The following is a 128,868-nucleotide window of genomic DNA, read 5'->3' on the forward strand; positions in this document are numbered from 1 at the left end:
AAAAATAAAAAAGAATTTCCCTTGCCCCTCAACCCCCCCCCCCCAAAAAAAAAAATCATCATTCGTATAATATATCTCACATCTTTTGAAGCTCATCCACAGTCTCAGCGAAGATGACCATATCATCGGCATACATTAATACAATCAAATTACATGTAAGTTCACCGAAATATACAGGAACAATATCATTTTTTCAAAAATTCTACTTCGAAAATCATTTACATATAATGAAAAAAAGTATGGGGGGATAACACTTCTAAAACTTCTGCGTTGCTTCAAAAAATTTCTGACAACCTACTTCGGAATGTAACCCTATATTTTCTTTCATACATAGCACGAGTAAATCTCAATAATTTACTTCTTATACAATATAAAAATGTACGTGCTGAGTTTATTCAACAATTTTATTCGATCTACATCGTCAAAAGCTTTCTCAAATTTATAAAACATCAAAATAATGTCCTTTTCTTAAATAGGGTCAAATTAATAAATGACGACAAGCAAAAAAAAAAAAAAAAAGCCTCCGATGTACATGTACCCTTTCGAGGCTGAAATCCAAATTGTGCATCTGTAATTATGTTATCTTTGTAAGACCATAATAAAAGTCAAGTCTTTGGTTTAAAATACATGTAGATGTACAGGGTGTTTCATAATATATGTTACATTTTGAATCTTCAATTTGACAAATACAAGAAAAGGATACAAACAAGTGTTTTTATCAATTTGATGCATTTATCCATAAGATTTTTATGTGCAATTACCAATTACATGTAAAATATGAGACGAAATCTCAAACATTAATGAAAATTAGCGAAATTTCTAAATTACCTCATTTTTGTTATGTTGAATTTCACAACGTCAAAAGCCCACAATACATATTCTAAATGATCTCCAATATTTCAACTACAAATGAAAGTTGCTTTTTGAAATTTGTATAACCTTGTCACACATTTTTGCTTAGACATTCCTCATTTGAAGGTTTATGTTCTTTTTGAGTTCATTCAGTATCTGTGGTCTAGGATTGTAGTCCCCTAAAGAAACCCCTACAGAAAAAGGCCCCAAGATTGAGACTGGCGAATGCAGAGGTCAAACTCTTTACATGGGGTATTGCATTATTAAAAAAAATTGTACGCTGATAACTTCATATTATACAGGTGTATTTCAAAGTTCAATATACACTGGAAATGCTGATATTGCCAGCATCAATTTCTGAAAACATCAATCTGACACTTTTCTCAGAAATTTGCTAAACTATCTTAAGAGTCTCAAGTTCGCCAATTAAAACTTCGGTTCTTGAAGTCTTTAGGCTTTTTGAAGTACCGTGTCATTTATTGCATATTGCCCGTCCCTGTCCTTTAATCTTGTTACTAGCCTTCTGATAAGCATCCTAGAAAGCTTCGATCCATTCTTTTGGAATATTTCCTTCATCAATTCTGAATGGATATTGGTAATATGTATTGAAAAAAAAACAGCTTTATAATTCAGCAGTATGATTATGTTATCCATTTCGAAAAATATTCAAATTATGACATCGGCGCTTGTGTCACAATTAATTGTAATACCATGATCTCCTTGACTTTTTCACATGGAACAAAAATGCAGGATTTGATGTTTAAAATGATATATAGTTTGTAATAGAAATATGATATGTAAGAAAAATAATTAGATTTAAAAATGCAACGTATATTATGAAACACCCTGTATAGATAACTTACAAAAGCAAACCTCTATAGTTATTGGGATTTGACACATCATCTTTGTTATGCACTGGAACAATGATCGACTCCGACCAAGTGTTAGGAAAGATGCCAGTTCTAGATATTTTACTGTACAGATTGGGTATGATCTAGGCAAAATGTAATTTGGAAACTCAATAAAAATTCATTTAACAATAAATCTGGACCATGTGACTTTTCACATTTTAGTTACTTTTTTAATCGCATCAAGTATTTCTTTTTCAGTGATGTTACAATCACGCTCACCAAAAGCAGTTTGATTAATAAATTATCTAACACCAGAGGATTTCGGGGCTTCATTTTAATTTCTAGCCAAGGCACAGGAGGAGATAAGAATATGATAGTTTGTACCAATTTAAATATAATATATGTACATGTACATACAAGACACTTGCATGCTCGGAAAATGTTTGTTTCCTTATTGTCATAATTACCAACATAAGAAAGATTAAATTATGAAAGACTTAGTATTTTTTTTTTTATTTTTATGAAATTCCAACAAGAAAATAAGGTAATTAATTGAACAATCTTATCGTTACGGTTTATAATATAAATTTGATCATTACAGGCTTATAGGAATCAATTTCGGTTGATTTACTCTCTCGGGGGGGGGGGGGGGTTGAAGAAAGGAAAGGGTCATCAGACATTATGTAATACTGAGGGGAGAATACCTATAATTTTAAATGTCATGGCCGTAGGAACCGGGGGGGGGGGGGGCACGTGGGCCACACCCCCCCCCCCATAATGTTGTCGATATATAGGATACTATAGAAAAAATAGGTACTATTTGCTTGTGCCCCCTCAATAATACCCTAACAAAAAAGTACTATTAATAGTTAACTATAGTATCAAAGTTTTTTCACTATAGTAAATCAAAGTATTTTTACTATGGATTTCAGATCGTTAGATTTTTTTTGTTCTTCAATTCATACATGCACATTCTTTATATCAAATTGGAATATTATTTGTATATTCACACATTATTTCCAAATTTTACATTACTGTTATCGATTTTAAGAGATTTTAAGCTTTGAAATCTCAAAAAAAAGTTCTAGAGTAAAGTTTCATAGTAAATCAAAGTATCAAAGTTTTCACTATAGTTAACTATAGTAAACTATAGTAAACTATAGTAAACTATAGCAAATTTTTGTTAGGGTAACGTCTGATAACCTTTTTTTATTTATTTTTTTGCTTGTCAAGGAATTTTTGGTAGTTGATAGTGCCCCTGTAACGACGAAAAGTGACCCCATAGAATATTGACCTGGGGGTCAAATTTCTACGTGGAAAAGTGACCCCCGTCAATATTCTACTGCAAGTGGGTCATTTTTCGACCGTAGAAAACTCCACACACGTTGAATAATGACCCGCATAGAAATCTGACCCCCTACTTTTTAACTTTATTAAATAATACAAGTAAAACTTGTCTAATCCGGATGTAGAATCCGAAATCTTGCTTAAGGTCAAGATCTAGTAAATGAAAGGTGCCTACAGATTTCTCAAATTTGTGAAATAAATTCCTTTAATGATGTTTTGTAATTTTAGCTTGGTCAAAGAATTTGTTTCGGGGCATAATTTATGGGTAAATACGATGAAAAAATCATATTTTAAACTCTTATTTTCAATGAAAAATTAAGAAAAACTGTCATGAATACGGGAGTTTTTTCCAAATCAGACAAATGAAATGTATCCAGATTGCCTACAGTCTCTCAGAAAACTGTAATTTGTATGTTCTTGGGCTCTTCTTTAAAAAAATATTAAATTGGATATAGGTATCGGGATTACTTTTCACATAATTTCAAATTGAATTCCATGAAAATACTTTATTTTCTACATAATTTTATTAGAGCCGTAAAGTACGGGAAAAAGAAAGTTGAAAATGATTATGACGTCATAATGGATCTAGTCTAAAATCATTTACTAGATCTTGACCTTAATACGATGTTACCTTTAAGTCCATTTCAGTAAATTCATTTGTTTTTAAATGTTGTCTAATCCAGAATGTTGTGAGGGCTTGATCCGAGACACAGTTAGATTATTCTAACTAGTGCTGCATAGTACAGGTAAATACAGATGTTGTTATCTCAAACTCTACGGAACCCAAATTTCAATGTTCGAGATACCAAATTTTAACTGTACTACTACTTATAAGATCCCTATACAAGGGTGTGTGTATGAGTGCACAATGTCTTGCATTAATATAAGTATGATTATCAACATACACAGTAAACAAACCTGCAAATCTGTTCATAAAGTACACATCTATTTGTTGAACACAGATACAAGGCAGATCTCAATGTTATGACTAAAGTTGTTGACACATCTTTGAGGGCCATATACATTCCACTTTTAGCCAATTTAGGTTCAGACAGCAGAGGCTGGACGCCTTCACATTCTACAAGTTTTATATTGAAGTTAAGTGTCAATCTGACAATGAAGAGTATGTTAGACATAACAATGACTGTGATGTGAGAGACAAACGTACATGCAGTACGTCCTCTAACGTTAACAAGTGCACACTTTTGTCTGCACAACATCATTACTACGAATGGTAGTAATTCCCATGTTTTGCTGAATTATTAACTTTAAGTACCTTTCTATCAAATCTGCCTTTCTGCCACGTGTTTCCATTCCTCCTTTTCTCATATCCTCTCTTAAATCGCTTCATAAAATGTAAATAAAGCGATGTCTTGCGAAACAGTACTGTCACAGTTTTGACGTTTTCAACTTTGTTTACAAGCGTCTTGGTGAAATCAAGCGTTCTCCGTATACCCCATCTATACTTATAAATTAATAAATTTTGCAAATAAACTCCGAAACGGATGCACCAGAGTTTTTACTTACTCCTCTAAGAATACACTAGATACAAGATGATGTCCGTAAACTATATTTAGATTTCATTCGCATTGTAAGTATCGTACATTAAATTAAAAGTCTATTTTTATTTGTTATAAACAGCCATTAAATAGCAAAAGCGTGAGTACGGTGGCGTTTCCGGTTAGCGGATCTTAGCTTCTGGCAATTTTCAATGAAACTGGCAACAATCAATCGTTTATTCATTTCATAAAACGTCATCACTGAATTATTCAAGCAAAACTTGATTTAAATGACATAAAAGAAATAAGTTGTGATAACCGATTAAAAAGGGAAATGTGCAAATTATTTTTCTCATTCACCGATCTTAACATGACGGAAGCTTCTAGAACATCATATAGCATCGATCGAGCCCGATGTTAAAAATCGTAAGAAAAGCTTATGTGTGAATGGCCATTGAAATAATGGTAAATCGTTGATAACACTATAAGTTGTGAATATATTTATATATCGAAAGATTATAACATATATATGTAGTAGGTTTTCCTAATAAATTATTCCTCACTGCTTACATGAAAAGAGAAAATTAATGAATAAGATATTGTTCAAATACAATTAAAGCTGTAAAATTTTGTGCTTTAATCAATGCACTTCATTTTTTTTTTTTTTTTTTTTTTTTTTTTTTGAAATACATTCCTTTGTATCAAATACTCGGCCTATTCATAGGGCGTTAAACAATTAAAACTGAGCTAATTTTCACACAGATACTTAATGGTTTATATATATGTATGAACCTTATTGATATGTATAAAAGGTAAAATATATTTTTTACATATCAATAAGGTACATACATATTTATAAACCAAGACACAAGTACCTGTGAATTTTACACCCCCCCCCCCCCAAAATGTGCATATTCGCTGCTTTTAATTTATCCTTGACGAAAATGAAATAAGAGCATACAATATATCCATAACATAGTATAACAGGTTTTACAATAATCATCAATTAATGAAATTGTGATTTTTTTCAAGTTTTTACAAAAGAGGGGGGGTGGGGGTGGAGACGCACATGCGGGATTTTGAACGAAGTATTTCTTCCTTTTATAACCCTGTAGATTGTCAGTAGAAACTACAATATATTTTCTGTCGGTAGTGGTATAAATTCAATTCCCCGCGCTTGCGCGGGATTTCATCTAGTAGCAAAGTAAATTTAGAACAAAAAACGGTGCTCGGCCATTTTCTATGGAACCAGTGGTGTCAGGATTAGATAAGTTTTACTGTACAACCTTTAGAAATAAAATACGCGTTCATCCCAGGGTTGGGGGGAAAGGTCGGCGAAGGCCTGGAGATAACTGCGTCTCCTGATTTTTTTTATACTCTTAAATGTATATTGGGGAGCAAAGTACATTCTCCCTCTTTAACGTCACTTCCTAATACTATCATCATATACACTGTATGTGATATGTTTTTTTTTTTTTTTTTGCTTCCTTCCCATGAGTATATACATGTATGTATATTAGTGGAGAAGTATATATATTTTTTTTTATCTGGTTTAGTCTGTTGTCGTCCAACGTCTTTCGTGTGACGTGCATCGATCGTAAACTTTCAAACTTTTTCAGCTTCTTCCCTTGAACCGCTGAATGAGTTTTAACAAATTTTAGCCTGTACCATCAATGAGTGAAAGGATATACAAAATTGTTAATTTCATGGTCCCTGGTCCCCTGGAACATAATTATAAGGGGAGGGTCTAAAACTATCAAAATTAGTGCAATTTCAAAAAAAAATCCTCTTTACCTCTGGACATCAAGCATTAAGCATTGAGTCCTCTACCAAAATTGTAAAACTCATGGTATCAGGGTCAGGGGTTCTAAAGTAAGAGCCGGTCTCTTATGATCATATAGTGAAAATGTCCTCACTCCCCTATAAATATAGCAAATAAACTAGGTACGTGGTAATGTTGAGAAAAAGTGCCTTTTCCTAAATTATGATATTTCTGGTCCCAGATCAGGGGTTCTGATGTACATGTACGAGCGTGACTCTAATGATCACATATGTCCTCTCTTCCCTTTAGATAAACTAGGTGAGTGGTAATGAGGAGTAAGGACGCCTCTTCCAAAACTCGAATAGAGACGTCACTATACATCGGTGAAGAGCTTCAAGTTAAAACCTAAACGCGGCACCGAGGGTCATTTAGCAGTAACGTTTCTTTATCGTACCAACGCCTACCGTGACACGGACCTCGGTTTATAAGGTTTCATCGAAAGAACTCCGATTTCTAGTGCAGGACACTTGGTGAAGGAACAGTTAGAATACTATGTAAACGTTTTACGTTTGACGCGGCATAGCGAACGAGAATCGAACCCGCCCCCACCCTCCTATCACGAAGCGAATGTCAACGCTTTTCTTTTCTTATTCTATAAGAGGTTACCGTCACGGTACATGTACATGTAGGTCAGTCGGTAGAGCGCTCGCTCTGTGGTTGAAAGGTTGCGTGTTCGAATCACGGCCGCGACTGACCTAAGTCGATAAAAAATAGGTAGCAACTGTTCCTTTGCCAAGCGCTCGGCACTTTGAAGTGAAAATTGCGGGTCATTTGTATGAGACCTTAAAAACCGAGGCCCTGTGTCACGGTATGCGTATAAAATGGTTTACAAAAAGAGGACGAAACAAAACACAACCACAACACACAAAAACAAAACAACAAAAAGAAACAAAAACATAAAGGGTATTAAGGGGGTAGGGGGTAATGAAACTTCTGAAGGACTAACCGATTACCTCCATATGCATAAACTTAAAATCTAACAAGGGATCCGTGTTACCTTGGAGGGTACTATTTCATTTACTACCTATATATAAGGAGATATACCTCCCACGCTCGATCCTCTTCTGAACAGAAGAAGTAAAAAGGCAGCTGTCACGAGAATAGGGTACTAAAGTATGGAGGGTAATCGTGTTCAAATATCCAGTCTTGTAAGTTTGTAAATCCGAACTTGCAATCGTAGAAGCTTCTTAGTCTACACATGTAAGTAGGTAATTCCGATAAATTTTAGCATGTAGTTGCGAACATACAACTTCAAAATTCACTGTAATTTTGGCCCGCTTGATATCATACTTGTGCACTTCGTCTACTTGTAGTAAAAAAAGACATTAAACTTGCATGTGTTGTAAGTTATCCTTTCATCCCTCTACGTGTTTTCTGCTATCTATATTGCCGAGCTCTTTAAACAAAAACAAACTTAAGACAATTCACAAGTCTACAAATGTAAAGTCTACACGTTTGTCAAATTTTGATAAGAAAGTATGGAGGAGTATCAGTACCACATTTTTAATGTTTTATTTTCTAGCTGTATTCCAACTTCTTGTTTTTCAAAATATCAATAACCCAACCCAATCCAACCCCCCCCCCCTTTCTAAAAACGTTGTCTAAAACGCACATTTATTGCGAGGCTATTTTTAAAAAAATGACATCATTGCAATTAAATTAGTCCTTAATAACTGCGGCACTGATCACAGTAGCCTGGTGTTTATGGGAGAGAGCTTCGTACATTGTACGCCATGGGAGCTCAACGTTCATTGTCCAATCTCTCTGGTGCCGTGCCAAACTAAGATATTTTTACATACATGTAGATAGTGACTATTCCTTTGCCATTTAAAGACAATGGTCTTTCGGCTTGGACCTTAAAAACCGAGGCCTTTCTAGATCCCCGCATGCCATGCATTAGCGGGAGATGATTCATATCATGAAATAGTGATGAAGAACAACATTCAAGCTAAAAGGTCCGTTCAAACAATAAAAATCAGGAGCAGAGCAGGCAAGGAACTCTTAAATATCAGAGGTGGAATCAGGTGGCATGAAGAAGTGATCATCCCTGCCGACCGGTCACACACAATCGACAATTCAGTGTGTAAATAATGGTCTAACAATTTGTATGAAAAATGTCAGTCGGCATTTGGCTTAATGATAGATTTTTTTGCTGACAAGGTCATTGTATCGACCGTAGAACTTACAAAATGGTGACTTTAAACGAGACTGTTGATACTCTTGTTTCATCAAATTGTTTGTAAATAACTTACCTCGATTTAGAAATTGTTCACACGTAGAGCATGCTCTTGCGTAACGAATCAACTGAGAGATATAAACCCTGTATGCAGCTGATAAGGGTATATTGCTGCATAAGTAAGGGAAGTTGACGATTGAAAAGTTAAAGTCATCATGTTTATCATAAAATTTTGTTTTTAGGTTACCATTAACGTCTTTTTCTAGTAAAATATCCAGGTATGAAACAGATGTGTCAGACTTTGTGGTATCTTTAATTTCAAGCTCATTGGGATATATCGTGTCGACACATGAATGGAAATAACTATTGTTAATTGATAATATGTCATCGATACATCTAAATGTTGAATTGAAGGTTACAGCAAGTGTTTTCTTCTCAAGTATAAGATTTTAGATAAATTCTGCTTCATATGAATACAAAAATAAGTCTGCTAATAAAGGGGCGCAATTGGTACCCATGGGATTTCCGAAAGATTGTTGGAAGACCTGGTCTCCAAAAACCAAACAGAAATAGTCAATCAGAAATTCAAGTATCTTTTTAAGATCAACTTCAGAGTACTTGTGATTACAATCAGAATATTTTTAGCAAAATTATTTCGTAAATGACCAATGACAAGGAAAATAAATTCCATTTTTATTAAGAAAGTAGCTGTCAATAATGTCAAAAATCATGGACTTTAATTTAGCGTTGGGAATGGTTGTGTATAGAGTTGAAAAGTCGTACTTTTTAATATTATTTTGGTAGAATTTTGTGATTTTAAATTTTTCCAAAAGTTCCTTGGAATTTTAAGTATCCACATTTGATTTACACAACTTCTCAAATATATTGTTGCACGGTACTCCTGATGTTTTTCTCTCACTGCTGTTAATATTTTAGTGAGAAGTAAAGACAGAGGAACTTTTACAGGAACCCGCTAATCGTAAAATATCTTTAAAGAAAATGACATTAAGAAAAAGATAAAAAACTGGAAATTTTTAATCTAAATGTTAGAATTAAAATAAGAAATAAAAATAACATTATTGAAACAAATTTGGGGGAAAAAAAAGAAATTAGAAAAAATTAAAAATTGTAATGGTTATCTCTCCATAATTTCTTATTAGCAGAAATCGACAAATTTGTAAACTTGTGAATTGCGCGGCTTTATATATAGATACTGGAAAACATGTAGAGAACTGATCGGTAAGTTGCTACACAATGAACACATTCAAGTTAACTTGCATCACATTCAAGTCAAATATCTTGTTTATACAATAGAAGAAATATACAAGTATGATATCAAGCGGGTCAAAATAAGAGCAAATTTTGAAGTACATGTAACCATACCAGAGAAGCATATTTTACAACATAAAAAATACAAAAAAGTCAGCTCAGTTGTATTTGCAAAACCACTAACATAACTTTGACATGAAACACTGCTCTTTCTATCCCCATCCACTCATTCTCTATCACTCCAATCACTCATACTCTATCCACTTAACTCACCAACTCTCTTCCCCTCACTCTTTCTTTCTTCCCACTCACTCTCTCCATTACCTCTGGCTCTCTTCCCACACTCGCTCTCTCTCCCCACTCCCTCCCCATTCACTCTCTCTCCTCACTCTCGCTCTACTCCCTCTCTCTCCCCACTCACTCCCTCCCCACTCTCTCTCTCCCTACGCACTCCCCCTCTCTCCCCTCGCACTCCCCCTCTCTCTCCCCACTCACTCCCTCTCCCTCAACCCACACATTCTCTCCCTCTCCCCACTCACTCCCTCCCCACTCTCTCTCTCCCTACGCACTCCCCCTCTCTCCCCTCGCACTCCCCCTCTCTCTCCCCACTCACTCCCTCTCCCTCAACCCACACATTCTCTCCCTCAACCCACACATTCCCTCCCTCTCTCCCCACTTACACTCTCTCTCTCCACACTCTCTCCCCATTCACTCTCTCTCTCCCCCCTCTCTCTCCCCTCGCACTGCCTCTCTCTCCAGTCCCTCCCCCCTCTCTCACTCCCTCCCTCTCTCTCCACTCACTCCCTTTCTCTCTCTCCCCACTCACACGCTCTCCCCACTCACTCCCTCTCTCTCCCTGCCTCACTCCCTACTCTCTCCCTCTCTCTTTATTTATTTCTTGTCCGTCTGACTCAGTTACACTTTCGCCTTGTAAAATAAATTATATATATGCTTAATACATAGATGTTTCATAGTTTTTTACAATAAAAATAATGAGAACAATACTTATTCTGCAACAAAGAGAAAATTTTCATCGTTATTTTAAAATAAATTATAAAATGTTTATTCTTGATCTTTTTATCCTAAAATGGATTTAGCAGAAATGTTAATTTATGCAAAAAATGAATGCAATTTAAAATTTTACGGGCGATAACTTCACACAACAGAAAATTCTGCTTCCCAGTTCAAAATTAGATCATTGCGTTGTTTGTTTGCGTATTTAATGATGAAGAATTTTATATGCTTAAAGAACAATACTTATATGTTTACTAACATGCAAGGAAGATTATATGTCAGCTTGAAATCCCAGTTGCATATCATTTGTTGTACCGTTATGAAAAGTATCTAAATTATCCACATGCTGATAGGAGGTCTATGAAATATTCTTTATTTGACCAAGTATGTAATAAGGGTTTAAGATTCACTTTCCCTTTCCCCTGAATGCATTCATTTTTTTTAAATTTTATATATCTATAGTTTTTGTCCTGTTCAGATATCGTGTCGTTGTGTTGAATGTTAGCCAAAATGCATTTGCATCATGACTCCCTCGTTGTTCCACGCATTACGCGGTATGTCATATTTTCTCATTGCATATGAATGTTCGTTTGATGCTTTATTCAAATGTGCACTGTTAATAAAACCTACATGTAACCTTTATTTGTTACATGGTTCTACTCTACTAACCATAGCTGTTGAATGGATAGTGCTAAATGATTTACCGTTGGGCCATAAGTGTAATTTGAGTAAATGTTCACCTTATAACAGGCCTTAGCCATGCTTGTGGGCAAATTACAATCATTCCATTAAGCAGTAGAGCCATTCAATAAAAAAAGAGAGCCATGCAAAATGTGTGCTTAAAAATTGTTACAAGGTTGCCGCTGTCTCGCATACCGCCCTCCTCACGCCATGTAACATCATAGAGATAAAATATATAAATCGTAATGAATTTAAAACAACCTGCATTACAATGCACATACGCATTATGTAAATAAAATCCTTATAAGAGGATTTAAAGAAGATTTCTTTTCACTTTTATCCTAAAAACCCTTTTATATTTTTAAACCTCGTTTCAGACAGCAAGAATGCTTAATATGTGACGTACATGGCCAGAATGGATTTTTTTCTATAGGCTACCGGTAAATTTAAAGATTGGATTACAGCCCCGAGACCCCTTCAAAACTAGCCACTATAGATAGGCTTAAACGAATCTAGCATGGTACTTGATTCTAACACAATGTGTTACAATACTTTTTCGTACAGTTCTATATTATTTCTATATTTTTTGCATACGCATCTTCAAATGTTCTAATATTGCCAATCATACTCAGGAAAAATTATGTAATTTAGACTAAAAAGCTTTTTTTTCTCATAATGCAACATTCTGTTTTTTCTATAGGTAATTTTTTTTACATGTAACTAGAAAGTGGAAAGACGATACTACCGTGTATAAACTTTTGTCAATTTTTGGTATACCAAACACCTCTTTTTTTAAGCAATCAATTTATTTTAATGTACAAAAGCCTCATTTTAATTGTTAAAGATTTTGTTGACACTAACAAAAGACATTGACAAGCCCCCCCCCCCCCCAACTGAAAATGTATGGATGTGCCCCCTCAAAGTGAAATTGCTTGCTACGGGCGTGATTGTCTCATAATTTTTGTTTCCATGACGCCTCCCCACCTCATCCCACTTCCCATGGTCCTTTGGCTCTGCATTCCTCAGATTTGTTAAACTTGTTAAAGGATAGATGATAAGAAATGAATTACCATACTGCTCAGGAGCGCTAACTCTAAAACTTTACTATCAGTACAGTTAACATTAACTGCAGTTTTCCCCCTTAAAGCGATAGTACGGCTGAAAAACGTGTGCTTTTTCATTCATATTTACCCAATATATCATTAAGAAATAAGATCATTAAGATATAAAGTTGATGTAAGCAGTTTGAGAAACATAAAAATTTTCTCCCCTCATACAAAATTAACGTAATTGGAATCTGTCGGAAAATCAAGGGTCGTACGAACTGGAGCATATTTGTAACACGTGAATTCTAAAATGGCACGTGTCTACACTGTAGAGTTTACAATTACATGTACATGTATAATGAATATGAGGTAAAAGCAATTCTCAAAAGCAAATTATCATTACTTTCTGATTAAATAACACAGGTACAAAATAATAATCGTAGAGATTTTTGTCTGCTTTCAGACGAATTTAACAGAATTAAATGTACAAATGTTGACGTTTTGTGTATTGGGGTCCAAGAAAGGAAAAACCAGCAAATCATGATACGTTATCGCGGCAAAATGTCAAGCAAATTATTTTTCTGCACAGTTAAAAAAAATTAGCACTTCAAATGGAAACAATGTGTATAAGTCAAAGGTGTATTTTTATGTTGAGTTTACACTGATTTTTTTTTTCTTTGAAAGCGATGGAAAAACAAGTATCAACAAACCAGTCGAGTACGTAGAACCTTCGTGAGCCTGCATGAGGGTCGCCGAGTTCCCGTTTCTTCCTCATCCAACGCTTTTTCAAGCTCTATTTTCAGTTTTTTTTTCTTTTTCGTCGATTTTGTCAATGTAGCAGGCTCTACCAGGCTTCTCTCTCTTACCATGCTGTTTTGTTTATGAAAACTAGGCATGCGTGCATAGCATGGAATGTGGAACCCCGAACACGTTGCGATGTATATATTTATGTCCCATAAATAACTATTAATTTTAATGAAATAATCAAAATTATTTAATTGTGAAAGTTGTAATTTTCTGAAAGTTTATACTTTTATGAGTTGTAAAAAAAATTCCAAATCTTGTCGGAAAATTTTATCAAGTCAGTTTTTTGATGAGATGCGCCGTACTGTCACTTTAGTCATATATTCTCATAGATACGATATCAAACTTAAATGTATAATAATATAGTTTTCTGTTTTTGATTTTTCAATTTTGCTTTGCCAAACAAGGTAAAAGACCATGAAACAAAATCTGAATGCATACATTTGTACATTTATTTTCTCATACACAAAATGACAAATGAATCTCGTAACAAATCTCGGAGACATTTGCTAATAAAAGGACATGGTACCAATTTCATTTTCTTGACTAGCAATTGATTACGTAATGTTTGTCCCCCTGTCCCCCTCCCATATATATATATATATATATATATATATATATATATATATATATATATATATATATATATATATATATATATATATATATATATATATATATATATATAGTGTTATTTATATTTTCCAAAGATGAATCCTCATCCTTTTATCGCTGTGAATCAAATGATTAGAGAAGTAAAATTAATGGCAGACATATGTTTATGGTTTTCTCGTTCATTTTGAGGTTGACTAACAACGAAAAAGTATCGGTTTTATACTGATTGAACATCAGTCAATAGATCAACATGCAATATATGTATTGATACAATTATCGCTACATCGATTACACGTTTCTTTCTGCAAGAGCCTAATTGGAAAGGTGATGCATGCATGTACATGCAACAGAAAGAATAAAAATGATAGCCTATTAATACAACAAAATATTATTATGGACGAAAAAAAATCCAAAAAACGGCGTCATTGCTTTCAAGAAAAATTATACGATGAGAAATGAAGGACCGTATCGTTTATTACAAGAATTTTAATTCGTAATTTGTAAGATGAAGAATGATATGATCCCCTCTATATAAATGAGGTGGCCTTCAGCTTTTTCTTGGATCCGCCTACAAATAATGAATCCTCACAGTTGATTTGCATCTTAGCTTTCCTTTGACGTATGTTCAGAATTCTTCTTCTTATTTTTTTTTTTACTTATAGCTTACTATGTATGGTGTAATTTTGAAAAGTTTATATACATAACAACACATTACAACGTGTTCATCGATGTGTCTGATTTTTTTTCCTTTGTCATCCAGGGCGTTGCTTTCTAATTTTAGTTCTAATGTTTAAGAGTGTGACAGTATAATTGATCAATTGTCAATTATTTTCCTCATTTTAAATTTGCACTTTAAGTTTCCTGGTTTATGTTCATTAAGACTAGACACATGCAATAAGGATTCGTGATATCATGTTTTTAAGTGGAAAGGGAACAAAACACCTGTCTTTTTGAAAACGACTTCAATTGTTTTATAAAGCAAATTTTTGAAATTGTTTTTTAACACATTTTTACTTAAATCTTTGTTTTATATAGTCTTTAATACAGATTTTTTGTTTTATTTTTCATAAATCTAAATATAACACGTTTGGCTGACTCACCAAGTAATCGCAAAAAGTCAAAAGAAATGGGGGGGGGGGGGTATTTTTTATTTGATTTCGAGTGTTTTCCCTTTCTTAATATCCAAACTTATTTCATTGATCGTACACGTAGCGGAATCCTTTGTTTGTTTTTGTTTGAAGTTTTAATTAAAGTTAAAAATCTTGTAATGTCAAATAAAAGGAGGGTGAAAGCATTATTTATTATAGATGATTTTTCATTTCTTTATTATTTCAAGAAAAAAAACCCCAGTTAATAAATCCAGGAGAATGGTCAACCTATGATATCCATACTACAATTCAACGTTCTTTATCAGCTTTCTCAGTGGAATTGATCTCTATCTATAAGTAGAGCTCATTCTTTCTCATTGAATAAATTAAGGAAGAAAAATAAAGCTCCGTTTTGATACGTCTGACTCTCTCCGTTACTATAATAGGCAGTCGGCCTTTACATGTGGCTAAAAGAAAATTACCGCCACTTGAAATGGAAACCGCAAAATCCGCCTCTTGAAATGTTCCAGTCATCAATATTAGCACTATGCAGCACAGCGTTGGCGGTTTGTAATCACTACAAGTTTTGATAGACCGTTATTCATACGCCCCAATTTACAGAAACGTTTCATGTGTATGTTGTTTTCACTAGCATGTCGCGCCCAAACTTCCTCATTTCATATCATAACAGGGCTTCATGATTTAGGATTAAATGAGCTAATGATGTTCTATATTATGGAGTGATTATTTCAGATTTCATTATCAAAAATGGGTTATTGGTTCAATTTAAGACTCGATTCATTGTTTCTGACGAGTTCTGGCAGTGTAGGAAATGTGATCTGGATGTTGATTGCTGTTTTTACTAAATCCTGTTGGAGTTTTAACATTGATGTTACACGACCTCTTGTCTATAAGGGCAATAATGGAACTAATTTCGGAGCTGCCGTGGATTTATTAAATAATACTGATGGAAAATGGTGGGTATTTAATTAATGTGCATAAAAAAGCTTTATTTATGATTAAATTCTGATAAGAAGCTGGTGATCACATCTCTCTCTCTCTCGTTCTGTCTCTCATTTTCTCCCATTTCAGTGATTCATTATTGGTCATATCATGCTGACGAAATCTCTCTCTCTCGTCTTTGAATCGCTATTGCTCATACAAAACTGATGAACTCTTTCTCTCTCTCGTCTTTGAATCGCTATTGCTCAAACAAAACTAATCTCTCTCTCTCTCATGAGTATAATTGGTCAAGTCTCCCTCTCTTTCTCTCTCTTTCAGTGAGTCAGCTATTGCTCATATCAAACGCTTTTTATGACCTGATCAGCGTGCTAAGATCAATATAAACCCAGACACAGCTAGCGTTCTGTAAATATCTGAATATGCCCTGAAACGTTTATCCTTTTGAATGCCGTAGTAATGTTATACAGATTACAATTATTATGAAGCTGTTCTGCATTAACAGTCTTCCTTCTACTGGCTTTATTTTAACTGGTTATTTTTAATGACTTTTAATGAGGGCAAGGATCGTCAATACACGATATTTAGAAGTGTCTATACTTCATGGGCCACTATTTAATAATTAATTCACGCGCTTCCCTCCACGAATCGGGTTCATTCTGTTCGAAGAGCAGTCCATTTTGATCGTAAAATCCTCCTTGCTCTATTAAGTGCCTCCTTCGAAACTGTTGCGCTATTACGTGACGCATTAGAGGGTTTGTGATATTATACACATGAACTCAGCATATACGTAATTTGTGTGTACTTGACTCTTGACGAGTTAAAATATTCACAATCAAAAAATAGCCTTTACTGCATGTGCATTTTGACTCCCATTTTTGCGCTTTCTGTGTTTTAAAAGGTCAATAGGACAACCTCTATTTATTAACGCAGTTACCTCTAAAACATACATGATAATTTTCTGCAGTTAACTGTACATGTATGTCCAGTAATCTTTAATAATAGAATGCTATGACAATTTTGTGCGCATTCCAGTTCACGGAATACTTGCACAATACACATGACCTTGCACTGTTTACTGAAATAGAATGTTACTATATGTACATGTATGTATAATACTTTGTTACTGAAGTATATAAAAATATCAAGTCGTGCTTGATAGGATATTGATCTAGTAGGAAAATTCAAAACTAAATCTGTTTATTCAATCTTATCCGGTGGCTTCGATGTTTATTTAATAGATGAAAATATAGTACTTTACTGGGCAAACATGTCAAATGGAGTTTATCTTAAATATCATTTTCCGTTTGACGCATCCGGCCGATCTTCTGTGCATGAGTTATAAATGAGCTTGTTATTCGCCATCCTTTGTTACAAGGCAAAATTGATCGCGACTTGATTCACCCCTGAATCTGAATTTATCGGTTAGTACATCTATATGCACTGGATATAACTGAGTCAAGCAAAGTGAATAAAAGGAGAAAGGAGGGGGGGTAATTAAATGAAGAGTAAGACGTCCCAAACTCTTGCAATTTTTCGCTAATTCAGTTTTTAAGAATAATAGAATTACTGTTGAAGATGCTTTGAGAAAAGAAAATAAGGGGGGATGGGAATAAAAAAATGAATAAAACAAAATAACCAGTGCAAGGATATGCACGTCTAAATTTTTTTTCACTGCGGCATTTCGTAAATTTCCGCAACAGTTAATTAGATTTCATAAAAAGTTTTATTTGTCTTTAATGCACTTGCATGAAGCCTTTTAAATGCTATAATCAGATATTGTGAATTCACTTCTTGGCTTAGTGTAAATATCTTTCAGCTTTATTAGTTTTTTTTCCTCGTTCAATGAGATATTCGAGTCTCTATATTCAACGTTGTCCTTAATATTTCTTCTTAAAAGCTATTAATTGCATACGAAAGCCCATTGAGCTCATTTTAGTAGGTAAAAAAAAAATATTTTTCGCGTTATAACGCGAAACTTTCGCGTTATAACGCGTAACTTTCTCGTTATAACACGTAACTTTCGCGAATAAGCGCGAAACTTTCGCATTATAACGCGAAATTATACATATATAGTCAAGTTACTCAGGAACCTGTGATCTTGACTGACTGATAAAAAACATGAACGCAGAGGGGGACTTCTATGAATTTATAAATGACATTTCTTCAGAAGATGTAAAAGAGAATTGATGCGAGAAATGGATAGATTAGTGTTGATTTTGCATTTAATCTCAAAACCCTACTAATTAATTAAATGAATATTCCTTTAAAGATTTCCTTGTTTTTCACTTGTTTAATCAAAGAAATTCTGTAGACTATTTTTTATTTCTCAGGAAGATCTCCACTCGTTGCTTTCTTTGAATAAATTGTCAATGTGTTCGTAAGTAATGGTATGACCAAGTGGTGCAACCTTAAAATACAATGTTGTATTTCTACAGTGAGTCTATCGGAGATGAAATATTTGATACGAATATTTGTCATCCAATTTTCACATTAGGTTACTCATGTGATGTGACACAATTCTTCCGTGAAATACAAATTTACCTCATTGTTGTCAATTTTCTGAGATCTTTTATTTCAAATTCTATACAGAGTGTTCAATCTAATTAAAATTAGACTTGTATTTTCGCTCCTCTACCATAAGCTTCAACACTTGTATTGAACAGCATTGAGACGGACAAAATGTGACGGCAAAAAAGATTTAGAAAGAGGAAAGACACATTCAATGGCGAGAAAACATAAAATTTCAGCTCGTGATAATCCAAGTTCAAAATAGTCTTTCGTTTTTCACTGAAATGAATAAACTAGATCATTAAAAAGTAAAACAAACTGTAGAGTTATGCAAATGTCTCTGTTTTACAGGGAAAGTTTCGCGTTATAACGCGAATGTTTCGCGTTTATTCGCGAAAGTTACGCGTTTATTCGCGAAAGTTTCGCGTTTATTCGCGAAAGTTTCGCGTTATAACGCGAAAAATAAATTTTTTTTATCTACGAAAATGAGCTCAATGGGCTTTCGTAATTGCATATATATATATTAAGAAATTGTTCTATTTGGGAATTCCCCGGTTGTTATTTTTTTGTAATTTTTTTTTTTTTTTTTTTTTTTTTTGTTTTGAAAATCGAAACTATATGTACATGTGTACGTACTTTTTAAAGACACAAATAACGAAACATTTTTTGACGGGTCCCCAGTATTTTATTATATAAATATATACAATGGGATTGGATACATGTTCTAAAATAACTCATCGCACCCTCTCCCTACATGTAATTTCACAAAAATTGAAATAATGTGGACAACAGTTTCTGCAGAATAAAATATCAACATAGTAATATATACTGCTAAATTATGTCGATACACAATTTCTTATATAAGAATAATCAATTGAGTCTACCAGAATGTTAAAAACATGAATGTACAACCGAAGAAAAGATTTTCATTTTCAGCAATACTAAGTGACGTATCCCCCAGAGTATAGTACACGTATGTGTGTCAACAATATGAACTATTAAATCTAAAAAAAAAACCCAAAAAACTCAGGCCTCAGTTCTACAAAAAGTTTTCTTTCTCTTCCAAAGGGATACCCCCTCTATTTTTTTAAAACTAAGACAAATTTTTTAAGGTGCTTTACATCAAGGTCATATTAGAATATTATGCACTACATCATAAAAACTAGAATTACGTTTATGTATTTGAAGTACTTCCTTTTTTAAACCAAGAAGTATAAAGCGTCTTTGTAACAAATCATGAAAAAGAAATAAACAAGGCTAACTTATATATCTGATTTAAAGTCTTCTTCTTGACAAATGAAAATGAAATACCGTAATAGTTACACAATAAAATTTCCTTGAGAGAGAAGATTGAAATACATGTACATGCACGTTGTGTCTGCATGCTGCCCAATTCTATTCAATTCTGTGAATAAAATATTGTTTCAATTAATTTTCATCATATATGCAATTAACAAAGTATCTTTCATCAAAACTTTCCTAATTTTTCCGTTTTTAAATGTGCATCACTCTAGCCTATACATGATGTTGCATGGCCTCGGGAACAAGGGAGGGACAGGGCGTTTCCCTCTCCCAATAATTTTGCCGATATATATAGTATACAATAGAAAATGATAATCTAGTTACTTTATGCTAGTGTCCCAAGTTTTGCTTGGTAGTGCCCCCTCCCTCAACTGAAATGCCCCCCCCCCCCATGAATTGCTTTCTACAAGCCTGGATTGTAAGTTGAGCAAGCTCAAACCCGCACTACAGTTAAACTTAAAGTGAAACATTTTGGCCGCCTCAGTCTGAATTGAAGAGTCTTATAAATAAACCTGATTTGAGTAGATTTGACCCTGAACTGTTTCGACCCTATCATAGCTCGGAAGAACTGTTCATTTACTTTTTGTATATCAATAAGAAATCTGCACTATGACCAAGAAGCTATACGTCAAAAAGACAAAACTATGTTAATCTGATCTTTAAATGTACTGAATACACAAAAGTGTTTATATTAAGTTCTTTTATAAGCAATGATTCTTCGATTCAGGAAATGATTCTAACTTATTGAAATGAATCAAAGAGTCGCTAAATTTAAAAGTTGTTGGACTGTATACAGAATATTTTGATATCCTCAGTTGTAACAAAGCCCAATATAACGAGGAATGCTGCATTGTACCCATTTTTCTTAGGCTAGGGTGAATTCAATTTGACGATTCTTTCATTAAATTCAAAGGATGACTGCACTTAAGGACATGCGAAAATTGCGACAAAATAAACTTTCAAAACAAGCATTTTTCTTTTAATTGCACGAATGGTCAACATCTAATCTACAACTTTATGTAATTACATTAAATAAAAGTACGTATTTACGAAGTACGAAGCTGTTTTCTAAGGCGGGGGTCATCACAATTCCTTGAATCTCCGTACGATAGTGAAGACGCCCACTTTTCCACTGACTTTATACATAGTCAGCGCATGTTTGTCTATTGTTCTCGTTTAACAGTAGTTGTATATTTGCATTAACATTGTGTCAAAAGGAGATTAATAGACAAACATGCGCTCATGGTTTAAACGAGAAAAAACTGCTTCTTCTTACATTTGCTCTCACTATTGTAACCAAGAGCTGTGACATGTTGAATATTATAATTCACCACGTGATTTCTTACCTCAGGTAACTCTGTGAATACTAAATTCCGTCACGTGACTTGTAGAGTAGCATGTTTTGTGCTAACTAGGACAATGTACTCGAAAACGTTAAATTGTTAGGCATTGGTTTAAAAGATTCTTAACTTACATGGACGTCGCTCATATTGTTAATTTCGTTTTTGAAACCTCTGAAAATACTGTACTTGTGCCATACAGAATAAAGAGGGAATGGGAAAGAGTGATCTCGTATTTTTTTAATACATGTCATTGTTATTTATCTAGTCTAATTTTAGACCCATTCTTACAATATTAGCTCCACCTCTCATGCATACCTAATGTTTAATCAAGGGCAGGTAAGTGTAAATTCTCTATATTTGGAAAGCGTACGGACAGAAAACATAGAATCATTTTATTGTATCACAGTCTAAGATCATTTTAATATTTGAATTCGATTCGAAATTGACAGGATTCTTTCATAAATATATAAAAATGAAATAAGATTATGATATAAAAGCAACAGAAGCGACCGAAAAAGACCCAAAACCCGGCGTTAAGTGCAGTCATCCTTTCAGCTATTTTCCTGGGAAGTCTACGTCAGATTTTAGGGAAATCTGATAATGAGCATATATTGATTGTATTAGTATATAAACCTGACTAAGTAATGCAGTTTAATGTCTTGGATATGCATGTACTATACAAATATAGCCTTTTTATGAGGTCGATACCTTGATATATCGATTTCACAGAATATCGATCGAGCACGAAGTCGATACATGTACATGCATATCTAAGAATTGACAGAATAAGAGGGCTACAATTGTTATATTGTATTTTTTTTTTTAAAAGTTTGACAAAATTTGAAAATAATATGATTATTTACTCTCACATTGCAATTTTACTTCTTTATAGATAGAAATTTTAAATGCTGTCCATGGCCAAATTCTATTTTATGTTTAACGTCTTTCGCGCAGGTTTACGAGAATTTGCTATTTTTTTTTTTGGGGGGGGGGGGCAATCGGAATCCTCTGTAGAAAAATTATTGTAGTTTTTTTTTACCGTTAGATACTAAACACTGCATTCCATAGGAATAGAAATATTTTTTGAAGTATATTTGGCATACTCTATATGAGACTACTTTTCAAATTAAGATTTTTATTTAAATTTAAATAAAAATCATTTAACAATAAACCTATATTAACATCTACGTACTGTATATGTTACTCTGATTTCTTTTTTCAAAACTTTGATTCATGAAATTTTGTTTGTTTCTTCTAACTCCCCCATGGATTTTGATTTTATTTTTGCATGTAGTATACATGTATTTAGTATATATTACATTAAACGCAGATCTAGAATTAATATAATACATCCTTTTAAAAAAAAATATGCAGTTTTTATTACAATGCTTGTGTTTCTTTTTTACACTGATGAATAGTTAAGGGAATATACTAAATTAAAAGGCTACATTTTTAAAAATTATTTTTTGTATCAACATAAAAATCCTCTAACAGCTAAGATATACTTCCATTACAGAATAGGTCTTTATTCAAGGCATTGTTACGTCATCTGTTTTTAGAAACATCAAGTTGATATGCTTTTTTAATCTTAAAAAAACATCCATGCAGTCAATATGCTGTTTTATACTTGATCATGTGATCTAGTTTCCTCCAATCAGAAGTTTGGAATGATGGAGAAAATGGTAGATGTGTACATCAAGAGCACGGATTATATTGACCTGTTCTTTTTTTTTTTTTTTTTTTCAATTTTCCAAGATATACAATATAATACTAATAGTGATAGCTAGACGAGAAATATAAAAGAGGACCTTCGAAACTAAAAATAAAATGTCGGTTTCATACTTCCTTCTTCTAAATTTGACTGATTTATCCGAAGATCAATCTTATAAAAAAATGTTGATTTGTGTAAGTGGAGAGGAATAACCCTAAGTTTGACACAAAAACAACACAGTGATTTATTGACTATAAGTTAATACTCTTGTAGAGATATTTACTACATTACACAACAAAAAGCGATTTATCAAGATGCTATAAAATACATTTTCATTGTAATGCATTCTGCCGATGTATCAATGCAAAGGATATACATGTATTGGGGACTATGCAACACGCACTGATTTTCTACAAACGATATTTACTGCATTCCGCAACGCACTAGTTTATCAAGACGTTATTATGCATGCAGCTGCATTCTACATCATATACCGATCATCAAGAAACGTGGAAACAATATTTTATTTTACTGCACTGCAAAACGCACAGTAATTTCTTAAGACGCATACAATTGTATTCTGCATCATGATATCATAATATCGATTTATCAAGAAACGAGTGCAAACAATATTTACTGCACAAAGCAACACACACTGATTTCTCAAGTCGCATCCAACTGCATTCCACATCATATACCGATTTAACAAGACGCAAGTTCATACAATATTTACTGCACTATATGCAACACGCACTTATTTCTCAAGACGCATGCAACTGCATTCAACATCATAAACGGATTTATCAAATATTAGCTGCAGTTCAACACACAGTTACATTTATTGTGCATGACGCGTTTAAAGATACTATATGCACTGATACAGTAAATAATATCATCTTATTTTGGACCTACAGGGGTGGAATGGGGGGTCCCACGGGATTTTCAGAGATATTAAATTTCTATGTAAAGTAAAGGAAAACTGATTTAGGACCCCCTACGAAACTCGAACCTTTCGTACTATATGTTAAGGAGAGTCATGCATCTGAGGAAAATGGAGTTAAGAATGTACATGTACACCTGTAATCCCCCCCCCCCTCGCATCCCAACCGCACCAACACCACGAAATAGGATTTCAGACTTGGGCAATTTTACGTTAGTTTGTTTATTTGCTTATTGTTTTTATTTCATTTCTTTTTTTTTTGGGGGGGGGGGGGGCTTGTCAAAAAATTACGAGTCCGATATTTGTTTGAGTTGGTGTGGAACTCCAACAACCAACCAACCCCCCATCCCCCCCCCCCCCTGGAAAAAAAAGAATCGTGGATCCAAGCATGTATTTACATGATAGATGTACGTGTACATGTAAAACAAATTCATTCCCTTTTCATGAAACCAGTACTTACTTTTGTCTGTATTTAGAATATTTATAGTTTTACATATCGTAGAATATTACTCTGGAAGAGGAAAAAGGGGGGTTATGTCTGTAACACAAAACATAATCGTAATGTTGATACAACAACAACAAAATAATGCTCCTATAAAACTTTATTTTGGAAAGGGAGATTCAACATAAATGTTTATCATTATACTAGTATTGAAAAAAAAAAAAACAACAACAACAACAAAATAATGTTCGTATGTCCTTCATAACAGCCCTTTATGGCTCATAATCTTAAGGAACATTTTGCTTTTTACAGATCTAGAGTATTCAATTTTTGACTTTTTCTTTCCTGCAGGCTCTTAGTTGGTGCACCACTTGATTCATTATCCTATGCAAAAAATTACAGTCAGACAGGCAACGTGTTTCTGTGTCCTGTACAAGTCCAGATAAAATTAACAAATCTCACTAATTGCACAGAAATAGGACTAACAGACTTAAGGAAAATTGGTAAGTGATTTCGATATGTCTCAGGAAAATCTTTATAAAGTTCTGTATGAAATATATGGAGATAAGGAACAGTGTTCAAGCTCAAAAGTCCATTAAACAATACAAATTTTGGAGCAGAGCAAACACGGACCTCTAAAACACCAGAGGTGGGATCAGGTGCCATGGAGGAGTGAGCATCACCTGCCGTGTGCTTCTTGTCATGATCGAAAAAAACCCCCAGAAAAATCCGTCGAAAATTCAGTGTGTAAATAATGGCCCAATAATTAGTATGAAAAACATTGTACTTAATCATAAATTGTTTTTGCTGACAAGGTCATTGTATCGACCACAGAACTTATGAAATGACGACTTAAAACGAGACTGGTGATATTCTTGTTTCATCAACTTGTTTGTCAATAGCTTACCTCGTTTTAAAAATTGTTCATACGTAGAGCATGCTCTTGCATATTGAATCAACTGAGAGATATAAACCCCGTATGCAGGTGATGAAAGTATATTGCTGCATAAGTAAGGGGAGTTGACGATTGAAAAGTTAAAGTCATCAAGTTTATCATAAAGCTTTGTTGTTAGATTACAATTAACGTCTTTTTCTAGTAAAATATCCAAATATGAAACAGATGTGTCAGACTCTGTGGTATCTTTTATAGTTCTTAATGAAATATATTTGGTCTTATTAATAACAAATGATTCCAATCAGAGATAATACATGTATAAGCCGTCAGGTCCCATGCATCAGTAGATGCATGCTGGCATAAAGAAAGATTCCTAACTGTTAAATGGTCATTATAGCCTTCCATCTCAACGGGTAGCGTCCCATCATATGTGACATATTCTCGAAGGGACGCAAAGCAAATTTAAAATAAAAGAAGCCTGGTTTAATTTAAGTTTATAGCCAATTGCAATATCAAAATTACATTTTACTCTTGTTTTAATTTTTATTTCATTGACTTGTCTCCAAATCAAAAAGCTTATATATACCAATCTAATCTTTTCCATGGATTTCACAGAATTTATTTTTTAAGTTTCTAAAAATCTGTTAATGTTAGACAGAAACAATTTGACATGGTGAAAAAGAACATTCTTTCCAACTTGTGTAGGAGGTGATCGTTATCCGAGTCTGTGCTTGTTACTTTCCATGATAAGATGTAATAAATAACGGGATATCGTCATGATTTCTACTAAACATATTTTATATCTATATCCTTTATTAAAACATTTGGCTTTAGGACAGACGATACGTTCCTCTATAATATATATTTTTTCTCAAGATTTTGTCATTGGAGTATTGCTACTTTAACATGTTTACTCGCAAAAAAAAAAAAAAGAATGAGGTACCTTACCAGGCATTTGTGCAAGATACCAGAGGGTAGTTTTTTCCTTGTTTAATCCATTTGGGAAAAAAAAAATATTTGCCAATATCAAATTTTTTAGTGTTTGGATTTCTTAATAACGATTAGAAACTGGTTTAGAAATCATACATTACGAAGATATACATAACAGATATTTGAAGAACGTATTAAGTTAGGGATAACATTAGAGATTTATCGTGCAATTGATACCTTGTTAGCGAAAGAAACATGCGGTTCAGGCGAGGCCTCTGCAAATTAGTCCCATATTTAAATATGCCTAGAGTCTTTTTCTAGAGGAGTTTATTTTCGTTTTAACATATATTTCAATATACATATGTAGAATTTTTTTGTTCAACCTTTAACTACTTTTATTTTTAAATTTGATTTTTTTTTCAAAATGAATGAATAAAATGATTAATTTCAATACTCTGTTTCAATAGAATTATATTTAATTAAAGTTGGTTTCCCAAATATTCAAATTATGCTTTTAAGACATAGAGTCTTGAATTTTGAAAACGGTTCTTGCCACTTTCCTGTTTTCTTCATTGCTGCAAAGGTTAATAAGGGGATTCTGAACACATTAAAAATGCTATTTTTTCAATCTTTCCATGGCTACCATGACACATGGTAACCATTTTTTTTTTTTTTTTTGCCTAATGTAAGTTTATGATGTATCAAAGACTTTCATCGGTCATAGCCAGTTTCTGGGACTATGCGTGCCATAGCTCCTATGAAAGACTTCAAGTCATCACAGAGAATAGCTTAAAAATTACAGATCAAAAAAGGATTTGAGAACAAGACTGATTCTAGAATTTCTAATCCTACCAGCTCTTTCCGTCTGATGAATTCCCCCTTTCAAATATCAAACAAAATGTAAAGTGAAACAATTGTAGACAGTGGAATACTCAGTGTTTCAGAAATATCACCAGTTTAACAATTCTTTGAATAATACATACCTGAAACAGACTTGCTGTTTTCAGAAGCAATCATAATGAACATTAGCAACTGACAAGAAGAACACAAAGTAAAATGTACAGTGTAGGTAATTTATCGCAGTAACATAAGAAAGTAGGAAGTATTGTCCTTTAATAGAAATAATAAATATTTCATATTTACCATATTTTGGCGGGAAAAAATCTCTCAATAATTATTAGGAACGCTATATATATGTTCTAAGTCTGAATTCGTCTTTTTTTTTTCTTAGTTTCTCATGAATCCAGACTGGGCGCAAGTTTAATGGTTTTAGACGATACTACTCTCGTAAGTAAACCTGTATTTTACGTAGATCCAAGATTAATTTCATTAATTTAGATAATGTCAGTAAAATTCATCCACAGTTTTTTTTTTCTGGCAGATCGTTCAAAATTCAATTGCGTAATCTTTTCCATTTTCCCATAAAACATGAAATTAATACAAATAATATTTATGTGAGTAAGTTCTTTTTTCAGCAAGACTAAAAAGATTATGCTGTAAATGGATTATTACAATAATTCAAATGTTAATTTTCAAAGACCATATGTTTGGGAAGCAGTAGCAAGTTAATAAGCATATTAATATTATTGTTAAAAATACTTTTATTTCAGGTTTGTGCCCCAGGATTTAAAAATGTATACAAGCAAAATGCCACTTCCGGTGCATGCGTATACTTTAAGAATAATGACATTTCTGATATATCCGGTCTGCTTATTCGAATTACAAATAATGACTCGAAGTTCTCCTGGTCCATGTTTGGATTTTCCATGGCGCCTGGAATAGTAAGCCTTCCTCTCCTTCATTTTCTTTTCAAGCCTTTGGAAAAAATATATTTGTACATTTTTCAAGAAAGTTGAGCTGCAACAAATTATCATCGTGCAGCACAGCATCAAGTCCGATAGGTGACAGACTATTAATGTCATAATGCAATTTTTAAACTAACAAATTAATACTCTGATGCCTGATCATGTGACTTTGATTTATGTAAAATATACAATTATACTGGTAATGATTTTGACGATATAAAGCTTATCTTTATTTTGAACAGAATGAAACATTTCCTTACACTGTTGGTGGGCCAAACAGCGGACATCAAGGTATGTCTATATTAATCAGAAACTGTAATCATAATTAGTCAATTAGTTCTTAATAGTAATTCATGAATAATACATTAACAGTGATTAGTCTATTAGCTACTAACAATTATTACATATGTGTGAATTGGTCAATTAGTTATAGAACATTAATAAGAAAGTACAAATCCAGCAGCTCTTTTTATCTATAACCCCCCCCCCCCCCCCAGGAATTGTATACTTATTTTTATTCACGTTTATGTAGATATCTGAATTAGTTCTTTTTTAGTTTTACCTTAGAGTAGTTTAGAGTTGTTTTGAATAATTGTATTCAATTTCAGTGAGATATTATTCTAGTCCGAATCTTATAAAACATTCGCAAGAAAACTTAAGTAATTTCAGATGCAAAAAATCTATATGAATGAAAACACTCACTGTTTGAAAAACTCTTCGTTAAGGACAGATGATACAAACAAATTTTTTCTTTGGAGGAGACTTAATATCATGTCACAGCTTTAGAAAAGTGGACAATTTTATTTTTTTTCCTTAGACTTGGAGAATGAAACACTTTCCATATTTCCCCCCAAAATTACAAAACTAGAGTAATCATGGTAAAATTATTTAATCTTCATTCATTTACCCTCTTTTTTCTTCAAAATGTTTCTAAAGGAGCAAAGAAAAAATTCAAAGAATTATCCACTTTTCTAAAATTGTTTCATGATATATATTAAGTCTCCTCCAAAGAAAAAAAAAATATTTGTATCATCTGTCCTTAAGTGAAAACGCGAATTTTTAATGCGTTATGTAAGATTTCAATTCTTCCTTGTGAAAGAAAAAGTGACACACTACTTCAAGTTTATGTAATGGTACTTCTTATGAAGTAGATATTGTTCAACATCTTAAGAAATAAGATGAACGGGATATTCTTATACATTTTATTTAGGTCTTCAAAGAAACAATGGACTGTGCCAATCTGTTTAATATAATTCAAAAACCATCAACTCCAAAAATAAACTAAATTTAACAAACCCCCACTGTATGTCATTTCGCAGAATTATTTTCAAAAGAAAATTTGCTTATCTTTTGCAGGTACACATTCTCTATATCTGGAATCTTTCCACTTTTCAATGAATTGCTCTTTCTCAGTTATATTCACCACTGGACTTTCGCGAGAAGCGCTGACTTTTACAGTCGACGGCTTACTTTAACATTTAGACCTGCGTTATGTACGGAGGTACGGAATTGATTACATGTATCTTTAAGGAAACCTTAAAGTGGCTATAGGTATGGTGTTAGTGGCAGTAACATAATTTACCGGTATGCAATCATCACAAGGGAAGTTGGGAGGCAGAATAAAATGACTTAAAATATCTCATTTGTGAAGGGTAGTATCTTCTTTCAATCTCATTGCAAAATTTTGATTAAGATATGTAATACTTTATATTTGAGTCCCCTTTTCTGACCCCCTTTCTTGTATTGTAACTATGTTTTTACTACTTTTCGTCAATAAATGACTTTTTTTTTTTAAACTCAAACAATGTTTTTTGTTTTGGCCTGCTTTAACAAACACAAGCTCAGACAGTCGTTTGGCAGGAGAACTAAGGAACATAAATCTCATTTTCTGAAAGAAACAAATAAGGAAGAAAAACTTGGCAAGAGTTGGCCAACGTGTGAAGGGAGAAGGTCTAGGGTAGCCTAGGGCGATTGCCGTTCCCTTCCTAGACAACATCAATTGTGCTTTGAAATGACCTATTATTATCGTTTAATTAACTGTTAAGCTAAATAATTATTTATATTGCAAAAGAGGGTCCGTATATTGTCCCAGTGTTACTGTAAAAGTAAGCCGTCGATTGTAAAAGTCAGCGCTTCTCGCAAAAGTCCACTACTACTAACATACTTATAGACCAATATTGCCATATTCAACTCATTAGGTGCCACCCAAAAAAAAAAACCCAACTTAAGAACCCATTTTTTCATATTCGAAATTACATACTAATCGAAATAAACACATCATATACTCATAGGATAATTTGTCTTTTTTGTCTTGATGCACTCAGTATAAAAAGAAACAAATACAATAGTCTTAACTTATTCATGTTAACTATACCTAAAAAAAATTAAACTCGTTATCAAGATTGAAATCCGTCGATTTAAAAAAAAAAAAAAGAAAGAAATTCTTCTTTGTTGCAACATTGTTGAAAAATACGCAACTCCTTGAAAGCGGGTTATGTTACTAGTTTTTTCTGTGATTCATTGCAATTAACAACGTTTAGTAAAAGAAAGAAAGACATTTCCTTAATATTTATGTCTACCATAAGGTGAATCATATAAAGTTGTTGAAAATGCGTAAAAATCTTTTAGGCATCATTGATGGAAACAGTGAAGATAACGAGCAGTGATCAATTTAAAAAAAAAAAAAAAAAAAAAAAAAAAAAAAAAAAAAAAAAACTACAAACAATGCTAATCTGTGACCAGGGCATGAAATATATGAAGATAATGAACAGTATTCAGGCTCAAAAGTCCATCAAACAATACAAAATAGGAGCAGAGCAAACACGGACCTCCAAACATCAGAGGTGGGATCAGGTGCCATGGAGGAGTGAGCATCCCCTGCCGACAGGTCACACTCGCCGTGTGCTCCCTGTCATGATCGGGAAATAACGGAAAAATCCGTCGACAATTCAAAACACGGACCACGGGAAAATTTAGTTGGGATCAGGCCCCAGGATCATGAAACATCTTACGCTTAGGCCAACTTTAAAATAATGTTTGCTTGCCCTCTCCCGACTCAGGATGAAAATATTGAGTCGGTAGGTAGGTGAGAATTTTTTTTTTCAAAGAAAATTTCAAAATCAATGCTGAATTTTTAAAATCTATTTTCCGGAATGCATAAAATTAAAAATAATAATTCCTTTCTGGAGGATAAAAAAGTTTTGAGTCGGGCCATTTTTAGCTAGTCGGTCGGGAGAGGGCAACCAAACAATTTTTTAAAGATGGCCTTAAGTCAAAATTTTTATGTTTTGTTAAAACATTGTAAAATGTTGTAGAGGTCAAGCAGACCAGACTTTAACTAATTTTCAATATTGCTTAACAAAAGTGTTTGTATCTGCAAATTTAGAGATTACATGTAATTCAATAATTATTAAACATTTTAAAGGCAATAAAAGAATTTGACTTAAGGACACAGGCAACGTAGTTTGAACTTTATTGTCTTTTTCCCTGGAGTTGAAGAGTTCCAATACTTAAAGGAACTGTTTGCTACATTTTAATGTCTAAATATGCTGTTGTACACTTCTTCTAAAACAAGTTTGGATAATCAAAACATCTAGAATATATGTTTCGTAATTTTTGTGTATTTTTCTTTGAATTATACAAGAATTTTCATCAATTAATATCTTTTCAAAACCCCTGGTAATGCATGCTGATTTTTTGTATATGAACATCTGATGACACTATAATCTTAAATTAAGAATATCTTGAAAAATTATCAGTAGGTAAGGTACGTTGCGTATGTCCTTAAGTCTAAGTCTATTTCATGATCCTGGGGCCTGGTGCCCAGGAAGAGTATGCAGCCATAAAACAGTTGACCTATAACACTTTGTAGCTTCTTATTTAATTAAGTTACTAATGACTTAAAAAATTCTAACTAGATTAAAAGCAAATTTCATTGTTCCAGAAAACAGCAATTTAATTTTCATAGGGGAAAAGGAATATATTTTGTGCATTTTCATTTTCAGTCTTTGTACTTTAAATATACATGTATTAAGTAGATAACCTGGTAGCATTTCATCTTTTGTCTCTCGAAGTATTGACTTTCGCTTTTAGAAATACAATAAGCCCAACGCAAACACTTAACATTTACTGTGCAAGCGCAATTAGTGCATACATTCTTCGCAGGAAATTAGATCGTCCTATTTTATAACTGTGTTGCTTTGCCGAGCCCTTGACCTGGAAAAGTTCTCCTTTGACGGAAAGATAACTTGTATAATTATAACAACACTTAATAAACTTTTTAAATTGCATGGTTCTTAATAGCAACATGTTTTTCTGTCTATCCATTTCATTCTCTCTATCTGAAACCAGACGACTCCCATAACGATGCAGGTATGTGCTTTGTTTTATTACAGTTGAGCTTCGTTAATTCTCAAGCAAATCATCCGGATAAATGAAGCGTCCGGAGAAGTATTGTCCGGATTACTGAGGCTCCACTGTACCTTTTTTTCAATGAAAATCCTCCATTTATGCGTGACGATTCCCTTGAATTTTGTTTCTCTTTCTGATTATCAGTTTGGTAAGAAGGTGTCCCATTATCCAATATATAATGCCGCTGAAACTTTATATATCTCATATAATTTCTTTTATTTAGAATTGGTGAATTGCTTTTTTGCTAAGGGATTGCTTCTGTATTTAGTAATAGTCAATTGCTTAAGTAGTTGTTTTCCTTTCATTTTATATTTTGCTTAATGTAACTGGCAAGGATTCCACATTAGAATCTGTATATTACATGGGTTGATTCGAATCACTCGATCCAAAATGGTCAAACAAAAATACAGTGCAAAGCTTTGTCTCTCAAATCTCAAGCAGTATATAAAATTTCAAAGAGAATACTTTATGGAAGAAATAAGGGAGATAAAAATTCAGTCGAATTTTGTTTTCATTTGTGGAAAATAAACTGTAAAAGAAGAAATGGATCAAAGACGTGCATGAAAGAATGATAAAGAAAAACTTCTTGTATTTTTTTGAGTATATATGGCAATGCTTATGGTCAAAATGAAAATAAGATATTTTTAAGTTAGAATTTTATTACTATTTTCTCTGTATAAATATTTTATATAACAGTAATATGAATCCTTTGCAAGAATACGAAGACAGAACAGTCTTAAGGTGACTATGCTTTTTTAGGGAAATTTTTCAATATGTCGTTTTGTAGAAATATGTAGGACACACTTATTAAATGCATCTTACATGATGGATATTTTTTTAACTTCCTGATTAATTCATCATGCTATTTTTGTAATTCTGAACATTGTTTATCGCGATCTCAGGATTATATAATTATAATCAACATGTTCTATAAATGAACTGAACCTTGTTTTCCTACCAGGATAACATGTTCTCTTGCATTTTAGAGCATAAAATATCCCCTGGAATAATCTCGCTTGCATATCAGTAATCGTTGTTTTTCATTTTTCATATAATAATTTAAAACTTGTCAGAAATTATTTTCTTGTTTTCTTGTGGCATTACCTGAGTCAAATTCATTCTCATTGTGAATATCATAATTTGATTCTTTTATTTTGTTGTAAAAAGTTCTTTTGTTCTGATACATGTACACAAAGCTTCTTATGGTATTTAAAAAGTACTGGACAAACTTCAGTAGATGGTCTTGGTATTCAATTTTTATAACTTTACAGAATCCTGCAGTTGATTGTGTTTGGAAACTAATTTAAATGATTCTTAAAGTCATTTATTTTTTTCTTCTTTTTATTAACTTTAAAAGGATATTTTTATTTTGTTTTATTTGTAGAGGGTGGACTGGCCACTTTTACTACGTCCAGTCGAGGATTAACGAGCCGATTTGTAGCAGGAACGACCTCCATTCAACCAGGATCATATTTTGGTAAATATGTACAGAACGACCTTTTTAGAAATTCATTGACGTTGCTTACTTTCAATTCCATATAAGGAATCTAGCAAATGAAACAATTTGTGCACACGTGTCACAACACTTTTTAGCTCACCTGAGCTGAAAGCTCAAGTGAGCTTTTCTGATCACATTTTGTCCGTAGTCCGTCTGTCCGTCCGTCAATCCGTCTGTAAACTTTTCACATTTTCGACTTCTTCTCCAGAACCACTGGGCCATTTTCAACCAAACTTGCCACAAAGCATCCTTGGAAGAAGGGGGTTCAAGTTCGTTCAAATGAAGGGCCATGCCCTCTTCCAAGGGGAGATAATTAAGAATAAGTGAAAATTTGGTGTCTTTTTTTAAAAAATCTTCTTCTCAAGAACCATTGGGCCAGAGAAGTTGAAACTTATGGGAAACCTTCATTACATAGTGTAGATTCAAGTTTGTTCAAATCATGACCCCCGGGGGTCGGGTGGGGCCACAATGGGGGATCAAAGTTTTACATAGGAATATATAGGAAAATTCTTTAAAAATCTTCTTCTCAAGAACAACAAAGCCACAATTAGTCATATTGATACGAAATCATCCTCAGGTAGTGTAGATTTAAATTTGTTCAAATCATGACCCCCGGGGGTAGGGTGGGGCCACAATGGGGGATCAAAGTTTTACATAGGAATATATAGGAAAATTCTTTAAAAATCTTCTTCTCAAGAACAACAAAGCCACAATTAGTCATATTGATACGAAATCATCCTCAGGTAGTGTAGATTTAAATTTGTTCAAATCATGACCCCCGGGGGTAGGGTGGGGCCACAATGGGGGATCAAAGTTTTACATAGGAATACATAGGAAAATTCTTTAAAAATCTTCTTCTCAAGAACAGCAAAGCCATGATTTGTCATATTGATATGAAATCATCCTCAGGTAGTGTAGATTTAAGTTTGTTCAAATCATGACCCCCGGGGGTAGGGTGGGGCCACAATGGGGGATCAAAGTTTTACATAGGAATACATAGGAAAATTCTTTAAAAATCTTTTTCTCAAGAACAACAAAGCCACAATTAGTCATATTGATATGAAATCATCCTCAGGTAGTGTAGATTTAAGTTTGTTCAAATCATGACCCCCGGGGTAGGGTGGGGCCACAATAGGGGATCAAAGTTTTACATAGGAATATATAGGAAAATTCTTTAAAAATCTTTTTCTCAAGAACAACAAAGCCACAATTAGTCATTTTGATATGGAATCATCCTCAGGTAATGTAGATTCAAGTTTGTTTAAATCATGACCCCCGGGGGTAGGGTGGGGCCACAATGGGGGATCAAAGTTTTACATAGGAATAAATAGGAAAATTCTTTAAAAATCTTTTTCTCAAGAACAACAAAGCCACAATTAGTCATTTTGATATGGAATCATCCTCAGGTAATGTAGATTCAAGTTTGTTCAAATCATGACCCCCGGGGGTAGGGTGGAGCCACAATGGGGGATCAAAGTTTTACATAGGAATATATAGGAAAATTCTTTAAAAATTTTCTTCTCAAGAACAACAAAGCCACAATTAGTCATATTGATATGGAATCATCCTTAGGTAGTGTAGATTCAAATTTGTCGAAATCATGACCCCCGGGGTAGGGTGGGTCCACAATGGGGGATCAAAGTTTTACATAGGAATAAATAGGAAAAATCTTTTAAAATCTTTTCAAGAACAGGAAAGCCGTGATTAGTCATTTTGATATTGAAGCATCCCCAAGTATTGTAGATTCAAGTTTGTTCAAGGCATCCTCCAGTAGTAGGGTGGGGCCATAATCGGGGATCAAAGTTTAACAAAAGAATATATATAAGAAATATCTTAAAAAATCTTCTTCTCAAGAACAACAAAGCCATAATTAGTCATATTGATATGGAGGCATCCTTAGGTAGTGTATATTCAAGTTTGTTCAAATCTTGAACCCCCCCCCTCCCTTCCTTCCCCCCAGGGTAGGATGGCAGACATCTTTAAAATTCCGTTTCAAGAACAGCAAAATCATGATTAGTTATATGAATATAGAAGCATCCTCAGAAAGTTTAGATTCAATTTCATTCAAAACATGGCAAATGGGGATAGGTTATGCCTAGAACAGTTGATCAAAGCTTTACGTATGAATATATAGAAGAAGAAATCTGCTGACAAAGAACAGCAGGGCCATATTGACTCAGGTGAGCGTTGTGGCCCATGGGCCTCTTGTTTGTTTAAGGTTCATTATCCCTTTGGTCACTCATTGTGTGTTTTTTCTTTAATGCTATAATTTTCCATAAGAAATCTAATTTATAATAATAAGAATGTAAACAATTTCTGCAAACCTTACGGCAGAAAAATTTGACGGAAATGACATTTTATCTTTGGGATTTTTTATTAAGGAATAATAGACATTTATATCCTAAAGAGAATCATCTCCCTTTTCAGAGTAGCGCTGAACCTTAACAGCTGTGTATATATGTAAATTTTAATAATTTCGACTCTTTTTTTCATTAAAATAGACAAATGAGTGAAAATTGTATACTCAAAGATAATTATCTTCTTTACAATCGACTATGGTTCTATGTCGTGCTTTTAATGTTAAGCAAGCCTTGACAGTCAACAAATTAAAGCATGATCCGCGACCATAAGTACATGTAACTACAAAGAGGGATTACAAAATTATGCGAGAAAACTGTTGTCTCTTATTTCCATTCTACTTATATTTGATGTCAGAAAATGAATTCTTTCTCGATTATAGCTATAGGTACTACATCTGAGATTAAAAAAAATAATTTAGTATAAAAACACGATATGGATATCGATACTTAGTGGCCAGTAAGTCAAACCAACACAAAAACGTAAACTGTACCCTTGTTTTAATTCATTTCACACAATAAAAGGAGGTCATAATGGAACTTTGGATTTAGCTTCATTATGACAAAATTTCTTTTTATTCGTTTTAGCAACAAAGTGCAAAGTCTTCTACGGGATTCATAGAAGTGTCCCAAGAAGATTTTCTAATAAGCGAAATCTTTATAACTGAGTAACACTTTACAGTGTGTTCTTTCATTAAAGGTTTTTCCCTGGATAGTGGATTGTTCGATGGAGATAAATTCTATTATGTCGCGGGAAGACCGGGTTTTGCCAACAAAGCAGGGAATATCGGAAATGTAAGAACTTAAAAGACATTGATTTTTATCTTTTCACTGTAGGGTGTCCTCAAAAGAAATTGATTCCACGCAGTAAGAAAAAAATCATGGTTTTTTTATATACTTTATTGATCGAATGATAGAATCGGGCTATTAAGTTGTGGATCGCAAAGGAGCACAATTTTTACACTTACCTAATGAAACAATATTGCACTACCATAAGGTTAATACATTTTGTTTAAAAAATCCTGTTTCTCTTTTTTTCTATAATTAGGTAGAGATTCTGGAATTTTTCGAAGCTGGTAAAAAGACTACAAAGAAGCTTATAGCTGGCAAACAGGTAACTAAATTAGATAAATTAGAATAAAGGGAAAACAAAACTCAGAAGGAGTCGAAAGGCAAAATGTTTTACAAAATATGTTCCATATATCTCACATAGGAAGAAATTGTAGCACACCTCACACAGAAAGAAGTTGAAGCACATATTTTGACAAATTATGTTTCCTTTTGCCATGAGTAGTTAAAAAGGCTCATCAATTGTTATTGCATGTACAGGTTTATCAAGATCTATTAAGGTCTAATCAATTATTGACTAAATGTTCTTCAGAAGAAAATATAAATTGGAATTTGATCATGAGACTTACATTGCTATGATGTTTTTAACTTTTATCGTGAAGTATTTTTTTTTAATTTATGGTATAAGCTTGGTGGTGGATTTGGTTATTCTGTGTGTGTGGCGGACGTAAATGGAGACAGCATAGACGACGTTCTAATTGGTGCCCCTTTGGAGTATATCAATCAGTCAAGTGGAAGCATTATCGTGGATAGTGGTTCTGTTTATATTTACCTCGGAACTGGGTCCTCTGTAAGTCTCACAGCTTTATATATTTCAAATCTACAACTCCTGACTACTACGAAAATATTCTTCATATTTATACCTTAACCCCATTTAAACTTGATCTTGTATAATTTAATTTTATTTAAAGGAGCCCTAAGTTCTATTTTTAAGTATCATGTGTCATTTTCTTCGTTAACAAACACATATCACTTTTAAAATTCATTTCATTTCTTTCAATACATGTATATCATATATTTCGTACTTACATCAGGACATCATCAAAGACAATCATTTAAGGATTTCTGGGATGAGCAAACCGTGGGCCCGATTTGGAACTGCCATCATCGACCTCAGAGATATTTCAAACGATGGAATATCGGGTCTGTTAAAATGACGTATTTCCCATTGAACAGCAATTATTATATAAATACTGCATATAGTTAACAGTATAATAACATTGAAAATTGTCATCCATTGTAAACCGAGGTGCAACCAAGATTGATATTAGTTTTTCAAGGTGTGAAATTTTTCGATACCCCCAACTTCATGCAGTATTTATTTTAAATTGATGTTTAATAGGAAAAAACAAATATTTGTGAACCGTTAGCGAATAAATTCTGCGCAGTCATTGTTTTTTGGGGGAAACCAACTGTCTTCAAGTAATATTGACTGCTGCTACGTTCTATCATGCTGGTTGCCGTGTTTTCATCATTTATAGGGTAAAAGTGTCTTTAACAAAAGTTTCTCGGGAAATCAAAGTTAAGTTATTAACATGAAAGTAAAATATTTTATTTTTTCATAGAATAAGTAAATAATATTCTACGTTTACAATTAAAATTTGCTCTGTTTTTAAACTAGATATTGCAATCGGAGCACCTTTTGAAGATGACCATAGAGGGACCGTGTACATATACAATGGAAAAAGTGGAAACTTCACTGACCCTTGGGATTATTCACAAAGAATTTCGCCGGATGATTTAAATTTAGGAATCCGCGCTTTTGGCTTTTCTTTATCCAGATCTCATGTAGATATTGACGACAACTTATATACAGGTATTTTTTGAAACTCATTTAGGACTGCCTATCAGTTGTTTCATCTTAATTTAGTGGCTATGTGTATATATTAAAACACCACTAGATAAGTTACTGTATTCGGAGTTACAAATTTTATAGAAATTTTATAGAAGCTGAAGGCATTTTAAAATGTGAAGATATTACTAAAAATATCCTGACTGGATGACGTGTTTTAAAAATTAAAACAGGAAATCTTTAAGAAGAAGTATAACTTTTTTGTGTATAAATAACAATTGGATTCTCTATCAAATAATTCTTACAGGTTAATTTGTCTTAAAATAAAAGAATTCTTTTTTTTTTAAATGAAACAACACTCTGCAAGCATGGTCAGTGACATAACTGTTGGTTGGTCCTTGCTGAAAAGTGCAATATATGTACCTTTTCCACAGAAAGTATATTGGTCTATCCATTTAGTAGGTAAAACTATTCATTTAAGGTTGTAAATAATCAAAAATATAATTATTCATTGGTATAGATTTGGCTGTCTCTGGATATAAAACAGACCAAGTGGTCATTCTTCGGACACGTCCAGTAGTTCACGTTGAAGTAGATATAATCTCCACTCCAGAAAGTATCCCTATCAATTCTACTGGCTATGAATGTAATGACGGCAATGACTATCCATGCGTGACACTACATTTACGGTTCCGTGTGACCGGAAAAGGAATAGAAAATGGCGTCTGTAAGTAAAGGACTGTACAGTAAATACGAAGCGTTTATAAATTAAAAAAAATTCAAATGTGAAAACAAAGTAAAACCTTTGTAGTTACATGCAATGAGATGATGGTCAATATGAATTCTTTGCTTTATACGAATTTAAACGTTTACAAAAATGAAAACAGATAATTGAGAAAAATGTCAATGTTCCTTCATAACAATTAATATCTGTAGCATGGATAAACATGTATGTGCCTCCTTCAAAGCAAAAATATTTATTATTACTGTAATTACAAACTTCATTTTTGTTGTTGTTTTTACCCTTGTAGATATGAACTACACTTTATTAAGTGATGAATTCTCCGACACCACAAGATTTTTTCTTCGACGGAATAACAGTGTTATAGGGAATTTTAACAATTCACAGGAATCTCAAATGGTTTTGTTAAAGCCAAACACGAAGACAATCATTAATATTAACTTGACAGCAGATGTAAGTAATATAAAACTTTATTACAACAACAGTTTCTTTTAGTTAAACACACAAAAACATAAGAAACAGATTGAGATATATATATATATATATATATATATATATATATATATATATATATATATATATATATATATATATATATATATATAAACTAACATTAAAACATTGTTAAAAGAGATTAAAACATGTCTACACTAAACATTACATAATCTAAGAAATACTATTGGTTGGCCCTCTTCTCAAATTCACCGAGAGGAATAAACCATTTCTAAGGCAGCAACTAGAACAACTAAATTTCACAGATTAAATACTGACATATCTTTTATTCCTTAAGGCCATCGACTGGAGGTTTTTCCAATCCCTTACAGACCCAGTAAGTGTCCATTTGATGTTTTCTCTAGCTGACATAACAGTGAATGAGGAAGTCCCACCTATTCTACATTCAGACGTGATAACTAGCCGCTATAAGACGGTAAGGGTGATACATAATGGCATTATACACTACTTCGTCTTTAGGGAATTATTTACTTTTTATTACTTGCAAATCTTTTATTATCGTTTGTTTATTTTGAGGGAGAATGATGGTTGATGAATATTTGTTGTCTAAATTTGATACACTTCATATGGCAAAATTACTTGATAATTACTCAACAAATTCTCATGATGAAACCACAGGCACTTGTTCCGCATATAGGGAACCCCATACTTTTTCTTTCCATAAAGAAAAAGTATGGGATGCCCTGGCAGGTTTACAAAACGAGTGCCTGTGAATAAAATAGCTAAAGGATTTTTCAAAACTTATTTACAGCTAGAAATCAATACAAATTGTTCCTCTTATCCCTGCAAGCCAGATTATGTAGCACATTTGCGCTCAGTGGAAAGCAATATGACATTGCAAAGAAACCAAGAACTAGAGTTTCTGATGTACTTAACAAATGCTGGAGACCCGGCGTATAAAACAGATTTTTACATAGAAACCTTCCCTAAGATGGATTTTTATAGAATTACAGAAGGAACTAAGGACCTCAAATGCACTGTTCTCTACTTTGGTGTATTGCACTGTATTGTACACTCAGTGACTCGTAGAGAAAGGTTCTATGCACATCAAAGATATAAGTTTATGTTAAAATTCTTCGTTGACCCTGACGCAGCTGTGGCTAGGAAGTCGGACCACGTAAAAATTGAAGTTATTTTCAATTCAACAATGGAAGATGAAATTATGCCACCTAAAACGTTTGAGATGATAAGTTATTTTAACCTTCATTCAGATGTAAGGGTCATTGGGTAAGTATTAGTTAAAGATAAAAAAAACTTTAATTTTACAGTAATATTGTGGATATGAAGTATAATGCTAAAAATGAACTTATATTTACAAAGAATGGATGATTAATGTATTTTAAACCCTAGAACTTTATGTTTAGTTCTCATTATCATTATTTGTTATAGAGGATCAGACCTATCGGACCTAATCATAGCCTCCACATCCCAGACCGTATTTAAATACTCCGTAACATATGACATCCACAATGAAGGACCTAGTCCACTTGGTGCAAATCTTAACATAACCATAGCTAGCAGCAAAGGCAACAATAAAATTCTTAAGGTAATTGGAAAAAAGGCATGAAGTATAGGTTTTATAGAAATAAGCATTTTAATATACATGTACTTGTCGAGATCAAATTATTTTCAGAATATACTTAACTTTTTAAAGATTACCTTTGTATCTGTTTTCTTTTTGTTCTTGAGAACAAGTACCTGCTTTATAAAGCTTAGATATTACAATTGAGCTTAGTAATTGTAGGAAACCTTTTCAACGTTTTAAAAAGTATTTCTGTTGCCAGAATAACTTTTTTGTATTTGCTCACACCTGTGTACATACTTTTCATATCAGCTGATATTCTGTATGAAAACTCTTCGTTTTACCAGAATTTCTTCAGTTTTTCTTTGAAATTCATATTTTTTATAATAATTGAAAGCTGGGCAAAATATACATGTATGTATCATTTACAAGCAACGTTTTGAAGAATTTAGTTTCCTAGAACATGAATAGGCGCCTTTACACATTTCATGTCTTTATTTAAGATCTAGAGGATATCGATTTCTTAAAAATTTAATCTGAACTTGTGAATGGTAATAAACCTTAATGAAATGAGAAAAAAGACAATTGTTACGTATTGTCATGTTGATGGGATGGGGTGCTCGATTTTGATAAAATATAATCACATATAATTATGTTTTAAACACAGGATAAAACTGTACCTATTCAGTAATCTAAATGATGACTGAAAGGCCTGGAAAGGTCACTGAATGACAGAGCTCTGCAATTCAGTCACTTTTCAGTAAACTTTTAGTCATATTTCAATTAGTTTCAAGTAATTTCAGTGGCAATGAAAATTTCTTGTATCCCAATGAGTGAAAACAAATTCAAGCATTCAAATTCTTTATAATATCAAAATATTATAGTATTTTTCAAATCCATAAGGTCACCTGAGTCACTCAATCACATTTGAACATTTTCATTTTCTTTTCTGAAACCACTTTTTGTTTACATCATCTATGGGGAAAGGGAATAAAAATTTAAATTTCATGGTCTCTTCCCCTCAGGGACCTGTGGGTTGCAACCAAAACCATTAAAATGAATGCAACCTTCAAATGCAGTTACATATGTAAATGCAATCTTCTTCTTTACTCCTGGACATCAAGAAGTCAAATCGTCGGCATGATAATAATAAATGTGAAATTCTTGGCCCCAGGGTCAGGGGATCTGGTATTATGATGGCGCTCTATCGATCATATAGTGAAAATGTGAAATATCTTTCAACCCCCCCCCCCCCCACCCCGTATATTAAGAAGACATACTAAGTGTATAGTTAAGATAATAAAGAGTGTTTCTTCTAAAATTATGAAATTCATGGCCCTTTTTCAGGGGATACTAGTTTAAGGATGTGGCTCTATCGATGATATTGTGAAAATACATTTGAAATTCTTTATTTCTTTAAAAATTCTTCTGTGCCTCTGGATATTTAGCAGACAAACTAAGTGCATGTTTATGATGAGTGAGATCATCTCCTCCAAAATTATGAAATCCATGTCCTCTGGATAAGAGGTTCCGGTGTTAGAATGGGGCTCTATTGAAACCAAAATGAAATGCTTTATTTCTTCAAAATCTCTTCTCCTCGGCAAACAGAGTACAAAGTTGTACTGAGCAATGAATGTTTTTATCAGATTCGTAAAATTCTTGACCATTGTTCATGGGGTTTTTGTGCTGAGCGGGGCTAATTGATAATGTAGGGACATTTGTTTTCTTTTTTGAGATAGAGAAGTCTTTCCATTTGTAGGTCACCTGAGTTTACTCAGGTGACCTATTGCTATTCGTTTTCGTCCGTCGGCTCTATTGATTATATAGTGAAAATGCATTAATTCTTTGAAAATCTTCTTCTCTGCTCCTGGGTATTAAATAAATTAACTAAGTTCATAGTTATGATGAGCAAGAGTGCCTCTTTCAAAATTATGAATTTCATGGCCCCAGGGTCAGGCGTTCTGGTGTTAGGGCGGGGCTCTATAGACTATATAGTAAAAATGCATTAATTCCATGAAAATCTTCTTGGCTCCTGGGTATTAAACCAATGAACTATGTAGATAGTTATGATGAGGAAGGGCGCCTCTTTCAAAATTGTGAATTTCATGGCCCCTGGGTCAGATGTTCTGGTGTAAGGGTGGGGCTTTACTTATTTAATAATAAAGTGAAAATGCATTTCTTTTAACATCTTTTATGCTTCTGGGCATATTCGAGGCAAACAGAGTAAAAGTTTTAATATGCAAAGGTATTTTTACCAGTATTTTGAACACCTGGACCATTTAGGCAAATGTTCTGGTCCTGGCTAGGGCTCTATTAACTTGTATTCTGCTGAGCAAAGTTATTCCCCTTTGCCATTCACCTTTGATAATTAATCACTGTAAACAATGTATTTGAAAGGTTAATAGAATAAGAGAATTATGCAAGAGTATTTATTGTATAATACGAAAAGTACTTTCAATAGTTTTAATGATCAGGTAGACTTGGAAATAATAGATGAATAAAAACGAGACAAAAATAACTTATCTTTTTAAATGTTCTTCAAAGGCCAAGAGATGCCAATTTGAGAGGTAATAATATGGGGTTAAAAAATAGGCATTTTGTTAATAGTCTGAATGGTAATAGTGATAAATGGGGGACATATAGATACTAGACCAATTATTTTTTGATGCTAATCATACTATTTTTCTTGCTTTTGGGCAACAAAGCTTCATTTATCAGTTTATGGATCCTCTAAATTATTGTATTTTACTCAGGTGACCGTTAAGGCGCTTGGGCCTCTTGTGTTATTTACCTATGATAATCACTGTACATTATGTAATTAATAAATAAATTGAATAAAAGTTTTTTTAATTATTTTAATTTTGAGCAGCTTATGCTCACCTTTTAGTTGCCTCTTGTAAATTTTAAAACGATGGAAATATTTTTACTGCAAATGAAATAAAGGGTCACATACAAAGACATTAACATATTTGCAGAAGTTCACATCTTTGACATATACTTCTGACTACATATGTATTTAATGAAATATCTCTATTTATGGAGTTCTTAAAATAATCTTAATTTTGTCAGATTTGAAAACAAATGTCTCAGACGAATCAAAAATCGCATTTCATTTTTATTGACGCAAGAAACTTCTTCCTGATAATGTGCTTGGTTGTTTAAGTTATTTATATTTGAAAAAAGAAGTAAATTAAGGATTAGGAAAGAGAACAGGAAATAGCTTTTTTGCAAAAATAAAACTTTTTATAAATGTTTCAAATACTTACATTATTATATTTGACCGTTTAATTAAAAGGTCAAGGTCATTTTCTTTTCCTTGTCATTAAGAATAAAAATTATTTTGGCCAATGTAATGCTTATTATTATTTTAAAAGATTTAATTTTTTTCTTTTTACATAAAAAGTTGAAACAACAAAAGGTCTACCAAATGATAGTATCAAACTGAGATAAACAGTTAAACTAAATAGATATTGGGTAATCCGAATTTCCTTTACTTTTTTTTAGGGAATATTAGTTGTTTTAATATGTTTTGTATATTTAAAATTCTATTATTTTTACATATGGTAAAGTAGTCATGTAAAGGTACAAAGTGCTACATAAATAAAAAGTTTTTACCGTTCAATAAGAGAGAAAAACATGTTTTACTGAATTTTTACTCAAATCTGTTCTTAGAATCCTTAGCTTTCAAAGGCTATAAGATTGCTATTTGTCTAGAAATTCATATTTATTTGATATATTTTAAAACTTTAGTCCATTATTATTAATTTCAGCCACTACAAAAATTAAGCCTTTGATTGTTTAAAAATGCCTTTTAAATTCATTGTTCTGTAGTAATTTTCAGAAGCAGAAAAGGAGATATTTTCATACGCCGCTATTCCGCCAGAAATATAGTCCCTGCTAGATTTTAAAGTCAGTTTACCATTACTATTTCAAATTGTACAATTATGCAAAAGAAAGAAAAATATGATCTTTAAAACCCTTAACATCTAAATATAAAAGACCTGTAAGCAAATATACTTTGAGTATTTCATGGTGTCAGAAACCAGAAAAGAATCCCTCCTTAAATATATCGCTGAAATATTTCACCTGTAACTCACAAAAACTACGTAATGAAGATAAAATAGAATGTATTACATGCTTACTGATTTTTATTTTTTAGGATATAACGGTCAACAGAGGAAATTGTACAGCAGAAATGAAAATCGACATAATACGTTTAGGAGAAGCTGGCAATTTGATATCACAACCTCTGAAAGATAACGTAAAGGAGGAAACTTCAACTGATATTGTACGCTGTCTTAGTTTTATATTGCATGTACATTGCATACCTCTTCGCTGGCCAAGTGTTTTCAGATCTGCTACACTGCTCACACACAAAGAGGTTTTTTTTTTTTATAAAGTAGTTTTAAAGAAGTGGAGCAGATCAGAACAAAGAACATTTCTAGTAAAGATAAATTGAATACTATAGTATTATCTTGCAACTTACAATTTGAAAATATAATAAACAAACATAAGAATGCAATGCTCCTCCCAACACAGTGTCATAACTAAGTTCATCAGGTGACCTGAGGCTTTAAGGTGAGTGAAAGGGCTGAACCAATTGCAACATAATTTGGCATATAGCATCTATGGGTGAAGGGGAACAAAAATTATGAAATCCATGCCCCCCTCCCTCCCCGGGACCTGAGGGGTGGGGCTAAAACCCTAAAAATTAATGCAATATATAAAAATCTTCTTTATTCCTGGGCATCAAGCAGTCAAACTGTTAGATTGTAATAAGCATTGGGCCTTCTACAAAAATTGCTATATTCATGGCCCCAAGGTCAGTGGTTCTGGTGCTAGAGTGGGGCTCTGTTGAATATGTATAGTGAAAATGCATTATTTCTTAAAAATCTTCTCCTCTGCTCCTGGGTATTAAGGAAACAAACTAAAAGATAGTTAAGATGAGGAAGGGTGTCTCTTTCAAAATTGTGAATTTTGTGGCCCTTTGGTCAGGGGTTCCGGTGTTACTGCGGGACTCTATTGATTATATAGTGAAAATGCATTAATTCTTTGAAAATCTTCTTCTCTATTCCTGGATATTATTTAAATAAACTAAGTGCTTGGTTATGATAAGCAAGGATGCCTCTTCCAAAATTATGAATTTTTCCAGGGTCGGGGGTTCTTGTGTTAGGGCGGGGCTATATTGATTATATAGTGAAAATGCATAAATTCTTTGAAAATCTTCTGCTCTGTCCCTGGGTATTAAGCCGATACACTATGTACATAGTTATGATAAGAAAGGGTGCCTCCTCCAAAATTGTGAATTTCATGGCCACTTGGTCAGGAGTTCTGGTGTTAGGGCGGGGCTTTAATGATTGTATAGTGAAAATGCATTAATTCTTTGAAAGTCTTCTCCTCTGCTCCTGGGTATTATGTCGATGATCCAAGTACATAGATGATGAGTACATTATGATGGGCAAGGGTGCTTCTTCCAGAATTGTGAATTTCAAGGCCATTGGGTCAGGGATACGGAGGTGGGGGCTCTAATGAACATATACTGAAAATGAATTAATGCTTTGAAATCTACTCCTCGGTATTAATCAAACATTTATGGTGACCAAGGGTGCCTTTTCTCAAAATTGTGAAATGTGTGACCCCAGAGTCAGGGATTCCTGTCGGGTGGGGTACTACGGATTATATAGTGGAATGCATTTGTCTTTGTTCCTCTGCTCTGCCTTTGGGCATTAAGTATTCAAACTAAGCATGCTAAATTTAAAGTTATGATGAGCAATGGTGCTCCTTTCAAAATTGTGAATTTCATGGCCTCTGGTTTAAAATACGAACCAAATTCAGTTGTTGGAAAGTTGTTACATCATATAAGGTCCGTAGGCCTCTTGTTATTCAGAACATATTAGTCAAGGTATTCAAATGTCTTGTCTTTCTTTCCTTGTTTTTGGAAACAACAAATCTGCTAAAAGTCATCCTGAATTACAAGCAATAAAAATGAATATAAAACATGTCTTATTTTTGTGATGTAGCTTTGTGGTCTTCCTGGAATCAGTTGCACTTACTTGATTTGTGATCTTGGATTCATTAAAGCAACAGAGTTTGAGAGTGTAGAACTAACGATGGATCTTGATTCCAACTCATTCTCAAATATTCTTAAGGTATGAAAGACCTTCAAGGTTTACATTATTTTATTATTCTTATGTTTAGTGGAATTAACTTTTTCATTTTGCTTTTCTGATGAACCCTACTTAGTTAAATTTTAAAAACGGAAGTGCGAAAAAAAATCATTGAAAGTATCCATGTGTATGCCCTTTTGAAATGGCTGAAATATGATATTTTATTACGTGTTTAATTGCTATCCATGAGATTGAATGAATTCGGGTACATTCTAAGCTAGAAAGGTAATGTGTTTAAATGCAATTGTAGGACTTAAATACTAACGCCGCACAATTTGTCACCCCAGGAGAGCTTCGTTTGTACAACAACAAAATACCAGCCTCTATAAATGTTACAGATAAAGGAAAGGTGAGTTCAGAAAGTTAAAATGAACCAAAATAAAGACCCTTTATGTTTCGTTTCATTTTAGAATAAGTCATAATGTGTAAAGACTGAGCCACACAAACATAACATCGTGTGTTCTGTGTTTCCTATTTCAGGTAGCATTGAGAGTCTCATTGGGCTCCACTGGTGTGACGTCATCTGACCTACTTTGGTACGCTGTTGGGGGCAGTGTTGGAGGATTCTTGTTTCTTGTTATTATTGCACTTATTCTATGGAAGGTAATTGGAATGTTCAGATTTTAAAATTTGGTTTGTTCACATATAGTAATTACTTAGAACTGTCATAGAAATTATATGTTCCATGCGGAGTAGACAACAACTTAAGGCTCGAAGAGAAAATGATGTCTTACATACAAAGCTTAATTAATCCTGAAAATAACAAGAAAGATTCACCTGCATCTATACTTCAATGTCATCAAAACTGTTTTGGAACTTAATGTAACGTCCTTTTTTAAAATGAATATATTCTTCGCCAAGAAATACTTTCGGTGTAATAATTTTAGCTGGAATACTGTCTTGGTGCCTTTAAGACCGTCATTTATGTACCCATTTATGTGCAAGGTTACATGTACTTTGTATTTATTATAAATGTAACGCATGTGATATATATGTATAACGCATAAAGAAACAGTTTCAGTTGTAATTTGTGGTTGTACCAGATGGTTAGTAACTTGGCTTTTTGCTTGATTATTACCAGTTCTAATTTAATGGCATTTATGTGTATACAGTAAAAATGTGACAATACTATGAAAGAATGATAAATTATCCTACTAGATAAAGCAAAACAAATGATTTTATCTGTAAATACTTTTGGAATTTGGTAGTACTTATAATATAGAATATGTGATTATGTATTATTTAGTGTGGGTTCTTTAACCGGAAAAAAAGGGGAGAAATCGACAGAGCCAAAAGGCAGTCCCAGATGAAACAGAGGCAGAGTAGAATGATGTCACAATTTGTCAGTAAGGAGCTGAACAAAGGTCACGAGTCATCAATCAATGGTACTGACAGAGGCTCCCAAGGGTTTAGACAAAGTACAAAGAAAGACTATCCGGATTTAGATGTCCAAGACAGATAACAGAAAAAAAATGGTTTTAAGTTTTCTAATCTTAGATGTTCTCTGTTTTCATGAGAGTATCTTCAAATTCGAAATGTACTCACATTTCGTTGATAGTACTCAATGAGGCAAACTGGAAAGGAAATTTTACATTCCTTTCATCACCGGTGAATGACTTTTTTTAACCAGAGAGTGTGTGTGAGAGGTGACAAATGTTTGTGATATGTGTAGAATGTGCTAATGGAGTCCATAATTCATACTTTCATTTGTTTCCATTTTGATGGAACAAATCATCTTATATTTAGAGGAAAAATAAATCATGAAACAGTTGTTACAACAACAATTAAAAAATGCATAAATGGGTCTGCAGATGACGTACAATGAAGCAAAAAATTATAAAGAATAAGTGAAATATAATCTGTTTTATCTGAAAAGTTAACGAATGTACATGTAAAGGAAGATAATTATGTATGCATTGACATGTAAACAGAAAGAGAATGGCATTTTGTATGCATTTGACCATTATTTCTACCAGTTTTTGATTGCAATTTTTTTAAAAGCATGGCGAGATTTTTTTTTATTTCATTACGGTCAGAAATACTCTATTAGATGATCTGCAGCTGAACATTTTTACAGTGGAGAGAAATCCTTGGATAAAATGTGCAGTGGTATCACTATGATGTTAATCAAATTTTAAATTTATTTAAAGGTTTCTGTTCATTTTTTACTAGTACGTGTACTAGTGAATTTTTTTTTTCATAAATACTCCTGAAAATATCATATTCGATGATTACCTCGAACACATTATCAATTTTGACCACGAACCAATTGCGTGACATAAAAAAATCATCACCAAATTTTTTTCCCCATTTTTTTCACTGCATTCTCATGAGGATGAACAGTCTCTGCTAAGAGGGATATCCGTTAAAAAAAATCCTCATTTTCAACAACCATGTTTCAAATATTACCCCCTTTGATGAATTTATTTTACTTGCTTTAATTTGTTATGTGGATTTTGTTAGGAACAAATCATAAGAAACCTAATTCCATTTTATTGTTGTTTTTTTTTAATTTGATTTTTGAGTGGTACACAAATAATAACATCTTCAAGAAGCAACAATTATTAAAGTGTTGACTTTCTTACTCATCTCTTACATGTACATGTTTAAATGTCAGAAGCATTCCTTCTAGCATGTATTCCGAAACATAAGGCATAAAAAGCCTTGTGAATAGCCACAAACAAATAATTAAAGTGCATCTTTTCTTTGGCTGAGAAATATGCAATTATGCACTTCATGTATTTTTTTTATTATATTTTTTTTTCAATGCAGTATAAAATAATTATATAATTAACTAATCAGATAAAAAAAACTCCTGAATGAATTGACATTGAAATTTATTTAATCATAATTACGTTCCCTGTACTAGGTCATCGCAATCCATTATCAGGAAGGGCAAGATCATCCAGATTTAAAGCTTGTGAAATACCAAGTTATTAGAATTGAGAAACAGAACTACATGTTCTGAATGGTTTTAATGAACTGCTTTAGACATGTACGAAAGTTGTCCATAAAGTTCGTGGACAATGACGTTTTGTTCAAAATGAATGGTTCTAGATATACTTATTGAATACCAAAATATTTCTTATAAAAAATCCAAGTCAGAATAGTTTGGTTTTTATTGCTTTAACTTTTTTTCATCTTTAAGTAAAAATCGTGGTCTTAATAGGCCGGAGATAATGCACAGGGCCCAGGGTTAAAATGCCATAAACTTTCAAATAAAGTGCTCTGATTTAAATGATTATTTTCTTTCTAAAACAAGTCAGAGCTTAATTAAAATGAAATGTGTCGCAGATAGAGGCCCTATCGTCATTTCTGATATCTTTAGTATCGCTTACTTTACAGACAATGAAAGACCATGATTTATTAAATATATGAAATTGAAATATTAAATGCATACTACTTTACGAACGCTATAGATGTAAATACCTTGGTCTATATTAAAATATTATCTTATGTATTGAGATATATATATATATATATATATATATATATATATATATATATATATATATATATATATATATATATATATATGCAGATTGTCAATGCATCATTAGACCTATAGATGACACATGTTCTCTGCAAACGGTTTTATTTCATATTATCAATCGTTGTCTTTCCATACCAGGTGCAATTTTGAAATTGTCAAATGGTAAAACATTTATAACATAAACAAATACTTTTATGCATATTAAAAAGGATTGTAAATAATGATTAAATGGCAACAAAAATAACTAATACATTCTAATTATAAACAAGCAAAGAAGTAAACATTTTTTTCGTTGTCTTACATACGTTGTACATTGTAAACAAGTTTGTTTTTGTTTTCTCTACTTAACACCCCCTCCCCTTCGACCAATCGTTAACCTTTTTACAGTACAGATTTATTACAATGTGTTTTACTTAGCATTATATCTTGTTGACAATGATAACTGAAAACGATTTTTTGTGACAGATATCTGAAGGTTTGTGATTGTCTTTTACTGACTTATGTATTCCTCATCACGAATTATTTTTGTGTAGTTCAGTCGCGAAAATTATTAGTTGATGATAGATTTCTAAATGGCGAATCGCAAGTAATAGTTGGTTTATAACTCAAATTTCCATGAAGAATGATGTTCGAATCTGTTTGTTTGTTTTTTTACTGAAAGGACACCTGAGTGTTTAAGTTAAGTAATTTTACCTGTCTAACGTTATAGAGATTCCTAGCTGATGTAGCTAAGGTCACAGTATATTTTTGAGACTCTCTTGGCGTCTAAATTCTATGTTGAAATGTTACTTGTGGAAAGTTTTCCAAGATACAACTTTTTCATTTCACTTAGACGTTGTAATAAAAAGTACAAAACTACCCCCCCCCCCCTAATTTAAACTTGAAACTGGACACGACTCGTAAGAGGAAGAAATTTCTTCTTGTACGCAATATTTTTCTCCGTTGGCGTCTTATCCTTGAACACCTATATACGCCTCTGACTTATTAACAGTTATTTGCTGTACAGGTCTCACACGTATGGATGTGTCTTGCATCCTCGGTAGCGATACTTTTTTTCAAATGTATGTAACGATACAATGTCAGAAGAAAAGTAACGTCAACTGCACATGTCTATTAATTAAAAGGATGTTCAAATTGCACGTAAAAAACGACAAAAAATGTAAACACCAGGACAACGCAAGAAATACTAGATGCCGGGCACGAATGAGAAGGGTATATATACCCTAGTGCTGTTATCAGAAATAGGAAAATTAATATGGCGTAAAACTATTTAGAGAGTCGTGTTCAGGTTTAAGATATATGTTGTCTTAGTTGACAATTTAAAGCATCAAGAGTAAGCATAAAGCATCCCAAGTTTTAAGAAACCTGTACGCTCCTTTCATTTACTTGATCTTGATCTTAACACGTACATGTAACACATAAAACACATTTTAAAAATTTTTTGTATACAAACGTGTTAATTCTGGACAATAAGTTTTGATGTTCGCGAACACAAGACCTTATCACAAAAAGCTAATATGTTCAGGTAGCACGATTGGATTGCCTGTTAATCAAAGGAAGAGCTGTAGTTTCTCGTTTGATTGACAAACAATATTGATCTCGTATAGATCTATTCTGTGGGTGTCACATGGGTCATGTGTGAAAATCGGCCCTGAAAAACGTACCATTTTATTATAATGATATGCTTTCATAATCTTTAAATAAAGAACATAACAAAAATGGACGTTACCTATCTGTCTTATATGTACATTTAAATAAATCTTTATGATTTTTTTCCTGAAAAACATCGTGAAAATAATACACTTTTATTCGCAATGTAAAGCATGTGCCATCAACCATAAAATGTCCAAATATTTTGTAAATCATATAAATTTTAGACATACTGTATGAATGTACAATGAAAACAAAATCTCAATCACATTTTGAATTTCAAAACAAAGTTCTTCTTAAACAAAATATTTTTTGAAATTATCTGCACACTAGAGACTAAAAGATGCACAACTAAAAGACATGTACATTCTTCCTTTCTGCAGTTACCACGAAATCAATACATATTTAATACTTAGTTATTGAAAGTACATGTATGATGAAAAAGATCTGTTTTTTTCTCTAATTTAAATTAATTAAAGATAACTTTTTTGTTTCTATTTCAAACTGATTACTGTTAGTCGTTTTAATTCCACGGCGTTAAAATTTCACGATTTCTTAAAAAGTACCAATCATGATGGTTTTAATTTCACGCTGCAAGAAATTGATTTAAATTTCGTATAAGCATTGGAACGTTTTCGTTTTTAAAAACTGATGATAGCATTCACGATAGGTTGAATTTCCCGGGAAAATGATAAATCGCAAAGATAGTGAAATTAAAACCATCGAGATTATTTGCCAATTTACAGTATTATAAATCAAAAAACAAATATGGCGTGCATGTGTTCCTGTATATTTGATTCTTTATGGATTAAAAGTAATTCATCCAGAATTTCCACAGATGTAAAATTCAAACCATTGTCTGGACTTCTACAAAGAAATAATTTCATAATGTCAAATTATCATCTTCATCAAATACTTTATCCTGCATTAATTGAATGTCAATTGTACTCTGGGAAAAATGTTTTTATATCAAATGCCAATTATATTGAACACAAATATGCTAATTATCATAAAGTAACATATTGTATGAAGGACAGCTGCAAATGTCAGTGAAGAATATTTTTGCCTCCTGTTATCTTTAATGAACTGTTTTAAAAATGGTCAATGCTTATCCCCATGATAAAGGACTTAACGTTACAGAAAAAATAAATCACATCAATATATCGCTGTATTACAACAAATTTCAAAAGTTCCAGTTTAAAGACACTCGATTCATGTAAGATTATAGTTAACCAAAATAAAATATGAAGATAACTGACAGTAATCAAATAACCAAACCGTTAGTTAACAAATAATGAAATGACAAAGAGCAGGTCAACTGAAATACATCATACATGTAGTCAGTCACCTTTGCCCGTAATCCATATATAAGGAATTGCTGGGATAAAAGAAAAAAAGAACATAAAACAAATTGAGAGATTTTGGGGTATATTTATGTTTTTTCATTGGAGCTCTTCATTATGAGAAGATACAAAAATTAATCTAAATCCAGTCCCCATCCCACCAAAGAATTAAAAAGCAATTCGTTAAAGAAATGACAACAGGAAGTATTTTATGTTCTTTCTCTTTCAATGCGTATTTTTTTTTACTTTCTCTTTACTTTCTCTTGTTTCCTTAACTATACACGCTAGGTCCTTCATTCACAGGTCAAGTATATTTTGTTTAAAAGAAATGTTTAAGGTCTGAGGACAGGTTCTCGGATTATTTTTGTATCTTCTCATAATGAAGAGCTCCAGTGAAAGAACATGAATATACCCTAAAATCGGTTTCAAAAATATCCTTAATTATGTCCTTTTTTGTGCCACTTGAGTTTGGAAGAAGTCAAGTAACTTCATGTTGGATTATATTGGAAATACCATCCTCTGAAATCGTGCACAAATGCCATTTAATTTACCTCAATTATGTTAAAGTAGCAGTACCTCAATCGCAAAGTCTTGGAAAAAGTTATATATAATTGAAGAGTAGACGTATGACCGTAAGTAAATATGCTATGGATAGTAATATCAATAAAGCCTCTCACCTTTGGACGTCTCTACATGAGTGAAAAACTATTGAATGGGACTTTAAACAACATACAATCAATTAATCCATTAATCTCACCTTTAGTACTGTCAGATGTACAATCAAACGTTGATACAGTCGTTCTCTCCTGCCTTCTGACTTCCTTAATTGTTCTCCTCCAGCAACTACAGGCACATGCTATCAGAACAACAAAAAGAACAACACCGGACAAGGCAAACACAACCTTAATGATATTCATCCGTGTAAAAGCAGAATAAAATGATGAAAGTTAAATCCGGGTTAAATATATCGTGCAAGAATCCAATATCATCCAGTTATGTGTTTCGGTACGATATGGATTACATCTAAAATGAAGATTCGCATCAATTATCTTTTTCTTTTGAAAAATATCACTGAACATGATTTCACAATAAAGCTACAAATATAAAGAAATTATCACGTTCATTAACACATAGTAACTTCAGCTCTACGCGTTGGCATAGTAAATTCTTGTAATCTAAGCAAAATAACAAAGAATATTACGATTTGTTATTTCATCTTTTCATTATCAAAACTCAGCGAAATATTAATATTTTCGCCTGTTTCAACCAATCCATGTTAAGATGGACGTTTTTTCTGTTTCATAGTGAAAAATAAATGGATGGATCTCAACTTTACTTGTAAATTGAACATCCAGTAGGGATAAAAAAGGAATTATTTGTTTCTCAAAGTTCCTAAAATGATTTGTTTGTTTTTAATCCGTTTGGTTTATTTTAAAAATTTGTGATAATGACATTTATGATTAGAATTATGAACAAGTGCGGTGGATAAAAAGATTTATGTGGTGGAATTTATTGAAGGGGAAATTTATATTGTAATTCATCTTTAAAAATATTATAATATTTTGATCTCATAATAATTGATATGAAACTAGATGGTTTGAAGCCAAGATGTATTTTCAATGGGTGATGAAAATCTAAACAATTAAATGGTGGATACAAAGATTCAAGAAATTGATGAGTTTGAGAAAAAGACCCATTTGGAGAAAGAATTAACATTTCCAAAAAACAAAAAACAAAAAAAAAAAAAAAAAAAAAAAAAAAAAAAAAAAACAAGAGGCCCAAGGGCCTTAACGGTCACCTGAGTATAATACAACAATTTTGAGGATCCATAGAGTATAAAATGAAATGAAAGGTGAAGCTTTGTTGCCCAAAAGCAAGAAACATAGGGTGATCAGGATCAACAAAATAATTAGTCTAGTATTCATTAACAGTTAATAAATTAGGCTCTAATCTGTTCCCCGTTTATCACTATTACCATACCAATGCTTCTGTATTATTTTAATCCCTTGTTGAAATCTCTTACATTGGCCTCTCTTGGTCTTTGATGAACATTTAATAAGACAAGTTACTTTTGTCTCATTTTTATTCATCTACTACTTACAAGTCTATCTGATCATTAAAACAATGAAAGTACTTTTTGTATTATACAATAAAAGTTTTTGCATAATTCTCTTATTCTATTTACCTTTCAAGTACATTATTTACAGTGATAAATTATCAGAAGTAAATGGCAAAGGGGAATAACTCCTCTCAGTAGAATACAAACTAATAGAGCCCTGGCCAGGACCAGAACACTTGACCAAATGGTCCAGATGTTCAAAAATCTGGTAAAAATTCCCTTCCTTATAAAAATGTTTACTCTATTTGCCTCAGATATGCCCAGGTGCGGAGAAGATTTTTAAAGAAATAATGCATTTTTACTACAGATTCACTATATTATCAATAGAGCCCCCCCCCCCCAAAAAAAAAAAAAAACACCAGAGCTTCTGACCCTGGAGCCATAAGTTTGCTCATCATAGCTAATCACTTTGTTTATCTGCTTAACACTAAGGAGCAAACAGAATTACATGTATTTAATAGAATTAATGCATTTTCACTATATTATCAAGAGGCCCACCCTCACACCAGTAGATCTGACCCAGGGGTCATGAAATTAACTACCATGAAAGAAGCATTCTTGCTCATCATAACTATACAATTAGCTTCTTTGCTTTTTTAACCAGAAGCAGAAAAGAATATTTTCAAAGAAATTTTGCATTTTCACTTTATAATCAATAGAAGCCCCCCCCCCCCCCCCCACCAGAACCCTTTAACCTGGGGTCATAAAATTCACAATTTTGGAAGAGGCATCCTTGCGTATCATAACAATGTACTTAGTCTGTTTGAACAATACGCAGGGGCAGAGAAGAAGATTTTCAAAGAAATAATTCACCTTCACTATAGGATCTATATAGCCCCGCCCTAGCACCAGAACTCCTGTCCCCGGGGCCATGAATTTCATAATTTTGGAAGAGGCATCCTTGCTTATCATAACAATGTACTTAGTTTGTTTAAATAATACCCAGGTGCAGAGAAAAAGATTTTTAAAGAATTAAAACATTTTCACTTTATAATCAATAGAGCCCCGCCCTAACACCAGAACCCCTGATCCAGGGGCCACGAATTTCACAATTTTGGAAGAGGCATCCTTGATTATCATAACTATGTATCTAATGTGTTTCAATAATACCCAGGAGTAGAGAAGAAGATTTTCGAGGAGCCCCACCCTAACACCAGAACACCTGACCCAGGGTCCATGAAATTCACAATTTTGGAAGAGGCACTCTTGCTCATCATAACTATGTACTTAGTTAGTTTATCTAATACCCAGGAGCAGAGAAGAAGATTTTCAATGAATTAATGCATTTTCACTATATAATCAATAGAGCCCCACCCTAACACCAGAACCCCTGCCCCTGGGGCCATGAAATTCACAATTTTGGAAGAGGCACTCTTGCTCATCATAACTATGTACTTAGTTACTGAATTTAATACCCAGGTGCAGAGAAGAAGATTTTCAAAGAATTAATGCATTTTCACTATATAATCAATAGAGCCCCACCCTAACACCAGAACACCTGACCCAGGGTCCATGAAATTCACAATTTTGGAAGAGGCACTCTTGTTCATCATAACTATGTATCTAATGTGTTTCAATAATACCCAGGAGTAGAGAAGAAGATTTTCGAGGAGCCCCACCCTAACACCAGAACACCTGACCCAGGGTCCATGAAATTCACAATTTTGGAAGAGGCACTCTTGCTCATCATAACTATGTACTTAGTTAGTTTATCTAATACCCAGGAGCAGAGAAGAAGATTTTCAATGAATTAATGCATTTTCACTATATAATCAATAGAGCCCCACCCTAACACCAGAACCCCTGCCCCTGGGGCCATGAAATTCACAATTTTGGAAGAGGCACTCTTGCTCATCATAACTATGTACTTAGTTACTGAATTTAATACCCAGGTGCAGAGAAGAAGATTTTCAAAGAATTAATGCATTTTCACTATATAATCAATAGAGCCCCACCCTAACACCAGAACACCTGACCCAGGGTCCATGAAATTCACAATTTTGGAAGAGGCACTCTTGTTCATCATAACTATGTACTTAGCTACTGAATTTAATACCCAGGAGCAGAGAAGAAGATTTTCAATGAATTAATGCATTTTCACTATATAATCAATAGAGCCCCACTCTAACACCAGAACCCCTGCCCCTGGGGCCATGAATTTCACAATTTTGGAAGAGGCACTCTTACTCATCATAACTATATACTTAGTTAGTTTATTTAATACCCAGGAGCTGAGAAGAAGATTTTCAAAGAGATAACGCACTTTCACTATATGATCTATATAGCCCCGCCCTAGCACCAATACCCCTGACCCTGGGGCCATTAATTTCACAATTTTGGTAGAAGACTCAATGCTTATACAGTTTGACCGTGATGTCCAAGAGTAAAGAAGAAGATTTTTAAAGATTGCATTAATTTTGGTGGTTTTAGCCCCACCCCTCAGGCCCCAGGGGTCAGGGACCATGAAATTCACAATTTTGTTCCCCTTCACCCATAGATGCTATATGCCAAATTTGGTTGAAATTGGTTGAGCGGTTTCAGAGAAAAAGCTAAAAATGTTCAAATATTAACGCACATCGCATGACGACGGACAAAAACGGATAGCAATAGGTCACCTGAGTGCATGATTCAGATGACCTAAAAAGAGGGCCATGGGGTCTTGAGGCTCACCTAAGTATCAGAATTAGACTAACCCAACCTCACCTGGGACCAAACCTCAGGGTATAATGTTAGCAATTTTGTGAAGGCTCTAATACGTTTGTTAATAAATACCAGGTATCACATAGCATAAAGCTTGATTATCATATAGATGCCAAGGATTAAAAAAGATTTTCAAAGATAGGATACGTAGCACAGCACAGGTGCCAAGAGTAAGAACCACTAAACATGGCCGGCACACTTTCATATATGGAGAAGCCAAATAAGCTTCCGGAGGAAATAAGATATGTCCCAACATCAAGATAATTCAAAGTCTAATTTTAAAGAGCTGGACATTCCTGTGCGATTCCTTTATATCTCTGTAGTCTCTTACTGTTTCTTTAACCTTGCTTTTATGTAAAACACGTACACTGTACATGTATGATTATTTTGAAATAAGTACATGTACATTCATATCATTATAAATTCAAACTTACTGATATTACTTTATTGCGTTATTTTAATACAACTCACAATTATTAGCTTAGTTATCCTTTCATTTGCTAAATACATTATTCCTCCATCAAACGTTCTCCCTGTTATACACTGGTAAGTTCTTTAAAACAAAGCTTTTTTCAGTCATTTTTTCAGATTTAATCGTTTCTATGAAGAAATGTACAAGTGCTTCATACTCTGACTTCTAATTGGAACATCCTTTCTGAATCGAGACAGACCCATCGTCTTTCCGGATCACCTTACAATGGCAGTTGTTATGGAGGGTTCCCTGTATGTAGAGTGGCCATCCAGTTTCCGTCTCATTACGGCATATCCCATTGGCATCCTCGCATTCTATCCAAAAAATAAAATATAATGATTTAGTTTGTTCACAATTTAAACGAACTCTCAGATTATGTGCTCAACTTTACTTTGGCTGAAAAATTAGCTTTTGCTTCTTTGCAGAAGGTATAGAGTTAAGCTTATGAATTAAAATTGATACGATTATAAATATAACTCTAAATTGATAAAGAGTAAATTACAAATCTTCAAATTCAAATTAGAGCTAAACGAAAAAGTTTAGAAATTTCAACAAGGCATAAACGCTACGAACAATGTTCTTTTTTTCCAAATACAAGTTCAATCAATAACAATCAACAACATTGCGGATTATTTCCCCATCATATACCTCTCTACATCAGGTACATACAAAAACTTACTGATGACAACCAGCTCAAAGGTTATGCTGGGTTTACATCAGGTACATATACAAATAGATCGCATCCAGCTCTAAGACTCTGTAGGGACTACATCAGACACATATAAAAGTTTTCTGTTGGTATCTACCTCTAAGACTCTGGAGGGACAACATTAGATACATATAAAACTTACTGGTATCCAGCTCTAAGACTCTGTAGGGATTACATCTTGTACATGTAAAACTTACTGATGGTATCCAGCTCTAAGACTCTGTAGAATCCCTTTTTGCTCTCGTCTATCACACAACGTTTGGTAATACATTTATTATCAGGATCTGTGACTACACTGCCTTCCTCTAAGCACGACCCATTGTAAGGACAGCCTAATATAGCAGAATTAGATACTGAAGTATTGTTATATGTAGAGCACGTATAATTAAATGGGCATGCCAAGTTTCGTAAATGGCCTAGATACTACTATTTTCTGCTCCCTATATCAAACATTGAAAGTCAAATTGTTTGTAGGCTTTATATTTGTCTTTGTCTGTTGGAAACTTTAACTTCGTTAATTTTCAGATCCTTGGATAAAGTCAAGGTCACATTTTCCGCACATTCTAAGTCTTTTAATTAAGGAGTTACCACAATTAAACATAATTTTATTTTACAAGTAACGGTATCAATGTTTGATACTTCTATCGACTTATAAAACAAACCCACACAAACAAATAAAATTAACTTTAATTTCTTATTAATTTATTTAAAATATAAAATGTGCCTGTGTATTGCATGCATTGCTAAAGATTTTGCGACAGTAAAAATTTCAAGATTTCCAGACTTATAAGACTATAGGACATTACATTAACATTTTGCAGTAAAAAAAACTGTTTACAATATACGAACCAAGGCCCCCAAACCATAAACTGAGAGCAGACTTCAGTCAAAATTTCAAATCAATATAACTTTTGAAATGATTTTGATAATGAAACAAAATTTTCATCATATTTTTGAATTTGAATATGATACAAACCTGGAATATTTTGTTACATAAACTCTCGATATTCAAAGTCAAAATTTTGACTTCAAACTATTATTAGTATATTGTTGCATTTGATTCTAAACAAAAACTGTATGGCACCTTTGTAAATGCTAAAAAATAAAAATTGTAACCCATTTTTGGGGTCAGACGACACGTTACTCAAAAATATTTAACTTTTCCAAATATTTTGTGACTGAAATATTGCTATTTTAAGAAGTTTTCTCACAAAAAATTGGGGTACATTACAAGACATTTGTGCAAAATTCTGGAGGATGGTATTTTCTATATCGATTGATTTTATGTTGTTTTACGTCCCGTTCTCGAGTTTTTCACTCATACAGAGACGTATATTTTCTATATAATCCTATGCTAGTGATCACTTGAAATGCTGATATCACTATTTTTGGTCCATATATTTTTCAGACATTTTGAAAATAGTCTAGAAATCAAAGGAATGCAAAAACAAATATTCGAGAAATGTGTCGTCTGACCTTATAAGTTATTTCCTCCACTGAGCTCTAATATGGCTTCTCTACAGTTAGTATCTGTGTCAGTGGACCCCAACTCCCTATCATTAAATTAGCGTCCATATCAATATATTACACGCTTACATGTAAGGTGGAGGAGAATCGCTGCAATTGATAGGCGTGAATACATGGTTTAGGAAATCAGGAACCAAGAAAAAATGGGCACAGAGCTTTGTGTGTAGAGGGCCAAAAGATAAGCTTGTTATGTTAGTTATTCCAGCAGAAGTAAAAAAAAACAAATTGATAATTCCACCTTACATACCTTTCCAGATAATTTTTTGTGCCGCCAGTATAGAAGTTCCGTTTCTTGAGTTGACACACTGATATCGGACGCAGTTTTCCTCCCATGCACTTCCTGGAAAGTGACACACCCCTTTTAAGTCGGTACAACCTAAAATTGGAGTCATATACCAGTTATATTATGAAGCTGGCTTTGATGGACTTTTTACGTTGTTTATTTTTTACTTCATTTTTTATTTTTATTTTATCATTTTTTTTATTAGCTCTTAATATGCGCTATTTTACATGTACAATTGTATATATTATACCTAATTGGGGTAAGCTGATTATTCTTATGTTGTGTTGGGGACTTTCTGTTAAACATGTCTATATAATGTAAGAGTAAGCTGACTATTTCTGTGTACCCATGTGGTCCTTCAGTATGGCATTTCTGTTTTGCAAACCTAATTGGGATAAGCTGAAAATTATTGTGTTTCTATTTTACATACCTACATGTAGTTCGCATTTCTGATTTACATACCTAGTTGGGATACAGTGATAGTCCTTGTGTATCCACGCGGCCCTCCAATATGACATTTCCGCTTTACACACCCGTCTTCCTCCCATTCTTCATCTTTCTTCCTACATTGGTCTTTGTATCGACACCCTTAAAACCAAACATTAATTATGGATAATGATCCTTGATATTCTGTATTTAGCGCCTTTTCTAAAAAAAAATTCTAGTAGACCAACTGTATAGATCCGTTGTACGTGCGTAACTTATAGCGTCGGTCGCCTTTTTATTAATTGGCGGAAGGAATTTCCCCAAAAAAATACAAAATTATCACCGTTTATGCTAACTTGTAAGCAGAAAGAATGATTTTCTTTTTTATTTTCGGGGGTTACCATGTAACATTTTTTTTTATTGGCTGGTATCAATGAATATACAATAGTGCATGTCAGATCATGTTTGTTCTATCATTTGGATCCTTCTTCTTCTTTTCTTGGTTTGTTTTGTTTGTTTGTTTGTTTGTTTTTTTGTTCTGTTATTGCTGTTGCTTCTTCAGGGGCCAAAATTGGACTAATAAATCTTGTAACTATTATGTTCAAAATTTAGCCTTCACGTATATAATACACTTTCCTATTAGCTGATACATTTTCTGAGTATATGTTAATAAATGATGCTATTTTTAGAATTCTTTTGTTAATATTTAATCTATATTTTTGAAATGTCTTGGTCAGAAATTAAACTACAAATAATGAAATAGTTTTATTTCTTCATAAAGCCATTTGCTCACCGTGGGAAAATAATCGTGGTTTGATCAACCGAATCATGTGACAGAATTTCTCAAAGTATTTTTTTCACGAAATAATACACTGTGCAAGTCTTGCAGACTAATTATTGATTAAAAAATTAAGTAAATATCTCATTTTTGTTGCTGAATCAAGAATTCGGTAAACATGTAAAAATAAGGATTAACTTACATTTTTACGATGACGTTCAAACAGTTTGCTCACGTGATAATTTACTTTATGCATGAACGCCTTCGTGTTAATTCAAATTATCACCTGAACTGTTTGATCACATCATTAAAAAATAAAAATAGACAGTTATTCGGATATTCATAAAAATGTTTTACTTTGTTATTTATAAAAGTAAATAAATTACCAGACTGGTAAGTTTTGAAATATTAACTTCTGATTTACAGGTTTAATATTTGGATAACGAGTGTTCTCGATCACTCACCCATGTGATTTTAATTTCCTACCATACTTTTACCATAAAAGTCTTCGCTGTGTACTGTCTGATTATATAACCTGTCTTTACGATTCACATTATATTTGAGTAGAATATGGTTACAACTTTTAAAGGCTTTGGAGTTAACTCTAAGTATTTCAGGAGTATTCTAACCATAAAACCTGTCCACTCTGATGGATATGTACTTGGTAAACTGGTAGACGTGACACCACATGTCGGCACACTCCTCTTCTTCCTGCCAGATCCGCCCCCTCCCCGGGGTTTTACATTCACCCTTCCAGTAACACTTCCCTTGTTCTGCAAAATAAGGTATTGGGAATCGGTTACAATATTCATTAACTACACAATCAAAGAACTGTATGCGGTAAACGGATATTTTTGCCCCCATAAAATGCATATTTGAAAATCTCTAGAAATGTACACAACTGTATATATTGGATGAATATTCGTACTTGACAAAACATTATAGTTTGGAAATAGATTATCGTCAATGCTTGTTTCCAAAACTATTTAAATTTTACGTTATTTTCAAGATAAACGACAAAATGGACATTTGTTCAATTTTGTGTATTAATAGAATTTACTGAGCGCAAGCTTGCTCGATCAAGAAAAAAAAAATCACATATTTGATTGATATTATAATTCTATACATTACATTAAAAGATAGTACTAGGGCAGACCTGCGCTTAATGACTTTTAATCAAAATATCGACGTAAATTACACTTTTTTCTCTCTCAAAATCATTGAAAATTTCAATTACATCATCTTCTTGACGTCATATCTAACATACATGTATATTTAATGGGAGTTTTTCCATTATCAGACAAAAAAATATATCCAGATCGCCTACAGTCTCTCAGAAAACGGTAATTAACATATCCCTTACCTTTTCTTTAAAATAATATTAAATTGAATATAGGTATCGGGATGACTTTTGACATTATTTCAAATTGAATTCCATGAAAATGCTCTATTTTCTACACAATTTTGTTAAAGCCGTAAAGTATTGGAAGAATCAAGTTTAAATCAATTATGACGCCATTATGTATATAGCATCAAAAAGGCAGTCTAAATTCATTTAGTACATCTTGACCTTAAACTGAGATTTTGCCTTATATTTAATTTAAATCTTCCGTAATAGTAAAAAAAAAACTTAAAGAACTTGTCTGATCGGACAACCATGTCTGGAGAGTGACTTGTCCAATTACAAAATGAACTGGACAGAGACAATCGGACAAACATTAATTTAGCTGCAATAATGTGTAGCCCTCTCCTATTTTTTTAGGAGCCATAAAACTTAGATGAGCTCACTTTTGATCTCAGTCTCACTTTAACTAAAGGAATGTATAAGGGGAAAGTGAGACTGAGATCAAAAGTGAGATCATCTAAGTTTTATGGCCCCAGAGCCTGATATTTTCTGGAGAGGGCTACAACTCCACTGCATCTCCGTAATGGTGCAAATATATATATATATTTTTTAGATACGGGCGACTGAGGCAGAATAGATTGTTTTTGCATTCAACTTACTTCCAATAAGACGGAATTTTTATTCACTTTCAACATCATAGCCCTTTATACGCGAAAAGCAGGTAAAATAAATCTGCGTGCTTTACTCCTCAGCAGCCATGACAGTTCTCGCGTGATGTAGGCCTACTGAGACTTGCGCTTGAAATTTAGAATCACTTGATAAAGTAAATGTCGGTGTTGATAAATGGTTGTGTTGTATGGTATCACTTAACATCAATAAATAAATGCATCTCATGTGATATTTTTTCTTAAAACAAAGGAAATCCTAAACAGATTCGCTCCCTAGGTCCCGAATTCTCATCGGTTGTCCCAAAATAAAATCGATGAAGGTCAGTGAACATGGTGGATAAATTCACGATATATGCATTGTTCTTTATATTTTTGGATCAATTCATGTCTTGCATAACTATATTTTATGAGTTCAGGTAAGATATGTTAATAAAATAGCCACTTCCTGATAATTTGAGCCGAAATCTGTGCGGGAGTGAATCACTCCCGCACTTGCATCATTACGGAGATCCTAAGGACTTGTAGCCCTCTCCAAACTAAAAAAAAAAAAAAAAAAAAAATCGGAGAGGGCTACATTATTGCAGCTAACATTAATGTTGAGCCCTGAAACATGTACATTTCGTATTGATGTATATATAATGCTGATGTGGACTAAACAGTTATTCTAAATGCAAGTACATGTAGCACATGATTAGAAGGCAGGCTTGGGGTAATGCTAATTGTAATGGTAATGCATTGCAATGCAAAACTCGAAGTAATGCTAGTAATGTGTAATGCCCAAAAATTTGCATTACATGTAATGGTAATGTAATGCATTACTTTATCAAATCCCGAGTAATGCTGGCATTACATAGCATTACAAAGCATTATTTTGTATGTACCTATTTTAAAAAAATTGAAATGGACATGGAAATTATTGTTTAGGTTAAAAAAATATAAATGATAGAAATGAATGAAAAAAATTAACCTATTCAAATAAACTCTCTGTATCTATTTAAATACGCTTTTTATTCTATTGAAAATACAATTATCATACATATTTTAGATAAGATTTGATTTCAAAGAATTATTTATAAAAAAGTTTTTTTTTTTAAATCTATTTAAAAAATAATTCCGGTATGAGTTACACTAAATAAAGTTCACTGTTAACTGATAATTCCCACATTTTGAATAGCTAGAGCGTCATGAATCAAAACACACTATGCCAGGGGTTATGTAACAATTAAAACAATGCATTGTGTTGAGAAGTGCTCCAAATTACCAGTCCCTTTCTCCTGACTGTGTTTATAAAACATTTATTGAGCTGGTCTAGCTTGAGCTGACCATGACAAATTCGGTAACCACAAATCCATTGTACCAAAAAGAATACCATGTAGAAGACAAGCAGGCATTCTATGCTTAGCAGAGCAAAATGTACATACTGTCCAACCTTTTTACAAGTTTGTCAATGCATTTATTTTTTTTTTTTCATAAGGTACTAGATCCAAACAAGAAGTCTGTGAGCGAATGCTCACTAGTAATACCCCTGCTCTGATGTGAATATACCCTATCATGTTGACATCAAATTCAAACAGAAAATGAATTCCAACATATAGCATGCCTAAACAAAGAGTGTGCTAAAATTTCAATCATCTGTGATGAGTAGTTACTGGAAAAACTGCTAAAAATTTGGTATGGACAGACAAACGGATAAACAGGAAGTTGACATCGGATTTGAACAAAAATGAATCCCACCATATGGCATGCCTACACAAATAGTGTGCTAAAATTTCAATCATCTGCGATAAGTAGTTGCTGAGAAAATTGCGACGAAAATTTGTTACGGACAGACGTACGGATAAACAGGAAGTTGACATCAGATTTGAACAAAAATGAATCCCACCATATGGCATGCCTAAACAAAAGGTGTGCTAAAATTTCAATTATCTGCGATGAGTAGTTGCTGAGAAATTTGTTACGGACAGACACGCGGACACACAGACACACGGACAGACAGAAACAAAAGGGTAAAACAGTATACCCCTCCTCTCCTTCGGAGCGGGGGTATAATAATCTATGCTTTTTTACTAGATAGTTTTGGACAGGGGTTCAAGTGCCCCAAAAGTTAAATTGCTCTATGACATCAATAGTTACATAAAAAGTGCATATTGTACAGTCATCTTTTATCTTACTGACAATTGAAAAGTTTGAACTTCCTATGAATAATAAAAAGATATGTAAGTTATTTACAGTGTAATAAATACAATGCAAGTACTTGAAATCATAATTTGAATTATCATTCATTATGTTTAGTATTGAAGGGGTTGGATGCATGCTTATGAAAATAATTGCAAAGTTTATGAAAATACTTGCAAAGTTTTGTATTTCTATATTTAAAACCCCCAAAAGTAATGGTAATGGTAATGTAATGCATTACTTTAAGAAATTAGAGTAATGGCAATGGTAATTTAATGCCCAAATTCTTGAAGTAATGTAATGTAATGCATTACTTTACAATGTAATTCGCCCCAAGCCTGTTAGTACCATGTTCAGCTCTAAGGAAATATCTTAACAAATTAATCGACAGTTTGCCAAACATATTGTTTTGGATTTTTTCAAGAAACCATAAATTTTGTTGAATATTGTGCGGAATGACAAACAGACGGACGGACGAACACGGTTGAAACATAATACTTTCCAACATATTACTATGCACATATACATTACAGTTATTAAAAAAAAGAATTTTTTCAGTAAAGACTTTAAAATTGATGACCATTTTCGTTTTGGTTGACAGAAGGCAATGCAAGGCTGTATACATAGTCTTTCTATGATTTGATTGATCCCCACACCTACCTGTGCACTCTTTTACTGCTGATGGATCCGCGCCTTGACCCTTTGTCCACGTGATTAGCAGACTCAAACACAAAAACTGGAACGTTTGTGACGTCATATTTACAATTAAAAAATTGTTAATCTGCAAGATTGTCATTAAAATATTATAATAGAGTTAAAACAAATCAAAACAAACACATACCAAAGATATTAAAATTATAATGATTATGAAATTAAAAATGAAACTGCTAAAACAATTCACAGGTGCTTGGGACCCCCCCCCCCTCGTGTTCCGTACCCCAAAGGTTCTTTGACTTTTATAAGATAAAATATTTTTCTATGACACATTCACAAAGCATTGCAACATAAAAATCCAAAATACATGTATAACCTAAAACTAGCCTTTGATGAAAATTCACACTTTCTGATACTAAACTCTTTTATTTATTTAGTATCAAAGAGTGTGAATTAAAATTTAAAAAAAAGGGGGGGGGCTAGTTTTAAGTTATATTTTGGATTTTTCAGTTGTGATACTTTGAAAATGTGTCATAGAAAAAATGATTAATAAAAAAGTTAAAAAAAAACCTTGTGGTACGGAACACAGAGGGGGGGTGGGGGGGGGGGTGGGGTGGTCCCGTCCCCAAGCACCCGTGAAACAATTGAATATGTTAAAATTTGCAGGGGTACAATAGTTGGATTTAAAAGAGCTTTAATATCGAAAGTAAATTCCATAACCTCTAAGATCTTATTTGTAGAAGTTATTACATAGTAATTATATTCTAAACACAGGCTTGCTAAACACATTTACTTGCATTTTTGATTTTATTTTAATGCAACTAAACGGAACATTTCATTCTAAATTGTATCCTGAAAATGTCCGAGGTAGAATTCATATTTTTTAAACAAGTATTAATATTTTCCATAGTAATTGAATAAGCTTTCAAATTAATTTTAACATACCCATGTTCATATTTCCTTAATTAGTTTATCCTGCATCCAAATTAAAGTATTAAACATGCTTTGTAATATAGATATGTCATGCACACAGTTTACATGTATATACTTACATACAGTTCAGTGCGAATATTTCCTCCTTCACAATTTTTGTTTTATTTCTTTATGACACATTATAGGTGATTTATTGACCCCCTGATGTATGCATGTGAGGCCATATTGAGTGCTAAATTGACAATTAAGATAAATTGTTATCCGATATAGAAAAACTGTAGTTATTAAAAATCGGATTATGGAGGTGACTGACTTAAAAAATGGCTTTCTAACGATTTCTATCTTTGCACAGGAGGTATACGTAATAGTTATTGTCCATATATCAACATAAAATTGAGCAATATTGAATAGCAGTATGGTTTTCTTACCACTGACAATTTCAAACCCCCTCATAAAAAAAAAAAATTATAATAGCAGGTTTAATGACGGGAATGGATCCATGATAAAGGGCGGATTCAGGATTTCTTTTTCGGGGAGAGGGTCTCCATAGACTCGGAATTTTTTGACAAGCAAAAAAAAAAAAAAAAAAAAAAAATCCAAACAAACAACCAACCAAACAAAAAACTCCAAACAAACAAAAAACGGCCTTACCAAAACCTAAATATAAATAAAATCTTATTTCATGGCGGGGGGGGGGGGGGGGTTCTGTGTAAAAGACGACATTCATTTTTTTTCTTTTAGATGACCCTCCTTACCTTTTAAAGGGATTCCCAAGGGGGTGAGTCCAAGTTCATTTTTTTTACTTATACATCAAAATAATTCAAAGGGGGTTATAGACCCCCTGATCTCTTTAGATCCGCCCATGAAGATTTTTGGTTCGCGACGGCACGTGTGGATAGTTTATCTTGGAAGGCCTCAGGCATTTTTTAGGGAATCTTTTTTTTTCTGATTTCTTTATGATAGAAAAATAGCAAATAATTCATTAGATTGTGATATATTTTGTCATGTAAGTTTCTTCCCATCATTCGATAAAAAAAAAAATGAACAGGAAATTGTCCACTTTCCTTTTTACTGGCGTCCCCGAGTCGTGAACTTCCCGGAAACTCTTCGATTTTGTTGAGTCCTTCTTGAGAATTTTGCTGTCATAATTAAAATCATATCTTGCAATTTGCATATTGCTATTGCTGTTTGATCTGGCAATTAATAAAATAGTTGATGATAGTATAATTATTGAGATGATTTTATTTTGGATTTTCATATCATAAAGCTGTATCCCATATAGTTACTATATATATATATATATATATATATATATATATATATATATATATATATATATATATATATATATATATATATATATATATATATATATATATATATATATATATATATATATATATATATATATATATATATATATATTGAGAAAGATGGTATAATTGTTTTTAATTTATTATAAAATACGGGGACACACACACATATAAAAAATGCGTCCCTAGGTACTATTAATAAAACAGTTTCACGGTTTAACTCCTTAATTTTTTTTGTGAAAATGGATTTAAATTAGAAATCTCGCAGAGGTAAACATGTAGAAATAATTACCCTCTGTTAACTTTAAGAATGGCACCCTTTCACATGTTTTGATACTATAGTTGACGCTCAGTTCCGAGTCTGTGTACATAGCTATAGAACTTATAGTTGATGCCCCCCCCCCTTCCCACTGAAACATAAAGTTGCAAATACGCATGTTTTGCTCTAATATTGACAATTCAAGGAATGCGGGACAAGCAACAAATTGCTAACGATCACTATTATCCTTATATACAATACACTGCATGCGACACCTGGTGGGCCCTGGGCATTTTTCAACATGCTGTGTTATTTTGAAGATGAATTTTATTTTAAACGCCAAAAATGTTTTACTTCTCTAAGTATTTCTTATTTAAATAAAATAGAAAAAAAATTGTATGACAATATGTAATTCTTTACTTTTCATTCACAGGAAACCCAGAATATGGATATTTCTTAATGTGAATGCGTTCATAAGTACAAGAAATCAGTCATTGAAAGTTCATTCTTATTTTCATGACTTGGCAAGTTAAGGTGTTAGGATTTTGTGATCGACATCCGATCCATAAATTGTCAAACATGTCCACATGAAGAGCCTCTGGACGTTGTACGGATATTTCTTCATCTGGACAAAAAATCAAGGAAATAAACACCCCAGACTTAGAAATCATGTGAACGCGATTATTCATACAGTCGGAGATTAAGATGTTTCCAAATTTGTCGTGTGTTATGTATTTTAGGTCCATTTCTTCATTTGCTGAGACAGAGGGCGGTCGCTCGTATGTAAATAACTTCTTTCCAAAGGTGTTAAGTGCTACAACACGGCCTGAAAAATGGCTTTGTCGGTCAATAACACACAGACTTCCATCAATGTTTTCTGTCAGGCATGATGGGTAATGAAATATGAATTTCCCAACATTCTCTTCGAACTGGAAAAAGTTCAAAACTTGACCTGTTTTTGAAATTCGAAGAATACCTCTCTCCGTATTTTTAGACATGTCCTTTGAATAGCGTTCACTTGCGCATGCGTATACGTCGCCGTTCTGTGATACTTCCAGACCCAAGGGAAAAAGTTTTCTTGTATCGACAAACACGACGCCCTTGTCATCGACGTGTTGAACATCATACGCACGTATTTCGTGAATACTAACAAAGGTCATCAAAACCACAGTGTTCTCTTTCGTGAAGGCAAGACTGTACACGAATCCTTTGTTAACTTTATATTTTATTGCGCTCTTATTTTTGCTGTGTGGGACATGAAGTCGAAGTGTTGAGGGGGTCTGGACACCGGACACCCACGTTTCGTCCTCTAACAGGTTCCTTAAAGTCGAAATTGTCCCCAAACTTATCTGAAAAACGCCGTAGAGTTCGAATGCAGGAACAACATGGCAATCTCCAAGAATATTTAAATGTTCACTCTGTGCCAGGAATTTTGATTTTCTAGCTGATATTTTATTTTCTTCCAAAGATCCTCGGACATTTTTCTCGTATTTGCTTTGCAGTTTTCTGTATAATTGAATATTTCTAACCATATTCCCATCCTTTTGCACATTTACAATATTCTGCAAGTCCTTCCGCGTGCCTGATAAGTTTTCTAAGACCTTCTTTTGTCTTTCTTCTGCTTTTTTCAGATCTGATTCCAAAATCAGTAAAAGTTGGTCCCTATCTCTGTCAAGCCTCTCCTTACAGCTTAAGTAATGACCTTGAATTTCAGATTCAGTGAGGCTGTTTAATTCCTGTATCTTTTTTACACTCTTTTCTGCGCTTTCACTTTCTTTTAACAAAACCGCCATCTTTTTTTCTATCTTTTCGTCTTTGATTTGCAGAATCATTTTACTACAAACTTCGTGTAGATCGGATAAATCTTCGAAAGTGTGACCTTTGTGAGTTGATACTATACATTTTAGACAAACTAGCTGATCACATTGGCTACAGCTTGCTGTAAATGTCTGTCCGGTATGAAACTGACATGCCTCGAGCTCTTGATCGTCTGGTGTCATATGCTGTATGTCACCAACAAAGTCCGATGTCTCCTCGTGTGACATATTTTTATCCGTTTTCACTTTTGTACAAACCTGTAAAGCAAATAATACGTACATGTATATTTTATCTACAAATAGTTCATCCATTAAACCACAAATAAGGCCTTTGTTAGGAATTTGAATACTTGTAATGTCCCTAGTCAGTATTTTATACATTTTACTGAAGGAATTAACAGCGTTTTCACACAACAATTACCAAGTAAATAAATACATTTACACAACTTATAGTAAGGATATAGATAAACATGTGTACACTTACCTATTTCAGAGGCACATGTTAGCAGTGATGTATACAGTACGGACCAGAAAATTGATGTGTTTAAGCTCTGTATACATATTAATGTGTTTCCCGAACTTGCGGAAATACACACTTCAGTGTGATTATTCCAGTATAGACATTATAGCTTAGTTTTCCTCTCATTCAGTTCACTAAATTTAATGTTTTTTCTGCAGTTAGGAATGAAAATATCCAGACGGGAGCAACCCTCCCCCCTCCCCCCATAAGACTCAGTCATGAAACTTGCTTCGAATTCTGTTTGTTTCTTTTCTTAAGAGTCTTATTTCGGGGAAGGGGTGGGGATTAATTTCTTTACATACAACAAGTGCTTTTCCGCCAACACTTTAATTAATATATAAATTCTGAATATTTATTTATCCATTTGCTTAATGGTAGACCAGTATATTTTCCCATAGATTCCACATCTTCATTCTCTAATCAATATACACGTATAATTAATGTAATCGACGAGCCGGTAGAACGCGGGGTGGGGGGGGGAGGGCCCTCCCCCCCCCCCACACACACACATTTTGATGTTATAAGGTCCAGCATTGGCAAATTAATTACAGGTTGTGGACAGTAAATTAGCTTTTTTTGCTTGTCAGATAATTTTGGGAAGTTACCCCCCCCCCCCACACACACGCACAAACCTTGATCGGAATAAAATATCTAACTGCATGGGAAAATAATTACATGTCGGAAAAAATTATCCTGTACGCTGTTAGTTTCAGATTGAATGATTCACTTGGTTTTGCATATAGGGAAAAGAGTACCAATTGTTTCCCATAGAACATATACAAACCTTATGCCCTCCTAATTCCTGGTATTATTTGAAACTTCATCCTAAGCACTTATTAAAAGCACTTAAAAAATATACCGTGCCTTGGCGTATATATAGAGGTTATTTAATTATGGTTCCAAACCCCAAAAAGAGAGATGGAAAGTAACCGGATGGAAATTTTATATACCTGCACCATACATCAGACTGTCTGAGGACATTCACAAGCATCATATGGTTTTGGAGACTCCGTCAAATGCAGAAAGAGGAGAAATGCTTAAATGAGTTCTGGGTGCCACGCCCCCTTAGGCCAAGGGAGTCGAAGAATGAAAATTTTCCAGAGCTACCGAGAATGAATCAGAGCAGAAAGTCCAATTTTGAATAAAGTAATGACAGTAAAGCAATATTAATTTTCTCAAATATTCTTTCCAATGAACTATAATTACTTATACATGTATAATATCTCTGCTACATGGCTAGGGCGGGGTACACATTGCATACTATTACATGTAAATACATGCACGGTCAAATTAAATGCCATATCAGCATTCAAAAGAAAAAAAAAATTAGTAGCATTAATTAAATTTTAAAATTCTCTCTGTCTTGCGAGATAGTCTAAGGGAAGTAACTCTAATATCTGCTCTCATGCTCTGTATTGTTGAATATCTACTAAGGCTGGCTAACCAAAATTCCCACAGACTGCCACATCTAAGAAAGACAGCAGAGATGTGGACGAGGTCAGGCGACTCCACCAGCAAGAGAAACCAGGCTGAGATGGACCATCTGGCGTCCGAAGAGAGGTTAGGTCTGGGAAGTAGATTGGGGATTTGTACTCGTTTTCCTTCACAGTGACGTGTGTTACATGTAGTAGCTCAACACATGCAAAGAAAAGTTCTCCGATTTTGACACTGCATGATAAACTAACAAAAATCATTTATGTAATTTACGCTAATCACAGACAATCCCCAAAGACAATTAAGAGCAACAGCTTTGAGGGGGAGGGGGGTTTGAGGGGGAGGGGGGGGGTCCTATGGACGCGAACAGATGCTTCGATGTTTTCATCTTACTCAGACAAATTTCATTCGGGCTTGTTTCTCTCATTGAAAAGCATCAATCAAATTGGAGTAGACAGATAATGTAAACAGAAAGCAATCGGCAATCCTCGGCTGATTCCGCTACGCTCCATACAAACAGTGTGCTTTCCCGTAGCTGCAGTAGGTCCCGCAAGATATCAAATGAAATTTGTCGTTGGGGCAACGGCAACGTGTTGACTCAGGACCCCTGATGTTGTGAAGACGAGTCGACATATGAATGGAAGTAACTACATATGTATCGTTAATTGATAATATGTCGTCGATATATCTAAATGTCGACTTGAAGCCATAGCAAGTGTTTTCTTCATCTCATGTAGAAGTTTTGAATAAATTCTGCTTCATATGAATACAAAAATATGTCTGCTAATAAGGGGGTCAATTGGTACCCATGGAAATTCCAACAGATTGTTGGAAGACCTGATCTCCAAAATCTACATAGATATTGCAATCAGAAACTCAAGCATCTTTTCAATATCAGCTTCAGAGTACGTGTGTATACAATCAGAATATTTTCTAACAAAATAACTTTGCAAATGATCAATGACAAGGTATGTAAACTAAGTATATGTACGAGTTCCATTTTTTTTTTTAAAAAAAAGCAGCTGTCTATGATGTCAAAAAGCCTGGATTTTGATTTATCGTGGGGAATGGTTGTATACATAGTTGAAAAGTCGTACGTTTTGATGTTATTGATTTTATAAAAATTTTGGGATTTCAAATTTTCTAAAAGTTCCTTTGAGTTTTTAAGTATCCACATCTGATTTACACTTCTTCTCGAATATACTGTTGTAGAGTACTCCGGTCCTGAAGTTTCTCTTTTACTGCTGTAAATATTTTAGTGAGGAGTAAAGAAGGAGGTTTGGTTTGGTTTGAACCCGCTATGTATCTTTGCTTGCAAGGATTTTTATGATGTTTTGGAATCCAGTATAGGTATATTAATTCAAATTCATTTTTATTGTTGGGAATATTAAAAATATTTAAAAAAAAAAAGAAGCTCATTTTATTCTTAAATTTATTTATGATTTTTTTTAATGTCTCCGAAAACTATTTTCCTTTTCGCACTACTTTGTTTTACAAAAATTACTGCCTTCATATCCCTAGCTACTTTGCTTTCTAACAGCAGAAGAAAAGTTCAAAGTCCAAGTTTCGAACATTCCTTTGATTTTTTTCCCTTTTTACTCATGGCCATAGGAACAGGGGGTCACTTGGGGGGGGGGGGCGTGCCCCCTAATAGTTTTACCGATATACAGATTACTATAGTAAACATAGATACAATATGCTTGTGCCCCTCAATAAAAACGTCTGATGACCTTTTTTTTTTTTTTTTTTTTTTTTTTTGCTTGTCAGGAAATTTTTGGTAGTGCCCCCCCCCCCAACTGTCAACTGAAAATGTATGGCTGTGCCCCCCCCCCCAACTGAAATTGCTTCCTACGGGCCTATGTTACTATTTTTTAAAAATAATTTATAGGCTAATTATTTTTACTATGAGCTCACATGACGTAGAATCTATCAACCCCCCCCCCCCCCTTTACAAAAAAAAAAATAAAATAAATAAATAAATAAAATAAAAAGCGTCTAATTATTCTATTGACGCTCTGTTTCCTAATTTTTAATTTAAAGTCTGTAAAAATTTTCGATTCATTCCTCAAAGCCATTGTCATCGGGAATAACAAGGATTAGCGTAAATACATGTCTATATTGAATTTCCACTTTTAACGAGTTCACCCTTAAAGCCCGAATAAAAAAGCCCTACAATTCTTGGCATGATTTAAACCTATATAATGTCTTTCTAAGTGAAATATCCTATTGAATATTTTTTTATTTAATGTATCTATTTACTTTTTTATATGTTGGTCAATTTTAATTCAACAAAGTAAAATTTACGGTGTTCGATATAGTGGACGAGTTGTCTTTAATTTGTGTCGGGCTCGGAAATCCGAAATGTTTACATAAGGTAAACAAACAAAACAACAGCATGGTCATCTATGAATTTGAAGTTTGAATTTATGTGTATCATCAGTGTATGAATTAACGTAAGCATTGGGAAACTTTTGTCACAAGTATTTTTTGCGTAAATTGTAAGTGTCACTACAATCAGTGTGAATTAGATTACTGTAGATCAGGGGCGCCAGTGGCTACATGCTTGACATGTATGATATCAGGATATTGATCATGAACATCATTACATGACTGTGTAGGCAGGTCCAGTACAATCAGTACATTTAGCTACGTAGCTAAAATTACCTACCATAGCTTTATTTACCTACATCAGGTAGCTTTATTTAGCCATTTCAAGGCAACTTTTCACAATTTTGCTTTTTATTTTAAAAAGACAAAAAGTCGCAAGTATCTATTCTAAGTATTATTTAAAAAGCAATCTAACGCAGAGGTAGTTTTAACATTGCTGCATTTGAACACTTTTAAGGAAAAGATGTATTTTCATTGTTTGAGTAACTGTCCACCACCTTGAGGAATGGATAAGTATGATTACTTCACATTGTGCTCATGTTAACCAAAACTGGTTTTCTTTGTTATTTCACTCAAGAAGTAACTGTTAGGTCACAAATTAACTGTTGTATCTAACCCCAAAACTTTTAGAACTTTGATTGCAATTGCGCAGAAAAAGACACATCTCCAAGAGTGATTTTTTCATGAATTGTTTCAGATGAGTTCAAAGTTGAAAATTATCACTGCATCAAAGTGCAATTTTCTGTACTTTCTGGGATAAATGCAAATTCAAGAAATAAGTTTGATTTAGTAGCTAAATAAAGCTACTTCAGGTAGGTAAATAAAGCTATGTAGGTAATTCAAGCTACATGTAAGTAGCTAAATCTAGTGATTGTACCAGACCTAGTAGGATAGCAAATCATGCAGAATTTATTTAATTGACTTCTTAGAAGCAAAGGATGATAAGAAGCCATTTACATGTACACGGATAAATGGGAGGTACTACACGTATAGTGGAATTCGTTCCTTTCCTTGTCATGGGTGGATATTGGGGGAGATACATTGTACCTTGATTTTCAATGTTATGACACCCACTTGCATTTAAATATAAGACATAATTTTGGAAATCTTTTATTAACTATAAAAAATTTTGCATCTGAAAAGAGAAAAGAGAAATTTAACATTAATTATCATACACTCCCTCTATCTGCAGTACTGTAGCAGACTCTGGTTGAGAAAATTCGGACAGATAAACCTGTTCATTGTGTTTGGCTCATGTATGATTGACATAGGATGTTCAAATAATGCTCCAATCACACACAAAAAAATGAAATGACCTCCTACTTAGTTAATAAGCTACCTGTGTGACTGTTCTTTTTTTTTTTTTTTTTTTTTTTTACTTTTGAGTTGTTTAATTTCATCTCAAAAAACAAGGCTAATTTCACAAAAATTGAGTGCATTTCAAAGCAGAAGTAAATGAGAGATCCAAGATTTTAACTTTAATTAACTCCTTTTACATTATAATTTGATTTTCTGTATTGTCAACTTTTTCAGGTAGTCTATCTATTTAAGAATATTGTACTTAAAGCATCATGAATGAAATTGAAGTTTATTCAGATGATGCAGTTCATATTTTACAAGTGGAATAATATTCAAGATGAAAAAGGTGTCTTAAAAAACAGTGATCAATCTAAAGCTTGTAAATCTGTAAAGTATGTGAACTGTGAACAGGGCAAAAACACTGGCCCCCTTGAAACACCCTTGGTGGGATCAGGTGCCTTAGAAGAGTAAGCTTCCCTTGTTGGCCAGTTATCCCCTAGGAGAACACATTATTGATCAATTCAAAGTTTTTTGGGGGGAACAGCATGGAGGAGAAGTAAGGATTAAAATTGCTCAGTATTGTAGGGAAATAATTTTTGAAATTACAAGTAGATCCATCATCTAACAGTCACCAAAATCTATAATGTTCTATTCATGGTTTCTTTCAATCTGTCATTTATAGACTATTAATTTATTTCAATACAATATTACTTGTTCATGTGCAATATAAAAATTTGGTTTATATTTTAAACAGTGTGTTTGCCAAAAGACATAGACTTGCAACACCATTGCCATGGAAGATTTCAGCACACAGTCTATGGTACAAACATGTTCCAATTGTGCTGGGGACACAGAATTCTACTGCAAGACATGTAAAAGTAATCTATGTCCACAATGTAAAGAGGGACACGTTATTGATTTAGACACAGTATACCATGATGTGATATACAGTGAGAAATTTGAATTCATCCACAAAGCAGAGACTTGTGGAAGACATCCAGATATGATATATGATATATATTGTCAGTCTTGTAAACTTTCTGTCTGTAATCTTTGTACAGAACATAAAAATCATGATAAACTGGATCTTAAAACTGCATATAGAATAACCCGACAAGAACACAAAGAAACCATTCACAGAATCAGAAGCGAGATTCTCTCTAAGAACCATATTCTCTTATCAGGAATTCGAAAACAGAGGAAGATATGGAATGCAAAAATCTCAGACATTCAATCAGTAATGTTCTTAAAAGCTACAAGACTAAAGGATCTCGTTAATGTCGTGTTGTTTAATGCTAAAACAAAATGTAATCTCATTTTGATTCATAGATTGCAACATCAGAAGAGAAAACTAAATAGACTCCTTGCCAATGTTGAGCACTATGAACACAAGTCTGATCAGTTGTCTAACAAACCAGTAACCTTTCTTTTATTCTACAAGGAAACTTTCATCAACGAGATCAAGGAAACTGTAAAGCTAAAGCAAATGCCTCTTCTCTCAATGAATGAGGAATTAAACAAAGATGGTGTGCTTCTGTTACTAAAAGAAATCCAATGCAACACAGTTAGAACACAAGTAGGAAATGAACAGCTGCTGAGAATGATGACTAAGGCTGACTTGCAGAAATCAGTCAAAGTCACAGATATAAGTTATGGTCGTCATATTTCTCTTGTGACACCGAATAAATTCTGGGTCAGTGATTGGACCAACCTCATCTTGACAGACACATCAGGTGAAACTCTTCAATGTGTAACAGACAAAGATGAATCTGGGGGTGTGCACACAGTATCAAATGCTGGAGAACTTATCTATATTGACAGCAAAACAAATATCGTCAAAATTCTAACAGACAGCAGAACAAAGGTCAAGTTAATAAAGATAATTGATTCATGGAGACCCCGCAGTCTCTACTTCTCTTCTTTTTCTGGAGATCTGCTTGTTGGGATGAGTAGATACTATACAGATATAATAGGCAAAGTAACTCGGTATGATAGCACTGGACAAGAAATCCAGACTGTTCAATTCAACAACAAAGGTCAGCCTTTGTTTGGTGATCCGAAGTACCTCACACAGAACTGCAATGGAGATATTATTGTGTCAGACTATATTCTTAGAGCAGTAGTGGTGACAGACTCTGGAGGCAATCATCGGTTCTCTTACACAGGGCCTCCATTAGGTTCAGGACTAGTACGACCAGGATCGGGACTACAACCAGCAGGAATCTGTACAGACGGGCTTTCACACATCCTGGTGTGTGATACCTTCAATGACACAATACATATCATTGATAAGGACGGCCACTTCCTGTCACTTCTGTTGACCAAACAAGAGAGTATAAATAAGCTGTATGGCCTCTGCTATGACTACAAAACTCATCTTCTCTATGTTGGTCGTGGGTCATCAGATTGCACTGACATAGTGTCTGTATATAGATACATACAAAGGCAATACATTTTGACAGGTATGTATTAATTACTTATCCACTAATTAATTAATTAATTATCTATTTAGATTATGCACAGAAAATGCTACTATTTATAGTGTTTAAGTATATGTAGTTACACAACTGTATTCTGTAAAATTGCCCCCATACTGTAAAACATTTTTTTTTTCATTTTGATGAGTTGGCTATCTATATGATTGAATATTCATGATGACTGTGTCTTCTGAATCATACTATAAGAAAAAATGTTCAAGCACTTTGAGCTAGGATACTACATAGATTGTTATACCCTTACTAATATCTCATTATATGAATGCTACAGAAAAAATACAATCTGATGAAACAGTTGCAGTCCAAATATTTTGATAAATGTCCAATAAATCAGATATTATCATGATTATGAAGAGAGGTTCGACAATTTTGAAATTGGATGGGCTACTGTGCAGATCTGAAAATAATAAGACCACTTACATCACATCATTAGAAGTTGTTAATTTTAAGATCTAATTTATGCATAAGTTGTTAGTTTCCAGAACTATTAATGCACGTAAGTCGTCCATTCATATAAAGCTGGCAGCCCAATTTTCAATATATAAAGTGTAAAATAACTGAGTATCAGGTTAAAATATATTATGATTCGTTGGATCATCAGCCAAAATTGTTTTACTCAGGCTTTGGCTTCAAGCAAACTCTTGTCTTAAGGTCAGATGTCTACAGGTCAGTAACTGCAATGAAATTAAAAAGTTATTTATGATATATAAGAAAAATAAATTGTTAAATATATAAGAGATATTTTTACCACCTGGATTCAATTCCTGCACAAAGTGCTAGTAAATTTTGTCTACTTTTTGCTGTAGAATTACCAGTAGAAAGGCATTGTTTGGTACTCACATTTTTAGTACTTTTTTATTGATAAAACAAGATGTGTTTGTGAAACACTGATACCCCCGTATGGCAACTTAAAGCGAAGGTTAAACTTTCTCAAATGCAAATCAAATATGTTGGTACCCAAAGTAAGGTCTTATCCCGAGGAATATACCTGTGAAATATGAAAGCCCTAGCACCAACCATTCAAAAGATATGGCCAAACCTGTTCAAGTTTTTCAAAAGTAGGTCAAACTCCAAAGGTCAAGGTCAAAATGGTCAAAGTTGTTGGTATCCAAAGGAAGGTCTTGTCACAAGGATTACAAGTATGAAGTATGAAAGCCCTCACACAAACCGTTCAAAAGTTATGACCAAGGTTAAAAGGCCAAGGAAAGGGCAAAACTATAAACCCCCGAATCTTCCATACCGGTGCATAATAATACTGCATGAAACATTCAATTCAGAATTTGAACGTTATTTTATATATATGAACATGTTGAAGCCATAGTACTTTTCCCAAATTATTTATTTTATGTATTTTATAGCAAAGCATTGCCTATTTTTTTCTTTTTAATGAAAAATATTTGGACATATATTGAGACAGCCTCTGCCAATTTGAAAGGACCCTTCAATCCTTTAGCTCATTATGTATTAATTGTTTTTTGTATTAATTATTTTGCAAGAATGATTTTTTTTAGATGATGACAATTGATAAAAGTGTCAGGCAATTATTTTAAAGGTGAGTAGGAAAAAGGTTATAATTATTTCATTTTTCTTTTCATTACAAAAAAAACTATTAACTGTAAAGTATATGCTTTCTTTGAGGTAAAACTACATGTACATTTTCTGGTCGCAAAATGTTCAGAAAAAGTGTGATATTTATGTTGCTGATGTTTCTTAAGTAGGCTTTATGAATATTTGTTTGCTTAAAGCTTGAAATTTTTTCGGGGGTGAGGGCAAACAAATTTTTGTTAATAATCACTGCACATTGTGAATAGACTTTAAATACATACATTGTACTATATAATACTTGTGTTTATATTTCTTTAAAATGCTGGTACGTGTATTTTGTTTACGTTAGATGAATGTATGTAAATATGGTTATGTGATTGATGTGTTCTTCAGTAATCAGCATTTTCTTTTTAAAATACTTTGCAATACATTTGATTTGTCAACACTTTTGAAGCATAAACATGTAAAATATATACAAATTGTTAATATTAATTTTTTGACACTTTTAATGATTATCAGAAAACTACCACGCTGATGCATACACAACGTAATTTATTTTATCAATTTGAAATATTATACATCCTATGTCAAATTGCATTTATTGAATTTTGAAACATGTTGTTAAATATCATACAAATTATAGATACATTTATCCAAAATATTCATAAAATATCATCTCTGTCGACTAACTGTTTAGTCATAAATGTTTTAATATTGAATATTCACTTGATGTTGCACATCATTGTCTATAGAATCAATGAATACAAAAGAAATAACCACATGTTGGAATTTATTTCTTAAAAAAGCATTACATCATGATGAAATATTATCCTACACTTAATTGATACCTTAAACATGCGCACATCCCCTATTGAATTTTTTTTTCTATAAACATGATAAATAAGGATGAATACTGCATTCTTCCTGCGTACTACTGAGTTTTGATGGAAACAATGCTGCTAGCACACCTCGTTGTTGTTTCCTTTCTGGTCAACTTCTGCGCATGTCTGGAGAGCAATGACAACTTTACAGGTAATATTTCTGGTATGTAAATATTGATAGGTTGTAGAGAATATTCGAAATCGGGTATTATCCTTGAAATCGCGTAAAATCCCTTATATCGGGTATCGTTGAATCTGCAAATTAGGTTATCGCATGAAACTTTCTGTAGAAACAGAAAATTAAAGCAACGGCGCATGATGTCAGGCCATCTTTAAAAAAATGTTTTTTCCCCTCTCCCAACTCAGGGTAAAAATATTGGGTGATAGGTAGGTGCGAAAATTTTTTTCCCAGAAAATTTCAACATACTTATTGACGGGATGAGAAAACTCATAGAAAAAAAATCGTTTCCTTGAGGTTAAAAAATTTTTGAGTCGGGCCATTTTTAGCCATTTGGTTGGGAGAGGGCAAACAAAATATTTTTTGGTCACCTGAGTTTACTCAGGTGACCTATTGCTACATGTACATGTATCTTTTTTCGTCCGTCATCGTCCAACGTTCGTCGTGTGTTGTGCGTCGTGTGTTAACATTTGTATATTTTCAGCTTCTGCTCTGGAACCACTGAACCAATTTCAACCAATTTTGGCATATAGCATCTATGGGTGAAGGGAAACAAATATTGTGAAATTCATGGCCTCTACCCCCCTGGGGCCTGAGGGACTTGGGCTAAAAATATGAAAATTAGTGCAATCTTTAAAAATCTTCTTTACTTCTGGACATCAAGCAGTCAAACTACTGGCATGATTGTAATAAGCATTGAGTCCTCTACCAAAATTGTGAAATTCATGGAAATTCATCCTGGGTCAGGGGTTCTGGAGTTAGGGTGGGGCTCTAATGATTATATAGTGAAAATGCATTAATTCTTTGAAAATCTTCTTCTCTGCTCCTGGGTATTAAGCTGCTGAACTAAGTACATAGTTATGGTCAGGAAGAGTGCCTCTTTCAAAATTGTGAATTTCATGGCCCCTGTATCAGGGGTTCTGGGGTTAGGGTGGGGCTCTAATGATTATATAGTGAAAATGCATTAATTCTTTAAAAATCTTCTACTCTGCTTCTGGGTATTAATGAAACAAATTAATGCATAGTTATGATGGGGACAGACGCCTCTTCCAAAATTGTGAATATCATTGCCCCTGGGTCAGGGGTTCTGGAGTTAGGGCGGGACTCTAATTATTATATAGTGAAATGCATTAGTTCTTTGAAAATCTTTTCCTCTGCTCAAGGGTATTAAGGAAACAAACTAAATGCATAATCATGATGAGGAAGGGTGCCTCTTCCAAAATTGTGAATGATGTGGCCCGTGGGTCAGGAGTTCTGTGGAGGGGGGTATTTAATATATACTAAAAATAAAATAATGTTCTTTTGCTCCCGGGTATTAAGCAAACAAATTAAAGCATAGTTATGATGAGAAAAGTTGCCTCTTCCAACATTGGGAATTTCATGGCCCCTCACTCAGTGGTTCTGGTATTTGGACAGGACTCTATTGAGTAAACAGCAATAATGCATTTAATATTTTGAAAATCTTCTCCATTAATCAAACAGACTAAATGGAATTATATAAATGTAAATGTTTAAATGTAAATATAAGTAAATGTGCCTTTTCTCTGCTCCTGGGTATCTAGGAGGCAGAGTACAAAATATGTAATAAGTGAAGCAAATGAGAGTTACTTCCCTTTACTAAATTGTGTTTAATCAAGAAATTCTTCTGTTTAATTTAATTAACAGATTATTTGATTGAATGAGAACACAAGAAAGAATTTTATATATATTGAATAAAAATAAATGTTTAGTTTAAATGAGCAAAGCATGCTCAAAGTCAAATTCTTGCTTGGCAAGCAATATAAAAGATAGACATAAAGATTATTTATGTAGCAAAGGGCCAGTTGTACAGTTGTACAAATACAATTTATCATTGAGTCAAATGCTGACTGACGTTTTTCATACGAATTGTTAGGCCATTATTTACAAACTGAATTGTCGACAGATTTTTCCGTTATTTCCCGATCATGACAAGGAACACACGGCGGGTTTGACCGGTCGGCAGTGGATGCTCACTCCTCCATGGCACCTGATTCCACCTCTGATGTTTTGGAGGTCCGTGTTTGCTCTGCACCTATTTTGTAATGTTAATGGACTTTTGAGCTTGAAAACTGTTCGTTATCTCCATATATTTCATTGTACTTAGTATGTGTACACTGGGTTGTCCTGTTTAATGATAAAAAGAAATGTGGTCAGTTAAATTCATGGAGATTAGAGTTTAGATTGCTAGAGTCTGCTTGAAGTTGCGAGTGTTGGTAGCAAGTATTACTAAGTTTATTGTATAGCCAAGACGCAAGTGTTGGTACCAAGTGTTACCAAGTGGCAAGCAGCTAAGTTGTTTGTGTAGCCAAGAGGCATCACCTCAAGTAAATATACAGGCATTCGAGATTTCTCTGTGTACTTAATTGTAGCACTAGGCAAGTGACAAAAACAGTATCTGTACATATTGAATACCTTACACACTAGGCAAGTGTGCATTGTATGTGTAAATTTCGCATTCATTATCATACATGTAAGACTTGGGCAAACCAAGTATGATCCCAAGGAGATCACTCGGGTCTCACTTGTTACAATAAGAAAGGGTAATTTTACCAGGTTTTTGAAATTCTTGGGCAAAATGTATTCAATTATCAGTTAATTTTGTTTTATACTTCTGTAAATCCTTTATAGTATTGTATTATACTCAGGTGACCGTTAAGGCCCTTGGGCCTCTTGTTTCAAGATGGCCTTAGTTATAGCGTTAGATAAACATCAGTGTCTTAAGGGTTTATATTTATTAAACCCAATTTACAGGTTTGTCCAAAAATTCCATTGTCGGATACCCACGGGCGATCTCTTCTTTACTCATCACCCGTGGGCAAACTCGCTGAAAAATCGTCGTACATATACATGTATGTAATTAATACGCGCGGGTTATTTGATTGGCTGCTGCACAGCGTCGCGATGGCAAACAACGGATCAAAGTTCACGTTACGTATATTACTCGTTTGTTCAACAATGCCAAAAACTTCTCCTTAGTTAACACAACGATTGCTAATTAATCCACTCACCGGTGCATTTCGCAGTTTGAGAAAGGTACTCCAATATAATTTCGAACTGGTATTTCATACCAGTGACCTGTACGACTTGACCTTAATCGTTTTAAAACAAAATTTTACGTTTTAACGGACGTCAAGATATTTTGTTTAGTATAAATAGGAAACTGATAAACGTATTTTAAAATTGAAGAGTTCCGTTTTCTGATTGGTTAACGAAGTTAGTGGTCAAGGTCAAACAGATCTATTTTTTTTTCTCTCCCTTGAACAATCTGTTTTTTTAATTTCTGCCACGAAGTGCGTATGGTTAAAAGTGTGCGTAGACCTTGAACTAAACTAGATTGAAAATGAGGGTCAAGTATCCTAAATGGGACCAGGTTCATGTATATTGAGCCTCTTCCAGACGGAAAATATCTACCCAGAATTAATTACTGTGGTGGTATTCAGTGTAAACTTTTTCACTACGGTCAACCCAAAAAAGACATAAACCTTCTATGTACAAATTGCTGGAAAACTGACCACACTCGCTCTAATTGTACATTCGATACCTGCTGTAAGGTATGCAAACAACCTGGCCATTCCCCCGGGAATGAAGCATGCCCGCATTACCAGCCACAAAAGCATTTGACCCCTTTCTGTGGTGCAGAGGATGTTCTATCCAATTTTTACCCATGCAATTTGGATATATTTGGTGTCAAACACAAGTCGGCTGAGCATGCCTTTCAGTACATTAAAGCAATAAGATGTGGTGACCTAGAGTCTGCCAATATCATCAAGGATGCCGATGATGCCCTTTCCGCTCTACGCCTAGGCAAAAAAATTAAATCCAACGAGCAGTGGGAGTCTACCAAGGTGTGTGTCATGGAGGAGATCTTGGAAAACAAATGTGTCCAGGTACCTGTTTTCAGAGATAAATTGTGTACCTCCAAGCAATCAACAGTTTTTGTAGAAACAACGTACAACAATGAGTGGGGATCTGGACTTGACCGTGATGGTACGTGCAACACCAAACCTGAACACTGGCCGGGAAAAAACACTCTTGGTGTCCTTATGAAAAAAATTGCAAAAAAAGTTAGAAAAAGAAAGCTAAGTGATCCTACAAAAAATGAAAGAAAACAAAAACAAAAAGAACATTCAAACCAACGCACAATAGTGCAAATGCTACATCAACTTAGAGAAATGTCTGACAGCGATGCATCTGGCTGTAATCCTGACACGGAGAGTTCCGAGGATGAGAAGTAACTGTATTTTCTCCGGTCAGACTGACGCAGCATTTCATGAACTATGGTATGTGCTTAGTGTTATATTTATTTATAGACAAAAATGGCATACTTTAAAAATGCTATCATGAATTGGTATAACTTTTTTTTTTTACTTGTAAACTAATTACACTTATATTAGCGTATTTCCCTTTTTTCTTATATGACATTATTATACAGTTATATCCACCAGAAAAATGAAAAATTTAAGTTTACTGTCGGTGAATGTAAGAGGTCTTAATTCGCCGGAAAAAAGAGCCAAAATTTTTACATGGTTAGAAGAGAGTAAAATAGATATAATACTTTTACAAGAAACTCATTTTGTTGAAAAACGTGTGGAAAATTATGATAGAAAATGGAACGGGAAAATAGTACATGCTTTTTCAGACTCTCCTTTTAGTAGAGGAGTTTCCATTCTTTTCAACAGAGATTGTAATGTAGATATTTTAAATGTACATAAGTCTAATGATGGAAGGAAAATACTTATTAATGTAAAAATAGACGATAATTTATTTACAATCATTAACGTATATGCACCCAATAAAGAGTCAGATAGGTTAGCCTTCTTAAACACTCTCAACAAATTTATTTCTTCTTTTTCTGCGCAAGATAGTACGATCATAATAGGAGGTGATTTCAATTGTAATTTTAATAAAGAAAATGACAAATCAAATAAGAAATTGAATAAAATAGTAAATAAGCTCGACTTAATCGACGTATGGCGTAATAAAAATCCTGCTAACAATGGTTATACATGGTGTGATGCAGAAAGTTGTCCAAAGAGTAGGATAGATTATATTTTTGTAAATAAAGACTTTATAGAACGTGTAAAAAATATTATTGTACGACGAATTCCAGGTACTCACAATAATAGCACACGGTTAAGTGACCACAGATATCTTAAATGTACTTTAAATCTTAGTAAACTAGAAAGAGGTGCAGGTTACTGGAAATTAAATGTATCTCACCTTGAAAAGGATGATTACAAACACGGTATAATAGATATATATAACAATATTGATGAAACGCTAGATCCAATTTTGAAATGGGAAACTTTTAAAATAAGTGTTCGTGATTATTCTATTAAATACGCAAAACAATCTAAGCATAATATAAAATATAAAGTAAAACTGCTTGAGGAAAAAATCGATAATATTGAATCATTGCGTAGTTCAGAAATTAATATGAATGAAAAGCGAAAACTAGAGAAAGAATTAGATGCAATGTATGACGAAATTGCTAAAGGAGCTCAAATAAGATCAAAAGCGCAATGGATAAGCGATGGAGAGAGAAATACAAGTTTCTTTCTAGGATTGGAAAAAAAACATCAATCAAATAATACGATAACTGAATTAAAAAAGAATAATAAAACATTTGCTAGTAATAGTGAAATTTTACAAGAAATGTGCCTTTTTTATGAAAACTTATATACAAGCAAATCTGTTGATGATAACAATATTTCGTCTTATTTACAAGACATTGAATGTCCAAAGCTCAATGATCGCGAGCGAAAGTTTTGCGACACATTTCCAACATTTGATGAATGTTCAGATGTGGTTCATAATTTAAAAAGCAACAAATCTCCAGGTTTAGATGGATTACCAGGGGAATTTTATAAATGTTTTTGGAATATAATTGGACCTCTCTTTTACGAAGTATTATTAACTGTATTTGAAAAAGAAGAATTACCATATTCTCAGCGATTGGCACTTATCACCCTTTTATTTAAGAAGGGTGACAAGAATAGTCTTAAAAACTACAGACCATTAAGTTTAACAAACACCGATTACAAGATTATAGCCTTTGTTCTCGCAAAAAAATTACAAAGTGTCATAGATAAATTAATTAGTAAGGAACAATCGGCATATATCAAAGGTCGCTACATAGGTATAAATGCAAGATTAATTTTAGACATTTATGAATATTGTATGGAAAATGAAAGAGATGGATTATTACTATTTTTAGATTTTGAAAAGGCTTTCGATTCAGTCGAGTGGAATTTTCTTTTCCAAGTTCTGAAAAAATTTAACTTCGGTGATAATTTTCTCCAATGGATGAAAATTCTGTACAATAAACCAATATTCAGAATTAAAAACAATGGATGGATTTCTAAAACTTGTAGCATGAATAGAGGTATTAGACAAGGATGCCCTATTTCAGCTCTATTGTATCTATTTGTGGCAGAAATATTGGCCCTTAAAATTAAAAATAACAATGAAATACAAGGTATTAATTTATCAAACACGAAAAGAGATATAAAAAATATTCAGCATGCAGACGATGTCACACTGGCTTTAAAAGATATATCTTCTTTAAATATTGCAGTAACGACTGTTAATGAATTTTGTAAACACGCTGGCTCAAAAGTTAATTTAAGCAAAACACAATGTTTATTACTAGGTAGTCTTAAAGATAAATACACCAATGTAGGAGGCATACAGGTAACTAATGATGCTGTTCGATGTTTAGGTATTCACATTGGCCATAATAAAATTCAATGTTATGAATTGAATTGGTTAAAAACTTTTCAAAATATGGAAAAACTCTTTGAATCTTGGAAAAAAAGAAAATTGACTATTTTTGGGAAATCATGTGTCGTTAATTCATTAGCTACGTCACAACTTATTTATATGGGTTCAATATTACCAATGCCCGATCCCGAACATATTCGACAAATTAAAAGCAGCATATTTGACTTCATATGGAATAAACGCGATAGAATTAAAAGAGATACTGTGATCGGAAAACAGGAAGATGGTGGAATAGGTGTGATAGATATTGAATTGAAATTTAAGGCCTTAAAGGCAGCATGGACTAGATTCCTAATAGATAAGAATTGTATACTCAGCGAAATAGTAGAAGGCTATTTGAATCGTCTTAATGTTGATATCAATTATATATTAACTTTATCGGAGACAAAACCCTCAGACTTTAAAATCATTTCAAACCTCCCGAATTTTTATAAAGAAGTATTCTGTAGTTTTAATGATTGTAAAAGATATATCGATGAAACAAAATTATCTAATGTAAGTTTTGCTCAGCAACCAATATGGAATAATAATATGTTTAAATATGCAAACAAAACAATATGTTTTAAAAATTGGATCCAAAGTGGGATAACACATGTTAAACACCTTTTTAATAAAAGTGGACAATTTAAAACTCTACAAGAATTGTCCTTTGATCTGAAACAAAAATCGAATTGGTTGTGTGAATATAAAATAATAAAAACGGCAATCTATAAAAAAGCTTTAAGATTAGATATGACTTGTTGTTCATACATACAGACTATAGGAAATTGTTATTTTAATTTTATCAATGGTGCATATTGTATTGAAGATAAAAAATGTAAATTTTTCTACGATAATCTACTCTTTAAGAAATTTAAAGCTCCAAGTCATCAATTAATGTTTAAAAAAATATTTTCTGTTGCTAAAGAGAGTTGGAAATTTATATATAGAAACAAAGTAAAAGACATTTATGACAAAAGAATATGTGAATTTAATTACAAATTGTTAAACAATACATTATGTTGTAACAGTTTTCTTTTTAAATGCAAATACAGAACATCTGCTTTTTGTAATATGTGTGATGAAATTGAAGATATTAGACATTTACTTTTTGATTGTGCACATGTTCAAATACTATGGAAAAATTTGAGTTCTGTGTTAAATTTTGATATACAGTGGAAACATGTCATATTAGGGTTTTATTCTGAAAAGAATTCCAAAATACAATTTTTGAATACCTTTGTGTCTTTCCTAGCGTATAAGATATATAAATTTAAAATGTTTTGTAGATGTCAGAACAAAACTGAAACAAATGATATGTTACTCTCTTATGTAAAAAATAATATTAAAAAAAATATGGACTTATTAATGAAGTTAACGAAAACTCATATGTTTGAAAATAAGATAGTGTCATTTGTAGAATTGCTATAATAAATATTTGTTACTCTGTTATTTATGTTATACTAACTATCCTGACCCGGGATAGTTGGAAATTGTAAATGGGTTTGCACAATGATTAATAAATTTAAAAAAAAAAAAAAAAAAAAGAAAATGAGGGTCAAATGTCCGTCTAAAATTCTAGTCCGGGTTTATTTTCTTACTCCTTGGTCTTGTCTAGCTCGTATATGCGGTCAAAGGTTTAGCATTGACCTTGAACCAAGTGTCTTGGTCAGAGGTCAAGGTCATAGCAGTTCTACGTGCAAAATCCTTGCCTTGAGCACATTTCTTCTCCTATGACCTATCTGGCCTTTAATCCAAGCAGAAAGTTCCCGCGGATAAAATTTTTATTTCAGCTGGGTCCTTTGAAATTGTCACCATCTCAGTAATTTGTAATTTATGTAGGTAAATAACAGTTGGGAACTCAGAGGAGAACAGACTATAATAATTATAAAAAACAACATTCAAACTTTACCCCATGCAGAATAAAGTCTATAGAATGATACACTTTGCGCCACTAAAATCTAAGTATATATTTATTTTAACGCTTGAGATTGGGGCACACTCCGAACAAATATTGACTGGCACAAATTCGGAAAAATAGCTTACATATTAGAATAAGTTGAACTTCAACTACGTGGCTTTCCTTGAATTACACAGTCTAAGATCCTCTTTGAACACTTCGATCTTAAACATGCGTGATCAAGGAAATATCTATAATTGCTCCTTCATTTTGTCTTTTTTTAGGTAACCAGCAAGAATGCTTGTTTGTTGATGTTGTTTTTTTTTAAATTTTATTTGTAAAATCGATGACCAATTGGTCTGGTGCTAGGGCAGGGCTCTATAACTGATCATGTAGGGAAAATTTTACTCTTTTTAGAGAAATAAATATTCCCTTTTGAATATTCACCCATTGATACCTTATGACTAAATATGTCAATTGAATAAAAGAATTGCATTATATAACACGATTTTGAAATGTTTTATGCAAGTAGTTTTTAATGGTCCATAGGTCGGGTAAAATATTATTAAATAAGTTAAAATAACTTATGTTTGTACTGCAAGTTTTATTTAAAGACTGGAAGAGGTCCAAAATGGGGGTTGGGGGTTGGTGCTCAGAGTTTAGTATTGACGTATTTTTTTCAATCGTGGCATTGATTTACACCATGTACGCGGTCACAATTTGTTAAAGTGTACTTTAAGTGCAAGTAAGACATATGATAAAAAGCCAAGAAATCCGCGTAATTTCCCACCCGCTGAACAAAATTTGTGATCCGCGGAATCATGAGCCGGCGGGAAAAAGTATGTTTACATTATTCTGTGAACACCCTTTTTCATGTCGAAGTGTTTTTTTTTTAGATTAAAGATAGTGTTAAATGGGAGTGCAGTTAGCACTGCCATATACAAACAAAGAATTAGATCACCTTTTGATGTTGTAGTAGATTTCCAGACTGTGCTGTTCATCCTTGATCACCCTGTATCTCCTACTTTTGAGCAGTTGCAACATGTCTTCCTCTATCACTTGAATTGCTTTATACAGTTATGAAATTGTCATTTTGTGGATCCTTTGCAGTGTTGTAATCTATTACTAAGGGGACTGCTCAGGCCCCTGGGATTCTTGTTTAAGTCTGTTGTACAGTCGTACTTTCATGTTTTTCAGACATAAACATCAGATCCAAAAGATGCGCACCTCCCAACAATGCGTACTTCTTTGCTAGGTTAACGCACAACCTCAAAAATCACCATGGACGCGTTCCTTTTAATCAAGTTATTGTCAACAAATTACGTCGTTACAATCCTTCCAGCGGTGTCTTTGTATGTCCTAACTCAGGGTACTATGTATTCAGCTGGACATTGATGACCGACCACAAAGAGTGGGTTATTTCCGACTTGATTGTTGGCGGTTCTGCCAAGGCGAAATTAATCGTTGATAGTGACGAGGGATTAGAAAGTGGATCAACAACAGCCGTTGTATATGTCCGCCGTGGACAGCATGTTTTCGTTAGAATAACTGGTGGTAATCGAAACGTTGAATCCCGAGGAAGTGTACCGAGTTTTTCGGGCTGGAGACTACCTTAGACGTGGAAAATGAAACTCGCAACAGCTAATACAGCTTACGGATAACTGTAAATTTTCTGATTTCCTTTGATTATAAATTTTCAATTCCTTTTGTTCATTAAGCAAAAATGTATTTGTATAGCTTTCATTTTACTCTATTTTCTGTATTTGTTTAAATAAAATTATGAAAGCAATGGCATCTGTTATATTTTAAAATTACAAATCAGTTGAGAAGAAAGATAGTAAGCATTTATCTTTCTTGTTATTATAGTATATATAATACAGTATACACAATCAATTGCATTAGACAGAAGTTTGCCCAACTTTAATTATTACCCTATACATAGCTCTGATCCTTAGACTTATTTGGCTCAGCTCTTCAAAGTCTTTTTTACTTAAATATTTTGGATTTCCAACGTTTTGGGCATCACTGAGGAGACATAATTTGTCGAAATGCGCACATGGTGTATCACAATCGGTACCGCGTATATGATTTACATTATGACCCATTGGTGGAGGCCTCTGCTGGTGGACTGTTAGTTCCCGAGGGTCTGTACAGCCCAGTAGCTACGTACCTCGGTACTTGCTTGAAAATGCGGATATATATTTAATTGCTGTGGTAAAATTGAGAAATTTATTTCAAAATCAAGGATTATCTCCCTCATGCATCGCACTGATCCTTAGACGTATATGCCTCACGTCTTTGGTACCTTTTATCAGCTCTTCAAAGTATATTTTGGATTTCCATTGGATTTCCAATGTTTCGGCACGAGCATCACTGAAGAGACATAATTCATCGAAATGCGCATCTGGTGCATGAAAATTGGTACCGTATATGATTTACATTACCCTCTCCAATTTTCAACCAACAGATATATACAATACAAAATTATCATTGTACAGCTTTAACAATGTTGATATTATTTTGGTGACCCAAAATAATATCCTCAAACAGAATCGTGTCAAGGCCTATACTAGTGCTCCTTTGTTATTTCTATTTCAATAGTGATTAAAATAAGGTGTTTTTGAATTAAACTCTCAGCCACTTTTGAAATAGTTATTTCAAAAGTAATAAAGTACTTGTTATTCCAATAGTGGTTAAAATGTTGTATTGTTTTTGAAGTGCAATCCTGACCACTATTGAAGTAGTTATTTCAGTAGAGGATGTTACTTTGATAATACTTGCTTATTGTCAGAACTGTTTTTTCTTATAAATAAAATTCGTCTTTTTTTTGATAACAAGAAAAACAAGCATTCTGAGAGTATTGCATTAGCAATACTAGTCCCCTACCGGCAAGTGTAATCTGTTTCCCGTTAAAAATTGAAAATGCCATAATTCTGTCAAAAATCAATGAAGCGGAGCGAAATGTAAACTTGATCTATAACTCATCAAGGTAAAGCCACGTACCAAATATCAGCTCAATTTGCAAGCGTTTAGAAAAAAAAATGCGGAAACACTGAAAAATTGAAAAGGTCGTAATTCCGTCAAAAATCACTGAAGCGGAACGAAATCCAAACTTGATCTGTAACTCATCAAGATACACTCACATACCAAAAATCAGCTCAATATCTACAAACGTTAAGAAAAAAAGTGCGGAAAACCAAGTGTGACAGACTGACAGACAGACAGAGGGACAGCTAGACGGAGAGACAGATAGACGGACAGACGGACGGACAGACTCAGAGGAAACCTATAGTCCCCTCCGGTTTCACCGGTAGGGGACTAATAACTACATTGAAAGTGATAAAAGAGTTAGATTATTACATGCACAAAATGTTTTGGTCCCAGCTGACAAAGTTTATAACAATGTTGTTCTTTTAAGTAAGGATCTTCATTAAAACTGTATTTCAGAAGAACTTAGTTTTACTCTTACTTCTTCTGGAAATCTATGTTATCCTAACAACCCCCCCCCCCTTCCCCACCCAACCCCAGTTCACTTTCAAAGGATGAAATTCTTCAATATCATGTTTCAATCTTGAACACTTTAAACATTCCAGCCAACAAAAGTAATTCGATTTACGCTACCTATACTGGACTTCAAAACTTGATAAAATTCCGTACAAATAAAGATACATTACAGATTCCAGCAGGTGCTCTAACAAACTTCTTTCAAAAATATTAACTGTCATGAAGGAGAAACTTCAGATGTACTGTGGTTCAACATATACAAGATGTAGTTCAAATCAAATGTTGATTCTCTCACACTCAAAAGAACTTTTAGAAATTTTAAAATCGGAAAAATTTTCCAAAGTAAGAACTACATGTATCAAAAGGTATGGTTTTCAAAACTTTATGCAAATATTCCTTACGATAAATTATAGAGTACGCTTATTGATATTATAGACAACTTCTTAGAAAAAATGGAACTAGGAGATTATCATACCTTGTAATTGGTCATTTACACAATTACCTTGTTAAAAATCATTGTGATTTTAAACACAAGAAATCTGGAGGTGTTATCCTGGATGACATTTACTAAGAGTTTCAGTTGACAACTTTAAAGTACAATAGCAAAATCAAATGTGAACAAAATGCCATATCATAAATAAATATGAATATCAAGAGTAAATGTTTAATAATTGACAAAAATATGAAACATACAGTACCGACCAGACACAACCTAACAGAAAGCGAACCCAGAGCGCATCTCGGTTTCGCTCTTTGGGTTCGCTTCGAGTTCGTTTGAGGTCCGCTAGGGCTGACCCCGAGCGAACCCGAAGCGCATAGGTAGCGAACCCGAAGCGAACCCAGAGCGGACCCAGAGCGAACGCTGAAAGCGAACCCCAAATTCAGTAGCGGTCCCAGAAAGTGAACAGAGCTGTCAATCAGGATTAGCGATTAATCAGTTAGCGCGTCGACCAATCAACATGCCGAACAGGTCTGTCAATCAGGATAAGTGATAAAATGCGTTGACCATCAGCGCGTCGACCAGTCAATATGTCAGTTTGTCATCTAAACATTGTACAAGCAAAGCATGTGAATGTACAGTGTTCAAAATATTATCAATATGATTTTTGAACATGATTTTATATTCATATATTTTAATTCTCCAGACAGCATGCAATATTTACATATTTATTTTCATTATTTTTTTATTTTTAAAATCTTTCAATACATTATATATTTTTATTATCCAGGTAGCAAGTTACATGTATTGTTACATATGTATTTTCTTTATATTTTTAAAATCCATTAATAGATAAATAAACATTGCGTAAATTTATCTACGAAGCCCGATGGGGCCAGTTCAGAGAAAGAATAATCAATGCGTTTAAACACAAAAGATTGCGCATAATTGCAATGTATATTGCGTTAAAACGCAAAACACTTTGCGTTTAAACGCAATTACTTTGCGAATAAACGCAAGAGTTCTTGCGTTTAAACGCAATAATATTTCTGCGATTAAACGAAATAATTTTTGTGATTAAACGCAATAGTTTTTGTGATTAAACGCAATAGTTTTTGCGTTTGAACGCAATACTTTTGCGTTTAAACGCAATAATCTTTGCGTTCAAAGGCAATAATCTTAAAGTTTGTGTTTAAAGGCAGTCATTTGTATTTTACCTTGCAGAGTACAATGGGCGCACGCATTCTTATATCTTTTCTTTCTTTCTTTATTTTACTTATTAGGAAATTGTGTATTGTCTAGCTTTATAGAATCAGATTTCTCCGAGCAAACGCTCTCTGAAAGGATTAATCACTAATAAGAATTTATAGAGGGGAAAAATGTCGGGTTGTAAAAAAACAGGCAACCTAAGAACGAGACATGTCTTAAGCTTATTATTCTCTACATTCTTAATGAAGTTTAGGTCAGTTGCTCTTAAAAAAATTGTCCCCTACGTTGCGGTCACAAGTTTAACCCATGTATACATGGATTTTAGGAAAGGACTGAGAAAATGCTGGAATTACCTGCAACATGATGAAATATTTAGACTTAAATGTACATTCATAACCCTTTCTATGGTTGCATACAGTAAACACAAGAACATATGGGATGGATTTATATGAGATCAAAATCAAATGAAAACAGATTGATCGAGGTGTACTACATGTACCAAATTGACAAGTCTATTAACACCACTGAAGCATTCTCTATAAGTTGTGATATGTGTAAGCAATTGATCAGAGACTTCATTAAGAGTGTTGGGTTCTAATACATTTAAAACATTTAGTTTGTAAGGATGCCATTGTTTTACTACAATTTTCAAAAAATGGAAAGTTTCCCAAAAGACACAGAACAAATCGGATCTTCTTAAAGTTGAAGTGTCGGGTCCTAGTACATGTACATGTAATTATAAGCTTTGATTAATTCATGTTTGTTTTTGAAACTACAGTATCATTATGTTTAAATGCAAAACAAATCCTTATATGGAAGGATTATTGCGTTTAAACGCAAAGATTATTGCGTTTAATCGCAAAAAATATTGCGTTTAACCTGTTTCCCCCGCTCACCACGGGGAGGTGAAAGTAAAACTTTTTTTTAAATTTGAAATCTATTTTATTTAATAAAACATTTTAGAAAATTTTAAAACCGAGCATTGTTCATGGGTAAAATACACAAACTTTACATAATTGGTAGAGCATCGGAGGCCATTTGCTTGACGTAATGCTGTTTGGATATCTCTTATAATGAATCAAAATGAATAGAACTTAATATATTCAGTGGCATTGCTCGCTGATTCGATATGTAGCGGTAATGACTTGTAATCGGCAATAGCCTTATTGATAAAATGTAGCGGTAATGATCACCCGAAATTTCAAAGAAATGTAGCAGCAATGAGTTTAAATTTTTTCGCAATGTAGCGGTAATGTTGACCTCCCACTACGAAAACGTACATATATTTTTTCATTACATAGGTACCTGTATTTGAACTTTTTTAATTGTCATAATTATTTAATTTTAACACTATAATAATTACATGTATAGTTTCAAAGCGAAGCCAAGGTCATCACTTGTCGGTAATCATCTACCTGTTTCTGGGATATTGATGGTGCATGCTAAGAGCAATTGCGGTGTTTTTTTTTAATTGACACTTGCTAGCTGGATGTATACTGTCTCCGTGGTCACGGTATACCTGAGTTTATACTCCCCCTACATTCAAGCCCTTCATGAACCCTTCATGCCCCTAAAGTTACCTCGTCTGGGCACGTTATCAATGAGAAATCCAATTATTATTATTATTATTAATTTTGATTTTTGAATTTGGAAACGTCATAGTTCTTTGGTACGTTGCATGAAGAGTACATGTTCATGTAAATTGCTGCCACCTGAATGCTGAAAATCAGTAAAATAGCTTTACGAGAGAGAGAGAGAGAGAGAGAGAGAGAGAGAGAGAGAGAGAGAGCACTGTATATTATTTGAAATTAAAATCGCTTCAACCGGCCCAAAGAAAACAATTCGAGTACGGAGAGGGGTGGGGGTGTGGGGCTCATAGAAATTTAAAAAAAAACAACATTGGGCGTTATTATCTTAATTTCATCTACTTAATCATGCGAGTTTACAGTTATTAAATTGTTTTGTTAGTTTTCTTTCTTGTTTTTATTTATTTTTAAACATTTAGACTTTTGTTTGTTAACATGCCGCTACAGTGCATGTATGTACATGTATGTAGTGGGGTGGGGGTCATGAACTAGTAAGGAACAAACTATTCAAATGATCATTTATTTGAAAATAACTTAAAAAAATTAATATATTCTTATCAGTTAACCAGTACATGTGTAATTAGTTTTTTTTTTGTTTTTTGTTGTTTTTTTTTATATAAGTTTTCCGTTAAACTCGCCTTATAAAACAATGTTTTATAGCATGGAATTAAATTATAAATGACTCAAGTTACACTGTATGAGAATTTTTAGTGATTATCACGACCTACATTTACGTGTAATGTACGACAACCTAGCTTAAATGTAAACTGCAAAATTTGAAAACTTAGCATTTTACGTGTACAGTATGTCTCAGCTATTTCATAGAAAAGATCATAATTCAGTTGTTTGTCTTTCAAACATTTAAATTACGATTTAACTATTGCAATTACAACTGGAAGTTCCAACTGATTTTAAAACTATTCACGCATGAATAATGTAAACAATTGAATTTAAAAGCATTTTTTATTAGGATACTCTTACCAATTTCACTCCATCCGATACATCGAAAATAAATTCAACACCTTTTCTTCTTTTTTTTTCGAGATATACTTGTAAGTTAAGAGAAATAAAAGTGATAATTCTACTAATTCTACGTCGAATGTACGGTGAAATTCTTGAAAATTTATCAACACTCTCCATATTGTCACTTACATGTACATGTTTCGATCGCCATAAAAACAACAATGATCGATTTCACTACTGTATTCGGAATATACAAGGGGTGGGGCTTACTGGCGGCAAGATTAAAGTGGGGTCCGCTTCACGCATAAGTGCGTAAAGCGAACCCGGAAAGCGAACGCCGGGTTCGCTCTAGCGGACCCAGAGCTGACCCCGAGCGAACGCAGAGCGGTCCCAAAATTTCTGAAAGCGGACCCGCAGCGGACCCCGAGCGAACCCAAGAAGCGAACCCGGGGTGCGCCTTGGGTTCGCTCTGGTGTTAGGTTGTGTCCGGTCGGTACTGTAGAATATACATTCATGTTAATGAAGAGGAAGTTCGGACTAAATTTGTATTCATTTTAATATTTTTTTTTACAAATTTTTTTAACAATATTGTCATAATATTTGATTTTCTATAATTTTTCAATATTATTTTGCAAACATTGTCTTTGGTAAAACTCTATTATTTTAAATAATCTTAGGGTTCGCAATGAAACAAAAATCTTGAAATATGAACTATAGAAGCCATTCCAGAGAGCTTACTAGTAATTTCAGAAATGTGATCATTGACCTTATGATTTTTTTTTTTTTTTTGATACCAGCAGATTATAGGCTATTTAAGTATACTGAAGCTTTAAATTAATTATAATCACCATTCAGTTTTTTGTCATTTTTATAAAAAAGTGGATAAATTATTTTTATTGTGCAAAATCTTGAGGGTTTTTCCCGATTTTTAGCTTTTCTGAGCCAAAGCCTGAAAGAGCTAATGCTATGGCCATTTGTGCGGTCTGCATAAACTTTTTAGAATTTGGGCCATAACTCAAGAACCCCTTGGCCAGTTATTGTCACATTTGTCATACGATATCCTTGGCCCAAGGACTCCCGTTGTTATTTAAACTAGGGTTGTGACCCTTAAACAAGGGGAGATAATTAGGTAAATAAAACCAAAAGTACTGGTTGCTAAAAAATCTTCCCAAGAACCACTGGGCAGATTATCACCAAACTTACACAAAAGGATGAGAATATGTTGTAGATTAAAATTTGCACGAGGAATCGCCCTGGGGCAAAGGGTGTGGTCTTAAGGTCACTTCAAAGTTGACCAAAAATTACATTTTATTAAAATGTTGATATTTTGCTTACTGTAAGAACTAGGATCATCATTTCTTGCCAGTTGATGCATCAAAGGACCTCATATCATGTTGACTCAAAAAAAAGGTCAAGATGACCTACTTTTTATATTTTGCTGCCTTTCCATTTCAAAATGATTTAGAGGAATTTTTTGAACAATTTAAGGCATATGATCATCAAACTTTGTCAGTTGATGCATCTTGGGTCCTTGGAGTAAGTCAACTAAAAAGTAGGTCACCTTGACGTACTTTTTAAATTTTATGGCTAATCTTTTTCAAAACATTTAAGGTCATTAATTCGAATACTGAGAGGTTTAAAATCATTGAATCTTGTAAGATGATGCATCATGGGGCCATAAAACATATTTATTAAAAAGTAGGTCACCTTGACCCACTTTTTGAACTTTGCAGGCATTCGATTTGAAAGCGTTTTAGAGGCATATTTTGGACATTTTAAGGCCTATGATCATAAAACTTTGTAAGTTGATGCATCTTGGGTCTTCGAAAAACGTTAACTGAAAAGTAGGTCACCGTGACCTACTTTTGGAATTTTATGGCTATATTTAAATATTTTGGGTACTATTTGGCTTAGAATCATCAATCGCTCCGTGATCGGGAGGTTGTGAGTTCGAATCTCGGCCGCGACTGACCCAAGTCGATTAAAAATGGGTAGCAACTCTTCCTTCACCATGCGCTGGGCACTTTGAAGTGAAAGTTGCGGGTCCTTCGGATGAGACCTTAAAAACTGAGGCCCCGTGCCACGACAGGTGTTTTCACGATAAAGATCCCTCACTGCTGAATGGCCCTGAGTGCCGAGTAAAGGTCAAAATTTGAAGTCCTTCATCGGTATATGGCGACGTCTCTATATGAATGAAAAATTCTCGAATGGGAGGTAAAACAATATACAATCAATCAATAAATAGAATCATCAAACTTCGTCAGTTGATGTATCTAGGGTCCTCAGAGTAGGTCGACTGAAAAGTCACCGTGACCTACTTTTCAATTTTTTTGGCAACCAAGAAATATTTTGGTACTATTTGAATTAGAATTGTCAAATTTTGTCAGTTGATGCATCTTGGGTTCTCGGAGTAGATCGACTGAAAAGTAGGTCAACGTGACTTACTTTTCAATTTATATGACTATAATTAAATATTTTGATTACTAATTGGCTTAGAATCATCAAACCTTGTCAGTTGATGCATCTCTGGTTTTCGGAGTAAGTCGACTGAAAAGTAGGTCATCATGACCTACTTTTGCAAAATTAATGGCTTTATTTAAATATTTTAGGTACTAATTGGCTTTAAATCATCAAACTTCGTCAGTTGATGCATCTTGGGTCCTCGGAGTACAACTGAAATGTAGTTCACCCTGACCTACTTTGGAGATTTTATGGCTGTATTTAAATATTTTTGGGTACTATTTGGCTTAGAATCATCAACATTTAAGGTCATTTATTTCGAATACTGAGAGGTTTAGAATCATTAAATCTTGTAAGATGATGCATCTTGGGGCCATAAAACATATTTATTAAAAAGTAGATCACCGTGACCCACTTTTTGAACTTTGCAGACATTCGATTTGAAAGCGTTTTAGAGGAATATTTTGCACATTTTAAGGCCTATGATCATAAAACTTTGTAAGTTGATGCATCTTGGGTCTTCGAAAAACGTTAACTGACCTACTTTTGGAATTCTATGGCTATATTTAAACACAAAAGGATGAGAATATGTTGTAGATTAAAATTTGCACGGGGAATCGCCCTGGGGCAAAGGTTGAGATTTTATGGCTGTATTTAAATATTTTTGGGTACTATTTGACTTAGAATCATCAAAATTTGTCAGTTGATGCACCTTGGGTCCTTGGAGTACATCCACTGAAAAGTTTGTCACCGTGACCTACTTTTCAATTTATATGGCTATAGTGAAATATTTCGGGTACTTATTGGCTTAGAAACGTCAAATTTTGTCAGTTGATGCATCTTGGGTCCTCGAAGCAAGGTGACTGAAAAGTTTGTCACCGTGACCTACTTTTGAAATTTTATGGCTGTATTTCAAGATATCAGATACTAAATGGCTTAGAATCTACAAACTTTGTCAGTTAATGCATCTTGGGTCCTCGAAGTATGTAAACTTAAATGTAGGTCACTCTGACCTACTTTTGGAACTTTATGGCTATATTTAACTTTTTTTTTTCTAATTTACTTAGAGTCATCTAACTTTGTTGGTTGATGCATCTTGGATGCTTGTAGTATGTCGACTGTAAAGAAGGTCACTGTGACCTGATTAAAGATTTTTTTAAGGTACTAATTGGCTTAGAATCATCAAACTTTGTCAGTTGATGCATCTTGGGTCCTCAAAGTATGTCAACTGAAAAGTAGGTCACTGTGACCTATTTTTGAAATTTTATGGTTATAATTAAATATTTTAGGCATAAATTGGCTTAGAATCATCAAGCTTTGTCATTTAATACACCTTAGGTCCTCGGAGTACGTCAACTGAAAAGTATGTCAACATGACCTACTTTTTAAATTTTATGGCTTTATATAAATATTTCAGGTACTATTTGGCTTAGAATCATCAAACTTAGTTAGTTGATGCATCTTGAGTCCTCTGAGAATGACAAGTGATAAGTAGGTCACATGACCTAATCTCAGGTACTAATTGACTTAGAATCATCTTGTGTTCTCAGAGGGTAAAATTTAGGTCCTAATGAACTACCTTTAAACTTTCAGGGCTTTATCAAAATATACAGGATACTTAGAGGCTTCAAATAGAATTGATAGTTTGTACAGTTATCAGAAGAGCGATTTCAAGGCCCTGGAGCCTCTTGTTTCATGAAATTTTCAAAGGCCATTAGCATGAAAAAATAGGCCATTGACCCATATATTTGAAATTGAAAAATAGCACTGCAATAATTGATCTACAATGTCGAAATGTTGGTATTTTCTTCCAAATGCTGGAATTCTTTCGCCAATGACACCCTTAAATAGATGCTGGAGTTCCTCATTGTCGATATCTGTAGGTTTTTGAGACCGGTCTTCCAACAGTTGATGGAATTCTTTTCTGCACTTAATGTGATCCTTTATATGCTAATCTGTTTTCATATTCAAAGAAAATGTATTCAGAAACCTATATATAAGAAGGAACTTCTTGCTTTGGCCTTGAGTTAGATATTCAGATAAATTGACGATTTTCAATTTATTATTTATATTTAGTACTTACATTCATACCTCGATGCGATATATCCCAGTGAGCTATAAATGAGCGGAGAATCTGCCAAATCTGTTTCATTTTTGAATGGTTTACTGACTGTGGACGATAATTGCCAACTAACTACTTATCTGTGTGACAAATAAGATGAGTTCAGCTTTTCCATCGTCAGCTTTTCTTATCTCTGAGTACGACCAGTTTTAACTGATGCAGGCTGCTGACAAATAAGTTGGTGTAATGGTTATTCAACAACCCCGTTTAAAATCAGCATTTCGAAAATTCTATGGTCGTTATAATCACCTTGTTTGCAGACACAACCTAACATTGGGTCGTATTTTTACTGACAAGTTTCGTTACGTACTGTTAGAGCATTGTTTAACTAAATTTAATTATTGAATATTCTGTTTGCCTGATCAATGCATACGGTTCACGCGGTTGTGACTAGCCGACAAGGGATGTATACGCCTCTAAGGCATCTGATCCGATCTCTGGAAGTTCCAGGGGTCTGTATTTTATGCCTGTTCAGATAAAAACTTTTGAGATCGCTCACTGTTTGTTATATTTATCTTTTAGTAATTAGACATTTGGTGCAAATTAGGTGTGAAATTTATCTTTATTCCATTATATTCATCTTTTCATTGGTTCAATTGTAAAGCACTTGGTTGACATATATACAGTTACTCTTTAATTATTTTAAGTATATACTGCTTAACACCCCCCCCCCCCCCCACACACACACACACACACACAAAGAAAAAAAACTGAACACGATATTCATTTAGGCAAAATTGTTAAAATTAATTTACTCAATTCGTTAGCATAAATCTCATTATTGACATCAATTTGTAAAAAAAAAAAAAAAAAGAGAGAGAGAGTTAATAGTCTTTAGAAATAATCGTACTCGAAAAAGGAATGGTACTCCAAGAAATGGTACCTGTACATTTGTATTTGGATAGATATTTTGCTAAAATATATAATTACATGTATATATTTCAAAGCTCGGCATTTAAATAAAAAAGCCTCGATTTGTTATTTATTTATGTTCAAATGTTCGACAGCATTAGGTATGTTTGATGTAAAACTTCTAAGGCCATCATGAACCTAAACATGCCAAAACTGGAAATGTAAAATTTTAACAACGAAGTACCTTATTTAAATATTAGTAAATGTATTTTTAACTGAAAAACAATGTTATTTTCATGATTAGTTAATGGGTCTTCAACATTTAAAAAAATTAAATAGAATTCTGAGTTATCTTTCTTTGAATAGTGCATTTTAATAAAAAGTGAAGAAATCAAAAATTCCTTAAGAAAAAAATTTGCTCTTTAGTGAATGCTTGCTTCGTGTATTTTCTTAATCTATTTGCATAATTATCATTATTCGAGTCTTTTTTATGTGTGTGTGTGTGGTCTTTGTCTTACCCATCTTCAAATGATTTTTCATATACACTGTAACAACAGAAAACTAACTATACTATGAATGTGAAAATTTACTAATTTAGATTCGAGTGCTTTCAAAAAGTTACGCCCAGTTCTGGATTAAATTCTCCAAAATGCACAAAATCTCGATTAAAAAAATCCTTAGACGTCTATCAACTACTCCTTTAGTTGACATCTGCATGAACCGCGTTTGACCGAATTTTATTATCTTGCCTCCCAGAGTAGCACTATAAATAGACTAACTTCTCGATTGTCTCAATTTTCTGGCCCAGGAGGGCAATTAAGAACAGTTATAAGGAATAATTTGTTGTGTGAAATAGTTAAAGAATATGTTAGGAACATATTCTGAGATGGCAAATTGAAAAACACAGAGAAATAAATTAAAATCAGCACACTTTTTTCTGCACAATTAATATATATTTTTAATGGGTGGCACTGTAGCTCTCCAACCTGTCAAAGAATACATTTTTCGGAGAGCTACAGTACTGCAGAAAGTTATGGTATACTTGCAAATAGGTGAAGACCTCAACTATCCGCTATGGATTTATAATGCAAAATTTGACACTGCACGAAAAATGACATTTAATTTAGAATATTATACCAATATTTCCTGAATTATATTTCACATACAATGCAGATTTAAACATATAATGCAGATTTAATTTAGATTTGTTTGTGGAATACAATTTAAGCATACATTCACATAAAATATGTCAAAAACTCTAAAATTTGATAACGTTTAATCTGACAATTCACGCCTAATAAATCTTACGTAAAATATCAAATAATTGGATTAAATCTTCTTAAATTTAGAATTTATATATTTATTTTTATTCCAGTTATAAAGCATTATTAATTCTATTTGTACGTGGAGTTTCAGGTGAAATGAAATATGAAGATGCTATCAAGCTCAAAAGTCAATTGAAACAGTACAAAGTTTGAGCAGAGAAAATACGGACCTCTAAAAACATCAGAGTTTTTTATGGGATCGGGTGCCACGGAGGAGAAAGCATTCTCCTCGACCTGTCACACCCGCCATGTGCTCCTTGTCATGAGGAAAAATCCCTAGAAAATTCAGTGTGAAACTAATGGCCTTACAATATGTATGAAAAACGTCAGTTACCATTTGACTTAATGATAGATTTTATTTACTGAAAAGGTCATTGTATCTACCATGGAATTTTCGAAATATTGACGTTAAACGAGACTGTTGATATTCTTGTTTCATCAACTTATTTTTCAATTGCTTTCCTCTTTTAGTTATTTTCATACGTAGAACATGCTCATGTTTATCGAATCATCTGGGAGACGTAAACTCCATATGCAGGTAACAATGGTATATTGCTTATGGAAAGTTGACGATAGAAAAGGTTGAAGTCAACATATTCATAAAGTTTTGTTGTTAGGTTACCATTTACATCTTTTTCTAGTAAATTATTCAGATATAAAGTGTGTCAGACTTTGTGTTATCTTTTATTTCTAGTTCAAAGGGATATCTAGAATCAATGTAATAATGAAAATTGTTAATTGATAAAACTTCATCGATATATCTAAATGTTGAATGGAAGGCAACAGCAAGCGACATCTTCCTTTCATGTAGAAGTTTCTGAATAAGTTCTGCCTCATATGAATACAAAAACAAAAAGGTCTGCTAATAACGGGGTGTAATTAGTACCCATGGGAATTTCGACGGATTGTATTGTGACAGGTATAATCCATGTTTTTGACACCATTTATACGTAATGTTTAAATCAGTATTAAACGTAATTTTACATTTAGTTTCACGTATAGGCCAGGTATTTTACTCCATTTGTACCTCTTGAGAGCAGTATTAAATCTCATTTCAAACCGAATACACCAATTATTTTCTTCTTTATGCAGTACTAAGGGTTTTTATTTGAACTTTTATCATAAGTCCATTACTTCTCTCTACTAGACATAAACTTAACATATACATGTTTGTCAGCTGTGTAGCTCCTCTACCCCCACCCTTTCCCTTTTCTTATCTCTATTTTGCTAATACTGTATATTTTTCATTTTCGCTCTATATTATCTACATTTGTAACCGCTCATTGAAAATAAACACACATCAAAATGCAAAATCGATAATATATAAAGAGTTCATTTTATAAGTATAATTATATGAAGTACAAAGGGGTCCTATATAATATTCCCTGTTAAAATCTAGATAATTATAAAAATAGATATACATGACATGTATACAATTCGAATGTTATTATTAATTGTTCTCACCTCACTAAGTTGATCTCTGTAGGAGGATATAGTTCTTACATGTATTTTAATTATTTCAACTGAATTTGTATAAAATAAAATAATAAATCAATTAATACGAATGTTCAAAATATATTCTGCCTATATTATGACAGCAAAGATGTTTTGAAAAGTTTACGAAAAACACCCATCTGAACACTGAAAGCACCCAATCAGCAGCATCGTTTTTGGTGAATGTAAATAACCATTGTGTTAAGCTTTGTAGTGGGTGCCACAGTCTCATTTCGCTTTGATACAAGAACTAGTCGTTAGAGAAATGAATTTTAGAATTTAAGATTTTTCTTTTTTTTCTCCTTTTTTGTGTGTGTATTTTTTAAATTTTGGTTTTCTTTGTTTTTCATTTTTTTTTACTTTTTATTTATTTATTTATTTATCTTTTGGATTGTTTAGTTTGTTTGTTTTTTGGGGGAAGTGTTGTTTTTGTTTTTGGAAATACAATTCCAAATGATGATACTGATATCGACAAGGTGAAGAGGATATTGAATTCTGTTTACTGAAATGTGACTTTGTCATTGATACAGAGCTATAAAATTGATACCTTAACATTTCCCCAGAGACGGCCTGCTTCCTTGATATGCGGAATCATTTGGAATTGTATTAATTTAAAAAAAAAAAAAAAAAAAAAAAAAAAAAGGCTACTAATGTAAAACGTTTCACTTTCATAAAGTATGTGATTATTAAAAATAAATAGGAATGACAAATCAGTAATTATTGAAATGGTCTCATAGCAATAATCACCTTATGACAAAGCACACGTACGCGTGCTTTCTCTCGAGGTTTGCTCGCCAGACATCAAAATTAAGTTTCCGTGTCGTCAACTTGTTTTTATGCAGGGAATATATCAGATAACTGTGATAAGGAAGTAATTTTTTCTATTAATCATGATCCGATGACCAAAAAATACATGATGTCAATTTAGAGAGAAATATAGAGAGGCTTCAATTACTTAAAATTCAATTACAAATATTAATGAATCATAAAACTATTTTCATAGCTCTAAAATGTGTTAAGTTTGCAAAAGTATTTTTAATCGCAAAAAAACCGTTTACCCTAAAAAGCATACATATGTTAACCATGTCAGACGGTTGTAAATATTCATGATCATTAGGCTATAACAATGTTTAACTTAGTTTTGATAATCGCAATCAGTATTCTTGGACTATTGGTTCATTAAATCTATCGTTTAAAAAATGAAACTTGCACCAATTATCAGATGCACTTAAAATAACGAATCTGACTAACGTGCAGAATCAGCACATCTGTGATTCGGACGACAACACCTCAAACATAACGGTGTGATGAATGATTGCAGAGAAAGCTTCAACAAATTAGAACTAACATTGACAGGAAAACAACAACCTAAAAAATTTCTCCTTTCTTACACTGTTTATTTTCACCCTTTTCATTATCATCCCATTACTACATAAACTGATATTTATACGGATACAGAATGCATGATGACGAAAGTATGGTGATTTAATACGACTGCTCGTTGATTTCCATTCGTCTGGAGAATACTGTCTGATGCTGTAATGCTGTTCATATGCTTATACTGAAGTATTTTTAAATTTAGCATATTAGACTTTTTTGCTGCAATCAGGAATTATATAATATAAATGTAAGATCTTCCATGCTTTGTGTTTGATTATGATTTTTTTTATCCAACGAGTTGTGTTTTTAGCCCCAATGTTAATTGGCGAAGAGATTAAAAACGCACAGTTCGAGTTAGATAAAAATCATACCTTACCACAAACCATAGAATATTCTTTTTATCACATTTTTTACACATAATTATTCCATGTTTTATATATGTAAATCCAAAATACTTGACTTGATCAAATTCACGCAAAAACATGATAAACCTGTATATCATACATGAAAATTTAAATGTATTCATGAATAAGAACAATGATAACAAAGTCAACGGCCCAAATATAGATTTCCCACAGGTATAGTATATTTAAAATAACTAATGATTGCAGTATTATTTTGTGTATTTTGCAGTTCATTTTAAATCATACTTTGACAACATTGGGTCACCTTATTATGTTATAGCGGAAAATTTGTAGATATTTTAGCGGAAGATTAATTGAACATTTCAGAAGAATTCAAAACAGGAAGTGGATATTTTAGCGGGGGAGAAATTTGAATCCAATTAAAGTTATGATTTCCGTAAAAATATTATTTTCATTGATTACGTGTTTGTATGATCAGGTGACTAAACTAAAATTTATACTGAGTTGTATGCCATTTCAAATCATATTTTATTCTTAAGACATAATAATGACCTTTCGAAAATAGATTCAGTTTTAAAATAGTATCCATCTGTTCACGTCTATATTCCGCTGATTTCTTCTAAGTACACTTCAATAGGCCTGCGAAATTAGTGACTTGTTGGTCAAGAATAACCTCCGACAATACTTTATTTAAGTTACCATAATGATTGAAACCTCTGTTATAGTTAGAATCTAAGTCATTAAGATACCGACCATTTGTCAAATCTTGCTTACTTTATACTGATTATTCAAAAAGAATTTAGTTACCCATGAGAAAATTCCATAAAATCTTTGCAGATAACCAATTTTTCTTCCGCTAAAATGTCCTCTAAAGTTCCCGCTAAAATATCAATTCACGTGCACACCTTAAGAAATTCCGTAAAAATCTCATCTTTAGAAATTTCGCTGAAATGTCTCAGCTCATCAGGAGAGTGATCAATCAAGAAAGCATTAAATATTAACTTTTGCCCTTTTCTTGATTATTTAAGTCTATTTCTATTAAGGAATGCTGATTTGTAAAGAAGAAAGATTTTTTTTATTGTTTTTAAATTTCTATTTATTTATTTAATGACTTATTTATTTTATTCCTTTGTGTGTAGGGTGTTTGTGTGTGTGGGGGGGGGGGGGGGGGAGTGGGGTAGTTGTTTAATTGTATCTTTATGATTAGGAAAGGTTTTATTTACCTTATGGGAATGAAGTCATGATTTCAAAACTGAAGTCCCCTATTTGAATTTGCTCTTGAATATCATATAAATTTTCAACCCAAGATAGCCGTCACGGTAGCTCAGTCGGTAGAATGCTCGCTCCGTGATCGGAAGGCTATGAGTTCGAATCTCGGTTGCGATTGACCTAAGTCGATAAAAATAGGTAGCAAATGATCTTTTGCCAGGCGCTTGGCAATTTGAAGTGAAAGTTGCGGGTCCTCAGGATGAGACCTTAAAAACCGAGGACCCGTGTCACGACAGGCGTTAGCACGATAAAGATCCCTCACTGCTCACTTGTCCGGAGTGCCGAGTAAAGCTCTTAATTTGAAACCCTTTACCGCTATATGGTGACGTCTCTATATGAGTGATATATTCTCGAATGGGACGTAAAACATCAATCAATCAACCAAAAATAACCATTGTCAACCTAAGTGCAGTCGAGGTTAACAATGTTTTTTGAGGGGTGGAAATTTTCAATGTCACTGTCAACTTCAATTAGTATTTATTATTATCTCTATTTTTTTTATACAAATATAGGTGAAGCACGCACGCATAGTTTACACGCAGTCAATATATTTTGGCATATCAGGATCACCTGTCGTCAAGAAATGCTGACTTTTGCTACTTTGCTACATTCTATCGCACTGGAGGACGTGGTTTCATCATCAAGAGAGTAACAGTGTTTTTTTTTTCACATATTATTCTCGAGAAATCAAATTCAAGTAACATACATGAAAGTAGAATATTAGTAAATTTTTTTTGTTTGCTGTTTTGTTTATTGTCCCTCTCGAGAATTTTTCATTAATATGGAGAACACCACAATTTGCAGGTAGAGGGCTGAAAATTTAGACCTATACTCGGTACTTAGGGCCATTGAGCAGTGAGGGATATTTTTCGTGCCAGCACATACTGCGACATGGAACCTCTGTTTAAAAAGTCTCCTCCGAAGGACCGGTCTCAACGTCCCGCAGTGGGATTCTAGCCCACGACATAAGGATGAACTTACTTCGCGAGTCTAGAACCAACGCTCTAACCACTGCGCCACGTGGGCGACTAACCCCTGACCCAGGGGCCATGAAACTTACAATTTTAGAAGAGGCTGCCTTGCTCATCCTAACAATTAATTTATTGTTCGCTTGTAAGTAAGTAAAATTGTCTTAAGGTCAACAAAGCTTCATACAGGATAAGTCAAAGACCAAATGTTTTCGAACTTGTAAGTGATTCCTTATAGTCATGAAAAAGCTTTTATAACTTTTTTGTGTTATTTCACATTGCACTTTTGTGATGCATTTCATTATCTCTTCTACAAATTTAGCGTATTTTTCTCCAATTTTGCTTAAATGTTTGAATAAATGACAGCATAATATACCTTACACAAGTTATGTCCACTTTTATAGATATATGTCTAGGAATATTGTCTAGTTTTCTTGTAAGGTAACGCTTATTAGAAAAGCATTTGTCTGTTCACTAGGAAAATGTGTTATTGATAGTCAAATATAGCTTCATAAAATATCTAGCGTGAGGCGGTTAATTAGAAACCTTATATTGCTTCAATCTATCGCAAGATATTCTCATATCTGTATACATATAGACTTTATCACAGATGTAAAATTTTAAAATTTGTTAAACAGGGCTATACCTGCGAAATTTCGTAAAAAAACGTAATAAAGAATTACTCTCTTAAGATCTATCAAATTATCTTTGGTATGTGAATAAACCCTTTCTAAAGTAAACCATTAGTTTTTTGGCCAGTTATATTTCGTTTATGGCGAATGGACTTCGAGTTCAGTGCTAAAGGACACCGACCGCATATTTCATAATTCTCTGTTTTCGCCATTATTTTTCCACTGTGTTTGACCTACGTGTTGGCACCTACAACAAAAGAAGTCTTCTTAAAGAAAATTAATGAGATCGATGGAATTAATGCATATTTTTATCATTGGTAGGTCCATTGCCAGAATAATGAACATAAGTTCGTGCGGAGAACCAGAAATAAAAACCAACTTAAAGGATATGCTCATTATCTGTTGTTCTTCCCTTAAGCGTACATGCATGCTGGCAAAGTACATAGGGGTGAATTAAAAAAAAATGACCACCAAACTGAATTTTTTTGGCAAAATTCAACTACTCATAACATATTTTTCACTTATATCATCATTTTGCAAATGCATTCTAGTTTAAAATCCTGAAGTGGCAATAGAATAGACAATTGGATTAAAAAGTTTCAGAATTTTTATTAGTAAAATTTCTTTTGAAAAAAGAAAATATCATTACACCTTAAAAGACTTTCTAAAATACATAATCACAAGAAATTATAGTTTTTTATGCTTCAAAATGGTAAAAGGGGTATAAATGATTAAATCTAGACCTTGAATGAGTATCTTCTCTTGTACATATGACAAAAAAGTGGCTTTTTGATTGTCATTTTACATTTTTTTTTCAATTGTGGTTTGAAAAGTTTTAATAAGAAAAATTTATGAAGCAATAAAATTCCTCAAAATTCACTTTTTTGTCAGTTCAAGTCAATTCTTTAAATCTAAGCCAAAAAAGAATTGTTATATACGAGTTCTCTTATGAAATATACTAGATTTTGAAGTAACCCTATGTTACATTATTGTGTTGCACTCCTGACATCTGATATGTATTTTATTTAACATTGTTTTAAAAATTATAACACACAATAACCCATTCTTACTTTGTAAATCAATTTGTCATTTTGATATTTTTCATTGTTTACAGGAGGTTTTTCATATTTTTAAGACCTTAAAACATGATTATTTGCATGAATACTTCTAAGCATGAATAGAAGTCTTTTCGTCACACAACTTGAATCTTTAAAAAAATGTGTTGCACTCCTGACCATAGAAATATGGATCTGAAGCACAGACAGATTCTGTAATTGATAAATCTATTTGGTAAAAATGTTCTTTGTGTCTTTATTTTCCAAAATAAAAATCAGATAATCATATAATGATAACAGTTTTTTCATGCTTGGGAGCAAAACATCAAATGTTGCACTCCTGACATTTTTGGGTATGCACATATAATTGACTCTCATTAATGCTGCTTGTGATTTATATAACATTTTTAAGTTTTAAAATGTATATCAGTTATTATTTTACACTTCCAAAATTCTTTTTTGTCTTAATTTTCTATCAGAATTTTACAATTGATGTTTTTTTGGCAACACTACATTTTTTCTGTTGCACTCCTGACATGGTATAGCACTTTTTTTTAAACATCAGCCATGACCACAACCTGATTAAACAAAAGTTATGACAGTCCACATTTAAAGCTCAATACTTTGAATATTATCCGGAAAGTCTTTATTTTCAACATGAAGCATTATTTTTTATTTCACAGAGCTCCAAAAAATATTGAAATTTCAAAATGTCACAAAAAGGTGTTGCACTCCTGACAATTTTAGGATCATTTTTGGGCATAACTTTTTTGTTAATTGAGATATCAATGAGATATTTGGCAGGTATTTAGACACTATCTAAAGACATATGCTGAGACATAGAAATCTATTTTCATTGCCTGTATTTTTAGTGTGGGTTGATAAATATGCGTTTGGTCATTTTTTTTTAATTCACCCATAGGAGAATTCGATTAAAAGAAATAAGAGAGTTCTAATAACTACAATTCACACAAGCTCGTGGTATAATATACTGCATTGTACTTTTATTAATAGATTATTTTCAATAAAAAAAAAAGGATTGAATTGGTTCTTCTCAGTTGAACCAATATTTTTTTTTTTTTAATTCGAGTTTGTTTTGCGGAAGATAAAATATTTTGATATAGACAAACACCAACTTTAAAAGAATTTTGAGATTATGAATATAAGTGCATAAAAGGCATGCATGCGTTTGAGATAACGTTTCACATTCTTTGAATAAATAACGATAAATAAATTGCAATGTCAGCATCTTTTTAAAATAAAATCAATAAATTATCTTGTAATTTTCTGATTTCATAAAAATCTGTACACTTATCTGAGCCAAAGGTTCAAACAAATTTTTCTGATGGAAGTTTGTCCGTCTTTTATCCTTCCCTTAAATTTCCACATTTCGGACTTCTTCTCTCTAGGACTGATTGCCACTGAAAAGCGTAAGTTGCACCTTTTTTTTTCTTTTTTTTTTTTTTTCTTCATTTTTTCAACATCTTATAGGAAACATGGATCCCAAAATATAAGACAATATTCACGTTTTCGTCTAATGAAAGTAATGTACATTTGGGATACTACTTCTAGCAATAACATATATATATATATATATATATATATATATATATATATATATATATATATATATATATATATATATATATATATATATTTTTTTTTTTTTTTTTTTTTTTTTTTTTTTTTTTTTTTTGATCAAACCTTTTGTAGGCCTTTTTAACTATTATACTATTATTATTTGTGTTCAAGCCAGTTAAGATCTTGGCTTAATTGTACTCCTAAGTGTTTGTGAGAGGTTAAGTATTCTAATCTTCATTGTTGACTTCCAGTTTGGAAAATAAGGATAGACTTTACTTTACCGGTCCCCAGATCCTCATGATCCGAGCGCCCATTGCGTAAGATTTAAGTCACTCAACTGATAAGGGTTAGTCTTGCACATTATTCGACTGGTTAGGGTAAGTCTTACACCCACCTGAAAGATTATGGTTAGTCCTTGCACAAGTTTTCGACTAATTAGGGTAGTCTCGCATCCATCCGAGAGATTAGGGTTTGTCCTCGCACATGGGTTAGTCTAGCATCCGCTAGGAGATTGGGGTTATTGTCTTGTTTTTTTTTTTTATATAGATTAATTAAGAAATTCATTTGCATCTGTATTTTTTGCAAGATTTTAATTCAGTTTCAACGACATTTCGTTGGTATGTTTACATTAAAAAAGGCTAAGTACGAGGGAAACGACACGAAACATGCGCCGCACGCGCTTTGTTGACAATTATTTTTCCTCTCCTATCTAATGAATAAACAATATTTACTACTTTTTTCAGAGAATGGGGTTAAAAACTTCATTTAAAAACGAAGTTCAAAACTAAACTTTTAACTGTTGAATTCGATTTTGGAGTCAAAAAGACCAAAAACCTTGTACTTTTTATTTTTGCGATCGCTCACGTGATCTCATACATGTATATATTGAAGTCGCCTACGGTGACACTATATTTTAACGCATATTTCTGGGGACCTGTAAAGTAGTTCCGAAAATAATATTTAGATCTTAGTGTAAAACGTAATGTTTTTGATGGGTTGAGCTTCATTGACAATTTTGATGACCACCTATCAAATATCTCTAAATCATGACTCAAAATAATTATTATTTGCGACATTATATCGATGAACATTGTAAAGAGTTATGTACAGTACCTGGCTATAATACAGTACACAAAATGGCCGCCGTTAAAATAAAAATTAACATACAATTTTTTGCTTCTTCCATTTTATCGATTGTTACATGATAAAAAATAATGACAACTACACACATTCATACATTAGCATCATATCTGACGTCACACTCATAAGATGTTCCGTAGATTTATTTTTAGTACAAAAACATACGTAAATCAGAATGGTTCCGATCAGGGAGAAAGACCTTTCAATCGAGCAAAGCAGACGATAATTGAATTGAATGAGAGTGGTTTAAGTAGTAAGATTTATTTGATAAATTTAACGAATCTGTACCACAGAAAGTGTCTTGTAGAACTGTAAGAAAGATATTAAAAGAAGAGAAAGATGCTCCGTTTGAAAGAAAACATCAAATCGTCAAAACCGTGTTTTGTGGTGCCGACCCAAATAGGGGTGGACAGCGAGGAAAATTAAATTGAGTCAGGTGATTTTTAGTGATTAGATGAAAGTTTTTTTCATGGAAGAACAGAAAAGGTTACGTCTGTGGATAACCTGGAGAAAGATTTCAACCCGATTGTCTTGAACAGTGTAGTAGCCATTCGCCTCGCTCCGGCATATCGGCTATGTCCTTGGGGTGTTTGTCTTTTAATGGTGTTGAAACTTTGACTAAAGTCGAAGGAAATAAAATTACTGAGAAATACATTTCGGTCCTAAATGATCATTTGTGGCCTCTTGTTGCAAAGGAGTTCCTGCAAGTCCCTGGATTTTTCAGCAGGATATTTGTCCGGCGCACCAGTCCAGACAGACCGTTGAATGGGAAACGACAAAAAACATCCCTGCGGTTACCTGGCCTAGTCAACCACCAGACATAAACATCATTGAAAATTAAGATCAGATCGGAACATCGTCTAGATGGGCCTCTATCGATTTGTAGACGATTAGAAAACTGTACACTTCGATGCCAACACGATTGGAAGCTGTAACAAAAGCAACATGTTACATAACCAAGTATTAGTAATGTAGGATAAATTCTGTTATATATCAATTTGAAAAGACAACATTCAGAACTGCAAGTGTGCACGTATATTTTTATAACAGCGACCATTTTGCGTACTGTATTATGGCCAGGTACAGATCCGAGGGCATACAGTTTTTGTCCTGTCCGTCTGTCTGTTTGTCTTTTAGTATCTGTAGCGGTCTCAAATATGTTACCTTAATTAATTCGTAAATTGATATTATTTTCACACTTTTAATATCTTTATCCTTAATGTGTATCTCAATTACCCCACATGTCTATGTTATGTACCGCCTGCTGATTGCCATATTAATTTATGTAATTGATACATTGACTCCTAATCTTAGGGATCCAAAATATGAGCTCCTTATTGTCAGGAGCGGATCTTAAGTATAAATACCGCGCTGAAACTGCGTTAACAACGATTCAGTACTATGACTTTGACTTTTACACTTGGATTTAAAACTTCGCACATGTTACTATTTGGATTATATAACTTGGATTTATTTTGTGATTGATATTAGTGATTGTATATAGTTGTGAGATGTGTAAATAAACTGTAGAATAGATGAACTTGAGTCTCATTTCAAGACATGAGGAAGGATTTTATGCTACCAAAAAAAAAAAAAAGACTTAATTAATTAAATACAACCGCTCGGTCGGCGCTACATATCATCTACAAACAATCTACAACATGAAATTATGTTTTCTGACACATCATTTACAGGATTGTATGAGGTACTGACTCACTACCATGGATTTATTTGTCAATACTGAAAGGAATTGAAACACTTGATTTAAAGCAAACGTCATAATTAGTGTATCCTGTTATATTCCCTTTGTCTGCAGAGAAAATGCTAAATAAAGGAAATTATCTTAGAAAATTACATTATAAGCTAAATGCAAAGTTTTGTAAAAGGAAACAATGCTTATATTGTTTGCAATTTGATTATGCCTGCTCACAGTTAAGGAACAGTAGTCATATTTCGATGACATAAGATTCTTCGTTTCTTATCCATGTGTTTCTTTTACGTGCATTTATCTCATGTTGTCCATCCACAATGTATGAATGGCTAAATGCCTTTTTTGATATTTTTTTATTTGCTTTTTTATATCAACTGAATTATGCCTTACTCGTCAAGTATTTGTAACTTTTTTAATTATGCTCTTCCAACTACTTGTAGTATCACTAAGGAAAGAAAAAAGTCTAAATGAGTTTTGAAAATAAATATAACCCAAATAGATTCATAAGATTTCGATGTCGTTAAAAATTTCTTTCAATATTTTTTTACCAAGATAATTATTATTGACAATTGTCGGTTTGAAAAATAAATAGATCTACCTTTATCCCAGCATTTCAATATACAGTAGAGACTTTCAACCATTGAATTAAAAAACTTTATGTTCCTTCCACAAGATAAACTTGGCATGATCGTTAACACAAAACAAATTAAAATGTAATTGAAATTACAATTACATGCATCAGTCGACAAAACAATTTTCCAAAGAAAAATAGGGAACAAACATTACCGCAATGGAAAAATTGCACGAGAAACACGATTTACATGTAACAAGAAAACCTATCCCCTAAATAGAATTGCTTATCATTTTGGGTAACATGGGTGTCAAAAAAGGTTTAAACAGCGTCTGTTTGTAGAATGTTGCAAAACAGCTGGGTGTCAAAGATAGCGGACGTACATAATAACAGTGAAGACTTTATTTATATTACTTGCGTAAAGAGCATGAAGTTGTTTTTCCTCTTCTTGATGATTTTTATTGTCTCTTTTTTATTTTCGGAATTTCTCTGACTTGTACTCCTAAACGAACAGAATTAGTCATACTCTTATCTCAATATGCTGCGTCCATGGCGCATGTGCAGTGATAAGAGTGAAGGACTGGCTTTGTTCTATATTCGCGAGCTAATAAAGGATATGTTTCTTCTGCCGTGCGATTAACACCTACTTTGGGACGTAAAGACGAATCTTTCGGAGTTAATCCGAGACTCTGTGTCGCATTGGTGGGCAATAAAAAAGATCCCTCACTGGTCAGTGCTAATAGCTCCAAAAGTTCTAAATTTTGCACCCTTTTTCTGGTAGTTACACTGTAGTGGGATCCAAACATGAACGAAATTTTCTAAAAGTGACGCTTACAAAAACAATTGTCGTGTATTTCAAATAGAAAAATAACTAAACGAAGACTCTAACACAAATGAAAATCTCTTTATATAACTTATTTATCCCATTACCTACAAAAGAAACTTTTTTTGGATCAAATTTTAACGTTTTTTTTAAAAACTTGAAAAATCTGGAATGACTGGAAAGATTAAACAATTTTCAAATCAATCTGTTGTTTTGATATTTCTACTTTTGCAAAGCGTTTTTGGTGCTTAGTTTTTATTTTTAACTTTATTAAGCAATACATATGGCAGGAATTTTCTTTTGTTTTATCGAAAGGGGGGGGGGTGTATTTTATGAGGTATTTTCGCCAATATATTGTTGTTTAGCACATGTCTGATATACACAGATATGATTTCCTTTGGAAATGTTCTTCAACAAAAATATATTTGGTAAAGGGCTTTAGCAGAGCTACCATTGGGTCTAAGATAAAAAAAAAAAAATACACATTGACAATCTAAATATCTGTTTCTGTTACATCCTGCTGAAAATCATAGTCGTAAACATATATCAAGCATCATTTTAAAAACAAAAAAAGATAAAATATCAAATAAGGATTCTATCTACCACTGATCAAAGTCAAAACTAAGGTGTTCATTTAGTATTTTTATTCTATGAGCAAAAGCTTATAATGTTTTAAGCATTGTAAATTATGCATTACCCCAAATACATAGGAATGCATGAAAATCGTAAACTTTAGTATGTATTCAATGAAAAGCACTCACTTCAATGTCCTCATTGATGACCTACGAATGCAAATGTCGTCGAAGTAAGCAACATGAAGTCGATTTGATAAAAAAATCATCATAGAGTTATCCATATCCAATTATAAAATAATTACAAATTACATCATGACACGAAAAAAATGTTTTTTATTGTTTATTGGCATAGTAGATAATAAAACAAATGCTAGTTAATTGGAACTGTTCAGTTAGGTCTAGAAAATTTGGTTAAAAAATTGCTCTAAATGGAGGTTTGAAGAAAAGTAACTAATTTTTGATTGCGTAACATAACTATCCGCGATAAACTCAATCACTCTCTTTGTATCAGGTTTTTGCATGAAAGTACATAACCAGCCATCTGCATAATCTGGTCGGCATTTTCTCTGTCATATATAACCATATGTCCATAGTCATGTTGTTTTTCATAAAAATTACATTTCTAAATTGTGATTGCCTGAACTTCTTCTGGTGGCATTCATGGAACTGAGTATATATTAAATTTATCTTGATTACAACGTAAACATTAATGGCTAGTATTTGTGTTTTAATACATCAAATGACATACATCTAAATTAAAAGTACGTGCATGAGAAAACACTACAGAAAATTTGTTTTCTGCATTGAGTAGCGTGTATTTTTGACAAACTAAGGTCACAATTCAATACATTTTATTAATATATAAAACTTACTGTTTACGATTTATTTTTGTTATGTATGATTTATTAACTATTTTCCTATTGGAATTTGACATCGAATGAATGATTTTAACGTCAACATTATCCAATTAATGCACTGTGAATCTAAAGAACCGTAATTTTGATTTGATGACCAGTTGAGCGGTTGATCAAAAAGTTCGTGGAATTTCTTTATATTCTATTTATTTATTAATGGAAGTAGTTGAAAATTATAGGTGAAAACATAGACTTGTTGAATTTTCTTAGTAAAAGAACATTTTAAAAATGCATGATATTAACACTTTGGCAGTTGCCATAGAAACGGATGAAACGGAGAGGGCGAAGGCACAAGTGGAGAAGAGAACGCAGTGTTTCGCAGAATTTCTAAATCAGTTTTAACGTGCTGGTGAGATGCTCCTAGACGTGACATACTTAACTTGACGTTACGTCAAAGTCCCCCCCCCCTCCCCCCGATTTTACAGCTGTCCATGTTAAGAAAGCTCGTGTGACCTGAATAATGATTAGAATGTGGTGAAATTTTCCAGTATTATTGCATATATATAACGCCTCTATTCTATAGATATGTCTTTTTTTTGCTTTAATCACGTCACAATAAAATTTCAGAAAGAGATTCCACGAACTTTTGGATCAACCCTTGTATAATACAAAATGTTAGCAGAGCAAACACGCACCACTGAAAACATCAGAGGTGGAATCAGGGTGTCGTAATATAATAAACATTTCTTAACGACCTGTCAAACCCGCTGTGTGCCCATTGGTATAATCGGATAAACGGAGAAATCAGTAGAAAATCAAATATGAAAATAAGGGCCTTACAATGAGTATAAATGATGCCAATCAGTATTCGACCTAACGCCAGATAATATTTGTAAACAACGTCATTGTTGCCTGACGCCATGTGCGTCAGGCAGTATAAGGATTAATTTTTCCAAGATCCGAAACTAAGCGATCATTCTTAATGAACTAGATTTTCTGGAAGCTGATGTACACTGTATTTTGTTACCTGCATTTAAACAAATACAGTTTGCAGAAGAAAGAATCATATTACTGATGCAAAATGATAATGTGTTTCATTCCTTCAGTTTTTTGGATGCACATGTTTATTCTTTGCGATTCTTTGTCCGTGTAACACTTTTTCTGCGTTTCTAAACTACTGGATTAGTCCATTTGCCTTCTACGAAAGGGGTGACACAATCATTTCGCGCCAAATGTCACATGTAAATGATCTTCGCGCCTTTTTCTTGGATTGTTCTATTGAATGGGTGTGATAACTTCTATGGAAATAAATAACATTTATTCTTTTAAACTGATTCTTAAGCTTCAGATTTTTTTATCAACAGTAAATTTTATCTCATTTTTAAAATAACACATTGTATATGGGCAGGCAACACTAAGGCAATTTGCTGATTATTCTTACTATTTATCCCATAAGTGAACTACTCCAATCATAAACAAACTCCCTCGACCTAGTAAATGGGACATTCCTTCTTGATTCAGTCTGCTTTCCACCTTTTCTTTCAATATTACATTTATTAATAATGTACGTTACAAGGTTAGGTTTTTTAACAAGCTTAGAAAGTACAGCCAGTAGCATATTATTTCATGCTTTGTAATGAACAAGGATAGTGAGTGACAAGAGTGTAGGTCAGTACCCATAGAGGAATGGGCTTAACTCCCGTAAGAATTGGCAAAATGAAGAAGACATCATGATCTCTTCTAGTTTTCATTTCATATAAAAGCACGTTATTATAGTTATGAGAAAGGTCCTGAAATCGATTGAAAAGAAAAACTAAACAATTTTAAAACTGTACATAAAGATGTATTTTATTTACATTTGCAAATATTTTTCTTAGATGAACCTATTGAAGAGGAAATATGTTCAATTCTTTATGAACTTATTAGGGGGTCAGAGGTCATGGCGTGACCGAATCACACAGCGAGACGATATCTTGTCTACATATTTCTGTCACAGTGACACAGTTTCGGAACTTCTGAGCCGTTAAAGCGATGAAAAAGATAAAATTATTGAAATATATATATTTTTTTCGTTCAACAAATGATCATTATATCTTTCTTCGGTGTGAAGAATGTTTCTAATTAGCCTAAAATCACGCTTACCTTTTTAACCCGAAATTCCTTTGAAGGTATGTAAACTGAAGACGATATACCACCGCTTTTGACTTCATATATAAAGAACTCATACAAGAACAGTAAGATTATTCTCAGTAGCGATCATTGTTTTTTCATTACGAACAGATATTTCCTGAACTGGACGGCTTAACATCCATGTAAATATTCAAATGTTGGAGCGAGGCGAACTCTCAAGACCAAACAGCTTCTAGGTCATTGCGCGTCACAACATAGCAATACGGCGGGCCGTTTGTGTAATAAATGCAGTTCTACTCAGAATATTCGTCTCAAATGTAAATAAAAGTAATAAACAACAATGTTAAAAAGTTCACTGGGAAATGAACTTGGTTGGTACGTGATCAAATCTTCTGAGAAGCCCTTCGGGCTTCACAGGATTTGATCACGTGACCAACCAAGTTCATTTCCCAGAGAACTTTTTAACATTGTTGTTTATTTCTTAATTAAACTCATTTATAATACATGTATATGGTAAGACCATCAGCGCGTGAGTTTCGTCCGGTGGGAGGGGGGGGGGGGTGTTATTAGTATCTTGTTTTGCTCTAGCTATAATGTGTACAGTCCATTTACTTTAAATTCTAGAGCAGCATTGAAGCATTTTTGTCTCAAACATTTCAAGACAAGGCAGTTAAAACTGTTCATAATTTACTTCGTCGTCGAGAACGACGGAAAACAGACCATAAAAAGAGGCCGTCTCATCAATCTATTACTGACCAGAGATTGTGCATGAAGAAGCGCGCCCTCTAGTAAGAGAGTACATGTAATATGAATTTCTGTAAAACGAATCATCTAACTATTTTTCCCAAAATTATAATCTACTCTAGCGCACTCTTAGAGTTTCATCCCAACGTAACTTGTCAGCCCGTGGGCTAACTAATAAATGATAAAATAGTGGCATGTCTTAGATATCCGTTAATCTGTAGTATTTGGCTATGAGATTTTCAAGAGAAAGTCAATTGTACATCTTGTGTAATGAAGTATCGCAACTTTGTCGCTCCTTGCTGACGGACCTCTAGCACCTCTCTTGCTTATACGTTCCATAGATATTGATTGATTAGTCAAGCAAGCTTTTTGAAAAGCTATTACTTGTATCTACCATTAATTTTGCAAAATGTTGACTTTAAACGAGATTTTTTATATTTTGTATTATCATTGTCAGTAGCCTGTCTCTCTTTAGAAATTCGTATGTAGACTATACTTAATGGGAGACATTTGCTCCGATTGCTAATAGTTGATAATGGTATAATGAAACATAAGTTAAGGACGTTGATTAAAAAAAATTAAAATCAATGTTTATGATAAGGTTTAGATACTGTATGTGTACTTAGAAAAGCGGGCTTCATATTTTAGCGGCTTTGGTGCGGACAACGATGCGCTAACTCATGAATACCGCTAAGAAATCATATATAAATACAATATTAGGCGCTATTATTAATAATTAATAATAATCAATAATTAAGTCTGTAGCGGTAATTCATGAAAACGCCAATAACTCTATACCCAGTGATTGCACTAAATTTTGAATGCGCCAATTTATGAAAACGTACATTATATTTTCAATCAATGTCTTCTAAAAGATCGAAATATGAAACAGATGTGTCAGACTCTATGGTGTCCTTATCATTCCATGATATGCTTGCTTTTCTTTTCCTTTAAGGCGTTATTTACAGTGGATATTATAATTATCCATTAGGACAATCAAATTAGCTGCAGAACAGACAGAAAATTTGGAGAGAAACAATAGAGACCTACAGAACCACCTACTATAAATCGATTGTCGGCGACACATTTCTGTTTATTGTGCATATGCTCCTTCTCTTTCCTCCTTCACAGGATGAAGCTCTGCCATTCAGTTACCTGACAGGTGACTAAAATTCTACTAAAGGAGGACTGAATGACATAGTTCTGCCATTCAGTGACCTTTCCAAACCTTTCAGTGACCATTCAGTTGTCAGAATGGTGTAGGTTCACCCTGTGATTTACCTTTGGCAGGTGGACATAGCGCCCTGTGACGGTACATATTGTCGTTTTGTACATATTGTCGTCGGCGACAATATGTACCTACCCTCACTGCACATATTGTCGTCCATCGGTACATATTGTCGCCGACTGAAAAGTTACATATGTACATATTGTCGCTGGCGACATTATGTGCCTCACCCTCACTGTACATATTGTCGCCCTACAGAAATTGTTGTTTAAAGATGTCTTTTGTTGTTTTTTGGTAGTTTTGTGAATGTAATTGGTGTGGAAATCACACTGACGTGTCTGATATGCTATTTCATGCAGCGTGATTGTGACGGTACATTTTGTCGTCCTGTTCATATCGTCGCCGGCGACAATGTGTACCTTCCCTCACTGCGCATATTGTCGTCCATCAGTGTAATTGTGTATGTTAAGTTAATTATTTAATTATGAAATTTTACCTGTGAACTAAGTATATACAAGTTAAACAAACAAAATTTACCAAAGCAAAAAAAAAAAAAAAAAAAAAAAAAAAAAAAAATCAAACCACCAAGCGAGGGGGGGGGGGGGGTGTGCTACATCTGTCTTTGGTGTTTGAGAAGATTTTTAAAGATTTTCTGTATATATATTCCTATGTAAAACTTTGATCACCCATTGTGGCCCCACATTACCCCTGGGGTCATGACTTGAACAAAATTGATTTGGTTTTTGTTTGATTTTTAGAAGTCACTAAAATTTCACCTATTATACTTAACTACTTCTCTTAAAAGAGGATATGGCCCTTCATTTGAACAAACTTGAATCCCCTTTATCCACAGATGCAAGTGTGGCAAGTTTGGTTGAAATTGACCCAGTGGTTCTTGAGAAGAAGCTGAAATTATGAATAGTTTACAGACAGACGGACGGTCAGACAAAATGTGATCAGCAAAGCTCACTTGAACTTCCAGTTCAGTTGATCTAAAAATGTTATTTTTTGCGTTATTCTTATATTATTATTAACAATAAATTATATTTATTATATCATATCGGCACATGATCGTATATAAGAATAACGCAAAAAATAATTTCCAAATAATCATTACTACTGAACAAAAAACATACCTGTATTCAATCTCCAAGTACATATTACAAGAAAAAAAAGAATAGCTGATTTATCAGTTATCTCAAGAATTACGGTATCTTGATATGTCATAGTGATGTACATCAATCTTGGACACAATTTTCTGACCAAAAAGTTTTCTCCCTACAGTATTGTGCGTAATGCTGTCTGTCTCCCTCTGTGCGTGTATGTGTTTGTCAATCTCTCTTTCTTTTCTCAAGTAAATATTCGTCAAAATAATATATCGACGACAATATATGCCGACCTTGACTGTACATATTGTCGCCGACGACAATATGTGCTGGTGCTTGACTGTACATTTTGTCGTCCATTATGCAGGAGGAAAATAAGGCTCGTCTCGGTACACATTGTCGCCAGCGACAATATGTACCGATGGACGACAATATGTGCAGTGAGGGTATGTAAATATTGTCGCCGACGACAATATATACAAAACGACAATATGTACCGTCACACGCCCTCTGTGATCCAGAGATAACGCAGATGGTCAAGCCTCCTTTTTTTCTTCTATTTTTTTTTTTCATTTTTAAATAGTATCTTTATTTTTGTCTGTATTTTGAAAACATAAGTGACTATTTCCTATATTTTGGTCTTAATGCTTTTTACTTTTACTACATTAATTTTGTGTTCGGTTGTTTGATAAAGAAATACAAAATTTAGAAGGAAAAACTAAGTGAACAATCACATATACCATCATGGTAGCTCATAAGTTAGAGAGCTTTCTCAAAAGAAAGGACACAAAACGTCGCTGCTTAAAGCTCCGACCCGATAAATTTAAGTCGATAAAAATAGTAATTGTGCCTTCATCAAGTGCTTTGAACTTTAAACTAAAAAGTTGCATGTGTTTTGAATGAGACTTTAAAAGTGTTGTGAAAATGATGGGGGATTTTATTGGAAATTATTCTATATGTTCGGCTGATTTAACTTCTAGTGTTTCTAGTGGTCCATGTTTAACACCCTGAGCAATTGGTATTGTTGCAAGGACATAAGAAAACCAATCATTGTTCCTTATCTGGACCTTTTTTAGACACTCAAACATCTTTTTTAAGATATACTTCAAAGTGCTTGGGCGCAAAATCAAAAAGGTTTTTAACAAAATAATTTTGTAAATGATCAATGACAAGAAAAGAAAATTTACGAGTTTTATGAAAAAGCAGCTGTCTATGATGATAAAAAAAATCTGGACTTTAATTTATCGTGGGGAATGGTTGCATAAAGTGTTAAAAAATCGTATGTTTTAATGTTATTGATTTTTGTTATATTTTGTGATTTCTAATTTACTAAGTGTTCCTTGGACATTGCTTTGAAGTATCCACATCTAAATTACAAACCTTCTCGAATTTTTGTTATAAATTGGACCTTAGTTATGCGGGGTAAACTAATGGAGGAAAAAAATTACATAATGCAATTATATGGGGGATAAAGAGCTTTCTGCATAATGTTAGTCATATGGATTTTGAATCACCCCGTGTGGGTTTCAGTTTTCTTTAGTCTTGACTGATTGTGGCTGGTATTGGGCAAAAACAAAAATAATAAAGTGGGTAAGGCATCTTTTGAAATTCTTTTCCTTTAAAAAACAGCAGGGATAAAATGATTTCTGTGGTCCATAGTCATCTTGTTTTTCATATAATTATAAATATAACTCTTTCCCCCTTTTTTCCAAACGAAACCCCCCCCTCCAAGTTTATTATCCCCTTTTTACTCAAGAGCCACTTGACAGTCTGGACAACGAAATTTGACTATAATTATTTTACAAGTTAAGTACGCAGACTCAAAGATAACTTTACTTTTTTCACAGTATCTTAGGATATGAATATTTAAAGTAGTTGAACTTTGTTAACCCAAACGCCGATATCTCGAAAACTAAGGATGAAATATATGTTGATAATGAACAGTATCCAAGCTCAAAAGGCCATTCAAACAATACAAATCAGGAGCAGAGCAAACACAGACTTCTAAACATCAGAAATGTCGAATTGATTTACCAGTCCCAACAACTTTTTTTTGTAACCTCGTTAACTCGATTCTTCAGTTATTTCTAAGTTCTTCTTGGTACCATCGAATTAAAACTGTATTATAAAATCTAGATTATTTAAATATTTACATTGTCACCTTATTGTAAATACATGTATTTTAATTCTTTCATTCAAGGAGGCTGGTACCATACCTAATTTATACTCTCATGGAAAAATATTGTTTATTTTTCATTTAACGGAAAAACGCGTAGATCATTAATGTGTTAAATCGTTTTTGCTTTTTTTAAACTGAGAGTGGCATACTCTGCTTGAAGTACATATACATATTTACCCCACCTCTGTTGATTTTTCGATGAAATCCTGGCTTACGATTGGTTGAAGTCTGTCACGTGAAGGGGGTGTATTACTTATACCTAGTCGCTTGAGAATCAATACATGGTCGATACGGAGTTATCGTTCTTTTGTTCTTTTGGTTAGTAAATTCGAACAACTCGAGTTCACGCGATTTGCCGAGTGTCTGTTGACAATGTTACAGTTAACTAATGTAAGTAACGAAGATAGAACCTTTTTCTCCTTTTACTGAAAATCTTCAAAACTGTCAGTACGTTATTACAGCACGAAACACTTGCAAAACAACATTACATCACACAACATGACGTCATAATAGGCATTGTATGAGTGATGAAACATATATATAGTGAGAAAAACAATTTTACAAATCACAGACAATGCATAAATATTTTATCGGTGGGGTAAATTCGTTACATAGTTTTTTAGTGACAGGGTACGGGATGATACCTGGTTAGTAAATTCCATACCTGGCTCGGCTTCGCCTCGCCAGGTATGAAATTTACTAACCAGGTATCATCCCGTACCCTGTCACTAAAAAACTATGTAACTAATAATACCCTCTCACG

General features: G+C 33.3%; 5 protein-coding genes across 7 annotated transcripts; 3 read left to right on the plus strand and 2 right to left on the minus strand.

Moving 5' to 3' along the window:
* Positions 1 to 15,697: 15,697 nt before the first annotated feature.
* LOC133176095 (integrin alpha-4-like) lies at positions 15,698 to 50,051 on the plus strand. 2 transcript variants are annotated; one of them, XM_061311263.1, is made up of 22 exons: positions 15,698 to 16,041; positions 24,625 to 24,776; positions 27,330 to 27,385; positions 27,709 to 27,879; positions 28,146 to 28,194; positions 32,254 to 32,274; positions 33,698 to 33,790; positions 36,869 to 36,963; positions 37,217 to 37,282; positions 37,646 to 37,807; positions 38,052 to 38,160; positions 38,639 to 38,833; positions 39,330 to 39,536; positions 39,841 to 40,004; positions 40,342 to 40,479; positions 40,816 to 41,291; positions 41,454 to 41,610; positions 45,746 to 45,874; positions 47,607 to 47,735; positions 48,004 to 48,102; positions 48,234 to 48,356; positions 49,000 to 50,051. In XM_061311263.1, exons 1-22 carry the CDS (start codon positions 15,833 to 15,835, stop codon positions 49,213 to 49,215), a joined length of 3,216 nt encoding a protein of 1,071 aa, XP_061167247.1. In that variant the 5' UTR covers positions 15,698 to 15,832; the 3' UTR covers positions 49,216 to 50,051. The 2 variants fall into 2 exon arrangements, with proteins under 2 accessions (XP_061167247.1, XP_061167248.1); XM_061311264.1 differs by lacking the exon at positions 32,254 to 32,274 and having other exon boundaries at positions 15,699 to 16,041.
* Positions 50,052 to 59,488: 9,437 nt separating this feature from the next.
* Positions 59,489 to 68,202, minus strand: LOC133176040 (uncharacterized). Its single transcript, XM_061311211.1, has 6 exons — positions 68,102 to 68,202; positions 63,883 to 64,026; positions 62,512 to 62,637; positions 62,014 to 62,142; positions 60,437 to 60,571; positions 59,489 to 59,844 (listed from the first exon to the last, which is right to left on the minus strand). The coding sequence occupies exons 1-6, from the start codon at positions 68,196 to 68,198 to the stop codon at positions 59,696 to 59,698; spliced, it is 780 nt and encodes a 259-aa protein (XP_061167195.1). The 5' UTR covers positions 68,199 to 68,202; the 3' UTR covers positions 59,489 to 59,695.
* Positions 68,203 to 70,994: 2,792 nt separating this feature from the next.
* LOC133176099 (uncharacterized) lies at positions 70,995 to 72,969 on the minus strand. Its single transcript, XM_061311270.1, has 2 exons — positions 72,902 to 72,969; positions 70,995 to 72,675 (listed from the first exon to the last, which is right to left on the minus strand). The coding sequence occupies exon 2, from the start codon at positions 72,643 to 72,645 to the stop codon at positions 71,092 to 71,094; it is 1,554 nt and encodes a 517-aa protein (XP_061167254.1). The 5' UTR covers positions 72,646 to 72,675; positions 72,902 to 72,969; the 3' UTR covers positions 70,995 to 71,091.
* Positions 72,970 to 78,818: 5,849 nt separating this feature from the next.
* LOC133176077 (uncharacterized) lies at positions 78,819 to 82,105 on the plus strand. Its single transcript, XM_061311247.1, has 2 exons — positions 78,819 to 80,520; positions 82,065 to 82,105. Exons 1-2 carry the CDS (start codon positions 78,852 to 78,854, stop codon positions 82,076 to 82,078), a joined length of 1,683 nt encoding a protein of 560 aa, XP_061167231.1. The 5' UTR covers positions 78,819 to 78,851; the 3' UTR covers positions 82,079 to 82,105.
* A 915-nt stretch (positions 82,106 to 83,020) lies between these two features.
* LOC133176096 (heavy metal-binding protein HIP-like) lies at positions 83,021 to 93,631 on the plus strand. 2 transcript variants are annotated; one of them, XM_061311265.1, is made up of 2 exons: positions 83,021 to 83,142; positions 93,038 to 93,631. In XM_061311265.1, exons 1-2 carry the CDS (start codon positions 83,043 to 83,045, stop codon positions 93,454 to 93,456), a joined length of 519 nt encoding a protein of 172 aa, XP_061167249.1. In that variant the 5' UTR covers positions 83,021 to 83,042; the 3' UTR covers positions 93,457 to 93,631. The 2 variants fall into 2 exon arrangements, with proteins under 2 accessions (XP_061167249.1, XP_061167250.1); XM_061311266.1 differs by having other exon boundaries at positions 83,024 to 83,130.
* The last annotated feature ends 35,237 nt before the right edge of the window (positions 93,632 to 128,868 follow it).

Source organism: Saccostrea echinata, unplaced genomic scaffold (genome assembly GCF_033153115.1).
Source record: "Saccostrea echinata isolate AGI-Se365-2 ecotype Australia unplaced genomic scaffold, CSIRO_AGI_Sech_v1 ptg000065l, whole genome shotgun sequence".
In the NCBI taxonomy this organism is placed as follows: domain Eukaryota; kingdom Metazoa; phylum Mollusca; class Bivalvia; order Ostreida; family Ostreidae; genus Saccostrea; species Saccostrea echinata.

Excerpts from the sequence above, each read along its gene's own strand:
- LOC133176040 (XM_061311211.1), bottom strand. The coding sequence starts at position 68,198 with ATGACGTCACAAACGTTCCAGTTTTTGTGTTTGAGTCTGCTAATCACG. Across the intron at positions 64,027-68,101 it reads AGCAGTAAAAGAGTGCACAG|AACAAGGGAAGTGTTACTGG; the intron begins GTAGGTGTGGGG and ends CTTATTTTGCAG. Across the intron at positions 62,143-62,511 it reads TATCACTGTATCCCAACTAG|GTTGTACCGACTTAAAAGGG; the intron begins GTATGTAAATCA and ends CTCCAATTTTAG.
- LOC133176095 (XM_061311263.1), top strand. The coding sequence starts at position 15,833 with ATGGGTTATTGGTTCAATTTAAGACTCGATTCATTGTTTCTGACGAGT. Across the intron at positions 41,292-41,453 it reads TCAGATGTAAGGGTCATTGG|AGGATCAGACCTATCGGACC; the intron begins GTAAGTATTAGT and ends TATTTGTTATAG. Across the intron at positions 45,875-47,606 it reads AGGAAACTTCAACTGATATT|CTTTGTGGTCTTCCTGGAAT; the intron begins GTACGCTGTCTT and ends TTTGTGATGTAG.
- LOC133176099 (XM_061311270.1), bottom strand. The coding sequence starts at position 72,645 with ATGTCACACGAGGAGACATCGGACTTTGTTGGTGACATACAGCATATG.
- LOC133176077 (XM_061311247.1), top strand. The coding sequence starts at position 78,852 with ATGGAAGATTTCAGCACACAGTCTATGGTACAAACATGTTCCAATTGT.
- LOC133176096 (XM_061311265.1), top strand. The coding sequence starts at position 83,043 with ATGGAAACAATGCTGCTAGCACACCTCGTTGTTGTTTCCTTTCTGGTC. Across the intron at positions 83,143-93,037 it reads CTTTACAGGTAATATTTCTG|ACATAAACATCAGATCCAAA; the intron begins GTATGTAAATAT and ends CATGTTTTTCAG.